Genomic DNA, 144,179 nt, shown 5'->3' on the forward strand with positions numbered 1-144,179 from the left:
GTAATGAGTATGTGAGTAACAGTTAGGAGTAAAGATTATGTAAGTAACTGTTAGAAGACAAAGAACTAAATGTAATCTGCTAATTAACAGTGTATTTAGCTACATATAATTTACATTACATAAATAAGCAGCAATTTCTTTCAGCATACTAAACATTATCAATTATTGTTCACAACGAACATCTATTAACGGCACAAAAGTTAGTGTTTTAATTTTCTCAAAAAAAAAAAGAAAAGAAAAAGAAAAAGAAAAGAAAAATAAGTGAAATTTTCCTTCATGCATGTTATTTTATTTAGCTTGGTGTTATCTATCCACTGATATATGTCTTATGTTTTGGCAATATTTTACTTAAATACAAATTCAAATTTAAGAGTTAATGTTAATTTTGGTCTATGTCATGAACCACACCATTTACTATCATCTTCCTGGTGTCACATTGAAGAGTTTAATAAGAATACATTTCAGTATTAGATTTTAGGTTTATAAAATAATTATCTCTTTCTCAATTTTCTTACAATCTAACTATGCTAAGCTTTTACACCCACATATATCATTTCCTGCAGCTGAAAAAGGACTATCGATTAGTACCGGTATATGACTGATCTTTGAACATTCTTTGCTCCATAAATATTGTAGAACTTTCCTGTTAGATTATTACGGAAAAAGTTGCAATATTTAAACTCAACTTGGTTTAGGCTCCTTTCTCCGAATCCAATATCTGAAAAGCATGTCATCAAATCAGTTCAAACGATTTATAGATAATTAAAGTTACGCCAGTATTTTTATATTTCATAACTGCCTCCCATATCCTTTACGTTCAATTAATTTGGCCAATGACTTAGTAATGACTACACAGAATTATGCAACTTACCTTCTCTGTAAATTTAATTATATATATATATATATATATATATATATATATATATATATATATATATATATATAATGTTATTGAGTTTCTGTGGAAAAAGGTTTATAAAATTTTGTACACGACCCCCATTAAATAAATGATAATTAACGTGAGATTGACATGGTCTTTTTTGTAAGGATGACGCTATAAGATTAATTATATTTATTGCATAAAGTTCATTTTTAATATATTTACTCTTCTTTTTAAAAAGGATTTTCTTATCACAATAGGAATCTATCAACAGCTTCACTCCACACATAGACAAGTTTCACGCATATTTCTTTTTATCCATTCTATGTAACGACTAACACGTGTGTATACGCCCGGGTATCCTGGACGACCGCAACCAACACCCCATGATACAATTCCTAAAGAAAGAAAAAAAGCATAAAAGACTTAGAAATTTTCATAAAAATCACAGAATATATTTTGGATCAATTTGATAAACTTTAAAAAAGTAACGTAAATTTCTAGTAAATTGATCACTAAGCAATCCTAACAAAGGAAAGTTGACATAGACTTTAGTACTGAGTTACTTTAGTGCTCAACGGGAACAGGTGACAATAATCTACTGAAACATGAAATAAAATGTTACAAAGTAGATATTTGCAGACATTTAAAATTGCGAAACTCCTTTAACATAAATTTCAATTATAGTACCGTTGTATGAATTATTTTTAGAAACTTTCTCTTTCTATACTAGTACTAGACAGTCAAAAGTTTATACTAAAATTGAAAACATAACTGAAATCTACTTAACTATTCTTACCCAGATATAATGAATAATAATAATTTTTGGAAGATCTAATAAGAGCTTTCATCGGTTAATACATAACGTATGAACAATTGACAAATTTAAAATATTTGTCAATTCTCTTCTCCGAGAGAAAAGCAAAAATATGATTAACAAAACATATATACAACACTCTATGTCATGTTGTTTGTATACTAGTATGTATTCTCTCTTCGCAGAACTTTATATAGAAGTTACCTATTTTTCTTACTTAGTACCACATATAAGTTTAAAATTCTTTTATTTTGTAATTGTATTATTCTTCTGTGTTTAATGTATTTTAAAAACAGCACAAACTCATATATGTGCGAGGTTAAGTGCATGGAGAAGGCTGCAGAGCTTCAACTTCAATCGTAAAATAAGTAATTAAAAATAATTAATAAACTTACACTACTTGAAAGAAATTTTACTTCGCGTATACAAGCAATATTTTCATTTTTTTAAAGAAAAGTATTCAATGCTGGATTAGCAGAAACAAAGAATTGTAGATTTGCAGAATTCATTGGAGTACTTCATGAAACATATTTTTAGTAATACTATTATGGAGAAAGATAAACTTATTTCAAATCACTAAAGGCGTTCAAATTTAATCTAAATTTAGTTTGTAGTAATTTTGATTTTAACTAAATCTCCGTTTTTACCGCATATAATACCTCATATCAATGAAATGGATAACACAAATCCTGCAACTGACAAGACTGTCTGTCCTTCTTGAATATTTTGCAACACTCAAATATTCATAAACAAGAGAAAAAACGTACACCGAACTACTTTAAATCTACGGAAATTATATTTCCACTCAAACTTTGTTTGCAAAGAAGTTTGATAACTATTCTTTGTAGCATGGGAACCCATGCATTTGCAATTATCATTTTGCAAATACAAGTTGTGTTACAGCATCAAAAACAAATGAAAATCTCAATATTCTGGTGTTGGTTATAATAATGGATAAGTCTTTCGGAACAAAGTTAGTAGAGATAAAAGAATGTCAAATACGAATATACCTCGAGTATTAGAAGTAGAAATTTACGATATGATATTGTCAGACATTTATGCTAAATATTTCTAACAAGAAATACGAAAATTCCTTTTTAAAAATAAATATAGAAATATAACGGTTTCTTCCTCATTTATCTCTATCCTGCTATGATGAATCTTTGAACAAAGCAACATAAGATTGCTTGTTAATTTCTAATTAATTAAAATTATTTAACTGGAATTCTATTTATAGATAAAGCCTTGGTAAGTGAATGAACAATATACGTTTCGTACCGGTTTATTCACTATCAATTAGATTTTCCTTCACAAATATTTATATTATCGTTTTTTTTTATCTACTGAATATGAATTCTTTGTAAATAATTTTCATTTGTAAAGCTTTAAATCTTTTCCAAACTAACTGAAATCGCTCAAATTGGTATTAAATTAAAATAGAATGTACAGGTTATGTATAATAAAAGTTTGATGTGGGAGAATTTAATAAGAGTAACTGTTTCTTATACTTTACTTTTGTATGTTGATAGAAAAGGCATGTATTATTAAAGTTTACACTGCTTATCAATTTTAGTAATTAATAATAAACTTTTGAAACTTGGAAGTATGCAATTTTCAATAAAATGTTTACATGAAAGTTCCTTTTCTTACACAGCTTTGTAGACGAACAAATTTCAAACTCAGAATAAAACTGTTGTAATTATAAAATGTCAATTTTATAAGAAAGGCAAAATATATAAATAAATAAATAAAATTTAGAAAAAATAAAAATCGGCGAGTTTTCGGATATTATGAATGTGACCGGGAATGATAGTGCCGCGTGAATAAAGTTTGATTATTTTACTTAATTTTTGAGGTTCTTTTAATATTTCATATAATAAAAGTAGCAATATTATAATCATTGTAGAACAGCAATTAATTATAACCAACGAATCAATTATTCATCAGAAAACACGAATGTTCTTTATTCTTAAAAACAATTGAAGGCCAATGATATTATACTACTTATCAATTTCATTCTAACATTAAATGTTTAATTCACGTCACTTATTAATCCACGACGATGTAATCTTCGAGTTCGTGCCATTATTACATAAAACAAGATTAAATATTTCATTATTACCTAAATAAGCATAGCACTTGTAATTCAAAATATGATTTAAATTAATATCAATTTGTAGTGTCAAATAATTATAATTTGTGTGTATTTCAAAAATGCTTCCTCTACATTAAATAATACTATACATATTGATATAAAGTTACAATTTCCACAAACGGAAAAAGTAATAAAGTTTCTTTAGATACTACGACAGGAAATGAAAATTCCAGGAAGATACGAGTTTAAAATGCTATCTAGTTACGTCAGAAGTTTAAGAACCCATCATTAATTCAATTTTCTCTAGTTACCTTTTGCAATTAAGACAATTTTAATATTAAGTAACTTTTCATAATGTACAGGGATAAAAGTGAGGGGGAACGCAGGAGGACGTTGTCCCCCGTTTCCAGAAAATATCCATGGCGTCCCTCCACTTTCTAAAAATTACAATAGGCAAAGATAGGCACGGGGGACGGCGTGGCACCATGCGTCCCCCTACCTTTCCAGATCCACTTTTACCCCTGATAATGTATAAATCAGTCATAACCAATGCTGTATTACTTATATTTACTATGTGATGTAGAGGAGTTGGATGTAGTTGCTGCCTCAATATAGTTATAACCTACAATGTTTGATGGAAGAAAGGAAAAAATCGCAGTATCTAATGAAACTTATTTTGTCCTGTTTTTGGAATTATATCGTTATTTTATATAGTATTAATTATTATTATTATTATTATAGAGGAAACTTTTTTTTTAATACACACAAATTACAACTATTAGACGTTACCTGAGTAAAACATTCTATATCCTTCGCTGCTTAATACACCATTATCTTCCCATCTAACTTCACTAATCCTGCCAAATCTAGATTACTTTGATTCATTGCTTCTTTAAGATTTTCTAACTTCCTCCTTGTAACACGGTGCGTACTTCCATGTCCCTATACTTAACCTTTTCCTTATCTTTCTTTATCTATCTATCTTACCCGAGATTGTTACTTTCACATCCAATAGTCCTTCCCAAGATATTCCCTTCCCGGAGATCCGAATGAGATATATTTTACCGCTGAAACTATATTTTGGGCTGCGAAAGACCATATGATCTCTTCCTGCTGTCAGCATACTAGGGAAAAATAGAGTTGTGGTTTCCCGTTGTCTTCCACCGGCAGTATCCCATCCATTAAAGTCATTGTGACCACACATGGGACTGATGACTAAGTTGCCGCACCAATCACTATGATTTCCGCCAACTTGGCTACTGGAGAACTGCTGCTTTCTTCTAGGACACTCTTTGTCTGGCTACTCCATGAAGACTAATTCGATAGGGATCGTCCTTCTGGTAGTGAACTACTGCCGACATAGCACTAAATTTCACTGTAGCACGCAATCCTTTCAACCCGACACGTAAGTGTCTTCGTAAAGGTAGTTTTTATCGGGAAGTCCTTAAATATGATACAAATTCACGCACTCCCACTGATGTAAGAATGAATTGGAATAGCTTTCATTCTCATTATTATAGCTAATTTCGATCACCTCTTGAAAAAATAAAAGATGAGAATGTAAATCCTGGTTCTAAATTCTAATTTCGTTAGTCTTCAAAGTTTTAAGTCTTGAGATGTTATTAAGGAGAACAATATGATGAAGGCGACTAAAATGGCTACATTTTATTCTTGATAATTCACTGTATTATTTAATTTTGCTCGTTTTGTTCTTTGGATCTCCTCTATTAATTAACGCCTTAAAACCTAATTGAAGAGTTTACTGTCTCCGAAGACTATTACTACAGATGAATCGAGTGAAAAGGATTTAATAGAAATACGAGAACTTCCGTATCTATATGAAGGACGGCAGTATTGCGAAAGTTAATATTTAATGCAACTATACTTCATACTACGAAATTATTGATTTACATTTTTCTTTCAGTATACCTAATTATGTTAACATACTATTGCAAGATATAACTTTGAATTATTTGATTATTTCCACTGTCAAAATCTTACAATTAAAAATTCAGCAACGTCCTTAAATTTTAAAGTAAAGATTTCTGTAATTAAACGTACCTACAATTTCATGCTTCCCTTTTTCCGCTACTTGCAGAGGCCCTCCACTGTCACCCTGGAAACAAAATATTTTGGAAATAAATATCAATTATCACAAGATAGTTTGATAACAATAGGGAAAATTTTTAATTATTACTAAGAATAAGAATGCTTCATGGTAGGGAAATGAGAAAGAAGGTACGTAAGTTCATTAATCCAGTATTTTTTTTTTTCGGAGCAAATGCAGTAAAGTTACATAGGTAAATTGACCCATCTACTCTAATTACCATGAATGCTTGAATCCAATTACTGACATTTTCTGCACTATTCGTGCATATTTTTATGCGTTATTTTTCAAGGAGTTCAGTTTATCAAGCTCCTTAATTTCCACATACATGGAGAGGGTGAAAAAGAAGTAGAGCGTTTAAAGAAGGTGTTGTATGTTTCCACTAAAGAAATATACAATCGTCATGTAGAGAGGTGATGTGAGGTGATTTTGAGTTTAACGTCCCGTTCAGCAGCGAGGCTATATGAGACGTGGACCTACTGACTAACGTGGATTCCAAACCACTTGAGCTCCGCCGGGAATCGTCATGTAGAGAACAGTCATTAGATATGGCAAAACATGCGGAAAGTCCCAAAATCGAAGAAATTAATTGTATATTGAATTGTCAGTGGCGTATTTAGGGGCGTGACTATCGGGCTCAAGGCCCCCGAAATAAGTTTGTTATGTGCAAAACTTCATCGAAAGTTGTCGGCACCTAAAAGGAAAAATATAAGTTAGCAACAATGAAAAGTACCCGAAATTCCAATGTATTATATCCAAACAATAATAGGAGAATTTGCATTTTTAACAGCTAATCAGCGATGTGCCTACAACATACCACAGAATCGTTAATAACTTATCAACTCTAGTTGCCATGGGGACGATACCAATAAAAAGATTTAAAGGTCGTAACGAGATCAAAGTTAGAAAGAATGGAAATTTCCATTAATTCCTATGTATAATAATGTACGTACCCTAGTAGCAAAATCGGTTGGCCCAACGTTGGGAAAATGGTGGCCTTGCGACATACCAATGGGGATCCAACGTCAGGTTTGACCACATTGGCAACCATTTCCCACCCATTTTCTAACCAAACGAAGGTTGGGCCTTCATTTATCCAACCAATTTCGGACCATCTGCCAACGTTGGGCCAACCAAACCCCAACGACACTGAGAATGTTGGGCCTTCGTTCACCCAACCAAATCCCACCAGTCTCCCTACGTTAGCCCAGCCAAGCTTCGACGTTGAATGATGGTTCACCATTCACTCGCTGCGGGTGGGATTGGGTGGTGATGCACTCGGTTTGGCATGTTTGACCATTTAGGCCTATATGGCATTCCTGAGATTCTGATTATTTCAGAGTTAGAATCTTTAAATATTTGATTAATTTTTAGTTATACTTCGACCATGCAGGAAAAAAAAAAAAAAAAAAGTGGAAACAGCAGTGTACGGGATGCGATACCCAGTTGCTGGGTTGGCGAGCAGGCATGCTTCCAACTTCTTTAAAACTACTTATTACTAAGTGGTTTACTTAATTTAACTTGTTTTACTCGTTTTTCTAGTAACCTAGAACGACAAGGACACGAACATAGAAATATCGAGGACAGTTAAAATTCCAAAGGGTCTCCCACCGGGAATCGAACCGGGGACCCCTTACACCAAAGGTGTACGTGCTAGCCACTAGACCAGCAGGGAGGGCAAGTCGGTCACAATCACATACTACTCAACACATACAACACGAGCTTCTCTTTTGTTTTCGTAATTGGAACGCAAAAAGACGGTTGTGAAGAAGTACGCATGAGCAGTGACGCACTCTACCAGCATCAAGTATGATGGAATTAGCGACCATTAACCAACGATAGAAATGGCCGAGTGGTGGGAAAAGTGCTTTTTGTAGAGTGATCCACAACATTTAACCAACCCTAAAGTAACGTATTTCTTGGTTGCGAAAACAGTCAATTCTAGTATTGTTGCGTGAAGGTTGGGAGAATAGTTGGTTTGCCAATCATACATGCAACCAAGATTGGGCCAAAATAAGTTTTTCCGCTATAGGCTTGCACCGACCATCATCCACCGTTTTGATCAAATCCCATTCAATTCCCAATGGTGCGCCAACCAATCTTGCTACTAGGGTAATCATAGGATAATAATCACATATTGGAATTTGCTTAAGTTGGGAGTGTGCTCTTCGGTACGTTCATTAAAATATGTATTTCAACATTTTCGAAAATCCCGAATCTTTACGAAAAAGGAGAAAAATTCTACAATATATAGATTTCTGGTGTTATATTTATTACACTTTAGTCTTCCCGTACGCAGAACGAATAGGGTTCAATACTTATAAGGTTCCTTGCTAACACGTACAATTTAATGGATAAATTGCCACTAATTGCCATATGTCCTAACTTCCTGTCATTCAGTTGGAAAGTTTGAGAAAAAGGTAACGATTTCATGCTTTAAAAATATGGTAGCCTTAGGAAGGGAAGGAGAGGCAATTGCCTCTCCTGAGTTTCAGAAATATATGTTTTAATCAATTACGTAATAATATACCAATAAAATATCATGGAATTGTTACGAGTTGATAACCATGCTCTTTCCGTGCAAAGTTTCAAATGACTCTGTTGTATTAGCCTCCTTCTTTTGTTTCGGTTACTATTCTGTTGACGATGTATTTTCTACAGGCTTGAATCTGTATCATGTAGTATGTCAGTTTTCTACTTTTATTTTTATTTACTGTCAGATTTTATGATAGGTTTTCACATACCCTTCTATATCTACTTGAAGGTAATCTCTAGACGGTCTATTTCTATTACAGGACACGCATGTTTCTCTGGAACAGAATTGAGGGAAATTAGATTTCCCTTGCAAGCAGGCAAGGGATATAAGCATCTAGGTTCAGCCTTTTGGACTTAGACTATGGAAAGCAGTCTAGATTTTTTAGTGTCCAGAAATGTACACACAAATAGATCTTCACTAGATGTAACCGAGAACAAAGTCGGCGCTTCTTTTTTCTCGATTTTCGGGTTGTAGAAAATTTATGTTGAGTCAAAGTATATGCAAAAATGTATGAACGTTTCTGGCAGTTTCAAAGAATTCCTTGCATGTATGCAACCCGCATTACTTTCTTGTTATGCGAGCTCATTTATAGAAATGATATGATCGATGTTAACTATTAGCGCAAGTGTAGTAGAATAGAACGAATCGCTAAACTGATTGATAACAGTCCCAATAATATTTAAACATAAGTTTACGCAAAAGACCCCTACCATCTCTAAGGAGAGAGGGACCTGTAAAAATAATCCAACCTGATCGACACTAGTGTCAAATCCATAGATTTGTGGACGCTGAGATGATTGGTGACACATCTCGATGACATTTAGGTACAAGTTTAGGCAATAAAAGTCGCATGACAGGTGGCCTGGGAATTGACAGAGGCAACGCCTGATTTTCTCGGCATTGTTCTTTGTTGTTTATTTCACTTATTTGTTAACTTTCAGATATTTTAACAAACCTTTCCAGTTCCTATGCCAAGAACAGGCGTATCAGCTAGTTTACTAGTAAAAATTAATACCATACTTCGTTCTGAATAGGTGTTTTTGTTTACTTCTGTTTGAAGAAGTATTTGACGAATTTGAAATATCTTCAGGCAGCATTAGATGTTTACTGTCCGTCCATATGTTCAGTACATAGCCATAGATATTTGTGGAATGTATGCAAGTATGGACATCTGATGAATGTTCACTAATATTAAGCGGTCAAGATGTCCAGTAGCCTATATGTTGAACATCATGATAGATTTTTAATAGATATTATAGTATTATACGAGTCTGCTGCTAAAATAGTGAAATTCGCTCTATTTTAAATTGGAGGTTATACCTTTATTTTCTTTGTGGAGAATCTTGTAGAGCTGAATTGCCCAACGCGACCACCGCGGACTACTAGTCGACTGGAAAGTCGTGAGAGGTAGTTCGTGGTGGTCTGAGACATACTATCTGCAGCGACCACTGTTATTGTTTTATGGTTCCCTCTAGCGGGCTATGAATACATAAGTAGACCATTAGTGATTTCTGAAATGAAAATTAGCCCTCAATCCTATAAACGTTGCCCACCCCTGTCGTAGAGTAATGTACATACGCTAATATTTACACATTTTCAACATGCCTTCGGTGAAGCAGAGCAAGGTTCGATTCTTGATGAGAATTGATGTATTTCGTATCGCACGTTACAGGAAAGTCCACGTCTCATAAATCCTGAGTATTGAAAAGGAATTCAATAAGAATTAAGAAAAAAAATGTTTCAAGTGTTGATTTTTGAATTTTGCGGCCCTAGTCAGCTTGCCTTGGTTGGCGAGTTAAAAATTCGACGAATTATTTCTCCATACAGTTCACTTTTTCATTGAAAGATATATTTAAAAATTTCATGTTTTTTTTTCTTTTTTTTTCACTGCAACCGTTCGTATAAGAAAAGGCACCGACCTTGATTTGAAACTGGGGTAGAACTTTCAAATTGAAATACATAGAAGCAGGAATTCCGAAATAAGACCAGCTAAGATCATGGAAACAGGAAGAACATCAGATTAAACCAGAGAATTAGAACTGTCAAGACGCCATTCCTAAACATACAATGCAGTATACACAATATTAACATTTCTGAACAAGTGAGTTTCGCTTCATAGACTAAAATTACGGCAGACTTGCAAACGATACAAATTCAATACTCACTTGTAGTTCATCCATAACTACTGGTTACAATAGAAGAACAAGATCAAAGATAGAAGCTGTTCTTTGGACGCTGAATCCGAGATCAAGACAAGTATTTGTTAATCAAGACAAGACCGAAACCGAAATCACGATTTTCTAGCTAGGGATGACCTTTTTCGAAAAATCTGTTTTTCGATTTTCGGAAATTTCATTTTTTCGTTGGGGCCGCGGGGGCTCAGTGGTAGAGCGTTCACCTCTAGTGCTAGGGGTCTCGGGTTCAAACCCTGCTCCCGCCAAGTAAACTTTGTGGTGGACAAACACCGTGTGCGTGGGTTTTCTCGGGGTTCTCCCGTTTCCTCCCACTTTCTTCATTCCACCATTTCATTCATTACTCATTATCACCGTCTCCTTTAGCCTAACCGGCATAACCGTGGGACGTAAAACTCAAAATTTCATTTCATTTCATTTTTCATTTTTTCGTTTTTTCGTTTTTCGTTTTTTCGAAAAATCCATTTTTCGAAAAAAAATGTGGCCATCCCTATTTTCTACTCGAGACGAAACCGAGACTGAGACTGCTATATACAATCTCGTCTCGTCTAGTCTTGATAACATCCCTAACTATACTGAAGAGCATTTGCAATGAAAATTAATCACAACACAGTGCGAGTCCAGTTAGAAGTAGATATAACTCTATAATAGTATCATGTTTTCATGCGAAAAAATCCTCATATCTTCAATAGTACTAGTATCTTAGTACCAGTAGTTCTACATTTACTTCCTGTTGTAGACAAGACAATCGACACAAAAGCATAAAGAACTCTTGGCCTTTATAAGTAAACTGAAGTATAGAGTATCATTTACATACGAGTAAGTGCTACTATTCCTTCTAGCGGATGTTCTTCTACATCTTGAAGGACAGGTTTATAGAGGCACAATGCATACGAATTACAATATCTGACACAGAAACTTTTCATGCACTTCACAGTAGCAATATTGTTTTATACTCAAAACAGCATTACAACTATATTCGTATGCTTTATAGTTCGCCAAGATGAAAGAAAGCTTTGAATGGTACTCGTAGGAATGAAACACAAGTAATCCTCAATTTTTCAATGGTTTCTTAAGAAGTGCGAAAATTCACACATTGTTGAAGTAGGTCTTCAATTGTTTCTTACGAATTCTTAGTTGTTAAGAATGTCGTTGACAATATCAAGAACTTTCTAGTGACAACAGAAGAACTTACGTTTAAGTATCAGAGTGTGATTCAGCTTTTCTGAAAGTTTCCAAATAGGTTTAGCGAACAACTTTTGTCTGATTGCAATTTATGTGTTACACGTAAGAAGAAATGCCTATGTATTACTTGTATAAGTTTATCTACATCACGGATGGTCAACCTAGCAACACGTATGCCATTACCAATACTAACACAGTGTTTGTAGGTTTCCTTCAGAAAATTTCCCTCGACTGAAACAACATTTTCCCATTTGTTATCAAATTTTCCTTAGTTTGTTGAGAATCCAATTCCTATAAGAGAAATTATGTGATACCATTAATTTAGCCATATCAAAGGAAGTACCAAAACCACATTTTCTTTTTGCTCCCATTTTTAAAAAAATTTCATTAATTTCTTTTTACCATATATATATATATATATATATATATATATATATATATATATATATATATATATATATATATATATATATATATATATATACACCGAACAATGGATGCAAATTATGCTACTTTGAACAGACACGCACACACACATTATTGCTATTTTAATGGTTTATTTCTGAACATGGAAAATAAATTCTACCATTTATGTTGGTCAATCAGTCAGCGTGAGAATTTACTTGGATTTTCACGTTTAATCGAAAAAAAACAAACCCTTTTTGCTAAATTTATCTATCAAATTTCCCTATATTAGGGAAATTTTCTTCAAACTACGAGCACTGTACTAACGTTGTTTGAGAGGGTTCCCATATTTTCAGTCTAAAGAACTCAGACATTTTATGAAAATTTACAATAAAAACCTGGACACCTACAAAAATGTAAAATAGAAGTCATAGTTATGTACTTTGTAAACTATCAGAACTAATTAAGTAATAAGTCAACACTAAGTGACACTAGATCATTCCTATAAATTGAGTATCGATGAATAATAAAATCAATATTTTTTCAAAGATCGCAAGAAGGATATCAACTTATAATTTAGAGAAAACATGGGCATTTATAGTTTTCAACAATTTTAGGGGGACTGATTAAGTAAAATCCAGGACTGTGCCGATTAAAGCAGCACGTGTGCAGAAATCACGTATGTTTGGAAAATTTCTAACTTATTGTTAAAGAAAATTAGCCAGTATGGACTGGCAGAATTAATAAGAAGTTTATAGCATTTATTAGATATATTTTTAGCAGGGGTAGTTACTTAATTTGAAACAGCTCATTCAAGTTTGTGCATAAAAATTTTTCGTCTTAGTCGATTAATCTTTAGGCATAATAGCTTGTAGAGGTTCTCCTTCCGTGTTCTGTGTGGCAGCAATCTGGTTTAACAGGGATGTAATGAGATGTTAATAATCATCTGTTGGTATTCTCAACTAAGTTATGCGTATTGCGGCCTTCAATATGATGAGTCTTGAGAAACTAGATGTACTGTCCCATGGCGTTCAGCAGTTGCTGAATCTGGTTGAAATGCGGGAACTTTGGGCACAATGGGTTGTGTTGCAAATAAGCATTATGTTTCTCAAACCATTATCATTCCTTCACACAACATGCGCGGTAGTTAAGTGCCACATACGCTACCAAAGGGCAATGTAACATAGTGAGATGTACCTAGTCTGCCAGATATCGTGATATCGGACCCATTTATGGTTTGTTTACAACACCAGGGGATCTAACTCTCATACCATACATCCACTTTCTCTGTCCTGCACTGTTAACACCATGCACGAAGGATCCAGCTCATCACGGAGTTTCAGCCAAACACGCTCACGCTCATTCACGGAGTGGAGTAAAAACCATGAGTCATCAGACCTGTTTTCTATCGTCCAATTAACTTGTTCACTTCACCAGGCAAGCTATTGGAATTGTTTTACAATTGCAGTGAGTAGGAGGTGCTCCATTACTGTGCTGAGTTTGTGAGCCCGGACGCTTACGGTGACAATCAATCTTGAGCTTTCCTCTTCAGTTTTTCCGACAGCTCGTCGTTTGTCCCTAAAGACACCACTCTTCCACTCTTTATATAGTTCCACTACGGTTGCTCTCGAGCTAGTACAACAATTTGAATCTAAGCACTAGATCTTCGCGACCCTAAGATGTCACATTTGTCAGTGATAGACCTAAACCTTGGCGTCTATCAATCACATGCAAACTCTTACTACCGACTGTCTATCTAAGCCCATAGATACGTACTACCGGGATGCATGGTATATTACCAATAAATTCATGTGACAACATGATCGAATCCAATATTCGAAACGGTGGTCATAATTGCGGACACAGAATATCGGACCATTTGTGATGCTAAGTCTGCTTTTTTACTCCAGGCCAGTGTTCGTAGGTTTGCTTAAGAAAATTTTCTTCGACTGACACAAAATTTTCCCTTTTCTTATCAAATTTTCCCTAGTTTGTTGAATGTCCAATTCCTATGACAGAAGTTATAAGATTAATTAGTTATACTAAAGGAAGTGAAACCCCATTTGCTTTGTTCATTCGCTTTTCTATTCTTTTTTTTTATTTTTCCTTAATTTTTTTACCAAAAAAAAAAAATACACACAAATACACCCAGCCAATAATGGATGCAAATTATGGTAGTTTGAAGACACACACACTATTGCTAGTGTATTGGTTTACTCCTGAAGAACAAAGCAAAAATTAAGCATTTATGTTGGTCAATCAGTCAGTGCGAGAATTTCCCTGACTTTTACGTTTCATCGGAAAAAATCCCTTTATCCTATTTTGCTAAATTTACCTACGAAATTTCTCTCAACTACGAACACTGCTCCAGGCTGTGTGAACTTGTATTGTTAAGCATCTAGTAACTGTAAGTTTACTCCGAATTCTCACGTTTCTTATTGCATTTTCAATCCAATATTCTCTTGACGTTATTCTTTGCCTCTTGGTTTAAAGGACGTAAACAGATAATTCACTTTAGCTAATAATTAAATTACCTTCTTTACAAAATTTTAGCAGTAATCATCAAAATATTAAAGTAGATGAATTCGTTCCACAGAGTCAAATTGTAATGATTAAATCCTTAGATTTAGTATTCTTACCCTATGATGGAAGCTAGCTATCTATTTATATACTGTATATGAAAAATATCCAATCGTTGCTAAAATTGGCTAAAAAAAAATTTAAAAAAAACTATGAAGACTTCAATAGAATAATTGGATTTTCTTAAATCAAAGATACCACAAGTCCTATTTCTCCTTCATATTTGCTGTTATACAAGATTTTACACCACATCGGATCTACATATAACCTAATACTTTTCCCTCACTATGGATCATTGAAAGTTTATTTCAATTCTGGAGTGTTCAAAATTTATAAAATTAGAAATATTCTTGCAAGATTTCGAAACGAAATGAAATGAAATCTTGGAGTTGTATATCCCACGTTTATGCCGGGTTGGCTAAAGGAGACGCTGATAATGAGAAATGAATGAAATGGTGGAATGAAGAAAGTGAGACGAAATGGGAGAACCCCGTGGAAGACCAGGCACGCGGTATTTGTCCACCACAAACTTCACTTGGCGCGAGCTGGAATCGAACCAGGAACCCCACGCACCAGAGGTGAACGATCTACCACTGAGCCACCGCGGCCCTCTTTCAAGATTTCGAGAATCTGAATGTTGAAGTAACCGAATGAAAATGATTTCAGTAAGAAAATCGAGAATATTTTTATTATTATTAAGAGAGAAAAATGCTCAGAGAAAGCATTTTAGAGGAAATATAGAAGGGAAAATTGGAATTTATAAAATATTACAAAATTAAACAGTCCGCAAAATTAGGAATACTTTTCGATAATTTGTTTGCAAAAGAAATCTACAGGAAAATTCTTGAAAATAACACTTAATGGGGAAAATGAAATCTATGAGTTTAACGTTCCAGAATTATGCTCTTTCAGATTAACGGAGACAATGACTAAAGCAAGTGAATGATGATGGAAGAATTGGTGGAATGAGAATGTGGTAGGATTCCCCCCACCATAAACTTATTTGGCCGGAGATCGAACCTGGGACCCCACGCACAAGAGGCAAGCGCTCTATCGCTGAGCCACCGGACCTCCAACACTTAATATAATAAAGTTTCCTAATAATGCAATTCCAGTGTGTAAAGCTTGAAATTATACTTTCAATATTTCGAAGTTCTTAAAATTAGTAAGGAGCTCCCTCGTGGCTAAGCGGTTAGCGTACGCGCCTTTGGCATGGGAGACCCGGGTTCAATTCCCGGTGGGAGCTCATGTGGTTGGGATTCCACGTTAATCAGTAGGTCTACGTCTCATATAGCCTTGATACTGAAAGGGACGTTAAACTAAAAATCATCATCATCAAAATTAGTAACTGTTGTGCCGCTAGCAATCAAATTCACAAACCAAATATTTTATTTTTTAACAAATCTACTAAACATTTGTGCACGTTATTGTTTGTTTTCTAAGACACCAAACACACAAATATACAATAATAGTTCAATGCCTACTAAAGAAACATACCTGACAAGAATCTCTCTTTCCCTCTCCAGCACAAATCATGTTACTGGTTATCCTTGACGGACGATATTTGCTCTGTTTACATTGCTGTTGGCTAAGAATGGGAACTTGGACTTCTTGTACGATGGCAGGGAGTCCTCCTCCTTCTGATGTTCGACCCCAGCCTACCACAGTCCCTGTTTTACCAGCAAAGTCAGCTCCTGGAATATGAATGATAGTGACGTTAAGGAAAAGGAAATGCAAAAACTGATGCAAAGCTCTTGTAGAATAATATCTTGAGTACCTGTATCACAGATTTGTTCCTCCTAATGAAGCCATAATTGTTTGTATAGCTAATCATTTCTTACTTCCATTAGCCTAAACCAGGGTTTCTCAAACTGGGGGTCGCGCCCCTAGGGAGTCGCGAGAGGGTTTTATAGGAATCGCGAAGACAAGCGGAAGAGATTAATATAGTCAGAATCTAATACCGGAAAATATTTTTAAATGTTATTTTGAATTTTGTTCTTAAGGCATATTTTTATTTTTATACATACTGTTAAGAACAACAAAAAATAGATCTTCTAAACATTTTCAACAGATGCAGAGTTCTTTAAAAATCAATATAAATGAAAGAGGTACGATACGAAACTAATGAGAACTGCATATTGAAATACCATAAAAATACAAATGCAACAAAATCTGTATATTGAATGAGCATGGTGTGATTTCACTAGTGCGACAACGCCCGATTCCATCTACGTGACGCACATTATCAAGTCAATTAAAATACTCAATAACCTTTCAACAACTGTCCAAAGTGTTCAACTGTTCAACAACTGTTTAAACCAAAATTAGAAATCAATTTATTTTTTCATAGACCCACAATTACGGGAGTTATGAAGTTCTAGAATTTTCAGACGGCCTCCAGTTTGAAACAGTATGACGAATCGGATTCCATATTTGTAACTTGAATGAACTGGCAAAATTTCGGTTTTAACCCATTCGCTTTTAGAGAAGTTACTGTATCCACTATATACAAGAAATGGATTCTACTGTTATAGAAATAGATGGATATTGTGAGATTTCCGCAATAGGTGTATTAAAAATCGCACACAAGCTTATTACAAATCAAAATTATAAGGGATTCGCTGGCAAGAGGATGTGATAAAAAAAAAAGTGTCGTTATATGAATTAGGTTAATAACCACTGGTTAAGCTAACATTTTCAATAATAGCAACTTGTTTTTATAAACATTAAAAACAATTTAGACTATTTACAAATGGTCTTACTCGTTACTAAAAATATTAGTACAAGTGTTGCAAGATTTCTTTCATAATAAACAATTTGCATCAGTCCACATGTTTCACGTACGTAAAAGTGTTTTTCCTGACCTAAATATGCAGCACAAATAGTTATTAGTTTGTCAGAACAAACAGTATGTAGGCTTAGTTTGAACTGTGACGGAATGGAACTTGCATAGCCACTTTAGTTCGTCTTTCAAATTATGCTCTACGAAAGTACGGGAGATCTCATTGAACAAATAATTCGCATGTTTTTGTCTGTCTAAACATGTTAGACAAAACAAGAGGAGAAATAGTTACAAATGTGTTTCTGATATGAATTCAGCGTCCCAAGAATGTTTCCTCACTTATAATCCATCTTTGCCACTTCTGGTTTTAATTAGATCTCCATAATTTGGAAGTCCACTAATGAGTGAAAGATGACATATTTTCGCCAGTACTTCTGGTGTAATTATTTCTGGTGAGTTCCAAAGACATGTGCTACATATGGAACCCGCAAATTTTGTTTTGCATTATAACGTATTTTTCGAATGGCGTTGTCCGCACACTACAACGAAAATTTCAGGGAGAGTTCGTTACAGATATTTAAAGTATTGTAAACATAGGCTAAAATAACAAATATTATACAAAATTTATAGCTCCAGAAAACGGTATGAACTTGGTTAAAACAGAAGGTTTAAAGTTTTATTTATCACATTTTTCATATGCCTACCCTTTCTTACTAGCTGATACACACCTTTAAAAAATGTGCTTGACCGACAGGAAACTGGAATGTGCCATATAGACACAGGAGTAAAAGTAGTAAATGTAACTTTGTTTTAAACTGAACGTGAAAGTACACACACACATTTATTGTTTTATTTTTTTGTAGTTAACATCCCACGATTATGTACCGAGGCTTAGGGAGAGGATGATGATAATGAAAGAAATGGAGGAATTAAGAAAGAGGGAGAAAAGGAAGAATTCCAAGTAAACCCACGCAGACTGTGGGTCCATCACAAAACCCACTTGACGCGAGACTGGATCGAACTAGGGACCTATAAGCACCAGGGATGAGCGCTTTAGCACTGAGCCTCCCGAGGCTCATGCACACAAATTCACAATCTGAGCATTGCAATAATTTTATTGTAATTGTTCATTTATTGCTGTTGTGTTTTGTGTGTACTGTGATGAAAGAGCAGTAAAGTGTGAACAAATTTAAAAGCATGTATTGCTTTTTAAGGGGACATTTCAGTAGAACTTGGGCGATTGCATCATGATCTACGGATAACTGGCCACCGCTTCTTATTCTAAAGTTTTGAACAAGTTAAACTATAATCATATTTTGCAAAACTCGAAATTTGTAGGTGAAACTTCCTGAGTTGTCTGCAACAATCGCAGCGCTGTTTAAACAGTGATGTAATTTATATGACGTATGTTACACATAATATATTGCATGGCAGATGTGTGTGTCGAGTGTTTATTTTCGTTTGTTCGTTTTGGGCTAGGTAAGTTACCCTACCCTTTTGACAGCCTTACATTTATGGCCGATCTTTACACTGAATTGTCAGATACTTGTAACAGTGCCAAAATGCTTAGGTTGTTCCCGCTAACAAAGAGCCTTTCGCTCTACCCTCCCTCCCCCCGGAGAAAGGTAGTGGACTAAATTCATCGAACTCGACAGCTCTAGTATTCAAATTACCAGACTATAGATCGCTACCTCGTGTTTCCCAGTTCTGCCTACTGGCAAAAGGAGCCTCGCTAGCGAGTAGAAACCTACCATGGTATGCAAGGTATCCAAATGTTATAAGACAAGCTCACCCCTCCCTTGTAGTGCAAGATATCCAAGTTACCGAATCTCATGTTATGAGCATAGCCTGGCATAGCCCAACCGAAACTAGGAAATCCGAGCTGGCCTGTGGAGATTTGAATCCGGGCTTCGCCTACCTACTTGTCATTCAACATCTCCAAGACGTACAATGCAGGGGTCAAACTTCCACCTCTTAGACGCAGGAACACGCTTCACCGGACAATTTGACAGGTATCCCGAGGATTTCCCTTCCCCGGTAGTTACAGGGCTCTTCAAGACAAAAGGTCCAATCAAAAGTTTGATCAAGAATTACAGAAAAAAGATTAAACTATCATTTAAAATATAGTACAGAACAAAGTAATTACGTAACACTTGCTTTGTTAGCTTGTGAATAAGATGACTAATATGTGCAGTTTACTGAATATTAAAGAAAAATTTTATCCCCTTACTAACAAGCTCCAAAACTTACGAGTAAGAACTCTGATGAAACATTCCCGCAGAGGAAAGAGCTACCACCAGATCTTACTTTTTATCTATTCAATGTAATCAAAATAGTTATTACCTTCAACTCAAGATAGTTTTGTTTTTTTGTACCATTTTCCGATTGCTCTGAAGAAAATACCCGAGAAAATATCAACAAACTAAATTTTGCAAAGAGACTTATTCCTAAGAGTGAAACATTAATTGTCGATAAAATTCGATTTGTTTCACGTATCTTAACGTGGCTGGTAAAAACAAATACCTGTCAAATACTAGATATAGTTTAGAAATAATCCTAATATCCACATTACTATTGGAATATTCTCGTTTACAAAAATCGCTAATGAACGAACCTGTAGCTCACCTGGTTTCGGTAAGCATATCGGCCGAACCCTTTTGGTAAAGTTGAGAGGCTTTCTCAATTTTAGGAGAGCTATGTCATGATTGTAAGAATTGATATCAAAATTCTTGTGGCGGATAATTGTAGCAACTCCTCTGGAAACGGTAGGAACTTCAGTGTTGGAGAATTGGTCATGATCACCTAGCACCACACGAATTCTCGATCTTTTCAACCTGAAACAAGAAGTATATTTGTTTCAATTGCATATAGAGAAATTACTACACACAATTTCAGAAAATTTACATACCCCCATGTAAACACATCCTGAAGAATCATTTATGAACTAAAATTTGTAATTTGAAGTTTGGGTAGTTATACTACGCATTAATTATTCTCAATTTGGAAATGCCTGATACTGAACAACAAGCGAAATTTTGCTTGAAACTTGATAAAAGTCGAACGCAAAAAGTAACTGTAATGATAAATTTAATGTCGTACAAAATATTTAAGGTGTTTCAAATACTATTAGGAAAATGTTCGATATTACACACATTTAAATTGACTATCACTTGTATATGTTTCACGAACTAACTAACTAACTCTATGGCCTATGGAACCCGGAGGTTCAGTGCCGCGTTCACAAAAGCTCTCCACTGACTTCTATTCTTAGCTAATTCACGAAACAATGAGTAATTTGTTTGAAATTATTCTTGGAGAAAACAGAGATCAAACAATACTATGAAGCCGTTGGACCAGTTAATGCAAACGATACCTGTACATGTTAGTACATAATGGTTCATATACTATGATAAATTTGTACCGTAGTTTGTTCTTTTCGTCTTCAATAATGACCAGTATCAAGTGTATAGATTGTGAAGAAACAATCAAGACACAGCACAGAATTTCTCTTTCTTCCAGAAACTGAAGTATGTTTGACTCAATTCACTACTTAAAAAACAAAAATCTAGTATTTCCGGAAGAGGAGAAAGTCAATGCTTTGAGGAGTTACATCTAACACGGGAACATGATTCATTCGTTTCAAAGAGGTCTAATAGCAAACACCTCAAAGGAGACGATAAAAAATGCCAGGTACGAGGACAGGTATTTTTTTATAGGCAAATTCTCGGAACTATAACAATCAACGCTGTTCTTTGAGGCAAATGCAAGTCCTTACAGTGAAATCTTTATTTATTAGGATCATACAAATGGAACTTATAATTTTGTAATGTTGACACGACCGTTACTCCACACCATAACTTTCGAACGAAAGTGAATTTCTAATTTGTATTTTTTTCTTTTTTCTTTACAATAGAGCGATTATCTGGACGAGTTCGTTAATAGAGTCAATTTGTTAACATCTTAATGAGTAACGGTGACGTAAGTCTGTCTGTTGTTCCACACGCAAACACATGAGCAAAAGCAAATTTTTAAATTCTATTTTTTTGTGCAATAGATGGGTCGAGCGATTAATCTTGACTGGATTCGTTAATGGAGTTAATCCATTAATATATTCACGGGTAGGCCGCGGTGGCTCAGTGGTAGAACGTTCACCTCTGGTGCATTGGGTCCTTTGGTTCGATCGCAGCTCGTGCCAAGTGAACTTTGTAGTGGACAAACACCATATGCGTGGGCATTCTCGAGGTTCTCCCGTTTCCTCCCATTTCCTTCATTCCACCATTCCTTTTGTTTCTCAACGTCTCCTCTAGCATAGCGGGCATAAACGTGGGACGTAAAACTTAAAGATTTTATTTTATTTATATTCACGTGTAACATTGACTAACGATAGCTGTCCATATCCCATCTTCTACTGTTGAAACAAAAGTAGTATTCCATATCGCGCCGTTAGGTGGCAGCAATTATCTCAATTCGTTTTTCTTCTACCAGATGAAATTGAATTTTTTAGTGTGTGTGATCCTTTTGACTGTCCACCAGAGTTCATTTATTTATATTTTCGTCCAATACCCCGTCACCAGCAAGTGGATCGAGGATAACATAAAATCCTAAGCATATATATTAATTACAGATTATCCTTCCACGATTCACTTTATTATAAACATTTAATTTTGCCGCCTCCTTGAGTCTAAAAGGCAAAACCGTGGGACATGAAACTCAAATAAATAAAGATCAGGAATAAACAGAAATAAGAATATAAGAATGATATCAGGTTAGGCACAAAATCTTCCTAATAAACATACACATTTTCTAAAGTATTAACATAATACTCAAAAATTGTTAATTTATTTCTGTTTCGTGGTATAAAATCAATTATTAAAACACTCATGCTTTCTGAAAGTTTCAAAATATAATTTTGTAAATTCACAGATCAAAAAGATTCTTAATGGTTTACGCTTTAATATTTCACAAATACTGTTAATTGCAAGTTAACATATATTGTTCAGAAATTTCTATACTATAATACTTTACTAAGTAGCACAGAATCTGTTTTATTAATGAAAAGAAGTAGTCGAGAAAAAGATTCGTCCATAACAGAATTAGAACCCATGTTCAGGAACTACATTTGCAATAATCAACTCAACATTTTACATAACACCGAGCCACATTGGTTTGTATATTCTTTTATGTAGATAAGAGTGGAGCAAAAAGTAAAGCCTCACTCGCTATAATTTTGTTTCCATTGCAGCTTCTGAACTGAGGTAACTTTACTATTAGTCTTTTCTTTTTCAGATTGACTAATACAGTAAGAACCATGGATCTGAAGTTAGCTGAAGCTGAAGCTGAAGCGTTGAGTGAAGAAGTTTCGAAACTGAGATACAAAAATTGCAGATAAACTGAGAATTGGCCGGCCGACATCATCAGTCACAAACACAAATAAAAAACGTGCTGATGAATTCATTCGAGGAGACAGGCATATTAAGTTCAGAATGTTGCTGATAAATTGAACGTCTCGTATGGCTCTACCCAAGGAATAATTGCTGACTTGGGGTATTCAAAGTTCGTGCTAGATGGGTTCTCAAACAGCTATAAGATCATGGGTTAAAAAGTAAGCCCATGAATTTTTCCAAAATGATTTTCAAGGCTGAGTTCGACGATTGCGCAAATGTGTTCAAAATCATGGGGACTATATTGAACGATAGTTTTCTGTAGATTACAGTTCAGGCTATGATATGTAATACCTTTTGCTGTTATATGTTCAGTAATATATTTTTTACTGAAGGCACAAGAGGCATATTTTCATAGTGTTTAGTTAAAGTAGTTTTCATTTCGTCTCTACGGGCAGCCGTTCATTGAACAGAGGGTAGGACATCCGAGCCGAGGTTCCGTACTATGAGCAATGCAACAAAGCCTGGTGCCGTATATTGCTGGAATATGTCATAGACATTGGCATCTCAAACTCTGTGAGTGAGGAAGACGGTCAATGCACTCAGGGCTCTCTCTCCTCATCCTGTGCTACTTCCCTCCAAGAGCGCCGATCCTGGAGGGCCGAGGGAGCCCGGGCCCCCCAAAGCTCATGTGGGATCCCCTATTGTATTTGTAAATATACAATATTTGGCATAATTTGAATGCAATTTGTCTTAAAATCTTCATATTATATTTACCTCCTGCATCTGAATGTCCCCTCCCCAAATTTACAGAGAAATTGGCGTCCTTGCCTCCCTCTGCATTGTTTTGGCTTTCCTGCCTCTGCCTAACGTGCAATTGGCCCAAGAGTAGCTGCTTTCACGTAAAGAGAACGTTCATAACTAGATAAAAGTATTGCTACGTATGTTATGCAGACATAATTGAGTAGCAACTGATTGTAAAATTAACCTTCAACAACCGAAATACAAAGTTATTTACTTGTATATTGTGTAAGTACTGAGAATTATCAGTCTTTAAGGCAAAGTTCTGTTCTTCGAATTTTTTTTCTTTGAATTGTTCGTGCTTAAACGGTGTTTAAAATTACCAAAGCTACATTCTACTAATGAAGTAAATAAACTTCTCCCCATTAAGCGAGATTACAAGATCCAATCTACTTAAATCTTTCAATTTTCCGCCATGTACGTGAATTGATCAGTTACAACCTTCTTGTGTCTAAGATTGGGGTACAAATTTACTAAATGCACGTGTAGGAATGCTGTTGAGTTGTTTGAAGAACTAACAAATTGCCCTCAGATAACTTAAAAGATCGTTAACTGATCATTAAAAGATCCCTACATTTTGGCACCCAATTAAAGGAGACAAGTTTTGTCTTTATACTAGTTTCGTTCATACAATAATAAAAAATCGTTTTAGCTTAAAATGGTATTGAGCTGTGTTTAAAAATCTTCAAAAATAATGAAATTACAATGAAAACTAACAACTTTAACTGTAAAAAAAAAATAAAATAAAAAACTATATATAAAAATACTTATCCTTACCTCCGTACACAATGTGCTGCTGTAAGCACATAGTCTGCGTTGACAAGACTTCCACCACAGTGGAACTGATTATCATAGACAAGTCTTGCTACCCATGGATAACGATTAATTCCAGTTGGACGCCCTCCAACAATTCTAATTTCTTGATTTGCTGTTCCACAATCTGTGAAAAGGGACAGCTAAATTTAATGCAATTGTAGTATAATATAAATTGAATATTATGACAGGCTAATCAGTAAAGCCTTAAAAAGCTCTAGCTGATATTCATACTTTGTGGGGTTCACAGGGGTATAACCACGAGAGCCAACTGGGCCAGCCCCCCCCAAATGACTAACTTTTAAAACATCGTAAGATTACCTCCCTCCAGTGATTTAAAAGTAACAAAGTTTATATATAATTAATAATTTACAGTAAATTATTTACCGATCAAGAAACAGTATGGTATTTCTTCCGTGTAAGGAATGATCAAATGCACAGCTTGCTATTACATCTGCTACAATCGATTGATCTAGTGCTTCTATGCAGATCATGTTCAATATGAAGCATGAAAATATTTTATATATGCCTATTTTAAAGTGATTGTCAATCTATACCAATACGAGAATTTGTATCGTGAACGGAAACGTGACCACTGAAGTTAATTTAAAAAAGGGATGTGTCAAATTCATTTGATTTTAAACAATGCCATAAAACAATGGTCCTAAACTGATTTGTAAGTTTGTAACAATGATCCTAAACCTAAATATTTTTATATGCTGTAACTACTGTTTTAAATAAACATATTTTTTGACAGATGGAAAATTAAGTGAAAATCTACGTTTTTATTCAGTTTTTCAGTTTGGATTTCATTATTCACTTTTTTGTTACTTGGTGTGACACAGGAAGTGAGATAAAGCTATTAATAAAATAATTATGATGTCACGAATAATAAATAAATATTTTTGTCGAGGAATCATAAAGAAATTAAGTGAAATTTCAAAGAAAATCAGTCTTATGTAGATAGATTCTGTGTATAAAGGCTTAAATTGAAAGTTATGCAGAAAGGTATAACGTTTGGTCCAGGGCAGTAGTTTTTGGTTAAGCACAGTTAAAAAAAAAAAAAAAAAAAAAATCAGTTTCTTCGGGCCTCAGAATCACTAGCTGTAACACTTTTTTCTTTTTTTCTTTTTCTTTTTCTTTTTTTTGGCTTCGTACATTGTAGCTGCCCCCCTCAAAAACGACGGGCTTTTCCTAGATATACCTGCTGGCTACGCCCCTGGGGGTTCATTACAAAGAAATTAAAAATGGATTAATTAACTTACAAATTACATTCTTTTGTTTGTGCCATTGCAGGCGTCTTACTAGCAGAAGATGGCCTTGATGTGCAGCGCATTTAGATCCTGATGATCTCTGGAGAACAAAGCACCAGCGTGATTGCACATGATTTTAACCGCTGTCATCCGGAAAGGACTCCCATCAGCAATGGTACTCTGTTTAAAATGGTGAAGAAATTCCAAGAAACCCGATCTGTGGCAAATCGACTCAAAACTGCTAGATTACGCTGGGCGACAGATGAAGCAACAACTATAGCAATGCTAATATCATCCAGTAAAAGTCTCAAGAGAAGCACGCGTAGTGTGGCCCATGAAAATGGTGTTAGTCGTACCCTAATCACGTGCATTATGTCAGTGAATTCGTGGCATCCTTATAAACTGCAACTTCACCAATACCTTACAGGAGATAAACCAGATCGTCGTCTAGAATTTACTCAATAGGTCACAGAGCAGCTACAACAAAACACCATACCATTGTGGTGGTTGTTTTGCAACGTTTACCAGTTATTAGTGTTTTAACACTTTTGGATCACTCTTTATAATGCTGTAATTCTGGTGCTTAAAAAAAAAAAAAAAAAAAAAAACAGACTCAAGTTTTATGTAGTATACTGGAATGTCGCGTTGGTAGTTCAGACCAAAATGGTCTGTAGTTAACATTGTCAAAAATGATTATCACAAGTAAGCAAGCTCGAGTTTGGTGGTATGCAGAGGCAAATCATTCATTCAAATGGAACGTAACTTTCGCTGTGCTTTCAACAGAGACGTTTCCTCACTGAAAACAATTAAGAAGTAACATGATCAGTTTCTGGCAGGTATAAGTGTTTTGTCTAGGAAGAGATCTTGCATCTCTGAATAGATTAGGAAAAAGGTTACAAGATCGTAAAATAACAAAATAAAATTTAAGAAACAACAACTTTGGACATAAATCGTATTATGGAGTTTGAAGATACTTATTCTGCCTTCAGTCACTCACTCATGTCTAAATAAATGAATGAATAAATAAGAGATTCAGGGTGTTCTATTGGAAGATACAGATTGATTTTGATATGATTTATGGTAGGCAATTGCTTGAAGAAGTCTAAAAAATGTACAGAGTAATTCAGATTGAAAGTATTTCTGCTAAAAATTCCAGATTCATTTTGGGCCTAGAGGGAATGAGTTGGTTTGACTTCTTCCGGATTTGGATTCAGCGAGAATGTTTTACCTTCTCTCGACTCTCGACTTACAGGTTTCATTGTCTGTCGGTTTCTCTCACTATTTTCAGCTGTTTCACCAGAGTTAGAATTTTTCTCTCTTCGAATAGGTTTGACGTAGTATGTCCTGAATTTCAGAAAGTGTTGCCTTTTGCGATATTCATCAGAAGTTATACGAAAGGTACGTTGACCTTGTTTTATAAAATCTATTAAAGTCAAGGAAAACAAGTGAATTGTCTACCCCTTGTGGATTATAATTCTGTATAATGTTAAACATCTGTTGTCAGTTCTTTTTCCAATTACCGCATATGAATGATTTGACCATGGAACTTAAAAGAAATTTGTTTCACGAAATTAAAAAAAAAAAAAAAAAAAAAAGATCTGTTCGAACTCCCCGATGAAACAGTTGATGGTTCGTGAAGTTCTTCATCGGCACTTACACACACCGATGGTTCTGAACGGCGTGACAAACATCTTGGCATTTGAAGGTGGCGCTCCAAGTTCCTTTTAAATGCTGCTAGCAAATGCGAGGCCTTTGGTATTGCCACGTTTATTTTGTATATATCCACGTCTATCCCCTGTCACCTGATCGCGCTGTATTTCCTCTGCTTATTCATAGCCACACCCCTTTACCACTTCGCAACGACGCATCAGAGCTTGCGTTTTATTCGTTTAGCTGAAATGCCAAGATGTTTGTCACAAGCTTTAGAACACACAGTTGACGACGAAACCCTCCTCTTGCGCATGATGGCCTTCGAGGAGACCAACTACCACTCCCAGGCACGTCAATCAATATAACGATATGATTAGAAAATGAGAAAAGCCAATTGTAGTAGCGGAACAGGTGCTCGATAGTCCTAAAATGAACGCATCGAGTGACAGCCCACACACTATAAGGGCTCGTCCATTTCTCTTCGCAGAAGACAGCATCAGGAAACGTACAGCAAGGTATACTTGAGCACTTAGTCGTGCCATATATAGGAAGCATGAAGCGCCTTCATCAATACGAGGTGCCACAAGGATCCATTACGTATGTAAATTGTTAAATTATGTGAACTATTGTAAATTACGTGAAAAATCAAAGACTCTCCCAAGAAAAATCAACGACTTTCCCAAACATACTTTATGTTACACAACATTTAGTAATTCCTAAGCATAAATCTCTTTAAACAACATGCAAAAATTATAACCGAAACCATCACTGCTACATTACATACTCTATTTAATTACTTATGTTTTGGTCGGCAATCATAGTTCATGTCCTGGGAGATATAACGCCAGTTAAAGTTTTACTTTTTCTTTATCATTTACTGTTTATTTCTGCTAGCTATAGACATTTGTTCATTACATATACAATACATCTTTCTATGCCAGATACTCAATTTTTGTTATATATATATCAAATTCTGGTGTTCTTAAGGGTAACATGCACTAATAACAAGGAAAATGAAAAAGAAATAATGCATTATTTTTGCTCTTAACGAAAAAAAAAAATCTTGATATTTGAGCATTTTATTTGGAAGCAATTCTACAATAATGAACTTCGTTTTACAATTATAGGAAAATTATTAAAGTAAATAAATAATAGAATATTATTAAAATGTTCATTAAAAGCTAGAAAAAATATAAAGTTCTCGAATGCTTACTCACTACACGAACAGTTCTTCAGCGTACTAGGAGGTCTAGCAGTAGTGGTAGATGCGTTAAACAATCCATAAAACTCTTCGAAGAATAATTTCTGTGTGAAGTGGGACCGGTTAGTGCCTTGTGGATCCTATAGAAACAGAAACAATAAGTTATTATTATTATTTATGATCGTTGAAATCAACTAGTACTAATATTTCAACTTTTTCCATTAAAATACCGTACAAGATTATGTAACTACAAATAAAATACTAGTTTGTTCTTTTCATGTATTGCCATGTCTTGATTGAATTTCTCCCTAAGTCATAATAAATTAAAAAAAAAAACAGTATTTTTACATTTACTTTATTAAGAGGAGAATAAACATGCATGTTTATGGAAAAGAAGTTTTAAACTCTTCATATATTTTCACTACTTGTTCCTGTAGTAGACTACACGTAGCTTTATATGAAACTACTATTGTAAGGCTAAGTTAAACCGAAAACATTAATTTACTCCACCAATCAGCAGAAGGACATCCAGTATACGTTGTTTAGTCCATAATACTTGGGGTAAGCCTAAACAAATTTAAGAAGATATTCCTAACTCAAGAGAAGACTGAGAAGATAGTACCAAATGTCTTCAGCGTTATCTTCCTTTGCTGCAACTAGCTTCAAATTTTGGTCGGAATAATGCGTCTGGGAGTTGACGATGACGATTTCTTGATTGCTGATGAATTCTCCACTGTCCTTCAAATTGAGAAGATGTTCTTTTGACATTGTAGGATTTATTACTGTTATTAGTACTGATGACATCGGTTAAATGGTGATTGCACGGGTGAAATATTGTGGAAAGATGTATCTATGAACAATGCTTGTTATGGATGATTTGTAGATAATGTAGGTACCACCATCATTGCTACTGCGAATAAGTAATTTTGACTGTATCAGTTTCCTTCTAGCTGTTGCTCTTGTTTTTCGAATGTCATCTTGACCTCTTGAAGTATTGTTAGAGACAGCACAGATGTGGTCCAGTTTATTATTTCTTATGTGTATCTTGGAAGGTTTGCGTTATGAATCACATTTGGATTAAGTAAGTACTCGTACTTATGATGATTCTTGTGACTTCCCTTTGGCAGGTGTTGCCTTTTCTTGATTGAAGGATTGTTTCTTTAGTGTAGCTACACATCCTTTGAAGGGTGCCTTGACTTTATGATGTGCCGATTGTTCTTTGAGTAGATTGTGGTTCTGATAGTACCTGCAATTATCCTTCGAATTTGAGTTAAAAATCATCTTTTGTGAAAAGCCTAAGTCAACTTACGGTGATTTTCACCCTAAGGAACAATTACTCCCGTCAGTGAAGAAACCTTCTTTCTGCGCAGAAGTTCTTGGAAAAATTTTTTGTTGCAGGGTTTTAGATGAAATTTTCCGCATCTATAGCAGAGAGGTTTGTTTCTGCAATACTGGGTGAGATGCCTGTAATGGTAGCAGTTCCAACATGGAAAATGTCTTGGAGTACTTCTCTATTCTTGTACTGGAAATTGTTTCTTGTTAACGGTGATAGCGTCTTCAATTAACTCGATTACTTATTGAAAATTCCGAGAATATAGCCGAAGCAGTTTTGTTGGACTGTTGAGTTGAGTTGATTTTGAGTTTAACGTCCCTTTTCAGCAGCAAGGCTATATGAGACGTGGACCTACTGATTAACATGAAATCCAAACCACATGAGCTCCCGCCGAGAATCGAACCCGGGTCACCCGCTTTATTGGACTGTGGCTACATTTGATTCTATATAGTTAAATTGTAGAAGAAAACTTCTTGTGAATCTTTTCTAGATCTTTCGTATATTCTTAATATGAAATAGTAGAAGTGCTCCTGAAAGCGCATATATGAAGGTATCAATTATGATTTTGTTCGTTAATGAGACTTTAGGCTTATTTTAGTATGCACTTATTTAATATAAAATAAAATTTCTAACTTTAACTGACAGGGTTGTGCCCTTTACGCTAAAAAAAGGACAACAAGGAATAAAAGTGAATTATAATGAAATAATTGTTTAAATGAGATTGAGGAGGACACGGAAGAAGCTCGAGAAAATATACAGACACGATAATGTTCCAAAACATTTCGTTTGGTCTTGGATCGAACCAGCAACCCCTTGCACCAGAGATGAGCGCTCTACTACTGAGCCATCCTGTTTGCTTAGCGTATGTAGTGGTATTCTTCCCTGTGAAAATACATTATCACTGACTCCCATGTGGAGCAATCCTATGGCGGTTACTGACAAAATTAAGTTTTTTTCATTATTTTTCTACCTAAGTTTGTACCACATTCAGGGAGTTGAAAACGGATATTCATTTATTTTTTAGCCGCCTAGATTTTGTCGTAGCGGCCATTTTGTATAGGCGCCTGAGCGTATTTTGAACTTTTCAGAAGATTTCATTAAACGATGTAACTTTTTAGGTTTTAAATATAGTGAGTTCAAACCAAAATCATATGAAAGAAAATGGAATGGACAACATCTAAGTTCTGTGCACATTGAGACGTACCTTAGAACGTCGAGAGAAAAAGCTCTGAACATTAAAGTTGGAAACCTAGAAATGGCCATTTTGGAATGAACAATTTGAAACGAAATAAATGAGACTCACCTTCAATTGTTTGTCTACATAGAGACTAGATAGTAAACAATGTCCCAAACAAGTTTCAGATCTAAAAACTAAATACTTGATTTTTTTGGAAAATTTGGGAACATTACGAATTTTCGAAAATCGAATATTTTCACCTTCAAATATCTCAGGAAGGACACAATTGAAAACCCCAAATATTTGCACAAAATAGACAATAGTTGTGCAGTAATAAGTGGGTAAAATTGCATTACTGACACTTGAGTAGTTTCTGAGTTATAAGTTGTTTTTTTTTTCTTCACTGGGACTTAATATCATGAGCGCCATGAGACGTGGATATAAACTTTGTAGCAAGTCAAAATAGCACTACAGTAATGTTAAGTGGGTAAAGTATGCATAATTTATGAATCATATCTTGTACAAAAAACGAAATGCCTCAGATATTTCTTTTCTGCCTATAGTGCTGCTGTTAAGACATCAGTGAGGTAAACAGTTGATTAATTCGTGTACAAAGTTTGGTATTCATACTGAAAGTACGATCTGTAGGATTTATGAAATCTGTGAGTGAGAGTTTTCGGAGAACCTTAGTGATTGGCACCCACACTTTGTTATTCGTAGATAGTTTAAAATAGGTTCTTGGGCCATGCGGATGGAAAAAGTGAACAATAAGATCGTTATTTTCCTGTCTGAGTCTTCAATTCTCCCAATTCACAATTTCTCGTCGTAAATACAGGCTACGGTATCATTAGGTGCAAATGACAACATGCTATGTTCTGGAAGTACTGAAATACTGCAATCAGTAAATTTATTCGATTGTGAGTATCCAAACATCTGATTTGTGTTTGCACATCATAGAGATACAAATCTATGATATGATCTGATATTGATAATTCTTTTACAAGTAGCAAATCTCGAATTGCCTGCTGTTTGACTGCACTTCTTCTGATGAAACATGTATAAATTGTATGCCTGAGATACTATCGACACAAAACTTGTACATCTGTTCAGTTGTTAAAATAGCGAATTTCACATAATTGCAACAACTTATAACTCAGAAATTACTCGTCTCAGTGATGCAATTTTACTCACTTGTTACTGCACAACTATTGTCTATTTTGTGCAAATTTGAATTTTTTCACTTGAGTCTTTCCTGAGATATTTGATGGTGAAATTCTCGATTTTCGAAAATTCACAATATTCACAAATTTTCTAAAAAATCAAGTATATGGTTCTCAGATCTGAAACTTGTTTGGGGCGTTGTTTGCTATCTAGTCTATATGTAGACAAACAATTGAAGGTGAGTCTCATTTATTTCATTTCAAAATGTTCATTTCAAAATGGTCATTTCTATGTTTTCAACCTTAATGTTCAGAGCTTTTTCTTTCGACGTTCTAAAGTACGTCTAAATGTGCACAGAACATAAGTGTTGTCCATTCCAATTTCTTTCATATGGTTTTAGTTTGAACTCATTATCTTTAAAACTTAAAAAGTTACAGCGTTTAACGGAATCCTCTGAAAAGTGTAAAATACCCAAACGCGCTATACAAAATGGCCGCTGGCCGCTACAAACAAACCTGCGCGGCTAAAAAAAATTAATGAATACCCGTTTTCAATTCCCTGAATGTGGTATAATCTTAGATTTAAAAAAAATTAAAAACATAAATAAATAAATTTTGTCAGCAACGTTTGACCTGGATATTGGTTGATTTCATTTGGGTTGCCACTTGTGTAGTAGGTGTATTATCCTCGGGTTGCATTTAGACGAGTTCAAAATTGTCTGTGATGTCTAGATTAGTGTATTCAGTTGACAAGCATGCCTCATCTTCAGGTTTATCTTCTTTCGTCTTATGAATTCTACTCAGAGTTGATTTCAGCGTCGTATTGAGGGTTTGACTATCACATGGTTCTAATGTTCGTATTTAGAAATGCGTTAATGAAGTTAGGAGCAATTTATATCGAAAAAGGATAGCCACAACTTTCTCACAGAACTGCCGAAGCACATCACGAGAAATCAAGGTGACTGAATAATTCTCTATTATCTTGATTTCTCTCTGTGTGTTTGGACCACTTTGCTAACGGCCAATAAGCTTTTGACGATCAACAAATTTAATTATTGTAAATGGGAAAACAACTGGTGACGAAGACGGGAAATACACGTACATACGTCAACAGAAATGCAGTAATATAGACTACTGCTTAAGCTTTCCAGATTTCTTGATAGTATCTTCCATTTCAGAACTGATGATCTCCTAGATCCCAAATCTCAGCCACTAATCATAGAAATCCAAGCTAAAGTCAACATGGTACTAAAAAGAAATACTGTGCTGGAATATGCGAACACCATGGATACGAGAAAATTAGCAAAGCACACCTGGGATAATGACTCAAAAATTCATTCAAAACTCAGCAGACACTATCTCAGAGTTCTATAGACTGAAAGTAAACCCATCTTTGGATAAGGTCAACATAGAAGTACTAAACAAAATGTTAAATTATGATGTACTACATGGTGGGGAGGGAAATGAAATACGTTCCTTCGAATACTAGGTAACGTGGAAAGAGAGTTAACGCAATGAAAAATGTTTTGAATCACGGCGCGAAGCAACAATAACCTTAAAATAATTTAGGTGGAGATGATATTACAAAAGTAACCAAGTCATGACATGCTATGCTGTTAATATTGGTACATGTGTGCGACGGCTGTGGAGACCCATATTTAACAGCGTACGGTTAATTGTGCTTTGTCAACTGTTTACTATTAATTGCGGCACAGTTTGCGTCCTACGCTATTTAACCATTTCTGACAATTATGACGCCCGACATCTTTAATGAGATTTGGTTCCCATATGTTTTGTTGTTTCATGTTGGTTTCATAGTCCTCTTCTCACTTTTGGAAAAGACTAAACCCAGCATTTCCCTAACATCCGACAAGTCGTGCTGTTCCTGAGATGCTCCTAGGTCTGGTCCGTCTGGTCATCACAGTCTGTTCCGTGTCAAACTCTGATAACATCGCCGGCTTACGCACAAGTATCACACTGACTGATCTAGTAAGATCCCTGTTATCGTCTGGCGAACGGTTCTGCTGTGCCTCGCTCAGAAAGTAGCGGGTGATCACAATGTTTTGGCTGGTCAGTGTATATTTATTGTCTTCGTTTGGAAGAGGCTGAAATATAAATAGTGAACTTTTCAGTCAACTACAGAAGTTTATTTGCTTTCTGTATTTGAGAAATGAGGATATTAACCAAGTAAATGAAGCGCATTACTAATTACTTCAAATAAACGAAGGGTAGTTGATTCTGTTCAACTTCCCTGAAAAAAAAAAAAATGTTTCAAACAACATGCTCTTAGAGCAAATCACCAATCAGCAATTTGGAAACGATACCTGAAAATCTTTTCTGAAATGCCTAAACCTAAAAATCAGAATAGGAAAATTGGCAAGAGTAGACATTTAGCTGTTCAATGGATGACCGGATTACCAGCTTCAGAAACTGTATTCAAGATTTTAAGTTGTCCTTATTCACGTTACTATAAGGTACCTAGTTATTCATGCTTGGTTAATAACTTGAAATCTACACCGACTTCTAAGCTCATCATATGTGACAACCTACCTCAAACGGACTCTGAAGAGGATACGGTTAACGAACGAATTAGATTTTCTATCAGTGAAGAGAACTAATATTTGCAGGTTATTGTATAATGCTTGAAGTTAATTTTATGTTTTAAGGGGGTCAAATTATAGAAACTTAATGCTATGTTATACACTTTACACACGGTAAAGTTAAGTCCTCGTGAACATTCGATTTTGATATAGTTCTTCTACGGATTCCGCGCATATTTAAATGTTCAAACTTTGATAATTTCAGCTATGTTACAGTTAGAATATTCACAAATCCATCAAACGAAAGGAAGGTAATTTTTCTTTCTTTTTGTTTGAATTATTGTTTCATAAAATTGTACTTGTTACGGATATTATAGATAAAATAGAACTTAAAGAACATTCGGGAGCAGGTCAAAACTCCCACAACCAAAACTCGCACACTCGAAAAATGTCAAAACGCCCACACAAACGGTCATAACCTCCACACAAATGCACAAATCTCCCAAATCCACGAACGGTCATAATCCCACAACCAAAACTCCCACACTCAGAAAATATCAAAACGCCCACACAATCGGTCATAACTCCCACACAAATGGACAAATCTCTCAAATGAACGAACGGTCAAAACTCCCACAGCCAAAACTCCTACACAGGTAAACGGTCATAGCCCCCAGCGGTGATATCTTCCACACAAATGGACAAAAACCCACACAATCGGACAGATCCCCCACACTTTGAAATGATCCTGGTTGCACGTCTTGTAAATTTCACACGCTGAAATAATTTAGAAAAGTCCAAAAAACGATTATGATCCAAAGTGGAGAAGGTGATAAGTAGACAAATACCCTTGTACTTCTTTTCATTATTTTCAGCATGTGAAACTTACAAGACGTGCAGCCATGATCATTTCAAAGTGTGAGAGTTTTATCCATTTGTGTGGGAGTTTTGTCCATTTATGTGGGGATTGTGACCTTTGCTACGTGTGGGTGTTTTGTCCATTTGTGTGAGAGTTATGACCGATTCTGTGGGCGTTTCGACATTTCTTGAGTGTGGGGGTTTTGGCTGTGGGAGTTATGACCGATTGATTGGACGTTTTGACATTTCTTCAGTGTGAGAGTTTTGACTGTGGGAGTTTTGACCGTTTGTGCATTTGGGAGATTTGTCCATTTGTGTGGGAATTATGACCGATTGTGTGGGCGTTTTGACATTTCTTCAGTGTGGGGGTTTTGGCTGTGGGAGTTTTGACCTACACCCATTAATGCAACTATTATGCTAATCAAGGAGTGGCAAAATAAAATTTGTGTCGTTTTTACAACGTAGAAATTGACGCCAAAAATTTAAAAGGAGGGGAGAAAGAGCGTGAACCTACCCCAGACTAGCAATTATTTTAAAACATATACCAAAAATGTATATGAAATTATATTGATCTATAAACATAAAAATAGTTTGTGCAATTCTCACAACGGACAAATTCGACCAGAACTCGTTAGGAGGGAAGGGAAAGCGTGAAACTTGCGCTTTCTAGTTAGAATGCAAATCATGTACAAAATTAATGTTATAATTGTCCTAAGCAAGTAATAATAATAATAATAATAATAATAATAATAATAATAATAATAATAATAATAATAATAATAATAATAATAATAATAACTTGTGTGGCGTACTTATAACGGTGAAATTGAAACCAAAATTTAAAGAGAGCAGAGAGGAAGAGTCAATTTGCCCACTCTACAATTGTACTGATAAATAAATGAGCATGAAAAATTTGTGCCGTTATTGCAACGGAGGAACAGACGACAAAATTTAAATGGAACTGAAATTGTGCTGATCAATAAGTATAAGAAGAAAATTTGTACTCATATTACAACGGAAAAATTGGTGCCAAAATTTGAAAAGAAGGAGAGAGAGCTTGAACCTGGCCTTACTCAGTTAACCGATTGGAATGAATTTGGTTTGAGTTGAGTTTAGCGTTCCTTTCAGTAACAAGGCAATGTCTCACGGAACATACAGGATTTAATCACAATTCATTTTCCTTATCATCTCTTTTAAAGAAAACTTTAAAGTATTTCAGAATATTTTAAAGAAACATTCCTGCACCATCTCATCGTGAAAATGAGGGTGTAAGTTTTTCATGAGTTAATTATTCCGGTATTGGATTTTTTGTATATATTTTGGATTTCTGCTAGGAGCACTAATTTTATTTCTATGTGATATCGTCAGCACTATTTTAGCTCTAATTTTTGACATACTTTCCAAATAAGTGATACATTAACAAAACTGGGTGGCACTGTCTTCACATGAAATTAGCCTAACTGACATCTAATAATGCAGCACTAATTTTGTAATCTATTAAAATATTACTGACGACGATACCACATAGAAAAAAATAGTACTGTTAATCTCATCTTGAAGATGAGGCGTTAATGTCTTGTTTGATGATTCCCCTGTTAGACTTTTCATATATCATTTAATTTTCTTCTAATAGCATTAATTTCCTTTCTATGCGGTTTCGTCAGCACTAATTTAGCAGTAATAATGCAGCCCCACCTGGAACTTAAAAAAAAAAAAAAACATTATGTAACAGTGCAATTTCTTTAAAATTATATCGTCAGAACCTAGAGCCAACAACACTGGAACTAATTTAAAATCATACGCCAAACATTTGTGTGCTTAGTGCTGAGGATACCGCATACAAAGAAAATTAGTGCTATTTATCTAACAAAAATTAGGGATCGACTGTTTTCTTTGATGATACTATTAGAGATTTTCGTAAATCTCTTTACTTTCTGATAATAGCACTAATTTTCTTTCTATGCTGTGTCATCAGCACAAATTCAGCAGTGACTTTGTGTATGGGCTTTATGCCAATCGGTTGAGTGGGTAGGGCTACCGTGAGCCTAGTCCCATCCAGAATTTTTATTTTTGACATTTGTGTAACAGCACTTAAAAAAAACATTATAGGTCGTTAGCACTAATTAGTCACTAATTTTTGGCATGTATTTTAACATTAGTTAGAGTATGCGGTAGAGCCAGGTTCATGGAAAGTGTCGGAAATATGAGGTTTCAAATCTAAAATGATGGAGGTTTTACAATTCCACCAGTCCTTTGGATTCACACTTTCAATGTGTCCTATGAAAAAGTAACGTTTTCAGTATAGCAGCCTATTCCAACGGAACGTAAAGGAACACAAAAATAACACGGGAAGTGTATATATTGTTGTGTGTGGCAACCTTGAACACCTCGAACTAGTTTCCCAACAATGCTATATTATGGGAAGACCAACGTATATGGTGAAGACCAACGGGAATACTCTGTTGAGTTGGCGAGCTCCTCCGTGGCTAAGCGGTTAGCGTACGCGCCTTTGGCGTGGGAGGCCCGGGTTCGATTCCCGGCGGGAGCTCATGTGGTTCGGATTCCACGTTAATCAGTAGGTCCACGTCTCATATAGCCTCGCTGTTGAACGGGACATTAAACTCGAAATCAACTCAACAACAACTCTGTTGAGTTGGCAACGTTGCTTTTATATTTACGACTGAGCGCCTAACCAGTGTGGAGCCCAAACGAAACGAAAAAAAATCTATCATTTTAGATTGAAAACCACCTATTTCTAACAAGTTTGCACTCTCCAATTTTCGTATCTTGACTCATAACAGAATTGGATTATGGCCGTGGACTTTTGATACACCCGGTATATTTTTAATTTGCCTTTGCACCACGTATAGTTTTTATTTTATTCTGACTATCAATGCATCATAAATTATTGGCCATAGTAATTCACATGGTGGAAAGACTACACACATGGAAGATTATTCACATGGTGGTGTAGTCTTTCCACCATAGTAATTCAGAGTTACATGAGTGTTGTTTATGGTAGTAGAAGTTGCATTGTTAACTCTATGAATAGAAATTTGAATGATAAAATATGAATCTGTTTTTTCCTTTAATCTTAAAAAGATCGATACCATTCTTGTTCATCATTTGGTCTTCACGTATAAATTTAAAAGAAAAACACAAGTATTTAGTTTATGAGAGGAAACAAAGTAGAATGAACACAATCAAATTATTTTAGTTCTTCACAATCATAATAAATTAAGCAAACTATACCATTCACCGTGAAGAAAGTTTTCGTGACGATATTTTCACACACCCGATCTTCCTTTGAAGACTGTTTTCCTTTTTATGCTTATTCTTCTGTTCTTCCTCATTTTCACAAGTAAAAAAAGTGTTTTACTTTTAGTGAAGTTACAAGAGGTCTACGTTCAATGTCAACGGCGCACCCACCGAGTCTACTTTCGAAATATTCCATTCTATTAGTTTCTCAACGTAGCTAAAGGAAAAACATATGTCTGACTACGTACAGTTCTCCATGGCTAAATGGATTTACGGAGTCCTGGGTTCGATTCCCGGTGGGAGAGCCTTTGTGATTTTACCTGTCTTCGATGTTTCTGTGTTCGTGTCCCTGTCGTCTTAGGTAATTGGGAAAGCTAGTTAAACGAGTAAAGCAAGTAAAATCTATTATATAAAAGAGAACGCACAAATCCTTTGTTAGCTCATCACGCTAATACGGCTGAACCAATTTCTTTCATTTTTGGGGGGTTATTAGGATTTGGACCCTAGATGGTTTTTATCATATCACTTTAATTTTTAATTACCAGTGTCTTGAGATAATTGACCATTCAAGTGTCCATAACGTACAAATCCTTTGTTAGTTCATCATAGGTATAAAAATAAACGTATTTATATGCAACCCGCATGACCGTGTCACTCGGCGGGTTAACATAAATGACAGGCGATATAATGTTAACATTTACTGCAATCTACTATGGTTTTTATCATATCACTTGAAAGCGAAAAAGTAAAAATTATCTAAGTAACAAAGTTTATTGCGTTCCGGGGTGACCGCAGCGAAGCGGGGCGGGTTAACATAAATGACAGGCGATATAATGTTAACATTTACTGCAATCTTCTATGGTTTTTATCATATCACTTGAAAGCGAAAAAGTAAAAATTATCTAAGTAACAACGTTTATTGCGTTCCGGGGTGACCGCAGCGAAGCGGGGTGAACGCTGCTAGTTAGTAATAAGTAGTTCAAGTAAGTTACTGAGACCCGATCGGTGAGTCAGTTAACTTTTTTTTTTTAAATGGATAAAGTCACGGTTCGGTAGCTAAGAGGTTTGTGATTCGAAACCCGCCTCGGAAGCTGGATTTTTTTTTTTTTTTTTACATTTTTAGCTCCCCAGATCTTAAGATCTTTCTTCTCTACGCAGTCATCTGATGCTCTGAAAAAAGTTCTCCACCTTAATTCGACAACTGCCTGATGTGATCTTCGCAGTTCGGAAACTTTCCTCCTTCTGTTTCACACAATCACAAATTTCGTCTTTACATGGCTGCTGTCCGATCATTTTTTGTTCAAATTCTATACTTGCATATGTAATCATTCCTCCCTCTCTCTCACCCCCCATATTTGAATCTCTCTCTCTCAATGTAGTCCACTATGAACACACATGACTTGGGATCAAACCTTCGACTCTTGAAATCTGATGCAAGCGCTCTAGCAACCTGTTGTCGTAACTATAGGTCTGTTGCTAAAAGCAGCGTCATTTTAGATTTTTTCGGGGAGGGGGGAGCTCTCCGTCAGCATAAGAATTTCATTTTTTTATATCAGTGTTTTACTATTCATTTCATCCCAAAATATGTATTTACCAAACTCAAGAGAGCGGAGAATTACACTCTCCTTTCCTGCCCAAATGATACCCCTGGAACATTTGCTAGCTATTACTGGGAAACAAAATTAAATTAATCATTGAATAACACTCATTTCTGTCAGCAGTTTTTAGAGCTCTGCGCCCGCATTACAGACTTTGAGAAACACAAAACCTACTGCCGTGATTGACAATTTCCACAATTATCAACTTCCTAGCTTGATGTGATATGCAGTCTTTGAAGAAGGAAAAGAATGTAAATAAAGGCGTCTATGAACTATGGGAACATTTTGAGACTTTTTTTTTTAATTCAGGCTTTACAAAGATATTTCAGTACAAACAAACGAAAGAGACGATAAAGCTTAGAGCTATAAAGCAGTTTTAGAGCTATAAAGCTTATAAACATAGTTCATGTTTTTTCCGTCTGATTGGAGCGTACATTACGTTACACAGACTGATTTAAACAAAGAGAGAGAGAGAGAGAGAGAGAGAGAGAGAGAGAGAGAGAAGGGGTTAGAGTTGGATTCAATACCAGGAGCACCTACTCGATCATGACGTGTGTTTCTGAATGCATAAGCACATGGCGCAAGAGTTTGTTAGTAATTTGAATTTAAACTTTTTGTAACACTTTATTGTTTCGATCTGATCTGTACATTAGGGTGGGCCGAAAAAATTTTTTTCAGATATTCAGGATTGAGTAGTTATCAAAAGTTGTGCATTGGTACGAAATGAAGCCATGTCAAATATGTTGATTTTAAAACAATATTTAACCGGGCCCCCGTGGCTCTAGAGTTCCTAATTTTTTGTTCAAATAAAATGGTTTTAGGTAATAATAACATTTTACCAGAGAATACTATTAATACATAAAACATGAAATACATGGTTTCAATATACGCAAATAACTATTAAGAGCTTAACTAACTTCCATAACTACCATATTAACACACGAAAAACCTTTGTGTTGAGCCCACCTCAGAACTCTCAAACTTTAAGAGAATATCACTTTTTCGCATCTGGATGCAAAATACATAACACTGGCTTTCCGAAGGCGGCACTTACATTGCTGAATTCAAATAAACTAGAAACAATATGGCTGCGAGCCTCTCTTCCTGTATTGTCTTGACTTCGAATTAAGCATATGATTTTGAATTACAACTCAAAATGCAAAACGATCATTAACCCCATTAAGAAATGAGATATACCCCATTAAGAGCCAAATTAAAGAAATTTAAGAACGGTGCTCAGAAGTTATGTGATATTTTCTCTTGCAAATGCTGCGATAGATTAACCTGTAAGTGTGGTAAATCAAATTATATACCGCTTTTGGAGTGGGAGCTCATATTAGATCAGAGAAATCAGAGACAAATGACGAGTTGCAATGTAGATGAAGCAGAAACCCATAGGCTCAAAAGAAAGCATGACACACAGATCGATTATGATGCTGCGGTACCAATTACAAGAGGGTTACAATCGTTAGCCTAAATCCCGTACTTGGAACATACATTAAGCGCTTCCACCCCGAATTCAGTCGCATGGAGCTATCGTTTAGAGAATAAAATCTAAAGTAAACCTAAATAAACAATAGTGAGCCCTAAACAAATGAGTACCGCAAAAGATTTAATAGGTATATCAAATAGGTCGGCTGCTAAAATTGTATCCGCTGTTTTAGAAGATATGAATTTACTGAACAAAACTAAGACAAGGTAGTAGATAAAAGCAAAATCCGTACGAAACTAGCAAAAAAGAAAAAGAAAAAGAAACCGTCTACAGTGTAAAGCTACTAATTTTAAGGGTCTCTATTTTGATGGCCGAAAATACCAAACTATAGTTCTAATTGACAATTGCAATAGGCAAAGCACTGAAGAATATGCGGATTATATCGATTTGACCGATTGGTCAGAAGTAATAGTAACGAAACCTCCAATTTTGGCTAACGTATCAATAGAAGAACCAACCGAAATGATTGTGGAAAAGAGGAGGTTTCAGTTTGTCACGTTCCCCTTCCACACGCAGGCTTTGGAGAAGTGTCTAAAGGTAGTAACAGAATCTTCTTCAGAAGTATGCTGTAGTGTTGCACGAGACGGTTATATTCGCGCAAAACTGGAAGCACGAAAGTATCTACCAAGCTTCAGACATAAATCTCAATATTTTGTTCCAAGATTCCGCTAAGGAGCTTTAAGAGGAGGGTGGGTGGGAGGAACTCGCTGTGTAGCCATCTTCACGTGGTGAGTTCTGCGCTCGTTTGGTGTTTGTTGGTCAATTTTTCAACCTTACCTTATGTATTTGTGTCCGTACTATTACATCTACTAAACACCAATCAGACGAAGAGCTGCACATCAGATCAGAACATTTAAAATCCTGGGGTCAAGTTAAAGTATTAGGAATCTTAACCAATTTTCTATACATACTTAAAATAATGGTATATATATTTAAAAAAAATAACACTTTTCGGATCCGCAGGGCCTGGTGAAATATTTTTATCTGCCTTTGTTTTGGAGAAGAAACATAGCATTATACAACTTTTGCACGGTACTCAAACTTAATTTTCTGAAAACAAATATTTCAATAATATTTTCAGTACTCACAACCATATTTTTTCAGCATTAACGTTCTTTTGGGCTTCCTTGGCGCGGTTAAGTATCTTTTTATCCGGCTCTGTTTTGGTGAGGAAACATATTAAAAATTTTGCACGATACTCAAACTTAACTTTCTAAATATATATATATATATATATATATATATATATATATATATATATATATATATATATATATATATATATATATATATATATATATATATATATATATATATATATATTTCAATAATATTTTCACTATTAACAACTATTTTTTTTTAAAATTAACGTTCTTTGGGACCCCCGGGGCCCGGTTAAATATCTTTTAATCCGGCTCTGTTTTGGTGAGGAAACATAATATAACATTATACAGCTTTTGCACGGTACTGAAACTTAACTTTCTAAAAATATATTTTAATAATAATTTCATTGTTGGCTACTTTTTTTTTTTCAAAATTACCGTTCTTTCGGGCCCCCGGGGCCCGGTTAAATATATTTTTATTTGGCTCTATTTTAGTGAAGAAACATTATATTATACAAATTTTGCATGGTACTCAAACTTAACTTTCTACAAAAATATTTCAATATTTTCACTACTCGCAACTATTTTTCTTTCAAAATTAACGTTCTTTGGGCCGCCCGGGGCCCGGTTAAATATCTTTTAAACCGGCTCCGTTTTGGTGAGGAAACATAATATAACATTATACAACTTTTGCACGGTACTGAAACTTAACTTTCTAAAAATATATTTTAATAATAATTTCACTGCCGGCTACATTTTTTTTCAAAATTAGCGTTTTTTCGGGCCCCTGGGGCCCGGTTAAATATTATTTTATCCGGCTCTAGTTTGGTGAAAAAACATAATATAACATTATACAACTTTTGCACGGTACTCAATCTTAATTTTCTAAAAAAAATTTTTTCGGCCGTTTTCGGCCCACCCTACTGTACATACACCTGCAGAGTAGCACACCGATTTGTCGCAATGATTAATCCGCTAATGAATAATCAGAGTGTCTAAAACGTATTGAGTCTTTGGAGGTCAAAATTGAGAATACATTTATTGTGATTTGAAAATAACATTATGAAACAACATATATATCAGCGTTTCCCAACCGGTGTATCGCGGCACACCGCGAATGGGCCGCTGGTGTGCCGCGAGGAAATGAAAACAAAATTATTAATTATATAGTAACCAAATTGCAAAACAGGAAGTATGTGTATTTGAATTTTTCATTACTATGAACCTCTACAATGGAAAAAATACTGTGATTGTAATATATTATTGTACATACATTACTACTACATAGATTGTATTTCGAAAACAGAATTTTATTAATGTTTAAAAATTGTGACGTATATTAACCATGTTAATAAATTATAAGCTTCACACTGTGTTACTTATCTCTACATTTGTAATGTTGAAAAAAGTGTTTATTATCATTGTTATGACCATTATTGCTTCTTTATTGTTACAGATTATTTCGCAACTTGAAATTTTAAAATCTCATTCTATCCTTTCGACAAAGCAAACATTCATACAAATTACCACCATCTGTTTTAAAAGTACAAGAGATTTGTTTGTTCATTCGTTATTTACTGATCTTCCTTAGTGAAGTTGGATACAGTCTTCGAAAAAGAAAGTGTATTTTTAAAAGACTGAGTCCTATATTTCATTGGAATTGTTTTCTATTTTTGAATTTGAATGAAAAATAAGCATAATGATTTACGGTGGAGGAAAACCAGTGATCGAGCTTTTTTCTCTATAAGAAGGAGGTCAGTTATCACAGAAAAAATACGACGGTATTTTCTATTTACTACTACTACTACTACTACTACTACTACTACTACTAATAATAATAATAATAATAATAATAATAATAATATCTATTAGTGTGCCGCGAGAATTCGTTATACCCGTAGTGTGCCGTAAGTGGAAAAAGGTTGGGAAACGCTTATATATATTATTTTCTTTGATGACCTTCTACTGTTTATCTGCAACACTATAGTCTCGTTGCACAGAATATCTTTGGTTTCTCATCAAAAAATTCTAATATGTGGTTTTTATAGCCCAATTTGAAACTAACATGACACCATTTACGGTGTTCTGCAGAAACTGAAACAAATCTTAATTTTTACGGTATCAGGTCCAGGCTGCACGATAGATACATTAAAACCTCCCAACCAAATTCTATCAATTTCTGAAAAGTCGTTAAAGATGTTTCAGACGAAATGTCATTACTGATTGTTGAAAGCCATGAAAGAGTTTTGAAATCTGAGATTAATCAAAGCCTAATCTTGTTGTTGGGTAGAGATGTTTTGAAGACCGGTTCCACATTGTCTGTTTCTCTGTACTTCCTCCACTAAATGAATTCTCTTCACATGCAATACCGTGTTCTTCGCTACTTCGCGTTACAATCAGATCACCATATTCAACAAGAGTAGTAAATTACTCATGAATCGTTTAACCACGATGCTCCACGGTTTGTAAAAGACGCGAAAACGCATTCATGGCGAATCGTTTACTAGCATTTCTCTTCAGGGAAAGTACGCACTTCGAGAGTACACTCTCTTTATACGCAAACAAAAGCAGGTAGCAATTTTTATTGTTTATATGTAACAAACTTGACAAAAAGAAGTTACTCCATCTGAAAACTTACATGTTGAAATTTCGCAAAAGGATTCAGCTTGCGTCAAAGACATAGCTTGATTATGTCTTGGAAGTTCGTTGGGGGAGCCCTATTAAGATCAAAGTAACTTAAAAATTCTTCTTCAAAAATGTCAACTAAACCATCTTCAGTTTTTTTTTTTTTTTTTTTTTTTTAACTTTTGATAATTTTTGTCATATATATTTTACTAGCTGAAATCACGGTTCTTCACAAAAAGAAAAAGAGCTTTCTTTGGAAAAACTTAAAGATTCAGTTAAACAATTTCACCCCCTTACTATGCGCGTTTTAAACATAGTGAAAACGGCTCAGATTGACTTAACTGCAAAAGTTCATTTTAAACGGTTAAATTGTTTTCACACACTGACGATTTTATGAATACAAAATATAAATAAAGAAATTAACCACGTCCCCATTTAGAATATAAATTTTCGAAAAAGGCATGGATACGTGTGAACTTATATTTAATATGAGTTTATATATTGAATTTCATCTGTCAAACTTGAGCGGCTAGTCAGATACTCTAATATTTTCGTATATTTTGAAGTCACTCCTCCCTTAGAATACTTAGTTTAATAAAAGTAAACGATAAATAGCCGACAGTGCTATGTTCAAAAGTGAAGCTCAAGTTGTTTTGTCGTTTCCCAGATCATACGTAAATCGTTAATATGAATGTGAAGAAAAGAGTTATACAAATTACTCCTTAAACGCGTAATTTTGAGTAAGGCATTAACTTATTTTTAATGTTGAGCTTGTATGTCGAGTTCAATTTCGTTAGGTTGAAATGCTCCTGTAATATTCTACTTTATTTATTTATTTATTTGCATTAATTTTGAAACCCCTCTCTCCCTTACAATATGCATTTAATCAAAAAATGACATAATAAATAACCAGCTCAATCCAAGTACTAGGGCCTATATTCACAAATTACTTACAAACGTATCATTCGTTTTTCCCATGGGGCCGTGGTAAAGCGTTCACCTCTGGTGCATGATGTCCCGGGTTCACTCCCAGCTCTCGCGAAGTCACAAACACCGTGTTCGTGGGTTTCCAAGGGGCGTTCCCGTTTCCTCCCACTTTCTTCATTTCAACATTTCATTCATTTCTCATCATCACCGTCTCCTTTAGCCTAACCGGAATAATCGTGGACGTAAAACTCAAAGATTTCATTTCGTTTTTCCCGTGATGATGAGACAGATAACGTTTATGTTACTTATGCATTATATGTCGAGAAAAAATGAAAATTGTACTTTTCCTTCTTAAATTCTAATTAGCTGCGCAACTACTTTTTCCTAGCACCCTGGTAATACCGTTTTGGGGGAAAAGTAGGACGCCGAGATCTGTATATCATTAGGAGTATTACCTTTAAATTTCTCTACGTTTCGTGAATCGCTAATTGAATATTAGACTTGGTGACCTGAGGTTCGAGCCCCGCGGCAGATATAAATTTACATACCGGTATTAATTTATTCCGATCTGGCGATCCCGAGCATAATGTATGTCACTATGATAATTATTCCATGCTAATATTCAGGAGTCGAGGTCAAATTTACATATCAAATAAATTTGACCAGACCCAGGCTTTTACAGAATATTGCGCCTGATGGCGGCTTCATTGAATAGTATCATCCATTGTGGATGTGATCACCTGTATAGCACGTTGAAAGGTAATACATGTTTTTTCCTCCAGTGTCTGTTTGTTATTGTTTGCGGACGTGACTTTGTTCTCAAATACTTGCTGCACCCTGTATATCAATGTTGGACATTATTTTAGGTAAACAGAAATTAAAATTTAAGAATAAGCTATACTTTGGGGCCAATGTTAGTAGTCGTATTAGCCATTGTTACCTTATTAATGTCATGGGGAAGAACTTGTGGAGGATATACTGCTGTATCAGTCATACACATCATTTTATTCTGCGTAACGAAATCTATCGATTGGTATGTTTCATCTTTGGACATTTTTCCCATTAAATGCTAATAATATTTAAGCATTATTACATTTAATATAATCGATAGTAGTTAACAATGCATGTCTTTCTATTAAACTTCTGTAGTAACAAGAAACGATTAGCAAAAGTGAATACAAATATCTTCAGTTACTCAAAAAAATAAAAAATCTTATTACTCAGCAATGGACGTTAATGTCAAATCTGGTAATAGTGATGATGCGACTTTCACAATATTAATACGGAAACTGATTGCCCATATGAACAGTAATAATGAGGAATTTCAACTGCTTGGAGCAGAGCTTGCTCGAAAAATAAGCCGTATAAAGGATCCTCCTCTTTTCAGTTTAATGATTGCTAATGGGATTCTACCTGCATGTTCTAACCTGTTAGGTCACAAAGACCGCCCTAACTTGCAGTCAGAAATACTATGGATACTGATAAATATAACTGCTTCAGAACCATCGCACAGAGCTCGTGTCATCGCCCACGAAACTATAACAGCTCAGGCTATTTCTCTCATAAAGTCACCTAATACCAAGGAAAACATTCCAGAACGAGCAGTGTGGTTACTGACCAACATGGCAACGAACAGTGCTGTTGACAGAGATAAGATACTAAATGCTAATATCTTGCCTGATATCTTGGATTTAATCAAAGCACACCCTTCACTATCTGAGTTAAGAACTTACTCTTGGGCTTTATATACGCTCTGTGAGAATAGGACAGATGGAGTACCATTGTTTAGAAAAGTAAGACCATGTCTTCCAATATTAGCTAAATTGTTATATTACTCCGACGAGACGGTATTAGAAAACACATGCAATGCACTTGCTAGTTTAGCCTGTAGATATGATGATGATAAAATAGAAGCTGTTGTCAAGACAGGAATTATACCAAGATTGATTGAATTACTTGCCAACGATTATGTTCGAGTTTTGAAGAGTGCTCTAGAAGTTTTGGAAAATATAATGACCGGAAAAGACGAAGAAAAGCACACAGTTATTTCTTACGGCTACTTCGAACAACTACGAAAGCTACTATATCACCCTGATTATGACGTTATACAAGCAGTCGCTCGGATGGTGTGTAATATCACTAAACTGGGAGATAAAGCTGAGATGGATTACATAATGACAACGACCATATATCCACCATTAATTAAACTGTTGGAGTCTTCGGACAGAAATGAGAGCAAAACAGCAGCTTGGGCCATTTGCAATTTAGCACTTTATGGTTCGAAATCTCAAGTATATGCCTTATGTAAAAACCTTATCAACGCGGAGAACACAGAAACATTGAAAAACTTTAATCATTTGTTGGACAAACCTACTTCACACAATATCAAGGTAGTCTTGGACAGTCTTGACTGCATCCTTGAGAATGCAGAAAAACTTGGTGCATTGGACAAAGTGTGCAAGTGTTTGGATACAAACTTAATGGAGAGTTCAATTCAACAATTTGAAGATACAATACTTTTAGAGAAGTTTGACAAATTAGCTGTTAAATTCTTTGAACAATATCAAACTCCTGAAACTTAACACTGCAAAGGATGATGTGGACAATGGCCATCTGTTTCTTGAAGATTTGTTGTTAAGTTGCCGAGAATTGGGACACTGTATATTTAATAAACGATACAATTCAATAATTACTTTGCATTTAAATGAAAGTTCTGTACACACTTCGTGTTTTAAAAAATAAATTTCAAATATTTCATGAACTTTTAAACACATAATCTGATTTTAGTTTGTTTATTATTTCTTACTCCGCACAACAAATTCAAAATACATATTTCTACTTATGAACCTATCGTAACAAATGTATCAGCATTATTATCTTAATGTTTTCTATTAGATCACTGTTGTAAAATTTCCGCTTCTTTAAGTATATTATAAATTATACCTTCAGCCTTTTAAGAATTAGCAAAAAAAAAAAAAAAAATGAATAAAATAAAAATATAGTAATTGATCTTTATGTAATGAAATGTGAAATGAGAAAGTAAAGTAAAGGTATATTGGGAAAGAAGTCAGCTTCTCGATAGTTCTTTTTCGTTGCCGAGATACAGTATGTTGTGTACTTACGGTCGAACGGACAAACAAAGCATGATATTAAAATCAGTCTGCTATATAAAGGGTGCTGATTCTGAACCTGAAGTCTGTAGAGATATACTGACAAGGGACTATGAGAACCGTGACAGCTGTGCATGCTGTAGTTTACTCTCTACTATACATACGTTCCTTCTGTAGTCTTGTTGTTGTACATTTGTACGTTTCTCTGTACGGACCACATAATTTCTCAACTTTAGAGCCTCATATTTCCATTATTTGGCAACACTGATAACCTACCTTTTGCTTATTTTCTTTCACGTGTTATGCCAATTGTTTTAATGACATAAAATGGTATACATTCTATTCGAAAAAAAATATAAGTTTATGATTGGATGGCAACACTCCTTATGTGGCACTACTGCCGTATTCTTGGTCACGTGTCACACACCCGTTGCTATCAGGTTACCTGCAAACGTTTTTCATTTTCTGAATTTTTCCGGCGTTTTTAGGGTATAATTCAGCACAGCCTCACCCGGTCATTGCTTGGTATATGTATTTATTACAAATAGCGAGTAAACAAGGCATTTTCGCACCGAGTGACTACCACCACTATAATTAGCGATCCACAATTAGTCAGGGTGCCAATTTTCATAAGAATCTAGCTGTCACGGTTCGCGTACGTCCCTTGTAACAGGCAGTTGGGTGAACAAATCACATGCAAAACTGGCGTCTTTGCCTTTTAAACTTAGATGGGGACCAAGGGGTTAAACATTGTACTCACTGTTTGTAATTAAATAATTTCTAAACAAACAGACTTACAAATATAATGTGTAGTGTAGGGTAAAATATTGAATTTGTGGTAGTTGGTGCTGGCAATTTATGCCGTGCATGCGCAGGTGATTGGTGGTGGAACGATCCAATCATATTAGCCAGTGTAGCAGAGGACAGTTGAGTAGCAACAATGGCTAAGGTTCGTTTTTTGTTTGTTGAATGCAGGGCTGTACTCAAATGGTACTGGAAGTACAAGAATATTCACGAGGTACAACAATATTGGCAGAGAATTTGGAAAACATTCCAAATAATTGCCCGCATTCGCCATAATTCAAAGCCACGGAACAGTTAAAGATGTGCACAAGGAAAGATCCGGCAGACCACGAATAGCTAGAAGTCCGGCGTCCAGTGCTGCCGTATTGCAACATTTCATCCGATCACCGCAAAAACCAGTGAATCAAGGAGTGCGAGGAAATAGGGTTAGCCGGTCAAGTAGAAGACGAATTCTGAAAAGGGCAAATTGGAAAGTGTATTACACACGATGAATAAGAACCACCCAGATCGAAGGATGGAGTACTATGAATGGTTTCAGTACATGGTTGGCGAGGATGTAGAATTTGCAGGGAAGTTTATGTGGCCTCATGAGGCCCAATTCAAACTTAATGGTACTGCGAACTGCCACAATTGTGTCTGCTGAACTCCTGAAACTCCTGACGCTCATGTGGACAGGGCACTGAATCTACGGGGGATGATGTGTGGTGAGATCTATCAGTGTATGTGGTGTGATTGGTCCTTTCTTCTTCGAGGGTACCATAACTGGTGACGTATGCTTCAACAAGGATTTTGCCTGGTATCCGAAACCTGTATGGTGATGAACTTTTCTACATTCAACAAGACGGAGCCTGGCCTCACTAGCATCGAGATGTCATGTTGCAACGCGATATAAATCTACCCGGACGGTGGGTCGATCGAAGAAGCCCTGTTGAGTACCTAGTTTGCTCTTTGGATTTGACACTTCTGGACTTCTACCTCTGGAGCACCATCAAGAATGACGTACTCCCATGCGCAAAAAATATTGCGCGTATACTGTAACTCACGATTTTTCGCGTTTATTCCATTTTCCTTACGTTTATGGGTAAAATTCAGTTATTAATATGTGGAGATAATAGAAAGCAATCCACCTAAGGAGATATTTCCAAAAAATATAATAAAATAATAAAAATATAAGCAAAAAACAAAATTATGCTCGGTTTTGTGTATACTGGCAACGATGATTTCTAGGGATTTTTCAGTAGCAAAGCACGATTGCGGAGGGAAATTGACAATAGGCAGTGAACAAGCTGGCGTAAGAAACTGGAAAGTGGACTAAAATATTGAATTTATTGGTTTAAACCTAGTGCCTAAAGGGTTTGCCAAATATAAATTAGCTTCTGTAACCAAGATGTCGTACGGAAATATAGAAACAAAGAGGAAATCTTCTGTCTTGAGATTGGAAGTGACATACGCTTTGGATATTAGCATTTATTTGTTAAGAAAAAGAGAGGAAACAAGAAGTAGTTTCCATGGTTAGGTGGGTAGCGTGGTGGATTAGTAATTCTTACACTATTTTGACACAAGATCGAATCCCATCCCGTCCCATTTTTTTTATATATACAAAACATTATAATTTTCATGTTAATAAGAACCGAAGCAATATAATAAGGACATAACTTATTGATATTTTGCTGTAATGAAGTATTTATCCAGGATTAGAGTACTATTGGTAATATATATTGTTTTCAGTTCATGCTGTTGTATAGCTTCTCTCATCCTGTTTTCTTGGGAAAAGAACAATTTTGTCTCCAACAAAGTGTGAAGGATATATACGGCCAGAAAAAGATATCTTAGTACCAAACGTGATTTATCGTGATGAAATGGACTAGTTTGCCATTATTAAAAAAAAAAAGAAAAAAACTAAAGTAAATTATTAAAGTTTGCTTCTCTTTAGCTTTTAGCTAAAAAAATTTTTTTCTTTATAAGACTATACTTTATAAGGCAAGGTGTGTGATCATACCCACAAATTTAGCTAGGGAGTGAAAGATAGTTGTTTATGCAAACATTTTACAAGTTTAGGTGCGTAAAACACCAATACACCATGGTCTCGCTTATCCGACCTTCCTTTGTTCCACATACCGTATGATCCGACATATCATTGCAGATAAGCACCAATCGGCAAGAAGAACTACAAGTTGTGGTCTTAATCTATTTTTCATGCTCTGGAGTTTATCGCCTAGCGCGCCCGTCTACACCTTGACTAGTATGTCTATCATTCAGTGTAGACACGTATCCATGTTTTCTATTCGGAGGGGGCCCAACATGAATCCTCGTAAGCACATAATTTGAATGTTTTAAAAACATCAATAATAATAATAATAATAATAATAATAATAATAATAATAATAATAATAATAATAATAATAATGCAACAATTTTGTATTTCTCTTAAACTTTTCCTACTTTTCATTTATAAACCGGTTTACTTTAGAAACTGCATTATAGCACAAACAAAACGAAACATATTTTCGAGAGAAATTTAACTAAAGAAAACTGTCTGCTACGTATATCACATAACAAAAATAGCAAGAAGACATTGAGTGTATCGTTCTAATATATTAAAATTAAAAACAGAACGGAAACGAAATGTTAATTCTATTTAAAACTGTTCTTTCATTCCACTTGATATAATTGCATTATGGTATGTTCTTAGAATTATAACAAGAAAACTGCACATTGTCCAAAGTTTGGAGACTGACTCCAAGTAAACTGATATAAAAGAACCTCAAAAGGGTAAAAGCAAGTTTATTAAAAAGTCGGAAGGGGACAGCCCACAGGCCCTCATGCTGGATACGTTCCTGATTCAGTGCAATGCATTTATTTGTTATAAAACATGATTATTAAATGTGTAATATGTAAAATTATACCATAAGTTTTACTTTTAATAGGTCTTTTCTTAACACATCCATATTATCCGGCGTTCTGCCTGCCTGTTTATGTGGGATAAGCGAAACTCTACTGTATTTCCAAAGTTAGGATATACATGAACTAGAATTGTATCGTCCTAGAAGAGACAATAGTGTGAAATGCTTATATTAAAAGGCTGAAATAAAACAAGCATAAGTACTGTTTTGGTAGCGTGAGAACAAATTAAAAACAATTCAATATATTTCCTAAGTATCAGATTATCATCTTATTGTGTCGATTTCTACCGTATTCGTTTTTAAATATAGTTTTAAAAGTCATACCATTCGCAATATTCCTAAGGAAATCGAAAGAAAAACTCCTATGTGCCTCTTGTGGCAATGCGGCTTAAGTTCATGGTCCGAAACCGATTCCCACGTTAAGGTATAGATAGAGTTCCCGTATTTCAAAACTGCAAATCCGGGACGCTACTAAATTAAGAGAATCTTTGAAATGCTTAAAATTGAAAGAAGTATTGAATACTAATTTACTTTCCTCCATTAGATAGAGTTGTTCAAGTATTACGTTATCACATTTTTATTCATTTCACTAGACCCTCTTCCAAGGGTACCGATTTCTTTGTAAATTTGGGGGGGGGGCATTCAAAAGTAGAATATATATATATATATATATATATATATATATATCTAAGGATTTTAAGACAAATTGCACTCAAATTATGCAAATATTGTATATTCATAAATACAAAGGTGGCCCACACGAGCTTTGGGGGGCCTGGCCAGCCGCCTCCTCAGGATCGGCGCCCTTGCCTTCTTCCTAGTTAAGCAAACGTAAGCAGATGACTTACTCCCTTCCCCTGGTAAGCATTTTTTTTTTGTTTTGTTTCCTCAAGATCTGTTGTGTTTCGTGAAATAACGACAGGAATTTCCTGATTATTTAACCATCTAAATGAATGTTTTCACTTACAGCCATCCCGTCGATTCGCGTTGCCTAGGACTATAATAATAAGGGTCAATAATGAAGATGTGACTTCCATATCAAACATGAAGAGACATGTGGATCGGAGATCTTTCTTTGTTCGAACTTTGATTTTTTTCAAATCCATGATGGGAAATTGTATTATGAGTACAATTTTCGAAATTAATAGTATACAATCGTAAAAAATATCTTACAAAACGATGGTTTATTGCAAAATACTTTGACTTAAAGAATAAATTACAAGTAATAAACTTGTTACTTTTCCTGAAGAGTCTAAGTCTTGAATGAGACGGAGGCTCTCAAGTGTAGTGCTTGGAACGATCGCCTCACTTGTTCTACCTTCTCGTGGGACAGCCTTGATTCGACTTGATCCTAAACGGATTACGCAGAAGTCGAAGTCGGAAGATGTTCCCCATTGTTCCAAAACACTCTTGGTCGATTACAATCTGCCTCACTTGTAAGGGGACAACCCCATGCCGTAAACGTCGGTGGACTACCGATAGGCAACTAGCAACATGTCCCCAAAAATTGGCAGTCCCGCAGCGATGATCGTCGGTGGTCCCACTTCCGTTTAGAAAATTATACCACCAGTGGAAGAGAAGCTACGGATAGCCAACGAACCACATAATTATTCCCCTAAAATACGTTAAATCGCCTATATGCGTAATTTGTTTGCATTAAGGTGAGTCTAAAAACATTTTTAAAAATGTAAAAAAAAGTGCCCTGAGCTAGGCGTGAACCACCAACCTTAGGGTTATTAGTTGCGTGTTCTTCCGAATTCGCCACGGAGGCTATTATGAAGACATAGCTTGTAGAGTGATAAATCGTTGAAGTCTTTTTAATATTTCTAATCAGAGTGCTCCTTTAACCGTGTATATTTGACGATAACTGTTTGGAATCAGATCAAATGCACTCGCCATGTAATTTTATAGCAAAATGGCAAGCGTCTATTTACTTTTTTCACAGTTCTCCCATATTCACTTGCTAGTGATCGGCGAAAGTTGCCATGTAAATTCATACAATTATACGCACCCATCTCAAGATTTTTCACGTCATGATGTAAAAGCAGGAGTTACTCTTGACCCCTGGAGCTCAAGTATTGTCCTTATAGTAACAATTCGTCAGGGAAAAATAATATAAAATAATAACTGCATGCACATGACTGGCGATAGCTCATGTTGGTCCCTTTGCGATTCTCCGTGACAAACCAAAGGAGCGCGTATCAAAACGAAGTCCTCGCTGTTACGCGTTGGTAAGTAACTTCAATACCCCCGATTCTAGATATCAGCTTCGACTCGACGAATCCCTGCCACTAGGGGCACACTAGCGGCAATCCTTCGACGCGTCGCTATATCGACGATCGCCATTTACAGGCAAGTGGGTCACTAGGTGTTGGCGACGTGCACGGCATGGGGAAGCTAATAAACAAACAAACCAATAAATAAATAAATCTAAAGCCTTATAAAAAAGTTTTCCCAAAGTTTACATCTAGCAAAATCATTTGTTGGTATTCCAGAACTGTAAATTCACCTTTATTCATAATTTACTTCTATCGTAGTTTTGATATGAGAATGATATGTCTGAAATAGTAACACAGGTCATTAATACTTTTTTTTTTCTTTAGTCAGATTTAGCAGTTTTACTTAACAGTCAGTCAATTTTGATCTGTGATTTCAGAGCTTTAGAGATTTCCTTAAATTTTTCTCTTCTACAACAGTTTGCAACTAACACCATTAACGTATCTCTTTCGATATTTCCAAAGGTAATCGCTTGGTCACTCCCAGTTTATTTCAAACAATAAACTAATTACGGTGTCTTACTCCATTAATCCGAGCTACATTTTAATATCCAACAACTCTGTGCATTTTCCCTTAAATCTGCAAATTTTCTACTAGGTTAAAACTGAGCATTTTCTATTTTCTTCCTTTCTTGCTAAAACAAAAGTGTTCTTTAGACAACCTAGAAATGATGAGTCTATACTACATTATATTGTATAGGGCATTTTATGTAGCATATATTTGACAGTTGGACACTTTCTTCGTATATTGAAAGCAACAGGGTTTAAGTCCTTGGAGAAGTAAACAAATTATTTTTAATTCGTGGAATTGTGCCAATGCACTAGGTCCAGAGAGTTTTTAATTTAAGATGATGATGATGATGATGATTATTATTATTATTATTATTATTATTATTATTATTATTATTATTATTATTATTATTATTATTATTATTGTATTGACTTAGGTTTTCCTGAATATTAAGCAATATTTCACAAAAAGCTGGTATTTTTTAACAAATGTGTTCGATATCAAGTTTTCATAACATAGTCACTCTCTCCTATAAATAATTTCAGAGGAGCCGCGGTGGCTCAGTAATAAAGCGTTCACCTTTGGTGCATGGAATCCTTGGTTCGACCCCAGCTCGCACCAAGGGAATTTTGTGGTGAACAAACACCATTTGCATTAGTTTTCTCGGAGTTCTCCCGTTTTCTCCCACTTTCTTTATTTCACCATTTCATTCATTTCTCATCATCGCCGTCTCCTTTAGCCTAGCCGGTATAACCGTGGGTCGTAAAACTTAAAGATTTGATTTCAAATAATTCCAACCAAACAGTTGCAGGAAGTATGTCATTTCGAATAAAACAAACTACTCTATAAAATGCTGGGTATTATTGTGTTTTATATATAATTCTAGCGGACCTTATTTCTAAGTCGAGCGGTAAGAAGACTAAATTCACTCTCTTCTATTAGCCTATATTATTATTATTATTATTATTATTATTATTATTATTATTATTATTATTATTATAGTAATAAATTTCTTAGGAAGTGGACTGCCATATGTATGCATATGGCGTAGAAGTCAAAATTTAATGTCCATGCTATGTATATGCAAAACCATAAAGAAATTTATGAACAAAGACATTTATGGCGCTAAAACAAAGGGCAAAAATAAAGAATTACTGGCGGATTGTTGCCCGTAGTACACAGGTGATAACGGTTAACAGTGTTAAATTTAAACAAATAGAGTTTTAATTAAGCAGGAATTTAACTTATAGTGTAAAGTGAGGAAGGCTCAGAAGTTCGCTAGAATCGTTACAATATCGAACCCCGTGAAATGCACTGCAAACCTGTCCGCAAGTCCCCCGTAATGTTCAATAGATATTGTGTATTAATGCTCATTTCAGTGCAAACCTATATAGGCCTACGCACTTCAATACTCAACGAAAGTGCAGACTATTCATGAGTTGCAGTCTTAAATTCTCTCACCCACTGTATTCTCCTAACCTGTCTCCCAGCGATTACACCATTTTTTGGTATCTCAATCACTTCCTAGTAGGATAGCTTTACCTAGAGACCACTGATTAACCTGGTATTGGATGTTTCACTTTCTTACTTATGGAGTTGATAGTCATCGGATGGACATTCACACGCAAATATCTAATATTAACAACGTTTCTTCTATAATTTCGTAATATTGTATTATTTCTTTGTATTATTCATTAGCTTGGTTAGACTTGTTTAAACACTTTTCTCTTTGCACCTACTTATTACCTATACCTTAGCGTTGGATAAAAATGCACTAGCTCTCACCGGGAATCAAATCCAGAACCAATGCACTTGAACTATTTGGCCACAACAAGGCACATTTAAAAAGAAGTTTCGATTTTGTTAGGAAATTTGTGATTAGGTATAACATTTAAACACGCGTGTCAAGTTAGACCAACCATCAACACCAAAACGACCGGAACATATCTCAGAATTATGGGCTGTTTATGGGCTAATTAGTTGCTCTAATCTCAATTTTTGGGCTCCTTTTGTTTAGCGGGAAATCAGATGCAAAATGGGCGAGTCTAGCTTGAAATCAAACTAGAACCTCCCATACGGTTACAGTGGTCCGATCAGAAAAAATCAAACGCCAGAACTATGGGTTATTTATGGGCTAATTAGTTGCTCTAATCCTAATTTTTGGGCTCCTACTGTTTAGCGGGAAATCGGATTCAAAATGGGCTAGTCTAGCTTGTTATCAAGCTAGAACCCCCATACGGTTACGGTTAGAATGGTTCGATTGGAAAATTTGAAACGCCAGAATTATGGGCTTTTATGGGTTAATTAGTTGCTGTTATTCTATTTTTTGGCTCCTAATGTTTAGCGGGAAATCGGAAACAAAACGGGCGAGTCTAGCTTGAAATGAAGCTAGCACCCCCAATGCGGTAACAATGCTTCGATCAAAAAAAAAAAAAAAAAAAAAAAAAACTCAAACGCCGGAATTATGGGCTATTTTTGGGTTAATTGCTGCTCTAATTCCGAGTTTGGGGGTGCTACCATTTAGCAGGAGTTCTTCATCAAATTGTGGGATTCGGCTTAACTTCTAGCTATAAACCTACTGCTATAATACTCCGATCAAATAATTAAAATGCCGGAATTATGGGTTATTTGTGTGCTAATTAGTCACTCTAATGTCGATTTTGGTTCTTCTATCGTTCGCAAGAAATCTCATGCAAGATTGGTATTGATTTCTAGATAACGTGGGATTATAATTTCAAAGTTGCAGTGAGAAAACGTCGATGTCTATTAACTGAAAATTGATTTATTTGCATTCTCCGCGAATGCAAATATATATCTCTACTAGTAAATCCATGAATTGTCTTTTCACGTTTATATGTTCAGTATGTTTGGAAGTAAGTAGTATATATATAGAATTTATATAGTGAAATATATATTTTTTTAAATATTTTTTTGTTTATAGGAAATGCCTCTTCACCGTTGGTGGGGGCCGCAGTGGCACAGCGATAGAATGTTTATCTCTTGCGCGTGTGATCCCTAGTTCGATCCCAGATTGTTTCAAGTGGTCTTTGTGGTTGACAAACACCGTGTGCTTGGGTTTTATCGAGATTCTCCCTTTTCCTCACACTTTATTCATTCCACCATTTCATTCATTTCTTATTATCACCGTCTCCCTTAGCTTCGGTTAATAGGGGTCGTTAAACTAGATATTTCATTTCCTCCCCATACCTCCATTTTTTTTACATTTGTGGAGGCTTTACTTTTCCAAGAAATATACAGGTAATCTCGCCTATGATAAAGACATTGCGTAAACCGTAACTCTATTTGTAGTAGTTCTCGAAGAGTAGGGTAAAGACTGTGATCGACAAGCATGTTGAAAATTTTTTTATTAAACTAATTAAAAGTGGAAAAGTAAAGCCAGAAATGCCTTTTTCTGTAGCCATGGTACAGAAAAAACACAAGACCTTTTGAAAGATATTATTTCTGATGATTATTTTTCCATTCTTATGCAAAGTTTAAGTTATATTACGAGGCTCATTCCGAATGTAATGCCTCCTTTTTGTGTGTGTATATGTTGAGTGATCTATAATCTAAGGCAGACGGTGATAATATCAAATGAATGAAATGGTGGAATGAATAAAGTGGGAGGAAATGGGATAACTCCGATAAAACCCAAGCACATGGTGTTTGTCAACCACAAAGACCAATTGGCGCGATCTGGGATCGAACCAGGGATCACACGCACAAGATTTAAACGCTCTACCACTGTGCCACTGCGGCCCCAGCAACGGCGAAGAGGCATTTCCTTTGCACAAAAAATTTATTTAAAAAATAATGATATTTCACTATATAAATTCTCTATATACACTACTTCCAAACATAATAAACATAAACACGTGAAAAAAGAATTCACGGATTTACTAGTAGAGATATAGATTTACATTTGCGGAGAGTTCAAATAAATCAATTTTCAGTTAATAAACATCGATGTTTTCTCACTGCAACTTTGAAAGTATCATCCCAACTTATCTAAAAATCAATACCAATTTTGCATGAGATTTCTTACTAACGATAGAAGAGAAAGCTCGACATTAGAGCAACAATTTAGCAATACAAATAACCCACAATTCCGACGTTTTAATTCTTTTGATCGGAGTATTATAGCCCTAGGTTTATAGCTAGAAGTTAAGTCATATCTCACAATTTGATAAAGAATTACTGCTAAAAGGTAGCAGCCCCACACTCGGAATTACAGCATCAATTAGCTCATAAATAGCCCATATTTTTGACGTTTGATTTTCTTCGATTCGAGATGTTTAACCTTACGGAGAGTTTTTACTTTATGTCAAGCTAGACTCGCAGATTTTGATTCCGATTTCCCGCTAAAAGGTAGGAGCCCAAAAATCAGGATTAGAGCTAATAATTAGCCCATAAATAGCCCATAATTCTAGCGTTTGAATTTTAAGGGTGGACCATTGTAACCGTATGTTTTTTTACCTTGATGACAAGCTAGACTCGCCCATTTTGAATCCGATTTCCCGCTAAACAGAAGGAGCTCAAAATTGGGATTAAAGCATCTAATTAGCCCATAAATAGCCCATAATTCTGGGATATGTTCCGGTCGTTTTGGTGTTGGTTGTTGGTCTAACTTGACACGCGTCATTTAAGCATATATTTAAGAATGGGTACGGATGTAACGCACTGAATTTTCTCGCTCGAATTTCTTAAAGTGACTCGTGTTAGGCTGCAGCTATTACTGAAACATTTATTTGGGAAATGCGAATAAAATAATGTGTTTTGGAAAACTTTGTTCGAAACAACTTACGTCCAAAAGTAAAGTACCCATTAGTCATATATCTGTTAGAAATAACTTATGCCATATATCAGAATTATTAAGGAAATAATTGTATGTGAAATATGAGCAAAAGCGTCTGAGTACTTTGAGAAAATCGTCAAAAAAGTTTTCCCCAAGAATAAAATATCCCTTGTATATCATTTCAGGACAAACGAGTTATGCTATTTATGAAATACGAACAAAATTTCCTGAGTCGTTCTCGACAAAATCGTAAGGTAAAACTTGCTCCGAAGAGTAATATACCATTTCTAGCATTTTAGGACGATGGAATTATATCGTATCGTTAGGTTATTTATGTAACATTTATTTATGAAATATGAACAAAATTGCGTCAGACGTTAATCATCGGAGAAGAGTAAACTTAGAGAAAACTACCCCTTCTGAATGTTTAGAGGACGAACGAGTTGTGTCATATTTTTAGGTTATTAATCATACATTTATTTATGAAATGTGATTGAGTAAATTGTTCGAAAAAACGCATCCCATACAGTAAATTACACCTTATGTATTTTTTAGAACAATGATTCATACTACGGTGAAAGGTTATTAATAAAATATATATTTGTAAAAAATAAGCAAAATCTTTACAGCTGTTTTTGAGACAATTTAATTATTTTAAATTTTCATCCTTAAGTAAACTACCCTCATTTTTAGGTGTCGGAGGATATAGAATTCGAAACGATAAAGTGTTATAAAAACTTCATGTCTAGAATTCGGTGCAGATGCATCGAACAGTATGGCCCCTATTTGAATGCATGTAAAAGCGTGACGAACCGACAGACGAACAGATGGACAGACATCAAAAACACTTTTTCGATATGTGGGGTTGTTGAATCCATTGAAATCTCGAGTTCGATTTTTATCACTATCACTACAATTTCTTCTTTCGTCGCTCGAACGTGAAAACGAATAGAAATACGACGACACGTAAGGTGATAATTTGTAATCCCCAAAATTTAATGAGTTACGTTTAATGTGTTGCCGTGCTAGAAAAAAAAGCTTATGCCTGTTTGTTATATCGTTTTAATATCAGTTTTTCACGCTATTATATAATGTAGAAATATGGTATGATTATCGTTCATATTCCTGCTATCTTTTGGAAATATTCGTGTTCCGCACACACAGATCTGTATAATTTAGTTTCGCTCAACGAAAGCATAGACTGATGATTGCATTTCTTGCACTTGTGGATATGAAGAAAAAGAGGGAAAAAGTCAATACTCTAAAAAGAAAAAAAAACACAAGCACCCACACATACACACACAAAAGATAATTTGACATCAGCTTTTTTCTTTCTTCCTTTTTTTTCATGAAGACAAGCTATTCTAACATTCGATGTAACGTCATGTCGATGTAACAAGGGTAAGACTGAAAAGACTCTCAAGGTCGCGTATGTTATTTTTCCAGTTCCTGACACACAAATCCGAAGTGAGTTGTCTGCTGTTCAAGAACGGGCAGGGAAAATGTAACATACAAGACCATAAACTGAAAACAACCACTGTCTCCAATATTACACGTATTTTAATACTGAATAAATACGTCGATTAAAGGATACTATCAATAAGTTATTTCCTTATTATATTGTTTCGGTTCTTATTAACATCAAAATTATACACTTCCTATAATGTTTTGTAAGAAAAAATATATATGGAATGGGATGAGATTCGATCTCGTGTCAAAATAATAAAAGAACTACTAGTCTACGACTCTATCCACCTAACCACGGAGGCTACGTTTTGTTTGCTTTCTTTTCCTTAACAAGTAATGCTCATAACCATCGTGCGTATCGCTTCGAACCTTAAGATAAGAGCTTTTCTGTTAAATTCTATATTTTCGTACGACAACTTAGTTACAGGAGCTAATTTTATTTTGCAAACCATCTAGACACTAGGTTTAAACCAATAAATTCAATATTTTAGTCCAGTTTCCAGTTCCTTCCGCCAGCTTGTTCACTGCCTATGTCAATTTCCCTTCGCAATTGTGCTATGCTACTGAAAAATCCCTCGAAAGCATGATTGCCAGTATACACAAAACAGAGCGTAATTTTGTTTTTTGCTTATATTTTTATTATTTTATTATATTTTTTGGAAATATCTCCTTAGATGGATAGCTTTCTATTATCTCCACATACTAATAACTGAATTTTACTCATAAACGTGAGGAAAATGGAATAAATTCGAAAAATCGTGAGTTACAGTATACGCGCAATATTTTTTGCGCATGGGAGTACATAGACAAAAACTAGCAACAATGGACGAGCTACTTGAAAAAATCGTAGTCATATGTTGCCATTACGCCAAATACACTAACAGCTGTAGTTCGGTGTGCAGTTCGGCGCCATGGATGTTGTATAGAAGATGCCGATGGTCATTCTGAACACATACCATAATTCTCTCTCAGTACAAAAAATTGTCACGTCAAGTCAAATTTTGCACGAGATATGGACTACCAAACAGTGAGTACACATTTTGGACCTCTTATTACTGATACCTGAGAGATACATTCTGTTTTTAGTACTACTAAAGCGTAATTACTATTTCATTACTGCGAATACTAAATATATTATAAATTAATAATAACCATTGCTATATGCACTTCAGCTATAGACACTGAAGAACACACAACAGATTTACACAAGGCTAATAGTTGGATGGTTCTGTTATTATACAAAAAGCTAGGAGAGTAGTATCATCTGGAAAAGCCAGGTGCTATAGTTGATCTGCCATTTACCCATAATATTCAGAATAACGGAAATAACAGTCAACTTTAAAGGCAGTCCTTAGAACTGGAATTTCAGGTTATAGGATAAGTAAAGTTTTAAAGACGAAATTGTCCTAGTAAACCTGGGAAGGAATTATAAGAAGAGGAGTTTCTTTGATTTGTTAATATGTTGTCAAACATTGTTGCATAGCGGCGCCACTAAAATTTTGCTGGATGTAATTTTAGCTGTTAACGGGTTGTCGTTGTGAAGGACATGTTCATTAGTAGCTTATAAATACCTATTGTACGGATCGCTGTACTAAATGTCTCTTCAGTATAGTTGTGCTCCGTCCGAATCGCCTGGCTCAAGAGTTGCAATGTTATAGCCCAGTGGTGTCCAATTATAATGAGCCTGAGGGCCATAGCTGTCTTTACTATTAAGGTGGGGGGCCGCAACTATTATTATTATTATTATTATTATTATTATTATTATTATTATTATTATTATTATTATTATTATGGGTTTGTGACAGGAAGTGGCGTATTTCTTGAGGCAGAGTTTGAGGAAGAAAGGGTCTCCTTTTATAAGCTAGACCAGATGTATTGGTTATTGAAGTAATCGTCCCTTTCAGCAACGATATTTTGCCTATAGTTACATTACCGACTGCAGTGAGTGTTGCCATGGATGCCCGCGCCTTTTTGTTGTACAGAAGTGCTAAATGGATGCCTTATTTAGAAAGAAGAGTGGAAACATTAAAAGAATGAACAAATATAAATGAAAATAGTATCAGTAATAACAATCGTAAATCGTGAGAGATTTATGGGCCGCGGAAAGTGGTTTGGCGGGCCGCATGCGGCCCGCGGGCCGCCATTTGGACAGCTCTGTTATAGCCCATACCGGTAATGCTTTACCTTGTGGGGGCAGGGGATAATTGCCCTCCATTTAATCTTCCCATCGTTTGAAGGGGCCCAATTCATAAAATTTTCTTACTCCAAACGATATAATACGAACATGACTATATAAATGAAGCAAGTAGGCCTAGTAGTTCACCATACTCAAAAAAAAAAAAAAAAAAAAAAAATTAATGAAATATTCATTTTTGGATTCCGTATGAGCGACTTCCTTTACGCCGAGTGATAAGAACCACCATCCACAGTTTCTGGAATTCGAAATAGGTCCTGTTGAAATTTGGCTTTTTCGCGATTTTGACAGCCCTAGCTCTGAAACTATGCACTTTTCGCCATAGGTCCATACGAACTTTTTCTCTTATTTTGATGTGAGGAATCACCTCTTACAGTTTGTCGGTATAGTTCATCAACATCCTATATATATATCATCTCATCTTAGGTGAAGGCAAAACGAGTATTCCCGTTTTGCCTACACTCACTCGACGAGGGATATTTAGTGTTTGAGGGACTTTTTCCACAAAGATTTATGAACAAGTTTATTTTTCAACGTCAGCAACATTTCTGACGTGATTGGAAATGAAATGAAAGCGGAGTTTTACGTCCCACAATTATGCCGGTTAGGCTAAAGGAGACGGTGATGATGAATAATGAATGAAATGGTGGAATGAAGAAAGTGGGAGGAAACGGAAGAGGCCCGAGAAAACCCACGCACACGGTGTTTGTCCACCACAAAATTCACTTGGCGGGGGAATTCTGACGTGATTGACTGTGATTCTAGCCAAGTACGTGCTGTGCCACTAGTAGTTCCACGGGTCACCATTTAAGAAATGCTGTTTTTAAAATGTCTCTTCTTGAAAAATGTAAAATTTACTTTTCAGATATACATTTTACTAGCTAAAAACAGTCATTGTAAAAGATTCATTAAAATCCACTTTTCAACGTAAACAAAAGCAGGAATAAGTAGGGAAAGTGGATCTGCACTTATATAAAAAGTAGATATGTCCCCCAGTTTGGAGTTAGCACAATGAATCTAGGAAGGATACGAAATTAAAGACCTAATCATGATTATTTTTGTAATTCTGTCTTACATATTGGTAACATTGTAGATTTTATAAAGCTGATTTGAATTTTCTAAATTGTCTAAGGGTAAGGAGAGAAGATAGGAGGTTTCAAAACCGTTTCAGAAAATACCAACTAAAATGATGCTCAGCATAGGGTCAATCCATTTCAAATCAACCAATATGGTCGCTATTAAATACAGTTTTTCTTACTTCTTTTTTACACAAACTTGTACTATAAAATAAGTAGTCATTCATTTTTTGTTTGAATGTTTAGTTTGTATATGAGGGACCGTTTTGCATAGCTAAACCAAATAACTATATGGCCTATGGAACCAGGAGGTTCGATGCCGCATTCACAAACGCTCCCCACTGACTTCTATCCCTAGCCAAATAGGTCCAGCTTCTATTTTGTATTCCTATTTCTGCAAGATCCATCTTAATATTGTCCTCCCATCTGCACCTAGGACTTCCAAATGGATGTTTTCCGATTGGTCTTCCAGTAAAGATTTTGAAAGCGTTTCTACTATCTTCCATCCTAGCTACATGACCTGCCTACCTAAGCCTCATAGACTTGATGACCCTAACAATGTTTGGTAAACCGTATAAATTATGTAGTTTTGCATAGCTGTTTGAACTAATTTTGAACCTTTGCTCTAAACTCTGTAGCTTATGTATTTTTTTCAATATTTATTTTAAAATATTTAAAATATTGAAACACTGTAGACAGTTACTATTTCATCTAATACCGTTCTGTTCCATTCACTTTCCATGCTCGTTATGTACACTCATGTTCAAAATTATTGTCGCATGTCTATAAATATGTTGTTGTAGGAATATAATTTGATAACGAATTCACCCTATATTTCTTACAAGGTTAGTATGTGTATAATCGCCAAAGACATGTATGTGGCAAATTTCATGTCAAAAGAGCAGTAAATAAGAATAAAACGAAAATAAAACTTTCTCGTCCATTTAGCACCATTTTGTTTTACTCATCCTAATTTTCGTATTTATAATTTTTTTCCTATGAAATTTACCACAAATATACAATTCCCGATTATAGGGCCTACACATAGTATCAATATTAAAAGTATCCTGCAAAATCATTAACAAATTATATTATTACAAGAAGACAGTTATAGATATGCGATATACATTTTGGACATGAGTGTACATTATCAGACGGGGCTCTCAGTAGCTATCGGACGCTACGACCCTGGATATAATGAAATCTTTACAGAGGGAAAAAATTGAAAGTGACTTAGTTTTATCTATTAAAAATTTAATTTCAGAAATTATGATTTTCGTTATTTAAACTATAACATTCAAAAATGCTTTAAAGGTATCTATAGTACAGCAGACTTAAATGTACACTAAGTATCAAGTAGTACATTTAATTTATTTTATTTATTTATTTATTTATTTATTTATTTTTGTGTGTGTGTGTGTGTGTGTTAGAGTTTAACGCAAACATTTGTAAAGTGGAAAAAGCTTACAAAGCTATTGATACAAAATGACTCGACATACGCAAACTAAACATCTAAAAAAAAAATAAAATAAAATAAAATAAAATAAAAAAATAAATAAAAATAAAAAAATGAATGACTGTTGCTTTTCCTTATATTTTATGATCGTAATATCTAACGCTTTATTATTATTATTATTATTATTATTATTATTATTATTATTATTATTATTATTATTATTATTATTATTATTATTTACGAGCTCACAGAACAGTTTAAACAGGCAGGTGGCTAGCTATTCAAGATCAATTACTCGAACCTTACAAGGCTGATCGGTATTCCCGTGGTTCTGAGGGATGAATCATTATACCCTCCAACTGCTCTGCTAGGAAAATTTCTTAATATAATTTTTCAGCCTTAGTGGTGGGTGGAAGTAACTAGTTTTTCTGCCTGAATGCAGAAATATTTGTAATAAAGCAAGTAGAGTAAACTTGAGGCCAGAGAGAAGACTCAGGATAGCTTGAATGCTGGCTATTAAATTCAATTTTGAATGTTTCACTCGTGTCCAGAGAGGTGGATGAGCATCGAACCAAAGGTAGCAGAGGTGAAGTGAACGGAGTTAGTTCTCTCCCTCGTTCTTCCTATTTGAATAAATTGAGTATCAGTTTCTCTGGATGATTACATATAGAAGCTGTTTGCTTTGATAGTATTTAACGCGACACTGGAATGAAGTGCAGAATAGTTTGAATGGGAGCTAATTACCTTCTGAATATCTTTAAATTTGTTTCAGTTAAATTATTAACTTTTTTACCAAATTTCTCATAATGAAGGAATTATTTTCATAGGGTTGATGAAAGAGGATAAGCCTTGAATCAAGGCATAACGTTTATAGTGAATATGGTGGTAACAGACAACGATGGAATTTGAACGTTGCTGAATCACATTTAAAGTATTATGATAACACAATTTATCTTACTCGTAACCTTAAAAAAGAAAAACAATTTTAAAAAGTTGAGAAATTTAAACACAGAAACTTAGAAACAATTTAGAGAGAAGCCAAACTTAACGCAGTATTTATTAGTCAGTATGAGAATTTTAGACATAAAAGAATTACTATAGTGTTAATTCTGGAATTTTGTTTTCAGTCAGTTAATTGGTTTAATTTATTAATCCCCAAAATGGCTAATTTCTATAGATTTAACTTGAAAATGGAATGACTGCAATTAGTCGGTATGTTGATATTTTCATTATATTGCATTCTCACCTCAAACACTCAAAAATTCCCTCAAACACTAAATATCTCTTCTTGAGTAAGCGTAGGCGAAACGGGAATAGGAAAAAGTAATACTCACTCCTTTTACTTACAGATAAGATGACATTGAGTTGAGTTTAGTTTAGTTTAGCGTCCCTTTCAGCAGCGAGGCTATATGAGACGTGGACCTACTGATTAACGTGGAATCCGAACCACATGAGCTCCCGCCGGGAATCGAACCCGGGTCTCCCACGCCAAAGGTGCGTACGCTAACCGGATATAAATTGCTGGAAAGTCTGTAGGCGAAACGGGAATATGCACAAACGGGAAGACGCCCTTTCGATTTCCCTCTGAAGCACGATGTCGGTTGTTGTCAAGGCTTACGTCCTGCCTACTTTGGGCCCTCCTTCAAATCAGGGTATATCTGAAAACTCTATTGAGAGCATATTTGAGAATTATACCCTGTACAGAATACCCTACGCACAAATTGAAAATTGATGTAATATATTTTTGATTGTGTATGCATGACTTCCTTTACGCTGATAAGCACCACCATTCACAGTTTCTGTAATTCGAAATAGGGCCTTTTGAAATTTAGCTTTTTCGCGATTTTGGGCAGCAATAGCTCTGAAACTATGCACTTTTCGCAATAGGTCCATATTAACTTGTTCTCTTATTTTGACGTGAAGAATCACCTCTTACAGTTTGTCGGTATAGTTCGTAAACACCCTGTATATATAAAATTTCAACATTTTTAATATATATATATATATATATATATATATATATATATATATATATATATATATATATACATTAAAAATGTTGAAATTTTGTATCAAGTTGTGTGAAATACTGAAGGTGAAATTCTTCTAGATACTCTGCAATACCTAAACAAGCAGTGTTCCTAACGCAACATGAAATTGTATTTTTCTCAAAATGCACTATGTAAGATATTACATATTTCTAATTTAGATATTAAATAAAACCACAATACCATATACATTATTCAGTGTAACAAAGGACAGTATCACTAACATTAACATTTTGGAGATCTCTAATAACTCAAATGGGATGGATAGTGCAAAGCGGATTAATTATATTTTAGCGTCAGATACTATATGATCATGGTATAATACAGGGAAGCAAGTAAGCAACAAAATTTTACTCTACCAAGAAAAAAGCTACTAGCCCACATACCACAATAGAAATCATTTATTTACCTTTGGTATGATAAATACTCGCCCGTTCCGATGAATCATTCGCCCCGGGCGAGTGGCTATTTGAATCCCTGGTATTATAAGATATTTCGAATGAATGAAGAAACAAAGTTACAAGAAATGGAAAATTTTAATTTTTCTAAAGACTTTAATTCGAAAACGTGCTGACATATCACGTCTCATCATATAAATGCTTCTAAAGACTTAAATGATCATTGGGTTGCCATATTTTAATATTAGAAAAGCGGGGGATTCTAAACCTTGAGTTCTGATGTAAACTTGTGTATTACAAATACTGACCTAGTATCCTACGGACCATTATTATTATTATTATTATTATTATTATTATTATTATTATTATTATTATTACTGACTTCTTTGTTAAGTGACACTTCCAATGTTACTTCCAACGAAACTAAAGTAAGAAAATGTAGTTCTTGCCTAATTAATGTTTTATTAAGTTCAACAAATGTGAGTCTCGAATAGTAAAGTAGATAAGATATCTGTAATTGTGAGGATATCTGTAAGGTAAATTTTCAAACACAAAATAATTGAATTTCTAAATTTTTATCATAAGAAAGGTAAAACATATTTAGGACTCTCGGTCCATCTCTTATAAAATTTCTAATCATTTTTACAGATTGCTACTTGCAATCGTACTAACATACAAAATTACCGCGGTCTCACAATATATGAAATACAGCATAAGCATGTTAAAAGGAAAAATAATGAATCTAATTTAATCTAAACAAACTGCTAAGGATACAGTAATTCAACTTGCAATCATTTCTGAATATATAGAAATATATTTCATACATTGAATATAACAACACTTTATCAACAAAGTCGCAATAGATTTTCTCCAATCCAAAAAAGCGTGTGGATTTCCTGATTAAGAGATGATTAAGCGGGGAATGGAGATAGCACCTGAAAATCGGGTAGTATCCACTAAAATCGGGTAATATGGTAGCCCTAAATAATCATAATGCGATTTACAATTGTTATTTTATATCGTTTCAGAGATACAAAACACATTGGTAATGATTGTAATATTATATGCTTAGAATGATGTATTTGTGTTAAATTTTTATAATGATTGTTGCTTTCCTTTGCTTCTATAACATTACAATAATTGTTTTTGGTGGTTTTAATTACAACAAGTCGCAGTTACAAGCAGTGTTGCCCGCTTAAATAAATTGCTAAATATTATTCTAAATATAGTGCAAATAACATAGCTAGACTGCATAATATTTTACAATTACTCGCAATTTGTTTCATGGTGCATGAATGTTTTAAAAAGACGATATTTCTCATAGTCTTTGGGCTACTTATAATGTTAATGTCAAACGTTTCAGCAATACATGCAAATGCAAATTGTAACTGAAATTAGATGTAACTCGTAACTTTTCAGTAACACTAGTTGTTCCCCCTAAGCGTTACACATTAGATTAAAATCGTATTTAATTTAAAGTCCTAATCACACCCTAATTACATTTCACTTGCTTCAGTTTGACCACCTCAAACTCGATCAATACAACTATATGTAATTATTGAAGGACCCTCCCTTCCATATACGATTTCCGGCAAATAAGTACCGTTTTGGGAAAAATTAGTAAACATATTTTAAAAAAAATATTGTCACAAGAAAGAGTATATCTTACACTACTTTTGCACATAGTTTCCACCGTTGTTGAGGCACTTGTAGCGGTGAATCAACTTATCTAGTCCTTCCTCATAGAACGATGCCGAGAGTGAGTTTGACACTATATGCCACCAGTGATGAGAACCATTGCTGCACAGCGAGTTTCACTTCGTCAGGAATTCGCCTGAAACGTCTGTTCTCACGGATTTTTTCCATCGATTTTCCTCACCAAGTCATCGTTGACAACAGAAGGCCGAGCACTCCGGGGCTCATCGTGGACATTAGTTCGACTCTCATTAAACATCCTTACCCACTTTTTCGCCATTTCATCAGTCATTGCGTTTTCACCATAAACATCTTTAATTTGACGATGAATTTCTGCAGTTTCACATTTTTTGCGTTTAAAAATCGAATTACCAAACGAATCGCACAGTCAGCGGGATCGTCAATTGTCTTAGACATTTTAAACTTGCACTGTAAACAGACAATACTACGCAGAGCAACCAAAATGGCGTCAGTTGAGAGCAGACGAACAAGGACGACTACCGCGCACGCGCAGAACGCCAATTGCAGCGCAGCAGCGGCGGAGGTGCGAAACGGTACTTTCTTTCCGGATACGCCTCGTAGCTATATGCAATTACTCAAGTACATACTCAAGGACATACAAGGACATACTAATACATATACTGTTCATTATTGGTTTGGTTTGTTTTTGTTTAACATCAAACGGTTATGCTAGGGCGGCTAAAGCAAATTTGGAGCTATTGATTATAGTGAAATCCAAACCACTTCGGTCGTTCAAATTTACCCCTACCGGGAATCGAACTCGGGACTACGCGAACCGAAGTCAAGCGTGTTAGCCGCTAGAGCAAATAGGGGTCCTCACATTGTGTTGATTTAAAACATTGAGTCAGTGTTGCCAGATCCGAAGATCAAAAAGTAGTGTGTCTGTGCTCCGAAAGTCGCGGATTTGAACTATTTGTAGCTCAAATATATAGAAATGAATTATTTGGCAACTAATGACTGGTACTAACGTAATAATTTTAACATGAGCTGGAAAATGTGCTGGACTTACTGCAAGAAGAAATTATGATCGATGGACGTAAACTACTCTAGACTGGATACCAGGAGACTAAAACAGCCTAGGAAACGTCCGCATACAAGAAGGTGTGACTAAATCAAGAATCACTGGGAAATAACACAGAAAAAATTGCCCAATATAGATACAGTGAAACCTCCCTTAACGGACACTTCTCAATAACGGACACCTCTATAATACGGACAGATTTTTTTGTCCCGGCAAAAATATATGTTCTCTTATGGAACAAAACCCTCCCTTTTACGGACACTCTCAGATACGGACGCGGACAAACCTTTTTTCCCCCAAACGTTTCAATAACCTCTTCATAACGGACAAGAATTTTTCTCTATTCTGCGATATATTACAGGAGACAAAAGTATTTTCCCCGTAAGTGTATCTATCATGAGTCTAGACCGATGAACCATCAAACAGAACAGCTTCAAGCTGAACTTCAAATTCTTTTATTCTTCCCTCAAAAAATTGCTTTCTGGAGGAAATCCTAGAAAACCTTCAATAAGCTATAACACTTATGCAGGGTCAGTCGTATGGCCAAGAATTCTATACGAAAGATCTTCCCTTCCCTAAAAAAATTTAGTCCTTTTTCCTCTGGGCCTTGCATCTTTCCCGACAATTTCATAGATATCAAAACAAACGTTGTTTGTTTTACAATAACATTTTCAACGAACAATGTTTCCTCTCTTACTTTCTTAGAAAAGCAACTTTCTCTAAGAGGATATTCTTTGTGATTGGGGCTGAGTTAACAAACATATGCACTCCCAATAATTTGCCTTTTCATCCATTCCTCCAGTACACAAACAAACACACACACACAGATATTTTTTTCCGCAACCATACTGAGGATTCTCAGAGGACACTTGCTAATGAGATTAGCCGGTTAGTTGGTTCCTAACGCATCTTTTGAGAAGGTCCTGAAAATTTGAAATAAATGAATAACTCTTTCCCTCCCGTTTTCCCCTCTCATGTAGGAAGAAAATTATCATACACGCATTATCTTTTGCAATATACGAATATATTAACACATCCCCCAGCAATAATGCTATTTAACATAAATTAATTTCTCCTTCATCCCTTCCAGTAATTGAAATAGTACTAAATAGAGTATTTTCATATTGAATCTTACGTATTTACGCTCATACATAATATATCTACTGTATATTACTGCATGCAATTACCGTTGCGAGAAATTAAATTACTGTAACCTCTATGTAACGGACACCTCTCAGTAACGGACAAAAATTCATGTTCCATTGGTGTCCGTTATTGAGAGTTTTCACTGTAGTTGTGTAGACTTGGAAAGACCTTCATCCCGCAGTGGATTGATGATGGTTGATTATGATGATGGTGATGATTTTATTATATCTGGACCTCATGTGGAGACCTCAGAGGTTGTGGAGACTCACAGATAGTTATGGAGACCTCAGAGGTAAACTGGACCAAGTCATAATTTCGTAATTTTAAAGCGAGAAACCGGAGAAACGAAAAGCCGGTTTCTTAACTAAGACTTATAGTATTGTTTTTCAAACTATACTAGTTAGGGATGATTGCATACCGGGACCAAGTAACTGGGTATAACCTATATATTGTCTGAAAGCTCTTTCCATGAGAAGTACGAAACAGTTTCAAATCACGGGCAAACACGCAACCTCACACTAGAAGGGGCCAGTTTGTTGGTGTGTTTGGCACTGTTCCTGTTTGGCACATTGCTAGAACGTGACTCGGACAAGGGTTTGATAATATCACTTTACACAAAGACATACCCATTTGGTCCATGTTGCCAACGAATTTTAAATTCAATGTGGCAAATGGTTTCTCTACCACTCTATCCATGCAACGTGGCATAAATATCATTTGTCACTAGATAAAACATACTGTGGGCATATTCCTCTCTCAAAGACCCCAGTTTGTCAGTGTTTCCAACCAATTGTAAAAATGAGAAGGTATAAAACAAGTTCCGTACGGTGAGACGTTTATACACCTAGCTTGGCAGAAAGATCACACGACACTATAACAAAAAGACGTTGAGTATGACAGTCTCCGACCATTCCAGGATGTCAGGTTTGCCAACCAAGTGTAAACATCATAATGTTGCGAATGGGGTGCATACCAATGAATGAATATATAACAAATGTGACATAAGCAGCATTGGGCAATGGAAAACCTAGCATAGGTCAGATTCTAATTATGTCCGCCAATGCTGTAGACTTCATGCAAAAATCTTGAATGTTCGAATTGGTTGAAACACTGTCAAACTGGGTGTTTGGGAGACAGGGACACTCACACTGTTTTTCACTGTCTAATTTTGCTTATGTTACATTTGTTATATATTCGTTGAATGGTATGCACGCCATTTGCAACATTGTGATGGTTACACTTGGTTGGCAAAACTGACAATCTAGAATGGTTGGGAGACGGTCACAACCAAAGTCTTTTTGGTACAGTGTCGTATGATGTTTCTGCTAACTAGGTGTATCTCATCGTACGGAACTAGTTCTACACCTCATTTTTACAATTAGTTGGCAGCACTGACAAACTGGGGTCCTTGAGAGAGGAATATGCCCACAGTATATTTTCTCTAGTGACGAATGAAGTTCATGCACGTTGCATGGATATACAGAGGTAGAGGAGAAACGATCAGCCACATTGAATTTAAAATTCGTTGGCAATACTGACCAAATGGCTACGTCTGGGTGCAAAGTGTTATCAAACCCTTGCCCGAGTCACGTTCTAATAATGAGTCAAACAGGAACATGGTGGGCTTAGGTGCTTGGGCGTGATGCATCGTAACATCCATTTCTACTTCTGTCGAATATGCCATATATAGGGTCACAAACACCAACAAACTGTCTCCTTATAGGGTGAGGTTGCGTGTTTGCCCGTGATTTGAAAACGGTTTCGTACTTCTCATGGCAAGAGCTTTCAGACGATATATAGGTTATACCCAGTTTCTTGGTCCCGGTATGGAATCATCCCTAGTAAGTAGTTACAAAGTAGTAGGATGCATTTAAATTTACATTATTACACCACTAGAAAGAACATAGTCTATTATAAAAGTATTCTTAAATCATATATCTTTTACTAGGTAAAGTAGGGTAAAAGTGGATCCAAAATTTAACAAAAGTCGTACAGAGAAAAAAATATTTTTAATTCTTCAATTCTTCATGTTGCAGCAAAACTACGAAAATTAATACAAAAGAACACTAGAAAGTTAAGAATCACTTCTTTTGGCGGGAGAGAAAATAAATACAGATAGCTCGAATTACCTATACACTTACATGATATGTATATCCATGTTTCGGAAGTAATTTTCAATCCATATGAAATTTCAACGTAATGAACGCACGATTAATTTTCTCGAATAAAGATCATATGCATCGCTGAGAGCTCAGGAATAAGCTTAATATATGTTACGGCACTGGATATGCAGTATGTTTATGTAATACATTACGACCTTATGAACTTGTGTAAGAAATAGAATGTACTTAAAATGATATGCGAACTATGCGAAACATCGGACTTTGAATCTAATTTGTTTGGTGATCCAATCCGAGACCCAAATAGCAATGCTGTGTTGTAGCTCCCACCACAAGGTTCAGAAAGTTCATGTTATAAAATGTCAATTAAACACGGCATTTGATCAATTTAAAACAAAATATATTGTAGTAATAATTTACTCTATTTGTTAAGATAATGAACATTATATTCTGTTTTTAAAATGACAGTCAAAGCAGAGGGTATTGGATAACAAACGAGAAATTGTAAAATTTCAATTTGAGTATGGTTAAATATATTCGTGCTGCTATGTGTTGTGTTATCCGTTATAAGGTATTGATCAATTCTGATTCAAAGGAAGGAAATAAATTACTATATAGTACTGGAGTTGGTTTAATAGAGTTTAATTGTATAGACAGCACTGAGGCTATATGAGACAAAGTCTACTGCTAAAGGTGAAATATGGGTTACTTATCCCAAGCATGATATACCCACTGATGATTGAACCTAGAACACATGCATGGAAAGCATTAACGCTAGCAAATTACTGTAGCTATGAAGAGGTACTCCATACCATAATTCTAAGTCAAAAATGAAGGCAAAAAATAAGACTGTACGATAATAATACTTTCACAATTTTAATTTCACACTATTTATTTCGAATCTTTAGAGACGAGACAAAGACTTGGTCCTCGAGACAAGCATCTGTTGACCGAGACGGCGATTTTTGACTCGAGACGAGACCGAGACCGCTATTTATCAACGAAGAGAGACCGACACTGTACAAAGTCTCGTCTCGTCTAGTCTCGATACCATCCCTAGGCAGAGAAGCATACTCCCCAACATCATCAAAGAAGAACCCTCAGCAGAAGCAAGAAAAGCGGCTCTTATGAGGACCAGATAGAAGGCGGAGTGACATCAGAAACCTCATCCACTCCCTCTATATAACAATCAATAGAAGAAAGACCTCCAGCAATATAAACCCTGATTCAAGAAGCAATAAAATAAGCTACCAGGAAATCATGAAACTGGTAGCAATAATTTTAACAATGATTACCGAACCAGCCAAATAAAGCAAACTACAGAAAGCAATTCAAAAGCCTCCCCATGAACTCCTTCACACCAACTTCAACATAATCACGTCCAGCCATGGTGATATCTACATATCACAAGACTAACAACTCTTAAACAACGGAAAAGAAACTAAATATTTCAGTTTAACGTCCCACGAATATGCTGTTAGCTTAAAGGAGACGGATGAAGGCAAGTGAATAATAATAGAAAAATGGTGGAATGAGAATGTGGGAAGAAACGGGAGTACCTCGAGAAAACCCATGGACACGATGTTATCCACCACAAACTTACTAGGCCGAGGATCGAATCAGGAACCCCACAGGTAAGTGCTTCACCACTGAGCCACTGTGCTTCCACAAAAACAACGGAAGAATACACTTCCAATAACAATAAAAACTTTCATAACAATAACACAAACATATATAGTTGCATTGCAAAAAGTACAGTAAAATGCCAGTCAGATATACAGTGGCTCAATAAAGAAGTCGGACATATACATATTCACACATTCAAGAGAGAATAGACATTCCAAGAGTACGCTTTAAAGAACAAAAAAAAAAAAAATACTTTTTTAATTACTCTATGTTATTGACTTATAGAAAATAGAAACATCAATGACAAAACTCAAATTGATGACTGTAAAAAAAAAAAAAAAATGAAAATACAGCTAAAATCCATGTCAAGAAAGAACTCGGACAGGTAGCACCACTCTCTTTCTTTTTGGGCTTAATAGGGGAATTTCCAAGAGTTTGTCTACTTGACAGTTTTAGGTGTCCAAATGAGGCGAGTTGACGCCGTACTGTTTTTACGTGGATGAAACTGTGTGTTTAAAAGTTAAAATGGGAAGTCAACGTGGACAAATTTCTTTAGCAGTAAGAGAACTTTTTAAAAACATTATAAAGAGGGAAAATCAGTTCGTGATACTGTGAAAATAGTAAATAGGTCACTCTCCACAATTCATGATACTATTAGACGTTTTAAATCAACAAAATCAGTGGAAAATACACCAAAAAGTGGTAGACCTAGAGTATTTCCAAAGTCAGACGAGCGATGGATTGTACTATAGGTTAATAAAAGCTCCAAGATAAGTAACTCCTAAACTGGTCAAAGAAGTATCAGAACATCTTAATAAAAGTTTGCATCCCGAAACGATAAGATTAGTTTTAAGAGAAGCAATTTAGCCCGTAAAATACCGCTCGTTAGCAAGTGCAATAGACAAAAGAGACTTAGTTTTGCAAAAACTTATAAAAATAAAGATTTTTCGTTTAGGAGCACTGTGTTATTCGCGGACGAAAGCAAATTTAATTTGTTCCGCTCAGATGATCAATGTTACATCTGGCGAAAACCTAATGAAGAACTCCAAGAGAATAATCTACGATCCACTGTGAAACATAGAGGTGGCTCGGTAATGGTTTGGGGTTGTATGTCCGGTGCTGGTCTAGGTAAACTTTGTGTAATCGATGGTATTGTGGACCAAACAAAGTATTTAAATATTCTGAAGCAAAATTTGGTACAAAGTGCTGAAACATTGGAAATAATAGAGAACTTCCAGTACTACCAGGATAATGATCCCTAGCACAAAGCGTTCAATGTGCGTTTGTGGCTCCTGTATAATTGTCCGCATGTGCTGGAAACATCTTCGCAATCTCCTGATATTAATATTATTGAGCACTTATGGGCTTATTTGGAAAACCAGTTAAAATGTCATATTATTAGAACAAAGGAAGACCTGGGATCAGCACTTCAGACTGAATGGACAAAAATTGATCCTTCCTTCTGCAAAAACCGTAAAATTCATGCCCGAAAGATTGAAAGCGATCGTGAAAAATAAAGGATTTACTACAAAATATTAAAAATATCTAATAACATTCTAAAATTTTACTACAAATTAAATGTCCGTGTTCTTCTTTTGACATGGATTTTACGCCATGTTTTCACTTTTTGTATTTTTTATAGTCATGAAATTGAGTTTTGTCATTGATGTTTCTATTTTTCATAAGTAGATAATATATTGTAATTAATATATATATATATATATATATATATATATATATATATCAGTGGTGCCCACCCCCCCTTATGTCCATGACGCACCCCCCCGCAATTGTCTATCCATAGGTATTCTTCCATGAAAAAAAATCTTTTCGATTAATTTTACCCCCCCCCGCCAAACATATTTATATAGATTTTTAACCCCCCCCAAATATTTCAATGACGCAGTTTGCGTCATAGCCCCCCCCTTGTGGGCACCCCTGTATTATATATATATATATATATATATATATATATATATATATATATATATATATATATATATATATATATAGGTTATAGTTAAGGAGCCGTACTTCCCATTTAGGGAAGGACGAGAAACGCCATACTTTCAGGAATTATTCATTGAATATCTACCTACTTAAAAAGTTGGTAATATACCCAATTTTAATTAGTTAATGAGTGATTTGAAATTAAAGAAGACGTGTGTGTATTCCGCTCTCGTTGTGTTGTCAACGTTGTGTGTTTACATAGGCGTTTTGCGCTTTTCAAATGTTCTATGTGACGTCATTGAATCATGGAAGTGCGTCTGCGCAGTTTGATATAGGCGGCAGCTGAGTGGAGAAGGAGGCAGAGTAATATGGCGACAACGTGCACGTGGAATGTGTTGAGAACACGGTAAGAAAAAAATGTCGGGGGAGTGATTAGCAGTGATTATAGTTATGTGAGTGTGTGACTCATGGAATATTATTGAGTAGATGTTGTTGAAATAAGAATTACCTCGAAGGGAAAGAAGACAGTTTGAACTCGCTCGGTTGTATCCTTGAATCATACGAGGTATATGAAAATGAATGCTTCGTGGCCCTTTTTCTCTTTTTCGTTGTAATTCTTAATTTGGCCCTTGTACTTATATGTGTATCCCTGTAGTGCCCTTATAATCCTTTAAGCATTTGAGGTATGTGAAAATGAATTCTTCTTTGCACTTTTTCTCTTTTTTGTTGCATTTCTTAATTTGGCCCTTGTACTTAAATGTGTATCCTTGTAGTGCCCTTGTAATCCTTGAACAATTTGAGGTATGTGAAAATGAATGCTTCCTGGCCCTTTTTCTCTTTTTCGTTGCATTTCTTAATTTGGCCCTTGTACTTAAATGTTTATCCCTGTAGTGCCCTTGTAATCCTTTAACCATTTGAGGTGTGTGAAAATGAATGCTTCCTGGTCGTTATTCTCCTTTTCGTTGCATTTTTAAATGTTGCCCTTGTACTTAATATATATGTTTGTGTAGTGCCCTTGTACTTAATATATATGTGTAGTGCCCTTGTACTTAATGTATGAGTATGTGTGGGGGCAATTGAACGCATATCGCATATTTCGTGCACGTGGATACTTCTTAGTGTTGCACTAGTTATAAAATTGATTTTATTTGATGTACAAGTGGTAATATAACACATAAGAAACCCAGATCACGTTGCATTCTCACTTCATATTGGAGTGTGAATACAACATGATTTTGGTTTTTTCTGTGTTGCATTACCACTTGTACATCAAATAGAATCAATTTTGTAGCTAGTGCAATAGTAAGAAGTATCCTCGTGCATGGGAGATAAGAAGTAGCTGTTCTTAACAATTACCTATATATATATATATATATATATATATATATATATATATATATATATATATATATATATATATATATATATATATTTTTTTTTTTTTTTGTTCTCTGAAGAATACTCTTGGAATGTGTAAGTATGTACGTATATGTCCGACTTCTTTATACCACTGTACTTATACAGCAGCACAGGGTGATAACCAAAATAGAAAAAGATAAGGTAGTTGTTCGTAATCTCCAAGACAACAAAGCAAGCTAAAACTAGATTTCAACAAAGGGTCAAGCGACAGCTGCTGCCCCACATTATCAAATAGGGAAGAAACAGTCCTTAACCCAAGGATAGAAATCAGATGGAAGGCAAGAACATACGCCCGATACTTCGCCTAACTAAAACCCGCCCAAGAAATGTTCAATGCTCAACTACCCAAGGACGAAAATAAGGAAGCGGCCTGGGACCTGGATGTTATGTACCATCACGGCATTTGCTTGGTGTAAATGAAGATAACCTAAGACCTTCGACCGAGTGTCTCGACTGGGAATCGTAGCCGGTATCGCTCGCGCCGTTTCTTAAGTTAAAGGAGACGGTGATTAATGAAAGTGAATGATTGCGAGATTAAACGCTGTGCTCCCGCACTGGGGATCGAACTCAGATCTACATACATTAAAGGCACATATACTAGTCACTAGACTAGCGGGAAGAACCTGATACTTATTATAGGCACAGATAGTTTGGAAATTTTAAAACTCCAGCTTCAGTAGAGTAATCAAATACTGCTGGGAAATCATTATTTCGAAAGAAATTTCACGATTGCTTTCGCCCCGATATCAGATCGCGTTGATGGTACAAAATAGATTTACCATTTGTTTCTGCCTTGAAAGCAATGTTTTTATCTTTGTTTCCTAACTACATAGCTATACCAAGCAGTGATAAATGTAGTATAGGCCTAGTAAAAATGTAAAATTTGTCAAAACATTACCTAGAAATGTGGTACTTTCCTTTACGAGGTCAAGAACAAATTCCATTGTAAACGGAGGGAGTTATTGGAATATTACTCCATACATCACACTCGTGAACATAACAAGTTTCCAAAGAAGGTAAGGTTCATAAAGGCTTTTTATAAATTCTAGTCACAATTTGACCGAGTCATGGTATAGACAAACAATAAACAATACAACGCACACACGAACTAACTACAGACAGACACACGCACGCATATATTGAAAGAATACCTTGACATTGAAGGCTGTTGTACTCACCTCGTCACCTTCTGTGTCTTCGCTTGCTCCAGTGAACACCAGCAGAAGCAACAGCCAAAGCGTAATCATAATCCACAAAGAACAAAACACAAGGATTTCTCAAATAAAGCCACCCGCACATATATCGACACACAAATCAGTCGTATCTAAGTGTTCGGTAGCAGTTGGTTTTAAGATTTCGCACTGTTAAAAACGAGATTGAACTGTTGATAACTCCGTTAAAGGAGTAAGAGCCAAAAAGGGGGAATACTTAAAACCAGGCTATCACTGCTTTCAGTGAAACTCGGCCAAACATCAAGAAAACTCTCTCCATTTTTCCCCGCTCTATCATTTGAAATTAACTCTCCCCCCACCACTTTTACTACTACTCGCCCTTTCTTTCATAAACAACAAACTAACTTAACAGCTTCTTTTTTAAAAATGCCTTTCTTTTTCTTAACCAACAACCAAATCTCTCAGCTGATTCCGCTTTTATTCTCGAAGCAGTGTTAGCAACCGTAAGTAGGTTTCACTACTTGTTTCAGGTGTTCTCAAACGTCACTGCTATACAATATACAATTATACATAATATGCTATAGGGCATCAACATATCTAGACTGCTCTTACAGATATTTTACATGCATCAATCTACAAATCAACTAAGAGACAACTAAGTACATTATTTTATAATCAACTGAAGATAATTATTCAGTTATTTGATTAATAGGATTTCACGTTATAAATTAACTGTTCACTAAATGTCTCCTTAGTTTAGCGTAAGCACCTTTGACGTGGGAGATTCGAGTTCGACTCCTGGTGGAAGTTCATGTGTTTCGTATCCCAAGTTAAACTGTAGGTCCATGTCTCACAGTGTCGCTACTGAAATGGACGCTAAACGCAAATCCAACCAAAATAAATATTTTCTTAGCCTTTCCCATTTATCTAGTGGCTAGCCCTCTCACCTTTAATGCACGGGGTACAGAGTTCGATTCCTGAAATGAAAAATGAAATGAAATCTTTAAGTTTGACGTCCCACGCTTATGCCGGTTAGGCTAAAGGAGACGGTGATGATGAGAGATGAGTGAAATGGTGGAATGAAGAAAGTGAGAGGAAACGGGAGACCCCTAGAAAACCCATGAGCACGGTGTTGGTCCACCACAAAGTCCACACGGCGCGAGCTGGGATGGAAACAGGGACCCCAAGTACTGGAGGTGAACGCTCTACCACTGAGCCACCGCACCACTTTCTCCCGTCAGAAACTTGAGAGTCTAAATTTGAAATGCAAATGTAAGAATCACGGTTTCTTGTGCACTCTAATGTATAGTTGTCCTAGCGAGTATAAAAATTCAATATCAATTAATGAACAGAGTGATGAAGACTGAATGATGCATTAAAGAGATCACAAATCTCTTTGTCTCTTCAGCATATAAAAGTGGCATATCATTATTGAGAACTAATTCTAGAAATAAAATAATTTGCTATCTTGTGTAGAGATTTCTTAAATTTCCTTCTATTACGTTTCTTATTATAGATTTATTGTATTATAACAACTATACGCAATCTTAATAATAGGCATGGGCTTCTTCTGTAAATAACATTTAACAGTTTAAAAACTGATCATTTATAAAATGTGTTAGACATATCTTATTTTTTTGCTTTTTTTACCGCTACAGTAAGTGTTAAGAGGGAAAGAATCAGAGACACGTATAAAGAAATAGATTTACAGAGTTCCTCATATTGTATACCAGAGAAAGCTCTCTTTTCATTACTCAGGGAAATTTTGTGTTTGGTCTGTTTTCCGGAAAGCCCCTCAACTGATATTAAAAATTGATATTTTTAGTTAGATTATAGACAGACTTAATCACCAGGATTATATGCTTGCAGGCAGACAAGATTATATAAATCATCAGTTGTCAATATCTATCGTTTGTGGGAAGGTAACTTTTGGGACGTCCCGTGATCAGTTTCACACACGGCAGAATAAAGTCGCTTATAACTCAGGCACTACACCAATATAAGTAGACCCCTATAAATTTTCTGAAAGAGCATAAAAGAACGAAAAACCTTTAGAGGAAACATTTTTCCGAATTCGATCTTGTAAATAATTTGTGGCTAAAATCTTCCGACGTCACGCTCAACCAATACTGAGTAAAAATAAAAATAATAAGAAAACCATCATATTTAGCTCAAAATTGCACTTGAATTAAATTGTAGAAGACAATCAGACAAACAAAATACAACAAATGTGGATGCTCTCGTTCGAATGGTTACGGAGATATAGTGAATAATAGAAATGGCTAAAATTTCGGCTTTTTCCCCTCCTCCCGTCCCGTGATGTTTTTTTTTCTGGCATCCGGCATTTTTGTGATCAGTGATGGGTATACATTAAAAAAATATCGGATGCCAAATTGTTACATGATTTGCCCTTAAACTCGAAAAGGATAGCACTTTTGTCAAGTTGATGCCTAGACTATATGCTTAGATTGTCGTACTTATATTGTCAATGTAAATAATAACAATACAGAATATCACACATCATCAATGTAATCAATACAGGTTGACACAAAACCTCACCATCATTATTCTAAATGTAAACAGCACGCAACCACATCCATCCAAGCTCATTAAACACGATTCCAGCCTGCTTCTGAATTATTTGATCTTTTGTTGAAGTCAGCTATACAGGGTGTTCCGAAACAACACCAACAGCATTTGGAAGGTATTCCTCACACCAAGATAAGACAAAAAGTGTAGACCAACCTGGGTGCACAAATCCTTTCTTTCGGAGTTATAGGCTGCGGAAAACAGAAAAAAATGAACTTTAAAGGTACATACATCCAAAACTATGGGACCTACCGTAGTCGTGTCAAGACTTCACTTAGGAACTAGTATGTGCCCTATCCAAATATTCATGTCTCAGAATCCTGCGGTACTTACGCAAAAAATTTTATAAAGGTAGTTGGGGAGTACTTCAAATTATATACCCGTAGCCTAACTCCCTCTATAAAAATTGTTGTATGAGTACCTTAGGATTCTGAAACATGGATTTTTGGATAAGGCAGATAATATACTAGTTCCTAAGTAAAGTCGGCTAAACTGCCACAGATGGGGCCCAAGATAAGACCCAAATAAACCCGCTTTCAAAGTTGTGTTACAACTAACATGTTCTTACTTTTATATACCTTACCTACAATTAGAGGAAAGGGGGGCAAGAGTACGCAAATTTCAATTAAACTTATATATTTTGGTAAAAAATAGTTACAACGGAAAACTTTTACATGGAACACAAAACTTGAACTCTCCTTTACGAAATGTGAACTCAACTTTTATATACCTCTGTCCTTGAAGGAACTATAATTCGTAAAATGAAAACATTCAAATTCGTATTCTTGCCCCTATATGTGGGGCAAGAGTACGAAATCAAAGGGGCAAGAGTACGCACCCAAAAGAACATTAACAATTATCACGGATGAAGGTGCCTACTCCTTCATATGATGTGCATCATTCATGCCACCATTCATGGCATCTTGCGCACTTGATCCAGTCTTCTATTGGTAGATCACTGTAGATGATATTGCATAATGGACACTCGTACACTACTTCCTCACCGACCTGAGGAGTTGTAGCTACAACTTCGATTGTAGCTTTCTTGGTACAAGATGATGTTTGCCTTTGCTCGTTGGAGGGCGCCGTTTCGCAAGTAAGTTCTGCTTGAAAAGAGAGGATGTCAGAATCTCTGATTGACCTCGAGAAGATCAAGATTTTTTAGTTGAGTCGGAGGAGGACTGACAACCACCAAAGGAGTGCATGATGTGGACGATCCACATGGGCCCCTGCTTACCTCTAGTGAAGATCCAGCTTTACTGGATGGAGGTTTGGTAACTGATGGACGAGCAGCCGGCAGAGAAGTGTTTGATGTGGACAATCTGCATGAGCTCCTGCTTGCTTCTAGTGAGGATCTAGCGTTACTGGTTGAAGGTTTGGTAACAGATGAATGAAAACGAGCAACCGGCAGAAGAATGTTTGAAGTGGAAAGTCCGCATGAGCTCTTGCTTGCTTCTAGTGAGGATCTAGCGTTACTGTTTAAAGGTTTGGTAACAGATGGAAGAGGACGAGCAATCGGCAGAAGAGTGTTTGAAGTGGACAGTCCGCATGAGCTCTTGCTTGTTTCTAGTGAGGAACTAGCGTTACTGGTTGAAGGTTTGGTAACAGATGAATGAAAACGAGCAACCGGCAGAAGAATATTTGAAGTGGGAAGTCCGCATGAGCTCTTGCTTGCTTCTAGTGAGGATCTAGCGTTACTGTTTAAAGGTTTGGTAACAGATGGAGGAGGACGAGCACCTGGCAAAGGAGTGTTTGATCTGGATGCGCCGCATGGGCCCCTTTTTTACTTCCAGTGAATCATTCGATGAACGATTTTGGGCTCTATTCAGGTCTGATGCTTGATTTGCTGCTTCAGGATTGCCTTCGTCTTCAGAGCTGGCTTCTACATTTAAGTCTACCACATCCACAATAGAAGGAAGAAAATCTTTTTCAGTGAACACATCTGGATTCAGTGGGACAACTCCAGATTCTTGAAGGCTGGATACCAATGGTTGCAGCTTTGTAATAAGCCTCAGTAAACAAACTCGCAACTTGGAATTAGGCGGGATGGATGATTCCTCATCCATTTATCACACACTGTTGAATACCAGGATTTCGGCGGGTCAAAAAAGGAGCGATCTAATGGTTTCAAATTATGGCTGGGATTTGGTGGTAAACTCAACATCACTATCCCATTTTGCCTGCAGAAATCAATCGCTTCGATTGAAATGTGAGAGGTCTGATTGTCAACAAGTAACAATGCCTTTTTCGTACCCAAATTTGGTCGCACATGTTGGTGTAATTAATATAACCATTCAACGAAAAGTTGTGAGTTGATGAACCAGAATCAGATATCATTCCCACAGAACCCGGAGGCGAGCCATCGAATAATTCTTGTTGTATTCGTTTCCTGGGAATCTCCTTTAGCCTAACCGGCATAACCGTGGGACGTTAAACTCAAAGATTTCGTTTTCTGGGAAATATCTGTTGAATAAAGGAACCAGATGCACTCACTAGGAAACAGCTGTTATGTTAACTCCAAAATCACTAGATACAGTTTTATTCACAACTGATTTTTAGTCGACTTTGGAACTTTATGAGGAACCATATTTATGAGAATTTCGTACATGTTGTAGACATCCCTCGGAGGAAAGCCATTTTGTCTTACAAGATCTTTTAGACAATGAAAAAATCGTTCAACTTGTGGCTTGCTAAAACCACGAGCTCTCCCCAGATCAGTCTTTGAAGGCTGTCGCAAAGCAATTGTTAAATGTGTACGACGGAAAGACTCTGTCCAATCTCTTCCTGCCATTCGATTCACATGGCTAAAGTACATGGGGCAACTAGTTACGTTCAGCAAAATTGTATGCCATTCTTCTTAGATCTTTTAAAGTTAAATCATAGAAGAATTGATCCAGTAATGTGATATATTCCACTAATTCGTTCTCCATTTCTTCGGTAAATAGGCCTACTGGCTTTATTGTGCCTAAAGACGTTGCAAACTCTCATTTAAAAAAAAAGAAAAATCCTTAATTCTCCTTATATCAGTAATGGAATGCATAGTATACGAAAAAATCAGATAATATTTAGACCCTTTATAAAAATATATTTCCAAATTCAGTTTATTCCATCAGTTACAGAATACTTGTCACCTACGACGGTAACTTGAAAATTTGTCGACCTATCCTTGATGAAGCTACATATTGTCAAATGTTAGGTTAGGTTAGCTTCGTATATCTTTATAGGATCCCATACCAATCATTGGACTGATACCGCCTTATGCAGAGTCGTTTTAACGTATGATTACTAAAGGAATGACTACTACAGGAAACATATGGTAGTCGAACTTTTTAGTATGGCACTAATCACGCGTCAGAACGACTCTGCATAAGGTCCATTGAAATTTATTACTGAAAACTACTGACATTTAAGAGGACAAAGCGTAGCATTTCTGAAACCTGAATAAAATAAGCAAGCGTAATGTTATTCAATAACTGCAGATTTAACTATCTCACTCGTTTATCTGTTTCGAAAACTCAAACACCACCTTAGATATTTTATGTAAGAAGTGGTATTTAGAATAAAAATTTATCCCTCGTACATAAGAAAATATCAAGATTCTTCAGAATTCTTTACGTTAGAGGCTACATATGGGAACCAGTATTCGTAAAGTTTGTCGTCACTCCTTATTACAACGGAATTTACATTCTTTTTTGATTGTTAGATCTAAATCAAATTGGATTCTTTTTCATAGAACAGAAGGGGCAAGAGTACGCACGCGTACCCTTGCCCCCTCACTACACAATTGACTTTCCCGTGATGTTGTACAGCCAACTGTTGGAAGAAAGGCAATTTACTCCATCCTGTCAAACAATGGATATGTTAGAAACTAACGCTTTATAGTACTTTGAAATCGTTATAAAATTGTGTAAGTTTTTCCTTAACTACTTATGTCCCAATATTATATCAAACTATTAGAAAAACATAAATAATTACCTAGACAGCTTGTAGTTTTCCGCAGCACACTCAAACTTGTTTAGGTTCTAGACGCCATTAACATCAAACTCCACGTGATGCATTATTTCCATACGCGAATATATTCACCTGATTTTAGGGAATCGTATCCTTACCCCCCACGTACTCTTGCCCCCCTCTACTATACCCCTGTTTCATTTCTGGCCTTCACTATTTACTACTAATCACAAATATTCCTCATTTTCAAACTCCTTTTGGTCTTTCCTACATTCATGTTCATCAATACAGTATTACTGTGCAAAATTAGTACCTTGTACCTTGTACTTGTTACTGTTAAGTGTTGCAAACTACGCACTACTCATTAATGACTAAAACAATAGAGCCGATTAAATATCGTGTCTTCTCAACTTTGCAATCGCAGTGGAACGCAAAATTTTCCTCTTGCTTCCCAAAATTACTTTATGAAAAATTAAATATATCGATGTTAGTTACTTCAAAAATTACATTTAAGGCCTTGTACAAAGTCGTTCTGACACGTGATTAGTGCCATACTAAAGAGTTCGACTAACATGTTTCTTGCAGTAATCAGGCCTCTAGTACGACGCTAAACATACGTCAAAACGACTCTGCATAAGGCTCTTCGCAAATTGATCGCAAAGTTTGCGTTACAACCACGCAAATTAAGATTGTAAATACGCATATCACACGTAAGAACAAATTCGCCCCAATTCACTACGCTTATTAGACCCTAGTTTTCGCTCTACATTTATGTATTTCCCTTCATTACAGCAGAATACATATCCTTAGTTAATAACGCAGTGGGTTTGAAACACTGTCAGATAATGGTCTACTGCCTCCTCACCTGATATCGCATCAATCCGTGAACATATATAATCCACAATTTAACTTACGTTTTCTCCCTTATTAATCACTCTACAGCGATGACCTTTTTAACGTTTGTTACTCTCATTATCACATTTCGTCTGATTCTGTTCATTTCTATATAAATTTTGTATTTTGGAGCCGCCGTCTGCGGCAGTTAATCCGTAAAGTCTTGACCCGACTACTCATCTCACTCATCGACTTCATTAGTTGCTCTTGGTTCAACATTTGTACTAGTTTCATATTTCTCTGGAAAAGAGGAAGACACTAATTACACCAAATAAATCAAAGATTGACAAAATACATTGTAAAGACGAGATCGTCGTGATTGGAAGTCACTAATTTAAAACTTAATTTGATAATTTAGAAAAATTAAATAAATAAATGAATTTCAGTATTGTCGCCTTATACGTATGTTTCGTTACTGGTTAATTTATATCGGACTTCCGAAGAGGAACATCACAAGAATTTAATGACTGTGTCTATAGCGACAACTCCCAGTCAGGACCCCTCTTACGTTTTATTAGAAATAGAAAAGGAAAAGTGAGAAAGAAGAAGAAGGTAGGAGGAAAGAAGGAAAAGGAGAAAGGAAGAAGGAACTAAAGATGAAGAATTACTGGATACTGACGGGAATATGGTAAAGAAACTTGAATAGTTATTGAAAAGGTGATTTATACCCGAATGTTATTACTTGAGAATCAATTCCGAAGTGATCCCGAAAAGACACATGTTCCCTCATACTACCCTGACCCGGATCCAGGCAACTGCACAAGTAGAAGTTACCCTGACCCAGCCCAAGTAATGAGAAGTACTAATTTAATCGTTTGTTTGTTACTTCCAAATGTTGAATAACCTTTATCCAGTAGCTGAATTCCCATGCTAGAGATCATGGTAGAAAGACTACAAGGTGGATTCAATGCAGTGCTACATTCTTGTCGCTCTGGCGCATGACGTCATCTTGGTCTCAGACGTAGCCAGCGAGAGTCAGATGAACTTTTAACAAGCGCTTGCTCGCTGGTATCTTACACGCAAACTTCTCTTCTATTTATAGTGATCTTTTAAATTTTAGTAAAAATTTTAGTACAAACAATAATTATATAAACGTAATGTAATCAATGCTTAAGCTAAGTGAATTCAAAGGAAGATATTTACAATAGCAAAAGAAACAGCAATATCAGTTCATATTAAACAACTTTGAAGCTTGAACAAGCCAATATTACTCACTACATTTTCTGCTTTTTCTTTCTTTTCTTTTTTAAACATCTGAAGTAATACACTCGAGTATGTATAGGCCTAAATAATCTATAACACAGTGTGTCGTTAATGCATTTCATTATTATATATTTATGTATGCTCAAATATATTTTCGTAACACATTGATCGATTTTGATTTACTATTATTATTATTTTGCTTGAAAGAGAATTCTTTCTTTACTGATGACCCCATATAAATTTTGAGAATATCTCAAGGGAGAATGCATGGTTTTCGTAAACAGAAATGCACGTACGTATATTTTCCTTATGCTTGGACAGTTTTTTTTTTAAGAGGTTGCTCCCATGTAAGTTTCGTCAGAATCTCAGGGGAGATTAAAAACTTTATTGAGCACGGACGCACGTATTTAATATTTTAAACATCGTTGTTATTTTTGATTTATAAAAAAAATCATCTTATTTGAAATCGATGATCGCTTATTTATAGAATTTGTATCTGAACAAAAGGTTTGGTGAAACTGACAGTTCTCTGAATATTAGTGTCAAAATTTACGCCATAACAAACTGTATTATTAAGCATTTGTACAAAATAAAACGTTACATATACTATTGTGTTCTAAAAATATATAGAAATAAATATGTATATACAAAGCACCTCAAACAAAGAAATTGCAACATGGCTATTTCAAGCAAGAAACAAAGTACTAGGCGTAGGTGAAGACGATGTAGGGGTATTACAGCTGGACTAGAATACATATAAACCATAAAATTACAAAATTTTCTTGATAAGTTTTCTCTTTTCTGTCCCGTGGACTAAAGAAGACAAAAGATAAATGCAAATGAATGATTATGTGGAATTTGGTGGAATGAGAATGCAGGAGTGCCCCGACAAACTCACGGACACGATGTTGTCCACCACAAACTCACTTGACCGAGAAGCGGACCAGTAGGGTCTATCACTTGGACCAAAGGTGAGCCTTCTGCCACTGAGCCACCGTGCTTCATTGATTGGTTGAGAATCTACCATATTTTTAAATTTACTGCAGTTATTCTTAATTTTGTAATTCTGGAGGGAACCCCTAAATATGTATCCAAAGTAAATTTCCAAAGTTATGATTAAAATGAACAAAAATTTCAAAATCTGAGTGTAAAAATGCCCCGACAATGTCGCACTGACATGGTAGGTGGATACTTTATTCTCTTGATCTAATACATTGTTATATATCTTTGTAACCGTTAATCGTTTTTACGAACCTTCCATTCGTTAGTTAATTTGAAGTGCAACGTCCCATTTTAGCACCGAGGCTACAGGGAATGCAGACCGCCAGAATGAAATGGGATCTGAACTACTTTAACGCGTTCAATGCTCTCCATTTGCGTAACTCGAGGGAGGTAAGCCTCCTAGATCATCGTGCCTCGAGCCTCCCCCATGATTTCGAATCCGGGTCTTGCCCCAAAGTTCGTCTTTTTTAAATCGTACTATTGGATTTTTGTATGCAGAATCAACACAAGCTACTGTAGCTCTATATACTATTATTACATACTATTAATACTAAAAAGAAACTACATAATGAAATCGCTTTTTTATAATTTCATTTAACAATGCATTTATTTATTACTTTTATGTACCATATTTTAGGTGTATTTTGTCCTGTCGCCTGCAAGCTAAAATCCATTTCTGGAGACATTCCCCCTCTTTTTGAGGAAATCTAAAGTATTTTATATTAGTTCCCTTAGTTTTTATATAATAATTACTACAGACGTACACTGCACAGTTAGGCATTCTCGATATCATTTAAAAGAACAAAGTAACAAAGAATTTCCACTTGTCACTTAAAGCCGCGCCGTTTCCCGTTGCCTCTTGCAAACCAGATGACGTCAAACACGACAGTGCTCCAGACGACATGCGCATGCAACCACCTTGTAGTCTTTCCACCATGACTAGAGATCGAACACACATCTGAATTATGTAACGATCCCGTTACTATGAGTTGGAGGCGAAGAAATAATGGAAAAACTATGTAAAAAAAGAAGAAAGAAAATGTTTATAATTATGTAATATCGATGATTAACTTTTCTCTGATTTGTAAAAACTAACAAGAATTAGTAACCTTTCCTCGTTTGCTTCTTTTTTTTTAAAAAAAAATAATGTGAATCTACGATTGTGGTGAGTGAGAGAGAGAGAAATACATTCCTTTTCTGTTTGGTCAATTCAAGGTCGCTTGCGCGGTAGGTGACGTGCCTTATCGCGATCGTAGCGCCGCTGTCCTTCGCGGGAGCTCGCAGCCTTTCCGGCTGCGAACTGACGTATTAATTTGGAAGGAAGGAGGACGTTTTCCTGCAGTCTCCTAGCAGGCGGATAATTTATCGTCGATGTTAGAATATGGGACGCGTGTCTTGTTCGTTTGACTTAGTTTGTAGTGTCTGCTATTTTTTGCATTAGTTATATCTGGAAGGAGTTGATTCAATATACAAGAATAAAAGTGCAAGTTGTGTTGTGTTTCGTGATTTTCTTTCTTCTTGAAAAGAAAGGAAGAAAAATAGTGATACGAAAAGTTGCAAACGGAAGGTTGGTGTTTGACCATGTGCATTGGTGCTGTCTGAGTAAAATTGAAGAGGTTAGATTATGCTCTGTGATTATCCAGTGTCTAAATGGTGCTCGAAGTATTGAGTGAAATTTGTATTTGTTCATATTTCCATACTTTTAAGTCAGACAAGTTTGTTTCGTGTTCAGGTGTGCAGGGGCATTTGATGAATTCAATTAGTAACGTAGAAATCTGTATAGTTGACCTAAGTCTTGGTCAATAAGTCGCTATTTCTTTCCTCGCCAAAATCTATCGTATTTTATCGAGAGTGTTAAATGGTGTATTTCTATGTGGGTTCCTTTCGGCAGGAAGATTAGATGTGCTAGTGAGTAAAATAAATCTGTTCTTGGCTGTTGCCTTAAAAATAGCATGTTATGCATGCATTAATACTCGTAATATCCAGAATCTGAGGTGGTTTTTCTTTTGTTGGTGGAATGATAAAGTGGGATATTTCGAGTGAGAACAGAGGTTTGCTCCCCATTGCACGTTGGAACGCATAGTCTTGCAATATAATAATATTCCCTGCAATCGTAGCAACGACCACTCTCTGGGTTCAATTGTCTGACGGATTGGTGGAATGATAATGTGGAAAAAGAGGGAGAGCATTTCAATTTGTTGAAACCAGACCTAGGTTTGGTCATAGTGGTTTTAGCGAATCTGGAAACAGAGCGTGACTTTCGATCTTTGAATGGAAATTAGTTTGGCTGAATGGGGGAATGAGAATGTTGAAGATTGAGGTGAGAGTAGTGGTGAATGTCGTTTGGTAAGAGACACTATACCTTATCCTGGGTTTGTCTCGTAGTATCACTGATTACTTTAGTGACTCGCGATGTTTTGTGGTCCGAGAGAGAGCCGACTGAATCAGTGATAGAACTAGTTACATTCGGACGTTTTCGGTTTTCAGACCTAAGCATTGGTCTTTGAGTTACTTTTTCGATCACTGCCTAAGCACGTTTATTCTTGTAATTTGATCAAGAACAGACGACAAGCAGACTGAGAGCGAGGTAGTAAATACCAAAGAAAGGTAAAAAAAAAAGAAGAATATAAGAGGTGAGTGTTCATTAATATATATATTATAGTTGATTGTCCTTTGTTTGTGTTCTATGTTTGTGGGTCGTCATTTTTGATTCCAAAATAGTCGATTAATAGATTATTTCTTTGGACCGCGTTAATAATTACGTGAATTTCGATTGATAATTCAGCATTGTATTTTTGGTAAGCGAGCTAAAACCCGATGCATATAGTAATTGTTAATAATCTGCTTTATTTTCAGCATATATTAATGCGATTAGTATTGAAATTGAACCAAATAGCTTTTGAACAATTTTTGAGATTTATCCTGTTGCTTGCTATTGTAGGCGAATGGTGCGGTGAGGCACGGTACTCCAAATTTGCTGAAAGATTTTGACATACTTGTTAATTTAATTATTATTGTTGTTTTCAACATAAACCTAACGGATCTCTCGATATTGGAGATTTCCCCCCCCCCAAAAAAAGGATTTTTCTTGATCGTTTTTCTAGATTGTTTTTTTTTCTCCTGAGAACTTTGATTTAAGATTCTGAAATTCGATTTAAGGAATTTATTCTCTCTACTCTGGTCAAGTAAATTGAAATTGATAAAAAGAAAAAGGAATTATAAATATTATTTACGAAATTCATATTGAGATTAAATTGTTATTGTTCCTGGATAGGCTTATTATTCCGATAAGAGTTGAACTATAATATGATCAATGACTGAATATTATCGTTGAATCTATATTACGAACAGACGTCGAAGGAATAAAGAATTGTTTGTTGCTCAACATATTTTTTACCCGAAATAATATTGTATATTATTATAATAAATTATATACACTTGAATTGTTGTTGTTGTTATTATTTATTTATATATATATTTACATATATTTATGACTGGTAATTGGTATTTACATTTACTTATTGTTGATTATGCTGAATTATCCATCTGTACCTGCCGTATGACTCGGAATTGCGTTCTTCTTCGTAGATCCCTCTGAGGTCGGACTTGGGTAGTGTTGATTGGTCAACATTGCATGAGCTTTGGTATCCATGAATGTTGTCCTTTTAACATCGGCTCTTGTCCTGATAGCGGATGGGAACGCTACAAAATGGTTAATACGTCAGTTCCATTTTTTTTAGTTTCATTTTTTTTTCTCGAACCTTTTTTGCTTCTAGTCGTAAATGAATTTACATTCGAAGTTTATTGTAAGTAAAAACTATAATTTTGAGACAGTTTAATCATAACAGAGGGTAATATATTTTGGATTAAATTGAATAAATTTGAGAATATTGAATATTGAGCGAAATTTAAGATTGTAATCAAGTCGATTGAATATAACAAACAAATATTTTTCAAGACTAGGATTTGGTAAATAGGGTTGTTCCATGCTGGTTCTCCTTGGTTGTTGTAGTATCCGTAGTTAGTTTAGTTATTAATTTGTTTATGCTAACCTGTTATATATATTTTCTTGTGTATTATTTCTTTTGTTACCTGAAAAAAAAAAACGTGTTTAAGGAATTTTTGTGAATTTGCCACTTTATGATGGATAATCGATCTGAGTTTGTGAGTATTAATATACCCGACGGGTATTCAGAACTAGTACACGAGATAGAACTGGTTGTTGTGATGCTGATTCACGTTCTGATTTTGGGCAATTCAATATGTCATTAACTCCTCCCACTCAGGGAAGTCTTTACGCCAGACGGGTTTCAAATGAAGTCAATCGGAGTACTATTGGAAATAATGATAGTATGCATTCTGTTAGTTATGGGTTTAGTAGGCAAGTTAATGCAACTAGTTTAGGAGAGTCTCAGCGAGATGTAAGGCAGGTCGCTTTTGAAGCTCCATTAAGGCAATCTGAACAGACAGGGTTTGTAAATCGGGATTCTTTAAACGATAACGTTGCTGGAAATATTCCATGTCAGAAAACTAACAGATACCTTAATCTTCGTGACTATTATCGAAGAGTTTCTCAGATAAGGAATTCTACTCCGAAAGCTCCTTTGAGTTCTCCTTTTCTGCAACCTATAAATAGATATGAAGCTAGAAATAGTGCGGAATCTGGTGTACATGCTGGAGTTAATAGATTAGATTCTGGTGGGATCGAACATAACTTAATGGTAAAATATGCATTCAAAAGAAACAGTGAATCTCTTGAGTTGAGATTTAAGGATGTGAAATTAACAGATGGGAGTAATAGTCATCAAGTTTTCAATTTATTGTTGAAAATTGAAGAAACATTATTAGAAACTAGTTATTCACTCGGGATGGTATTAACCGTTCTTGTAGCTAAATGTACTGGTGCTTTATTAAGAGAAATCTTATTTGCCTTGAACAACAATGTAAGTTGGTATAATCTACGAGGGAATTTACTAAGTAATTTCGTTACTCCAGTGAGTAGGCATTCTTTTGTATCAGAGTATGTTTATAGAAGACAGAAGTTGTCTGAACAAGTTAATGATTATGTAAGGTCTGTTATTGTAGCTATGAATGTATTAGGATTTGATGGTCCGGAATCGGAATTAGTGAGTATAATTATGAGTGGTTTAAATCCTAATCAAAAGTATAGGATGTTGAATAACTATTTGCCTGCATCACGTTTGGAATTATTGGAAATAGCTGAAAAACACGTGTTGAGTTTTAGAAACCAGTTAGATTATAATAGAGAAATGAGTGATAAAAAAAAAATCTAGTGTTCTAGTATCGAGCTATCATAATAATAAATTGGGTCCGAATGAAACCTCGGTGAATAATACTTTGTTAGAAAATAAATGTAGATCAACCCTTTACGAAAATAAATTGAGTCGATCGATAGGTGGCTCTCGGGATTTTCGGAATTCTAGGGGTCCAAGTAATTTATCTGAGCCTGGAGGGAATCCTAGAACAACTTCATCGTTTATTCCTTCAGAGATGGACAATACTGTGGCGTCTTTCGTTGTCGGAAAAATTAATAGTCAGTTGACGGACATTTGCGTCGACGGTGGTTCCAGCTTCAACATTGTTCGTGCAGATTTGGTTCGTGCTTGTGGTTTCGAGAAATATATTACTACAACACAAGAGAAATTAGTAAATGCTCCTTCAGGATTGAATTTTTCCACGAACAAGGAAATTGTGTTGACCGTCAATTTTTCAGGACACTTTGAAAGAGTTAGTTTCAAGGTGGTAGATGAGTTACCTTGTAAGTGTTTGCTGGGAACTCCGTTTTTGCGTTCCACCAATTCGGTTGTTGATTATTCTAATAATACCTTAGTTCTCCGTGGTGGCAAGAAAAGAATTGTATTGAACTTTAAGAAAACAGTTCGGCATTTTGGTTTTCAATCTAAAGGGTTTAAGTCTGGTCCTCATGCCGGCCAGTTGAAGGGGAAGAATGGAAATCAACAGAGAATACAGACTCGGGATTCTCTGGATCAAGATAAAATGGCTTCGATCTTTATATACGAAGATTTCTTTGATTATGGTTTGCGAGATGAAGGAATTCAGTGCGATTTGGATCTAGTTGATGCCGAATCTAGAATTTTGGAGATTCGTGCTCCGAATAACTTACAGCTTGGTCAACTTAGAGCGATGATTGATTCAGAAACCGATTCGGGTCATCATATAGAAAATACTTTATCTTCCATGGTTGATAGTTATGCGAGGGTTCAACCAGTTAGTAGTGTGCATGGTGCGATAGAAAGGTCCAATCGTCATTTGTCTCCGAACCGAAACTTAGTTTCTGGGACTTCGAAGCAGAATAACGATTCATCGCAGTTTAATTCGTGCAAGACTGGTGGTGTGATTGGAAACTCTTGTGACCAGCATCCATCTTACGTGAACTTGGTGACTTCGTCATCGAGATTTGGTTGTTCGTCTGGAACAGCTGCTTGTGCAAGTGGTTCAGATGGTGAAAGGGGGAATTCCATTCCTCGTTTGCCTTTTGATCAGAACTTGGGAGAGATGACATCGTTAATGAACAATGATACTATCAATTGTCGATCTGTTGAGACTTTAGGTGGTGCGAATGCAATGTCCGATTTTGTGAATCCGTCTATCGGAACTTTGGTGACATCTACATGGGAAGATGGTTCTTTTCCGACTCGAACGTGTTGTAATAGAAGATCTGATGGTGCGAGTGACATGCCCTTTGGGAATAATTCGTCCATGGGACAAATAGTGAATTCTGAGTTCGACGTGAGATGTCGTGATTCGGGAGAATCTTTTCAGGATTATGATAATGGTGCGAATGAAATGTGCTTTGGTCATCGGATTGTCGCTGATGGAGACACTTCGAAATTAGTTTTAAATAATGAAAGACCTAGTAATATGAATGTTTCGGAACTTAAGGATGGTGTTAGTCAGTCATCTAGCAAAACTGTTACTACAAAAGACAATTTAGATCTTGTTCAGAATGAGGATCCATCGGCAATTGAGATTCCAGAATCTGAGAGTGTTAAGAAGAACAGTACTCGCAAAAGAAATAGGAATCGTAGAAGAAAGAAGAAAAGGGTGGATAATGTGACGGAATCCTCAAAAAATGTTAGTGTCTTGGAAAAACTAGATGATGTTAGTCCTTCGGGAGTGAATTGTTCGTCGAACGACAATGAACGTAAGGATGCGGTGTTAAACCATAGTAGTGGTTCCGAAGCGTCTGACGTTGACCTAGAACAGTCTGAAAATTTCCATAAATTAATTCAGCGGAATCGGAAGTTTCAGCTTCCTGACCTTTCATCTAATCAACGGGTAATGGCTCAGAATAACACACGGGTGAAGAATCAACCTAACATACAGGTGAAAAATCAGAATTTAGGGCAAGACTCGTGGAAGTTCGATAACCCTGAGATTGTTGCTTTCATCGACTCAATGAAAACTAAATATTCTGATGTAATTTCCGATAGGGTTGGATGTGTAAAAGGGTTCGTTGGTCGACTCCATTTAAAGGAGAATAAACCTTTCAAGGATACCCCCTTTCCAGTTCCTAAAAATAAGGAGAAAATTTTTTATGATCAAATTGAAGAACTTGTTAAGGAGGGGATTTTAGAAGAGGTTGACCATGCTAACTATGGCAGTAGTTGTTTTCTAGTGAAAAATAAGAACAATACATATCGAATAGTAGGAAATTACATTAAGGCTAATAGCTTAATTGTGAATGACGTATATCCATCCCCGAATTTAGAAGCGTGTCTGACAGGCCTTGCGGATAAGAAACTGTACTCTAAATTTGATTTAAAGCGGGCCTACAACCAAATCTACCTTGATAAATCATCACGTGAGATTACTACCTTGGTTACTCCCAAGGGATGTTATCAGTACACCCGAGTTCCGGTCGGAATAAAAACTGGGAGCAACATTTTGTCAAGGGCGATGGAAAAGGTATTAGGTGATCTAACAGATAAGGGTGTCAAAATTTATTTTGACGACGTCCTGGTAGCTAGCGATACAATTGAAGAACACATGTTAATGGTTGAAAAGGTGTTACAGAGGTTCAAAGATTATAACATAACTGTATCTCCTGACAAATGCTTTATGTTTTATAAAAAGATCAATTATCTGGGGTATATTATTCAAGGAGACCAGATGGAAATTGACCCAGGCAGAGTATCTGCTATACGAAATATTCCTCCACCTCGTAATAGGCGTGGATTGTTGAAAATACTAGGAGTATTTAGTTATTATTCTAAGTTTGCGTCGGAGCTCCAACAGCTAATGGCTCCCCTTAGTGCCTTGAAATCTCCTAAGATTAAATTTGTTTGGACTCAGGAACATCAACAAATTCTAGATAAATTAAAAAATATTTTGATAGATAACATAGTTTTAAAGACTCCAGACCTTAACAAACGTTTTGTAGTTCACGTCGACGGCAGTGGAAAAAGTATTGCCGGATGTATTTCCCAAAGGAATGCGAATGGGGACCTTCAACCTGTGTGCTTCTATAGCAAGAAACTCTCAGAGGCGGATAAACACCGCAGTATTTATGAGATAGAATTTATAAGTCTTGTAAAAACAATATCTCGTTATAGACACTACTTGGTTAATGAGTTTGACGTGTTAACAGACAATAAAGCCTTGTCCTGGATACTTAATAACAGTAAAAGGCTCTTAAAGTACGGTCCTTTCGTCGAAACGCTTTGTCAGTTTAATTTTAAGATACGCCATATAAAGTCAGCGGAGAATATAGTAGCGGATTTCTTGACACGAATCTACGATCCGTTTGAATTCAGTATATTGGATGGACCGGTAGGATTAGCTGCATTTAGAAGAAATATGAATATAATGCATCTTTGGAATTTGCCATTAATTAAGGATCCTATCGATAAATTACAACGAGAAGATCCAGAATTAGATAATATTATCAGAAGAATTGAGAACGGTGACGATGTTCAAGGGTATCACCTTAATAAGAATATCCTGCTAAAAAGAACTAATTCGGCGATTAACCCATATAAGATAGTAATCCCGAAAGATTTAAGGAAGGTGCTTATTGAATATCATCATGAAGATGCGTTGATTGGTGGTCATGCTGGTGTGTCAAGAACATTAGCTAAACTGATGAAGAAATTTACCTGGGAAGGATTGAAAGAAGACGTCAAAAATTTCGTAAGTACGTGTGATGTGTGCCAAAAGGTTAAGGAATCGAATCAAAAGAAAATGGGACATTTAATTTCTGATTTCAGTAAGAGAGTTAATTCTCACTGGATGTTTGACATAGTAGGTGCATTACCAAATTCGAATGGATTTAAATTTATACTTATAGGTGTTGATAACGCCAGTCGATTTGTGGTTTTGGAGCGTTTGAGAACCATAAGTTCCAGTGTGGTTGCTAACAAGATGATGGAAATATTCAGTCGACTAGGTTTTCCGGAGGCCCTGTCCACTGACAATGCTTCAATTTTTGTTTCCGAACACTTCAAGAAATTCCTGTTTAGTTTGGGTATCAAGCACATACGGCTGAGCCCCTATCACCCTGGTGGTAATGCGGCTGAAAGATTTATAAAAACCCTGAAGGCATCCCTTAGAGCTTACATCTCGACGAAGCAACATCTGTGGTCAACTCTTGTGCCGGAGCTCCAATTCACCTTAAATATAAGCGAGCACTCAGGATTAAAGATGTCGCCCATCGAAGTATATTTTGGACGTCCATATAATACACCGTTAGGAAACCGATGGAGCATCAATGATTCTGATTTTGGTGGAAAATCATCTGCTCAGATATGGAAAGAAGCTATTCAGAATATGGAGAAAAGTTGGGCAACAAGGCGTAAGTTGATGTTAAGAAGAAGAAATCCCGTTAATTTAGACATAGGACAAAGTGTCCTCTTAAAGGCACACGTTAAATCATCATTAAGAGATAAGGTAGCGAAATCTTTAAGCGACAAGTGGTATGGTCCATTTGTGATTAGGAAATTTTTGACACCGAATACCGTCTTAGTTTCTGATGAGAATGACACGCCAGACTCATATCGCCGTTCGCATGTCTCAGAATTGAAGGTCTATAGGAGTAGGAGAGATTAAGATTAATATTGTCAAAACTTAGTTGTCCTGGTCTTGAAAAATAGTATTGGTTTGTTTGTATATGTAGTTATGATATAAGAAAATTTTTGACTGAATTAACTGTGATATTTGTTGAGCATTTGTTAATATTGTTGTTTGTTATATACTTATTTATTCATTATGGCCATAATGAACAAAAAATGTAAATAATTGAGTATTTATTGTTGTTTTAGCATTTGCTATTATCATTTATTTTGCATTTGTTGTTGTCTATATTGTTATGAACGTTACTTATGATATTTATATATTCCGTAGCTATCCAGTGCTGTAGACGAAAAATTTCTTGATGGAGAATTTTTCTTTTTTCGACGAAGGCCAGCCTGTAACGATCCCGTTACTATGAGTTGGAGGCGAAGAAATAATGGAAAAACTATGTAAAAAAAGAAGAAAGAAAATGTTTATAATTATGTAATATCGATGATTAACTTTTCTCTGATTTGTAAAAACTAACAAGAATTAGTAACCTTTCCTCGTTTGCTTCTTTTTTTTTAAAAAAAAATAATGTGAATCTACGATTGTGGTGAGTGAGAGAGAGAGAAATACATTCCTTTTCTGTTTGGTCAATTCAAGGTCGCTTGCGCGGTAGGTGACGTGCCTTATCGCGATCGTAGCGCCGCTGTCCTTCGCGGGAGCTCGCAGCCTTTCCGGCTGCGAACTGACGTATTAATTTGGAAGGAAGGAGGACGTTTTCCTGCAGTCTCCTAGCAGGCGGATAATTTATCGTCGATGTTAGAATATGGGACGCGTGTCTTGTTCGTTTGACTTAGTTTGTAGTGTCTGCTATTTTTTGCATTAGTTATATCTGGAAGGAGTTGATTCAATATACAAGAATAAAAGTGCAAGTTGTGTTGTGTTTCGTGATTTTCTTTCTTCTTGAAAAGAAAGGAAGAAAAATAGTGATACGAAAAGTTGCAAACGGAAGGTTGGTGTTTGACCATGTGCATTGGTGCTGTCTGAGTAAAATTGAAGAGGTTAGATTATGCTCTGTGATTATCCAGTGTCTAAATGGTGCTCGAAGTATTGAGTGAAATTTGTATTTGTTCATATTTCCATACTTTTAAGTCAGACAAGTTTGTTTCGTGTTCAGGTGTGCAGGGGCATTTGATGAATTCAATTAGTAACGTAGAAATCTGTATAGTTGACCTAAGTCTTGGTCAATAAGTCGCTATTTCTTTCCTCGCCAAAATCTATCGTATTTTATCGAGAGTGTTAAATGGTGTATTTCTATGTGGGTTCCTTTCGGCAGGAAGATTAGATGTGCTAGTGAGTAAAATAAATCTGTTCTTGGCTGTTGCCTTAAAAATAGCATGTTATGCATGCATTAATACTCGTAATATCCAGAATCTGAGGTGGTTTTTCTTTTGTTGGTGGAATGATAAAGTGGGATATTTCGAGTGAGAACAGAGGTTTGCTCCCCATTGCACGTTGGAACGCATAGTCTTGCAATATAATAATATTCCCTGCAATCGTAGCAACGACCACTCTCTGGGTTCAATTGTCTGACGGATTGGTGGAATGATAATGTGGAAAAAGAGGGAGAGCATTTCAATTTGTTGAAACCAGACCTAGGTTTGGTCATAGTGGTTTTAGCGAATCTGGAAACAGAGCGTGACTTTCGATCTTTGAATGGAAATTAGTTTGGCTGAATGGGGGAATGAGAATGTTGAAGATTGAGGTGAGAGTAGTGGTGAATGTCGTTTGGTAAGAGACACTATACCTTATCCTGGGTTTGTCTCGTAGTATCACTGATTACTTTAGTGACTCGCGATGTTTTGTGGTCCGAGAGAGAGCCGACTGAATCAGTGATAGAACTAGTTACATTCGGACGTTTTCGGTTTTCAGACCTAAGCATTGGTCTTTGAGTTACTTTTTCGATCACTGCCTAAGCACGTTTATTCTTGTAATTTGATCAAGAACAGACGACAAGCAGACTGAGAGCGAGGTAGTAAATACCAAAGAAAGGTAAAAAAAAAAGAAGAATATAAGAGGTGAGTGTTCATTAATATATATATTATAGTTGATTGTCCTTTGTTTGTGTTCTATGTTTGTGGGTCGTCATTTTTGATTCCAAAATAGTCGATTAATAGATTATTTCTTTGGACCGCGTTAATAATTACGTGAATTTCGATTGATAATTCAGCATTGTATTTTTGGTAAGCGAGCTAAAACCCGATGCATATAGTAATTGTTAATAATCTGCTTTATTTTCAGCATATATTAATGCGATTAGTATTGAAATTGAACCAAATAGCTTTTGAACAATTTTTGAGATTTATCCTGTTGCTTGCTATTGTAGGCGAATGGTGCGGTGAGGCACGGTACTCCAAATTTGCTGAAAGATTTTGACATACTTGTTAATTTAATTATTATTGTTGTTTTCAACATAAACCTAACGGATCTCTCGATATTGGAGATTTCCCCCCCCCCCCAAAAAAGGATTTTTCTTGATCGTTTTTCTAGATTGTTTTTTTTCTCCTGAGAACTTTGATTTAAGATTCTGAAATTCGATTTAAGGAATTTATTCTCTCTACTCTGGTCAAGTAAATTGAAATTGATAAAAAGAAAAAGGAATTATAAATATTATTTACGAAATTCATATTGAGATTAAATTGTTATTGTTCCTGGATAGGCTTATTATTCCGATAAGAGTTGAACTATAATATGATCAATGACTGAATATTATCGTTGAATCTATATTACGAACAGACGTCGAAGGAATAAAGAATTGTTTGTTGCTCAACATATTTTTTACCCGAAATAATATTGTATATTATTATAATAAATTATATACACTTGAATTGTTGTTGTTGTTATTATTTATTTATATATATATTTACATATATTTATGACTGGTAATTGGTATTTACATTTACTTATTGTTGATTATGCTGAATTATCCATCTGTACCTGCCGTATGACTCGGAATTGCGTTCTTCTTCGTAGATCCCTCTGAGGTCGGACTTGGGTAGTGTTGATTGGTCAACATTGCATGAGCTTTGGTATCCATGAATGTTGTCCTTTTAACATCGGCTCTTGTCCTGATAGCGGATGGGAACGCTACAATTAGCCAAGGAAAGAAAAAAATCCAAAGTGAATTACACATTTTCCACAAATAGAAGTTTTCGAGTTTCTTAAAAAGACTGTCATTATCCAAGCTCATCCTGTTGTTTTCTCTTCCCTTTCAGAGCCGATTTAGAGTAATTTAGAATTAGTTATCTTTCATGGCCTCGGCCATGCACCAATACACATATAATATGGTATTACACACATATTATAAACACTATCGTCATAAATCAAAATTAAAGGCTACCACTTAAAACTAAATTTGTCATTCATTCACGCACACTCCAATGTATTGATATAGGTAATTCAGTTTAAAAAGAAACTATAATCTAACTACAGTTGGTCAACATTTATTACACCTACTAGCATATGTTACCCGCTTCGCTGGGTTGAAATAAATAATTTAAATGCACACTGATATTGTTCATTTTGGATCATTTTAATGTTAAGTCATCCCTCCTCATCCCCCAAGTGTAAGGACTGAAAATGGACTTAAACAGCATCAGAAGTGTCACTTTCATTTCGGCGACCGCAAGAAGTATAGATTCAACATAGTATCTGTCATTTTTGACCATTTATTTATATATATATATATATATATATATATATATATATATATATATATATATATATATATATATACATTTCCCCCAACCCCATGTTGTGGGCCATGGCATCGGAAGGATCACCGTTCATCTCAGCGACCTCAAAAAATGTGGATTCAGCACTAATATCGGTTATTTTCGTTGATTTTTAAATATCTCTTCCTCCCTTTCCCCCAAGTTGTGGGTTTGAATTTGGATTTAAACGGGATCGAAAGTACCACAGTTCATCTCAGGGATCCACAAAACTATAAATTCAACACTGATAGTGGTCATTTTCGACCATTTTAAGTGTTTATCCCCTCCCCTACGTTGTACCCTCCCCCTTTCTTTCTTTCTTTCTGCTGAACTTGGATTCAAAACAGCATCAGAAGTGTCACTGTTTCTCTCATCGACCCCGAAAACTATGGATTAAACTCTAATTTCGGTCATTTTTGATCATTTTGAAATTTCACTCCCCCACGTTGCATCGTCAAACTGAATAGTCTAATAGTCTAAAGCAATCCCTGCCCCTAAGCTCATGTATGTTGAAAATTTGATTGAGATCGGTCGGGTTGTTCAAGAGTGATGAAGTCACAAAGGCAGTCATTTTTTTTTTTTTACATATATCTCCTTCTTCCCCTCTGATACGTTGGCTCGTCAAAGTGAAACGATAAGAAACACCCAAGGACCGACCCTCATATATGTTGAAAATTTGATCGAGATTGGTTAGGTGATTCAAAAGTTGTTAGGTTTTATTAGTTTTTATTTATAGACCTCCCTTCCCTCCCCCTTCCCTAGGATCTACCGTTAAAGCGAAATTGCAAATATGATTTCAGATCCGAACCTCATGTATCTTGAAAATTCGATTGAGATCGGTCAGATAGTTCAAGAGTTATTAAGTTACAAAAATAGTCACTTTCAGTCTTATAGAAAGTGAAATGACGAAAACATCCCAGGCCCGAACCTTATTTATGTTGAAAGTTTGATCAAGATCGGTCTGGTGGTTCAAGAGTTATTAAGTTTAATTTATTTTTATAGATTTCTCCCCTCCCCTAAAACCACCTCAGGTCCAAACCTCATCTATGTTGATTTTTTTTAAAAGATCGGTCGGGTGGTTTAAGCTTGATGAAGTCACAAAGACAGTCACTTTTATTTTTACTTTTTTTTTTTTTTTTTTAGATATATCTTCCTCCTCCTCTTCGTTGCACTGTAAAAGTGAAATGAAGAAAATATCCCACGCCCGAACTTTATCTATGTTGAAAGTTTGATAGAGATCGGTCGGGTGGTTCAAGAGTTATTAAGTTTTATTTATTTTTTATATATCTGTCCCCTCCCCTAAGTTCTACAGTTAAAGTGATATGATAAAACCACCTCATATCTGAACCTAATCTATGTTGAAAATTTGGTTAAGATCGGTCGGGTGGTTTAAACGTGATGAAGTTAAAAACCAGTCACTTTTATTTTTACTTTTTTTTGACATTAATCTCCCCTCCCCCTCCCCTTCATTGCACTGTAAAAGAGAAATGAAGAAAAGATCCCAGGCCCAAACCTTATCTATGTTGAAAGTTTGATCGAGATCGGTTGGATGGTTCAAGAGTTATTAAGTTTTATTCATTTTGGTATATATCCCCTCCTCCCCTTCCCCTCCCCTAAGATCTACTGTCAAAATGAAATGATAAAAAACTTTCCAGGTTCGAATTTCATATATGTCGAAAATATGATTGAGATCGATCTGGTGGTTCAAGAGTTATTAATTCACAAACATAGTCACTTTTATTTTTATATTTATTGATTTTTGTATATTTCCCCCTCCACCCCCTCCCCGACGTTGCTCCGTCGAATCAAATGATAAAAACCATCCCAGTCCCAAACCTCACCTGCATTGAAAATTTGATCGAGAACTGTCGGGCGGTTCAAGAGATTAAGAGTCACAAACATGGTCACTATCAATTTTATAATATAGATTAAGAATTTAAACATAAGAAAATGTGTATGAGATGCAATTGAATACACATATAATGTATCATTCCACATACAATATTGGATTACATCACTGTAAATAATTTTTGATATTAACAGAAAGATGAAAAAGTTTAAATTTTGATAAAATGAGATGTAAATCTGAAAATCTAGTCACATTCTATGATGTTTCGTATGAGAGAAAAAAACTTAAGATGATGGTTCTTTGAGTCCATATCTCATATGAAAGGAAAGAAAAAAAACTTAAAAGATGATAAAAAACCGAGTCTCTTCTCGTACTTTCAGGCGACTTTTTGTATCGCACGTTCGTAAGGCACCCTTTTGGTGTCCATGCACTTAAATTCACTTTATTTAGATATAAGCATACGAGCTAATCTTTATAGAGTGTGAACAACATATATCCAGTTCGTATACTTAATTATTTATACATTTTTTCATTCTCTGAAATTACGGAAATGAGGTTTTCTCACTAACTTCACAGTGACTATGTTACTTTGTTATTCCATTTATTATCCCGTCCATTTACTAGTACCTTGAATCACTACCACCTTGTATCACATTAGGTGTTCACAATTATAGTTATATTTGCACACTATAGAGGAAACGAGAATTTTCTAAGTTCAAATTGATTTTGTTTTCGTATCGAAATCACAATTAATGAAGCGAAGCACTATTTAAGTTCGAGGATTGGAATATGATGAATGAAATGGGAATAATGTAATTGCACAGGAAGATTCCAGGTTTATGAACTTGTGGGTAGCTTTACTAAGGGTTACGATGACCTGCCTAAATTTCATGTCGCATGCAGTTAGTATAATAACAGACGATAGACGATGTTAATATTTACATATGTTAGTTAACCATATTACAAAGCTTAAAGAAAATATCTAACATGCGGCGGTATACTTTTAATTCACATTTTATATTCGTCGAATTTTCCGAAACTATAGCAACCAACAAACGTTCGAAGCAGGTACCGAGACTCTTTACACATATTTATCTACGTAATTAAGCATTATACATTTTACCTCAATATCATATTTATATTCAACACGCATTTATATTTCAACATAAATATACTCAATTATCATTTAATCTTTCAAATCAATGGCCACGATTAATAAAATTTTCAGGTTGCAACACTTCATACAAGAAAGATCCGACTATATAACAAAATTCCACTAATTATCCGCGCATAATGATAATCATTTTTATTCTCAAACAACTTTTAAAGAGTGGACATTTAAAATGCAAGACAGGCACGTAAACACAGAAATTATATCTATATAAATGACTCTAAAAATGTTAGTTATAATTATGGGCTCAAACATCTACACAACATTCACCTCTATGGTAATCAATGGAAATAAAAGTAGAAATAATAATGGTACCACCGAGAATTTCAAACGGATAATGATAAAAGAAACGAAAGGAAAATTGAATCGTATACTGAACTATCGCTCGCTATTGCGGTGGGTCAAATTGTGATGGAAAACGGTCCCTTGATGTTTGACATCAACAAATATCTCCACGAATCGTATCTCGCGACATGTCAGTCGGAATATACAGGTTCAGATGATATATGTTAAATGATTGCTATTTATCGAGTTCAAAACTCGGGGAGAGGTCGAAAAATAAAAAATAAAATTCTTAAAGACAAGATAGAAGGATAGCTAGGTAAGACAAAGGAAACAAGCTAGGACAGTAAAACTACAAATATAAGTAGTCGAATTTAGACATATGATAATCCAAAGCCAAATATACTTTTATATGCTGAAACAGGTGGTTTACTTAATGCGTGGCCTAAGATAAATATCTCCAAGCCCACGAGCTAGTCTGTGTCCTGAGCGAGATTTCCACAAAGACAGTCGCTTAAAGGAAATCCTACCTTGCAGACTCCGGCCCTACCGGAAGGTCAGTGTGGTCTCTAATTTAAAATTTTTAAAATAAAATATCCGACCCCTCAGAAACTGAGAGAAGTTTAGAGTAAAGCATGGAAAAACTAGAGTAAAGTCGATAAATTAGAAGAAATCCTAACAGGGATTCGTCAAAATTTTAAAAAAAATAAATAAAGTAAATGTTGTACCAGCAAGTTGTCTGCCAAATCTTACTAGTCGCTCCCAGTCCGCAAGATTTTCTACATCTTGAGATGTGGATTAATTTTGATTGCTACGAGGTTTAAAACTGAAGAAAATGAAGACATGTGGGGGAGGGGAAACATCGACATCCTGGTACGGAATAACAAGATTCTACTGTAATAAGTATATTATGTTATTCAATCCTATCCACTTCGTCGCCTCTACGAACAGTGATGAACTCGGTTTAATAAGGTGACGTGGAAAAAAATTCAAAGTTGCAGAGTACTATTTCAAAGTTGCAGAGTAAGTTTGAAGCTGGACTCGTGTATTTAAACTGTACTAAGTGGGAAAACGTTTATTCTGTTTTGTAATTACATGGAAATTATTCTAAATCATTAGCCACATGAACACTACTCCTGTCATCCTATCAGACTAAACAGTTAGTATGCACTATTACGATTGAATGGTAAGCCACGAAGTGAAAATTTAATCTATCATTTTCACAAACCACAATCCGTCATACTAAATTCTGACGTAATGGTCAGTGCACGAAACACTTATTATATATATATATATATATATATATATATATATATATATATATATATATATATATATATATATATATATATAAAAATCAACAAGCCACTATATGAACTATAGACACTGATCAATACGCGAGAATTTGAGCTGAGTTGATTTTGAGTTTAACATCCCGCTCAGCAGCGAGGATATATGTGACATGGAACTACTGATTAACGTGAATCCGAACCACATGAGCACCCGCTGGGAATCAAACGCGGGTCTACCACGCCAAAGGCGCGTATGCTAAACACTTAGCCACGAAGGAGCTCACGCGAGAATTTGTATGATCTAATACTAGATTCTTTCAGTACAAACCACAGTACATTTACACTCCACGGTTCATATTATTTTTATATGCAATGAGAAGTCAATGTTATTGACAACCCTCTTAACTAAGTGCGATTACATTTTGAAAACGACAACAATGCGATCGTAACGAAGAGAGAGAATTTGAAACTGTAGTCTGACGACTGAATAATTCTATACAGGCAAATTTCGGTTAATAATTCGATTACTGGACTATATAACGTATTGTGCTTTTCAGAGAAGCTAATTAATAATGTAATTCGTCTACGTATCTATTCATATGGACCAATACTGCTATATATGCATCAATAATTACAAAAGAAGGGTAATTATTGAATGGTCTAGATTGTTAAGTTTTGGAGGAACAAAACACTAGGGGCGAGTGGTTCTCCACTTAACGCTAGATGGCATTGGAAGTATGAAAACAAAATTTGCACTACTAGACACGCTTTGATCTGTATGAAAAGCTAACTATACGTGGTATACCATGAGATAACGGTACGGAATTACTATAAATTTTCATTATAAATCAATGTACTTATTACGACGGACCAAAAGAGATGAATAATCAATGAGCAACATACACTGTCCTTAAATAGATTAATTTTACATACACACACACGCATCACTGCTACCATACTAAATTACACACATGCATGCTATATCAGGCATCAACTGAAACAATTACACATTCTAACAGATATCCTAAACATATTTATCTATATCATCACCCAAATTAACTATACGTAAATCAAACAAATCACTAACATTGCAAAATTCTAAATCAGCTCGGAACTAATTTGGGGAAGGAGGGGTCAGAGCCAGGTGGCTCTTCTATCAACTAATTCATCTTCTTTTTAATTATGGAATTATATTAATGCCCTGGAAGGGACATATTGAAACTATTAAAGAAAGGAACGTGCCTTCCCTGAAAGGAAAAGAATAGTGTTGCCACGAGACGAGAGGAAACGAGACTTCAGGCTGTCTCGTCTCGTCTCGTGCAAAGCATATTTCATCTTGTGTCTCGTCTTGAAAAAAATGGGCTCGTCCCGTCTCGTGTCTCGTCTCGAGATGTTCTGTCCCGTCTCGTCTCGTCTCGTTTGTCTCGTAAAAAATATAGCAGCATACCATAGGAAGGAAAGTAAAATGTAGCATGCTGCACCATGCTAATCAAGATACAACTAAGCTACAAGTATTACCCAAAACACACAAGACAAGAAATGTCACGGTAGCTACACCGTGAAGCCTTCACCTCTCGTGTCGGTTAGATCTCGGTTAGTACCATGTGAGCTTTGTGGTGGACAAACATCGAATGTGTTGTGGGACCGCGGTGGCTCAGTGGTAGAGCGTTCACCTCTCGTACTTGGGGTCTCGCGTTCGATTCCAGCCCCCGCCAAGTGAACTTTGTGGTGGACAAACACCGTGTGTGTGGGTTTTCTCGGGGTTCTCCCGTTTCCTACCACTTTCTTCATACCACCATTTCATTCATTACTCATCATCACTGTCTCCTTTAGCCTAACCGGCATAACCGTGGGACGTAAAACTCAAATATTTCATTTCATTTCATTTTTCGAATGTGTGTGTTTTCTCGAAGTTTTCTAGTATCCTACCACTTTCTTCGTTCCACTAATTTTCCCATCATCATCAATTCAGCCAAAGTTGGCTAAAGGTCTTAAATTCAAATAAGCTCACAAGGCAAGGACAAATAGTTTACAAGATAATATATATCTGCTGTTAGTTGTCTGAGGCTTCTCGACCCTGGCTTTTTTACATTCTGAAACATTGAAATTTGTTTCACCAGTTTCAATACACGAATATACAGTAAATTGCTCATAGGTACGTCGAAGATGAAGACACTAATGTCAAATAATGTTTACACGACAAGCAAGTTCGATGTAAATGTGTCACCATCCCCGACACTATCGTATGCTGTCAGCCCACTTGCTTTATAGTATATCTTATATATAAAAGAGAACGCACAAATCCTTTGTTCCCTCATCACGCTAATACGGCTGAACCAATTTCTTTCATTTTTGGGGGGTTATTAGGATTTGGACCCTAGATGGTTTTTATCATATCACTTTAATTTTTAATTACCAGTGTCTTGAGATAATTGACCATTCAAGTGTCCATAACGTACAAATCCTTTGTTAGTTCATCATAGGTAAAAATAAACGTATTTATATGCAACCCGCATGACCGTGTCACTCGGCGGGTTAACATAAATGACAGGCGATATAATGTTAACATTTACTGCAATCTACTATGGTTTTTATCCTATCACTTGAAAGCGAAAAAGTAAAAATTATCTAAGTAACAACGTTTATTGCGTTCCGGGGTGACCGCAGCGAAGCGGGGCGGGTTAACATAAATGACAGGCGATATAATGTTAACATTTACTGCAATCTTCTATGGTTTTTATCATATCACTTGAAAGCGAAAAAGTAAAAATTATCTAAGTAACAAAGTTTATTGCGTTCCGGGGTGACCGCAGCGAAGCGGGGTGAACGCTGCTAGTATATATATATATATATATATATATATATATATATATATATATAGAGAGAGAGAGAGAGAGAGAGAGAGATGGAAAGATATATAGATAAATAGAGAGATATAGATATGTGTGTACACTTTGATTTCATATATTCCAGCCTTTAGGTTTCACAGTGTTAACCCATACCAATACATAAACTACTTTTCATTTTAGCATCTTTAGTTTTGTTACAATCATTTTTTTTTAAAAAAAGCTCGGAACCAAATAGTTTTATTGAGTAATGGAAAGTATTTGATTGAAATTTCGTATGTTACTGCACAGTAAACTGTACTTGAAGTGTCATAGTAATGGGAGCTGATCGACACATCGGACAAAAGAATGCTTGGGGCCAGTCTTCACCTCCATGGTTCAAATCTGTTCCCAGAACCGCGGGGTGTGTGCTACTATGTGGTGGTTGCCCCGTTTGTGTAACAAACTCATGACAGTACACCCAGATTAGCTAGTGGTCTAAAAAAAGTTGATTTTTTGTTGGCCATTTTGGATTAAAGTTTCTTATATTGTCGTGATCTATTCGCAATCATACAACGTACATCTTCATACCAAGCCGAGCGGTCTGCGGCGATAGACCATCGGCTAGAAGGCCCCGGGTTGAGTCCCGGAAGGGTCATGTCTATGGATTTTAACAGCACTTGTTTTTTCGTATTGTGTCAGGGCGCGAAATCGTACTTGATAAAAGAATTTCAGTCTGAAAAAATTGGAGAGAATATCCTCCCCAGGATACTTTCATGGGAGTAAGGAATTAGTAAAAATATAGGATATACATTTTATAGCAGGTTTAAAAATATATTTGGGTATCCTATTTCTTTTCTGTGAATTATGTTCTTCAATGTTCGAATTTTGATCATTCTCATGATATTTTCTGCTTTCAACGGAGTTCCATGAGTATTATACCAAATGTTCTTTACACTCTGTAAGAAACCATTTCTGAAGATAATTCAGGTCTTAATGAATATTATTCACTAGGAAAGGGAAGTATTCCCCTCCTCTCGACATGGAAGCAGAGGGCAATTTCACACTCTGGTCAGATCAAACATTTCCGCGTAACAAAACGAAGGTCCCCCTGCTAAACCTCTTTACATAAAGTGTTATTGTTAGTATTATAAATTTGCTGAAAGCAAACAATTTGAAGGGTTCGTCGATAATATCTTTGCTTTCTTTGTCCTTCGCCCGCCTTCCAAACGAAGAGGTGAATTTTACAACATGGCTGCTGTATAATAAGCGAGCGATTGGTAAAATGGTAAAAGTGTGTTTTTATATGTATGTATGTGTGTGTGTGTGTGTGTATGAGAGAGGGGGGAGGGAGAGAGAAGACAAAATTTTAGTTGCAAGACGACATACTTCAATTGCCATTTTCCGTTCATATAGCAAAAAAGGATACCGCCACCAGAGAATAAAGACAAGTGTAGTCTGTTCTGTTCTCTTTCGCCATCTCAGCCAGAACTTTCAACTACAGCCTGTAATGAGTGTAGACCTTATCCATTTTTCAAATTGAATAGATGGTGGTGGTAGTTCGGTTTCTTGGCCTTGTAAAACTCTTCCCTGTCTTTGATTTTGTTTGTCATCATTCCAGCCAGAAATGAAAAAAAAATGAGAATTCCTCAGTTTACAGCAAGGGGAATTGGGGACAAGACATTAAGGGTGATATTCCCGGAAGCTCATATATCACGATTGTTTCATTCAATAGACAGATGACACTTTTCTATGAAGGCTCTTCAACATGTTTTCTCACAAAGGGGATTTTCCTTTTGCAATCTATATGACCACTCGCAATTTCAATCTTGGCCATTCCCGCCAACGTTATCATTTTCGAGACACGAGACGTCCCTTCTCGTCTCGTTTTCGAGACGAGACAAGTAGTCTGTCTCGTCTAAAAGGGTTCTGTCTCGTCTCGTGGCAACACTAGAAAAGAACCTTTATGTAATTCACTTGGCCCATTATGTGTTAGAAGCTATGGTCAATTTAGGGGTAAATGGGAGTCCCTGTTACGTTTACACTGCCATAATGGTAATTAATTCTACTACAAAGAAACCTACACCTACCGCCATGTTAAAAAATCACGTATACTATGCACAAATATATCGTAAATATATCCTATCGTAACCTAACGAAAATTTTAAGGATAAAGGAAATTATTAGGAGAGATACTAATTTTCAAAACTGTTTAAAAAATTACTTAAAAAGAACCGGAAAATCGATACACTTCACTCTGAATCCTGTACATAGCTATCTGTATTCTCAAATATGGCATCTGCTGAATTGGATTCCTTATTTTAGATTTTCTGGCTGTTTTCACTGCAGAGTTTTAACTGTTCGAGACGTCTTTCTGCTTCCAACAAGTTTATTTAACTATTTTATATGTTATTACCTGAATTCTGATGTGTTTTCCTTGTCAAAAATAAAATTTCCCAGGAGTGAAGATTATATGGCCCTATGTTAAACGTGTCTGGAATAGAATAATGTGCAGGCGCGCCTTAATACTAAGGCGGAAAATATAGTTCCACCAGAGCAAAGAATTTTGGCGGCGGAAATTACAAAGCGAATAAAAAATAGTAAAAACTGGATGAAACCGGATTGTGGGAGGATATGGGCATCTCAAAGGGACGAAGGGGTCTAAATTATTCTGACAAGTAACAGATTGGTGGACAATTTAGAAATTTCTGTCCAATTGCCGGCCTATATTTTTATATTGCAGTAAGATGTATAATTCCAGTAATCATCCATTTGAAATGCCCATATGGATACAGAGTTTATAATGAAATAATATATAAATAAAGAAATTATTCCCCGAAATATAATTTTTCCTAGAATACTTTCCGAAGCTCTCATTAATTTTGGTTCTGAAGCTCCTCAGTAAAGAACAAACGGATTTAATACATAGACCGAAAATTATGTGTTGAAAAATTATATTTACAGTACACGGTACGTTCGAAAAGTATAGTTCTCCCCAAACAAAAATTTCATTACCTTGACTGTAATGGCACATTACAACATTCAGTAAGGATCGAAGGTCTCACTAAGAATATTGTCAACGGTTGGTTGTTAGTAATATGTTAAATTTGTAAGTATTCTGTTTTGTAATCATAACTCACTAGATTTGATTTTAGATCTCTGATATGAACACGAGAAAATCCAGGCAACGATGCTTGTCCACTACAAGGACCACTTGTCGCGAGTTGAGATCATACCAGAGACCCCGCTTAACAGATGGGAGTACTCTACCATTAAACTAGCGCGGCCCTTCATGATGATGGATCAATACCAAAAGATGTTAGTGGTACAATTGGAAGGAACCAGGAATGTGTGCTAACAATGCAGTTAAACAGGTCAGTGAATAATAATAATAATAATAATAATAATAATAATAATAATAATAATAATTAAAACTTTAGCAATTTTTTTCTTTTTTATATTCTTACTCGCGCCCGCAGACGGTACATTTTGATGTTTATGCTGATGAGAAAGAACTCCTTTTCCTTATAAGAAGAGAAATCAGTACATTACCAGTTCGTTAAAATACTATGCTGCTTTAAATGGAGCCTCTGAAAGTAAATTCCTAACATGGCTGCACACTACTTGTGATAAATTATAAGAAAAGTGGTATTATAGGGGATCATAAAGAAACTATATTACACATTAGCAGAATCAATTTTTGATAAGAGATGATAGACTTAACCCTTTTAAATTCTGGCCTTTTTTGGCGTTTTTCTTGAGTCTCAGATAAGCAGCGACAGTATCATCCCTATTTATCCTAGGATCATGGTTCATAGCTCGTTTTTTCAGAATTGAAGAACCTTTCAAACGTACCACGTACATGTCCCTATGATGTACCGAAGGAGAAATGTTTGAGGGGAAATCGGAATTTTTGGGATTAAAAAATGTTTGGGGCCCTCTGGGCTCCACATGGGTCTACGCACAAGACTCATTAAAAAAACTATTTAGTGTACTAAACAATTGTACCAAATTTTGTTCTCAAAGATTAAATAGTAAGGGAGAGAAATTTTCTTTTACCTCTGCGGGAAAGCATCAAAACTGCACCCAAAAATAGGCCTAAAAACACAAAATGTAACTTTAAAATTTCTTGATACGTCCTTATTTACCCTAGGATCATGGTTTATAGCTCGTTATCTTCACAATAGAGATGCCTTTTCAAAAGTACTATTCAAATGTCCCTATGATGCACCTAAGGGAAAAAATGCAGAAAACCCTAAGTTTTTTTAAAGAAAACTTTCTTTTTTAAATTTTGGGGCCCTGTGGAGCCGCCCCTGTGTTAACTCAGACATCAGAAAAAATCAAGAAATAGCAACTGGTATACTGATTCCATGTACAAAATTCCAGGCTCCTATCTTGAAAATTCCCGACAATGCTCCATTTCACATTAAATGACCCGAATTAAATATAAAAATTTCCTGAGACGCCCCTAATCAATCTAGGACCATGGCTCAGCTCGTTCTCTTCAGAATAGACCTGCTTTCCCAAAAGTACTATTCAAATGTCCCTATGATGCACCTGAGGGGAAAAAATTGCAGAAACCCCTGTTTTTCTTTAAGAAATCCCTCTTTTTAAATTTTGGGGCCCTCTGGAGTCTCTCCTTGTGTTAACGTAGACATCAGAAAAAAATCAAAAAATAGCAACGGGTATGCTCACTGCGTGTACAAAATTCCAGGCTCCTATCGTGAAAAGTAAAGGGGGATTTTTTTTTAATTTCACCACAATGGACCATTTTACCTTAAATAACCCGGATGAAATATAAAAATTTTCTGAGACGTCACTAATTAACCTAGGATTATGGTTCATAACTCGTTCTTTTCAGAATAGAACAACCTTTCAGAAGGTGCTACTCGCATCTCTCCATCGTGTATATAAAACGAGTAAATCGGGAAGAAAGGGATTTTTTAGAAGAAAAATCCTTTTTCCCCGTTTTCTTCGTCTGAAACCGTCCCTTTGTTAATGCAGATAGCAGAAATATTCAGGAAATAGCAACTTGTATTCAAACCGCGTGTACAAAATTCCAGGCTCCTATCTTGAGAAATAAGGTCGGGAAAAATATTTACCGATGTCCTACGGATATTCCCAGAATATTGCACATGTCTGCTTATACAGGGTCTCACACGTGCCAGATAAAAATTTCCTGAGACGTTCCTAATTAACCTACTACCATGGTTCACATGTCCATTCTTTAGAATGGAACACTCTTTCAGATTGCATTTTTTAAAATTTCCCCATCATGTACCAGAGGCGGGAAATTTGAGGGAAAAGGGAAATTTCCCTGAAAAAATCGCATTCGCCCCCTTGACGACCCTCTGGACTCCACCCATGTTATGGTACAGAGCTGAAAAGTATGGTAAATACTAGGGTATACACTGAATGCTTGTACAAAATTTCAATCTTCTAGCTGCAAAAGTAAACCCCCCAAAAATAATGAACTTAGGTGTAACAAAAAATATATTTTTCCCCTTACGATGTCATTCAGTTATGACGCCATGACCCCGAGATCCAAAAACCCTCACGAAACATGTTCTACAATGCTTCTATGCTTGAGAAAAAAAAAACCGAAGTAAAAAGGTTTATTGGTTCATTTTTAATCCCAAAAAGAAGACACTGCTCCACGGGAACTATAGTTTCCATAAAATTTAAAAGGGTTAAGCGCGTCAGCCCCTTCCTATGCCAGTGATCTACAGGTGAATTTAACTTTGAATTAAATATAAAAATGGTGGAATAAAAATAGCAAATTCAATAACAATTCTCACATTTCGGTCTACTGCACAAGCAGGTGTCTGTTGTTTTATTAAATGCAATATGAGTTGAATTTTTAATTTCTTTTGTACGAAGTTTTAACACTTTAAGTATAGTTCTGATATCAGAATACATTACGTTATTAGTTTTTCGATTCAATTTTCCACTTCAAACAATATTATAACACAACAAACCAAAAAATGGACTGTGTGTATTGACTTTTAGTGTTCGTATGTTTTGGCCACGTTGTAAGTTAAAGCATAAAAGCATTCATACATCCTCCTGCCAACAACTCTTTCAACAAATAACAGCACTTAAACACACAGCAGCAACTGCACAAAAGAAACGCATGAACTCGACAGATAGATTATATTTGTGAATCCTATGTTCCGTCAAGGGCTGGTTATTTTACTTATTTCCAAACTGGCATTGCATTAGTTGCTAGCAGAAAGTAACTTAATATAACGTTTTCATTTTTTTATTTTTTATTTTTTATTTATTTATTTATTTATTTTATTTATTTATTTATTTTTTATTTTTTATTTTTTTGTTTTTGCCTAACCACACGGTATCGAGTTCCTGAAAGTTATAAATCTTGTTATATGTGTTTTGTGGATTGCCTACATTCAGACTGCCAGCCAAGAAAGAAAGAAAGAATAAAAGTACCACAAACCAAGAAACAGAAAATCATTTTTGCCTCGGTTATAAATTTAGACACATCTTGTTCTATCGGTAGACATTTTATTGTGAACGTCAGATGTTCTATTGAAATCTAATGTAAGTTCAGTTTACGAAATTGAAGCCATAAGCATTCATTTGTGCAAGATATTAGTTTCACGCAGTAAACGGAAGTTTACTCACAGAATTACTTCTTTCTTTTATTGTTATATTGTGTCAATACATTTAAAATAGGAATAGTTTATGCATAAATTGCAAAACATTTTGTTTTGCTTCACAAAATCTATCTAGACCATTTTCAGTACAAATGTTGCGCTTGGCAAGTCCAAACCCCAATTGTGATGTTCCGTATCTCGAGAACCAAACGTCTGAGAAGCAAAATATTTCACGCGCATACTAAAGTCAAGGTTTACTTTCACGTCACGTGTGGCCAACATCGGATGAGTTTTGTAGTTTTGATTGGCTTTAAAAAAATTAAATGAAGAAAGAAAGATGAAGGTTTAACACTTTTCCACTAATATTTGGAACTTGACAAAAGGCTTACCAAGTATCTTAAAAAAAAAAAAAAAAACAAACAAACAACAACAACAACAAAATCATCATAATTCTAATGAACTGTAATGAATTTACTGTACTCGTATTAAGTCAAATGCCAAGGTTAAAGAAAATACTAATTATGTTACCCACAGCTTCTCCTACTACACACGCAAACTATGTTCGCAAGGTGTTTCTACATTTGGAACACACGTGTGTAACTTCCACTAGGTTTCAGACACGCGAATTGCTTTCGAGAGTATCGTGCTTCGCTACAGGGTCTCCAGATTTCCAGACAAATTAAAAATTATACAAAATTACAATCTGAATCATCTATATTTTGATATTGCAATCAATCTGGATATTTTGAAGGTTACTTTTTATAGTACTTGAGGTGTTCATGTACGCAAAAGAGTTGGTTCATGTACAAAAAGGAAGATTAATTACGTGGAATAACTATACTTTGTTTTTGAAGCTCATTGAGTTATATCGAGATTTATATTTCCATTTTCTTTGAAATGAATCGAAATTTTACTGATTTGTTCTCAAAATGTATGATTGCGAAATATGGTTGCTTACTCTGAAGGAAGAACATAGACTGAAAATATTTGAGAATAAAATCTTGAGTCGAATATTCGAACCTAATATTGACGGGAATGGGAAATGGCTGAAACTTCATAACGAGGAACTACATAATTTATACCGTTTACCAAAAATTGTTGTGATCATTAAGTCTAGGAGGCTCAGGTGGGCAGGTCTTGTAGCTAGTGATGAGCAAATGTAAGACCAAGACCAAGACCTGGGTGGTCTTGGTCTTGCACATCCAGACTTGATCTTGCTTGCAAAGAGTCTTGTAAGTCTTGCTTTTGAGGAATCTTATGCTTTTTATAGGTAAATTTTATTCTGGATATAGAATAAGGGATAATAAGTTCTGTAATGCGCCAATAGTAACAGAAATACAATGTATGTTTCTAAATGTACTATTGTTTACCAGTGTACAACATAGGCGATGACCTTTATTTTTTAATGAGTGCCCACGCTTCACTACCTATAAAATAAATCACAACGTATCGTAATACTTTTATATTTTTTAACAGATCCAACATTCCGCTGGTTCCCAAACTGGGGAAGCTACCCCTGAGACGCATGAAAGAAAATCAAGACGGCACAGATTACTGAAATACCAGAAATTGCAAATTTACTTTTACACTCTATAGGTGGCAGATATTTTTCTTTTCAAACATAATTAACTAATCTTTGTATTGAACAAACTTCCAATTAAATATTGAAATTTTGTTTTACTGATTCCAGTATGTACTCTATGGGGCAAAAACATGGGCATTACGCAAAAGCTGAAAAAATGGAGGCTTTCGAAACGTGCGAATGGAGGGGGAAAAAAGGAGAGAATTGGCTGGGTTGAACGGAAAACGAATGAGAAGGTCTTAGAAATAGTAGGAATAGGGGAGAAAAGAAGAATTTTAGATGTAATTAAGAGGAAGAAGAGGAATTGGTTGGGATATTGGCTGAGGATGAACTGTGACGGATGTGCTAGAGAGTATGGTGGAAGGAAAGAGAGAGAGGGGCGAAGGAGACTGTAGTTGAAGGAAGGTATTAAAACAGAAAATTGCTATGTCAAGGCAAAGAGACTACCGTACCTGGTGACAACCCTACATCGAAGCTTCTCAGTTGCAGCAAGTGAGCTGGTAAGAATGACAGAATAGCTATGATGATGATGATATGTTTAGCAATATTGTCGAAAAAGAGAGAAAATTTAAAATAATAGTTATTATAATCAAACCTCTTAATATTTTAGAATAATTTGAGTGAGAATTGAAACCGACTCAACTGCCTATGTCTTTTGTGTAAACTCAATTTATACCAGAGTCACGGCAGAAGTCATGACAACTATTTTTCTTCTCGAAAATGGTAACGAATAAGAAATTCCTAAATATGCAAACGAAGGTTAGTTCATATGTAAACATTACATGTAAGGAGATGGATGAACACACACACCGCCATAAAGATATAGCACGAGAAAAAAGACGAAAAAAATTGTCGTTTCTAACGTGTTTTACTGTCAATTGCAACAGTACACAATAGTACAAGGCAGGACCACGTACCTGTGACATCTTAGAGTCCCTGCCATCTTGTAGATTCTTCATGTCATGGGATGCACGCAGTTTGTAATGTACTATTGTGTACTGTGTTGCAATCAGGGGTGTAGCTACGGGGGGCCAGGCCCCCCAAAATGATTTCCTGCCCCCCCCCAAATGACCAGCTTTCAAAACATCATTGTAAGATTACCGCGCTTCAGTCACTTAAAAATAACAAAGTTTACACATAATTAATAATTTACGGTAAAATAGTATGGAAAAATACTATTTTACCATACCAATCGAAAAATAGTATTGTATCTCCTCCTTATACCAATCGGAAAACAGTATGGTTTATTTTTATTTTTATTATTATTATTTTTTTTTTAAAGCAGATTACACAATTTACTGCGATTTATATTTGACACTTTGAAGACAAACGTTTCAACAAGGTACTTTAAACACTACAATAAAACAATGGTACTAAACTGATATGTAAGTAGGCCTTCATTACATTTTTTATATGCTGTAACTAGTATTAAAAACATATATCAGATGAAAAATTTGGTGAAAAACAACGTTTCTCAATATGGATTTCAATTAATCGGTAATATTCAATTATTTTTACATGTCACCTTCCCCTTCGGAGAACTAATGGGGACTGAATTTGGATTTAGACGGCATCGGAAGTCGCACGGGATTCCCCAAAGGAACGCAGGGATTTCCGGACATGCTATAAAGGAAAGAAGTGTTACACGTTGTTAATCCCGTGCGCACACGTAGTCTAGCTACGTTTTCAAATATGTATTTTTCAATGGAGTAGGTATGACTTTCTAAGTGACGTTTCTAACGGCACTCTCCACGATGTATTGCTTTTAAGTTGTTGGCCTCTGAAGTTCATGTTCGCACGCTTTTAACACTCTGTCATTCCTAAACGGGACGGAATTTCCCCCTTTTTCACTAGGACTTTTATGTATTTTTTAAGGTGTACTATCACCCGTCCAAGTTCGTCAACGTATCTACCGTTCACCCTGTATATATAGATATATAGCTAGATAAATAAATAATTACATTATTTCGGAAAGTTGCGAACTATAGCCTATATAAATTGAATCATACAGAAGTTATTTGAAGACGCACTAGACACCAGCATGACTGATGAAGAACCCTGTGTGTATTACAGTACAATAAAACTCCGTTTTGCGGCTATCGCAGTATTGCATTTACGTCACAAGCTTTTCTGGAGTTAGTTGTTAGTGATCGGAACCACCGCTTTAAAATTCCTTCGCGTTCCCACTTATATCGCTATTTCTGAGAATATTATTTAAAACTTCTGATTCGAATCATTACCCACTCTTTTCTTCGAACAAGTTTCACTTGTGAAACAGAAGAAACATTTTACATGAAATATTTTCCGCGACGGAACAATGCACGATTTGCAGACCTAAAGATATTAAAAACCTAATTCGTAGGATATTAATGTCGTACTACTTTTTTATTATTATTTTTGGATTTGAATATTTTTGAAGAAATCGAGTTTTTCGCATTCTCGCACTGATTTAGGGAAAAAAAAAGAATTTGTAAAGTGGTAAACTGAAGTCCGAAGTCCAAAGAAGATGCTCGAAAGCTTGTTTACGAACGAGATGTCCCTGCTCATTCACGTGTGCAGCCACTTCGGATCTGTGGTCGACGAGGAACAGAACTCTGCATCGTCAACACTGGCGAACTTCAAATGCACGAGGCATCCTGGATCTCGGAAGAAGAAGTCGATGTTATTTCTTTAAAGTTTAAATCCTGTTTTAACTGCAGCTTCCGCAGTACTTTCTCCTTGTCAATCACCAGTGACCTAAAATGATGGGTGCGATCTCCTTGGGGAAACGACACTAATTTGAAGAATTAGTATTAGTAAATTAAGCAACCTTATGGGGATAAAAGATTATTACGAGTCTACCATTTTCTAATACTTTGATTTGTTGGCGAAAAACGCTACATATATATTCGCAATAATATAAGCACTTTGTAATAAAAAGATCTACCATTGAAAATATTTGTTTTTTGTAATAACCCCTAAAATAATCAAAATAATGAAAAAACAAAGATCAAAAAGTTTCGTAACAAAGGGGAGGGGTTCGGCCTTCCATTACGAAGTGTGACAAGCAGGAGGAAGGGGGTAAAAATTGGTCAAAATAGCGTTACGTAATATGTTGACGGCCCCTAAAACAGGAAATGAGACAGATGTAAATAAAATAATTATGTTTTTCTTTTAGTCACGAATAATAAATAATTATTTTTGTCAGGAAATCTTAAAGAAAATAAGTGAAATTTAAAGAAAATCAGCCTTATGTAGACAGGTTCTGTGTACAACGGCTTAAACTAAAATAGTTACGCACAAAAGTATAACGTTTGATCAGGGACAGTAATTAGTAGTTAAACGTAATAAAATCAACCTGGAATATAATTCATGGCCAAAAGCAAATAATAATAATAATAATAATAATAATAATAATAATAATAATAATAATAATAATAAGCTAGAAACCAGTTTTTTTTTTAGTTTCCCGCAAGGAAACCAAAATTTGCCGGTTTCTTCAGGCCTCAAAAATACTTTCTGCAACATGATTTCTTTTGGCTTTGTAGCTGGCCTCCCCCTCAAAAACCACGGGCCCCTCCTACATAAACCTGCTGGCTACACTCCTGGTTGCAATTGACAGTAAAACACGTTAGAAACGACAATTTCTTTTTCTTTTTTTTAGTGCTATATCTTTATGGCGGTGTGTGTGTTCATCCATCTCCCTACGTGTAATGTTTACATACGAACTAACCTTCCATTTGCATATTTAGGAATTTTTTAATCCGTTACTATTTTCGAGAAAAAACTTGCCATGACTTTTGCAATGACCCTCGTATAAATACTTTTGACCTATATTAGAAATATAAAATACCGGTATCAAACTCTCAGTTATTTGAAATAACTGTACAAAATCACTCTCACTTGTGAATATAAATTCTTTATTGTTGTATAATGTTACATCGTTCAATCCTTGATGTGCCATACACCTAAAGAGACTAAAAGTTATATTGATAAAGAATTATTCAACCCATAAGCATCCGTCCATGAAATCAAACTTGCGGTCACATGCACTAATGTTTTGTCAATGTCATGAAAATGTTATTTCGATACTAACTTTATGAGCACACGTTAAATACTTCCAACGGATGCTTGAGCCACGGAGCCAAGGCCATACGCATGTAGTCGGTACCAATGGTGTACGGTATTACCGATGTTCAACACTGCATTTTTCTTTAGTTTCGGAAGAATAACACCACTAATATGTTTTGAAATGAAATGAAATATCTAGTTTAACGTTCCACGTTTATGCACCGAGGCTAAGAGAGACGAACATAATGAGAAATTACTGAAATGGTGGAATGAAGAAAGTATGAGGAAACGGAAAAACCCACAAACGGTGTTTGTCCACCAAAAAATCTCACATGGCGCAAGATGACACCTGTGTGGTTTGGAAACGAGTAATAACTACAGAAAACGCAAACAACCGATTCAAAAATCGACATACTGTACTGTAGGTATATGCTACAGGGGGAGATCAACTCACACGGATTGCATAAACTACTGGGAACACATTCACTCCAGCGGCGTTTTTACTGAAGCCAAGAAATTCAAGTCAAAGATGTAGCTTTTTCCCCTTCTGTTTTACATTCTATATAAGAAAATTAGTAGTTCCGGTACTTGTGCAACACTCTTGGTCTTGGTCTTGCACCCCTTGGTCTTGGTCTTGGTCTTGTATTGGGATTCCAGGTCTTGGTCTTGGTCTTGCATGCAAAATTCTTGCACAAACTGCAAGACGAAGACTCTTGCGCTCATCACTACTTGTAGCCAGAATGAAAATAAGAAATCTTTCAAAGTGCTAACTGGAAAGTCCAATTGGAAAATAACCATTAGAAAAATCTAGCTGGAGATGAGAGCACAATATTAAAATGGTTCTCGCAAAAATAGGAATACAAAGTAAAAGCTAGATCCAGTTCGCTAAGAACTGAAGTCAGTGGAAAACTTTCGTGAACGCGGCAATCAACCTTCGTGTTTCGTAGGCCATATAGTTAGTTCTTCAAACAATGTAGTTGAATGTCCCCTTGCTCTTTTCAAAGTAAATTTTCATTCTATATAAATATATTATTACATAATCTAAATTTGATTATTAAGAGGCCCCATCACGGCGAAATTAAAATACCGCTAATTTTACAGCAATTATGTGATATCTTCAAATAGATAAAAGATAATGGAAAAGTGGAACAAGAGCTCGCTAGACAATATTATTTTACATGTGATACGTTATCAGGACTCACTTATCTGCTTTCGATTTCCAGCCATTTAGAAAATCAACATTTATTTTCGAAAATGAAATGAAATGAAATCTTTAAGTTTTACGTCCCACGGTTATGCCGGTTAGGCTAAAGGAGACGGTGATAATGAGAGATGAGTGAAAATGGTGGAATGAAGAAAGTGGGAGGAAACGGGAGAACCCCGAGAAAACCCACGAGCACGGTGTTCGTCCACCACAAAGTTCACTTGGCGGGGGCTGGGATCGAACCCGGGACCCCAAGCACCAGAGGTGAACGCTCTACCACTGAGCCACCGCGCCCCCCATTTATTTTCGAGTTTTTAAATGGCTGCAAACGGAAAGCTACTAGGTGACTCGTGATAACAGTACCTCGTGCAATATAATATTGTCTACGGCGCTTCCGCATTTCGATTATCTTTTATCTATTTGAAGATATCAGATAATTCCTTAAAATTAGCGGCATTTTAAATCCGCAATGATTAGGTCTCTTAAATATTAAGCTTATATGTAAGAAAAAATAATTTTCACAAAGTAAATGAACATTTAAATAGATTTAAATAATAAATGAATATAAAATAATTCAATAATTTTTCCAATTCATTTCAATGAAAACAGAAAAATAATTCTTCCACTAAAAATAAAACCAATGAACTGGAAACGAAAACAAAGATGGCACAAGTATGTACCACAGTTAAAAATACAGCTTTTGTGTTGGTAGTTGGCAATATTGCACGTTCATAGCATGGTTGTGGTGAATCAATGAGTCTAAGTAAGTTGTATTGTAACGTTATGTAGGTAAGGAAATTGCGATGTAGGGCAACGTACGGTTGACTTTGACACTTCTTCCTCTCCTCTTCTCACCGCTCTTCTCTGACCTTGATCTCAATTTTTGTGTTGTTAAAGAACACATCGCACTGAGTGGAAAAAGCAGCCGCACTGAAGACGTTGTTGGACAACTCTCTCTCTTGAGAAACGTCTTCCGGTTGCTAGACGCAATACAGAGTCTATATAGCCAATACAAACGAAAGCATAGCAAAGATTGAAAAAATGTCTAATTTCCTTTATTTTTCGCCTTATTTGTTTTCAAAATAATTCTCAAGGCCGACAACAGGTTCAGCGACGACTGCTGATAATTTTCCACTGCAATTATAATTAATAATATTCAACTTATAGCGGAGGTTTGGTGAAATATTCTCCCATCTGAAAATGTTCCCTTCTTTCTGATTTCCAACAGAACAACCTATCCTAATACTATTAATATTATTACCATTACCATTGATTGGATTAAATTGGACTTGTGTTTCCTGTACAAAAAACGCATATGCTACCTATCGAACGAAGGAGCTCTGTAGATTACGCCATGTAGACTAAAGGAAACGGGTTCGAATTAGTGGAATGACAATATTGCAGGAAACGGGAGAACGGGCAGTGGCGGATCTAGACCATGGCCGGGGGCTTAGGCTCCCAGTTTCTTGAATGACAAAAATAATTTAATCTATTATTTATATATATTTTAAAGTTTATAGCAAACTTATGATTGGGGGATCTATCATAGTCTGGGTTTTGGCTGTCCCTCGCTCAGTTTTTACCTTGTAGATCTGTCTCTGGGAGAACCTCGAGAAAACACACGGTTACAGTCAGGGCCGGATCCAGGATTCTCTGAGGGGGTTGAACCAATAACTACCAGTACATTTGAATTAAATTTGGGTTTTTAAATGCCTTTAGGCATCTGTGGTGTGAATGAAGAATTCCTTTGGAAATGCTGCAGGTCTGCTCTCAATGAATTCTTTTCCTTCAACCTTCAGAAAATTGACTGAAACTATTGATTTTGCAAAACTCACTGCTAGCTTCTCACTTTAGGTAGTGTATATTTATAACGAAGGGGGGTGCATGTGCACCTCTGCACCCTCCCCTAAATCCGGAACTGGTTACACTGTTGTCCACCAGAAACTAACATCCTCGCACTTAAAATCTTTGAGTTTTACGTCCCACGGTTATGCCGGTTAGGCTAAAGGAGACGGTGATGATGAATAATGAATGAAATGGTGGAATGAAGAAAGTAAGAGGAAACGGGAAAACCCCGAGGAAACCCACGCACCCGGTGTTTGTCCACCACAAAGTTCATTTGGCGGGGGCTGGGGTGAACGCTCTACCACTGAGCCACCGCGACCCCATCCTCGCACTTATGACAGATCTACCAGAAAGAGCCTTTTATTATTATTATTATTATTATTATTATTATTATTATTATTATTATTATTATTATTATTATTATTATTATTATTATTATTATTATTAGTGTAATTAGCAAAACATTTCTCTAACTGGATATATCATAAATAGGACATCAAAAGGTAAGATATTTTTGAATTTGTATTTAAATCGTCCAATACCTTTCTTTACAATACTCTAATTTTAGTAATTAAAAACTTTATTATTTTACCTCTTGACTTTTTTCTCTACCAACGTGGCATAATGCATCGACCTCCAATTTGCCAACCGCGAGATTGAAACACTTAGTGAACTAGGCCAACTAAATGACCCAACCAACCAATTCCTTCATTTAAGAATACTAGTGACATTTAAAGAATAGTAGCATAATAGGTTATCCCTTCTTTTACTTTTATTTTTTACACTATCAATTTGCCGAAATATATACTATTGTAAGAAATACCATATGGATGGCTGGAATTGAACCTCCTAAGAAGCTAACTCCTGTGTTAGGCCTATATTTATGCGTGGACTCTTGTTCGGTTCCAGGTGGGAGTTATTCTTGCCTGTGATACAAAACCTCGAGTGTTGGTTCGAATCTTATTGTAAACCTTGCGTCACGTCTCAAACAGCCTCAATGCTGAAAATACAAGTGAAACTAAAAGCAATCAATCAACCAATGATCTACCGACGGATAGACAAGTTTTCTCCTTTCAGATGTTTCTTTTTAATTATTAATATTTTACTGATTTTTTTTTTAAAAAAATCTCTTCTATACAACAGACAAATAAAAAAATATCCCTCTCCGAGGGAAAACTACAACCAACATGCATATCGTGTGCATATCATGTGTTTGTCAGTGTACCGCTTCAAATTCAAGGCTTTCTTATCAGACTACTGCATGACATACGCATATTTGTTTCATGAATATTTTTAAATCGTTTCTTAATATTTTTAAAAATACATTAGTGTTTTTAGGTTAATTCTTCAAATTTATGATTCACTTTTGTGATTTTGTCCAGCATTTCCTCCTAGGTCTATTCGACAATTTTCATCAAATTTTCCACGCTATTAAACATGGCAGCTTCATTGTCGATCTGCACCAAAAAGGAAATGAGGGCAGTGATTCGCGTTTTGTCTGCGGAAGTTGTTAAACCTACGGAAATTATTCGTAAAATGAAAATGCAGTATGGTGACAGCTGTTTATCGCGAAGCAAGATCTACGAATGAATAGAGCGTTTCAAACAGGGAATAACTTGTTTATGTAACGAGGAAAGATCGGGGAGACCATCGACTTCATCGACTGACGACGCGAGGTAAATTTTCTGAAAGCGTGTGCAAGGTGGGTCCCGAAAGAATTGTCAGCGCAGCATAAGGCACAAGGTTGGACATCTCTCGTATATATTTGGTCCATTATGGTCGCGACTCGCGAGGGAGATGGATTTTTAAAACAAATCATTACTGTAGATGAAACTTGGGTACATCATCACAAACCAGAAAGCAAGGCTGCGAGCATGGTTTGGAAACACCCATCATCACCAGAAGTTAAGAAATTTAATCTCAACCAACAGCTAGTTATTGATGCTATGGAAAATTGGTTACAGGTATGACTGAAAAACTCTTTTTCAGAGGAATAAAAAAAAATCCTGTGAAACATTTGGAAAAGTGCGTTGAAGTGCAGGGAGATTATGTAGAAGAATAATGTACACTGCTCCACAAAACTTAAGCAACTCGAAGAAAGTGTCAGAAAATAAAACGACACGATCACTGTACCAAGTATAATGAACAAACAGACGGTCCAGATGCATAATGCAACAGAAGCGAAGACGAACAATACAGTTAGGATGTACAGAGTGACCAAAAAGTTTAGCACAACGATACCTCAACAGGTGAAGCTGGATTGTGCGAGGGCATATGCAGTCAATATGGCGTGTGATCACCACGAACAGCTATACAGGCACGACATCTGGCCTCCATGCTGCAAATCGGAGTGTTGATCAAGTCTTGCGGCAGATGGCGTCACTCCTCGAGGAGAGCTGTTTGCAGGTCAGAGAGAATGCGTGCTGGTGGACTGCGCTGCGCTATTCGCCGCCCAAGAGCATCCCACACATGTTCGATTGGATTCAACTCCGGCGAATATGCAGGCCACGCAATACGCGTAATGTCTTCGCTCTCCAGATACTCGGACACAAGAATGTGCACGGTGCGGGCAGGCATTGTCATCCATGAACAGGAAGTCGGGCAAATGCTCCGCGGAAATTGCGCATTGAGAATTTCATCCTGGTACCGTTGTGTTGTCAAAGTGCCATGCTGCACAATATGGCGGTCCGTTTTCCCATCCAGCATAATTCCACCCCACACCATAATGGAACCACCGCCATAGGAGGGCCGTTCAGCAATGAAGTTTGGATGATATCGTGTTTCTGGCTCTCTCCACACTAAAGTCCAACCAGAATCTGACGACTGGCTGAATCTCGACTCATTGGAGAACATGACACACGCCCACTGGTGTTCCCCCATGTAACATGTTCCTGGCACCATGTGTAACGCGCACGTTTGTGCTCCAGTTTCAATGGCACACACAGCACAGGCCTTCTTGCATACAGTCCTGCTCTATTGAGCCGCCGACGAACAGTTTCACGACTCACGCGTTGTCCTGTAGCCTGAAACAACTCATTGGCCAGTTGAAAGCATGAAGCTTGACGGTTACGTTTGACAGAAATTGTGAGAAATCGGTCATCGACGGCCGACGGCTTCTTCGAACGGCTTCCTCCATGACGTCTACTGACTTCACCTCCATTTTGGAAGCGACTCCACAGCCTCGACACAACACTTATGTTCACGTTGAATTCCTGCGCCATTTCCAGTTGCGATCGGCCCAATTCCAACCGCCCAATTATTCGCCCGCCGTCATAGTCACTCAAATGTCGTCTATCAGCCATTGCAAGGTGTGTACGCCACACAAGAACCACTAACTCAATGCTTGGAGCCTCTGACACTACTGGGCTGTGGTGTACGCCTCATGGCATTATTTGTTCACCGCGCTTGCAACGGTGCTGCTTATGCGATAGAGCAGGTGCTCGCCTTACCTGTGTATCTCTGTGTATGTGCATGCCACTAACCAGTGTTTGATGGGCCCCACACGCAACTTATACCACGTTCTTTCGGGTTGCTTAAGTTTTGTGGGGCAGTGTATGTTTCAGTTTTCTATTATCTTTTCTCAAGTCCTTTTACTTTTTTGACTTCTCCTCGTATATAGTGGGATTACTTAGTCTGGAGATCAGAACCCCCTAAGGTGGTCGCGAGAAAAGGTGAAAAGGATAAAAAATAATAATCAGGATCTAGTAAGGAAAATATTTTTAAATATTATTTTCAATGTATTTTGATAAATTTATTTTTTCTTGTTTCATGCCGAAATACAAGAAAAATACAGAAAAACAGATTGAAATAAAATAAAAATATAAATATAAGAGTTGTATAATGAAATACAATTCAAAATGAAGGCTAGCATAAAACCTGAGACTAGTGTGATTTCACTAGTAAGTCATTACAAACTAGAAATTACTTATCTATGGGGATTGCTAGCAAAATGATGTGATAAAAGAGAGGTCGTGGTGTGAAATAGGTTGATAAAACCTAATGTAGAGGAAACAAGCGACACATCTTTGAAACTGAGCTCCAGCATACGCATCTTTGGTGTAGAAAACTCAGGTTCAATTCCTGTTGAGAGGTTATGTGGTTCGATTGCCAAGGACCATCTCCTAGACGTACACAAATGTAGGACACGAAAACCACAGCCAGACATACAATAATAAAACTGTTACCTCTTTATTCACATAATGTTCGAAGTTATGGGCGTCAATCCTGGAAGCGGAGTGCCTCAAATATTTGCTGAAGTTTGCTTCAGCCTACATTTGTGTTTTAAATTCGTTATTGATGTCTCGTTAGATGATATCTGACAACCTGAATCCCCGCCTCCAAAAGTTATACAGAAATCGGCGTCAATGTTCAATGCGAGAATTTACATAATTTAAAGATGTTAAATTATATATATATATATATATATATATATATATATATATATATATATATATATATATATATATATATATATATATATATATATATATATATATAGAATATATATATATAAACTATGCATTAAAAATAAGGAAACGTGTATCGTTTAAAAAAATCCACTTCTAAAGGGACAAAGCAAGCAATTTCTACAATATTGAATTTCTGGTTTTATAATAATTGTGTCTTATTCTTCTCGTGTGGAGAAAGGGCACTTCGGATAATGTACAGGAGATTAAAGTGACACGTTCATCAACGCTGAGAACATACTGCTATAGCTACAAATATGAAATTTGGCAGAACATTCTTTCTGTTACGAAAGCAAGAAATATGGAAGGGAATTTTGAAATATGTATTGTAAGTTTATTTATTTATTTATTTATTTATTTTAAACAAGAGTGGAATATATCACGAATACTTGAAATTTGGAACATGAAACTCATCATATAACTTCCTAATTAAAATAACCGACTAGTGGCCCGTTCTGTTATATGTTCACTTTTAGAGATTCCACATCAATAGTTTACATATTACAATTTATTGTTGACCGTATTTTACGAGCTATAAGAAGCACTTTAATCTTTAAGATGGCGTGGCGGGAGGGAGGGAGACAGTGTTAGGAAACTTGTAAATCCCCTCAACTCATGTCCGTCACATCGGTGCACTGCAGTTGCCAGTTGAATTCAATGTTGCCAGATAGAGATAGGCCATCGAATATATGACCATTTTTAAGACTGGCAGGAATATTAAATCAAACATTGGAGATTTTTATATTAATTTCGCGTATAAGGCGCACTTAAATTTTGGAGGCAATTTTTCAAAGAAAAAAAGTGCGTCTTATAAAATAAAAATTTCCAGCTGTAGAATGGTTTTATGGGGAACTAAAAAATCTTTTCTATGTTATTTATATGGGACGTCTTCTACACCCCAAAATGTTTAGGCACTTCCGGCATGATTAGAATGATGAAATTTGGCATGATTGTAGCCTTCCGATACTAACCCAGAGGAAAATTACCAAAAGTGAATAGTTTTTAAGGGATCTAGAAGGGGATGAAGAAATTCTCATGTTATTTAAATGGGCGTTATCTTGGGGTACAAAATCTTAACCGTTAGATAACACTAGTTAACAAAGGTTTTGTTACATAAAAGGAAATACCTGTTCTTAAAGGAACTTTTTGCGCTGAATTCGAATATGCACTCGGTTTTTCTCCATCACGTACGATTTTCCCGTAACAGAGGGATTTTCGGGAAAATCTCTCAAAAATTTCCCTTTTCGTTTATTTTACACCCCAAGATCTTGTCCCCTTGTATATACTAACATAGAAATTATACCTAAGTATACTTTGATTCATATTTAACAAACTCTCCAAGTTTCGTAATAATCGCTTTATTCTTTCTAGAGAAATAAATATGTTTGTATGTATACTGTGTGTACTGTTTATTGCACCTTATAGTAATGCTTTCAAATCTCTTAAGTTGAGGTAAAACGTTTTGCTTTATTACCACAAACACACATATAAAATATAATACAATATAATTTACAAGTGTGACAATTTACAATAAACAATAATACAAATGTACCAAAAGGTCATGAAAAGACAATAAAAACTATCACAATATATGAAACTTCCATTGGGTTACAAAAACGTACACTACTTCCTTCTTTTGTAAGAAATGTTGCATTCTCTAACAAGACCCCAACAATAGTCCCCCATCATTGAAGGATCCCATCGTCCCTGGTACCTTTTCTCCATTGCCATTATATCTTGGTGGAATATTTCCCCCTGTTCGTCGCTGAGAGCACCTAGGTTAGCAGGAAAGAAGCTCAGGTGGGAGTGCAAAAAGTGGATTTTTAAAGACATCCTACAACCCAATTCTTTGTATTTCTGTATCATGTCCTGTACGATTTCTGTGTAACTCTCAGCTTTGTTATTGCCCAGAAAGTTGCGCACAACACACTTAAATGCTGTCCAGGCAGCTAGCTCAGCACTATTTAACTTGCTGTCAAAGCTATCATCAAGCATTAATTTCCTAATTTGGGGACCAATAAACACTCCCGCTGAAATCTTAGCATCACTCAGGTTAGGGAACTTATCTCGCAAATACTTGAAACCTTCACCAGATGTGTCCATGGCTTTGACAAAGTTTTTCATAAGTCCTAACTTGATATGAAGTGGCGGTAGTAATATCTTATTAGGATCTACCAAAGGAGCGTATTTGACGTTGCATTCTCCAGGTACGTAATTCACTCTAGGTTCCCATTCCTTCACTTCATAATGTTTGTCATCAGCTCGGCTATCCCATAAACATAAAAAACATTGGTACTTCGTGTTACCGCACTGCAGTCCTAATAAAATACCAACTATCTTGAGATCACAACATATTTGCCAACAATGGTCCTTGTAATTTATAAGATTTAGCAAAGTTGACATGGTGTCATAGGATTCCTTAATCTTCACTGAGTGTGCAAGTGGTATAGAAGGTTTTTTATTTCCATTATGTAAAAGGACAGCTTTAAGGCTGACCTTTGACGCGTCGATAAATAACCTCCGTTCTTCTGGAACGTAAGGAATTCCTAGCTCTGCCATCAACCTATTTATATCCGTACATACGCACACATTATCTTGCATTGAGAAATAGCTTGAAAATTGAACATGCCTTTTCCTGTACACTGATATGTTCGTTTCTGCATTCAATAAGTTCCACTGCTGGAGCCTTGATCCCAGAAGTTCCGCCTCTTGTTTTGTCAGGTGCAAATCACGGACTAGGCCATTAAGTTCACATTGCCGGATTAAATGTGGCTCGCGAACACAGTCAGGGATGAACGTTGGATCCTTGGATGTACATGTTGATGTCGATGGTTCATCAAGGTCATGATCATCATCAGAGTCTTTTGGCCATATCTCTTCCCAGTTGGTAGGGGGCTCGGGAAGTGGAAGTTCTTTTGCATTCTGTTACATTTGATAACAAATATTGATAACCATTTCATGAACAAAACAAAAAAACTTGGAGAATTGTATATATATGTATTAAGATATACATATACTGTACGTTTAAAAAAAATATACGTTGGAAGTACATTCTATTTTTATACACGTTTCTAATTTACAGAGAGCAATACAAGTGTGTTGTTGACTATTGTGAATATTCATTTTTATGTCTGTGTTTGTAGTAATAAAGCAAATCGTTTTTACCCCAACTCAGGAGATCTGAAAGCATTACTATCAGGTGCAATAAACAGTGCACACAGTATACATACAAATATATTTATTTCTCTAGAAAGAACAAAGCGATTTTTACGAAACTTTTAGGGTTTATTAAATATAAATCAAGGTATACTTAGGTATAATTTCTATGTTACTATATGTAAGGGGACAGGAGCTAGGGGAATAAAATATCTGAAAAAGGGAAATTTTTGAGGGAATTTCCCGAAAATCCCTCTGTTACGGGAAAACTGTACGTGATGGAGAGAAACCGAGTGTATATTCGAATTCAGCGCAAAAAGTTCCTTTAAGATCAGGTGATTTTTCTCATGTAACACACAAAAAGTTTAAATTTGTTAACTAGTGTAATTGAAATACTGTAGGAAAAGAAACTTGAAATTTGGCGAAATTGTGGGTTTGAGGTGCGAGGCCGTAGGCCGAGCAAAGGCTCAGCTATCCCAACTTCAGGAATAGAAGTGTTAAGGGTAAATGCACGAAATTCACTCTTGATGCAAAAGCTGATACATAAGAGGCACGAGGCCGTAGGCTGAGCAAATACGGGGTTCTGGGGGCAGAACCTCCAGTTACCCATAGGCTAGTCCCCTATATAAATTTGTAAAGCTATCTTTTCTATCTACTATCATATGTGTAAATATAAAATGCAAGGTTTTATCTGAATTTCAATTGTAGAAAAAAAAAAGTTTCATATTTGCGATATTACAAACATTAAGTATACCTAGGCAACACTTCGTCATATCGTATATTATTATTAATGAGCTGATTTATTTTGAAATAATCCAACAGTAGCATTGTAGGAAGTAGCTGCATTCAAGATACATTAATGTTATCCAACAACAATATTATGAAAATGTCGGTTATTATTGTTAACACCGCTTTGATTTTACCATTAAAATTGTGTTTTTTGTTCTCTTAAAGCTGAAGTAGATCTATTGGTTTGTCGCCAATATGAACGATCGTGCAGAGAGGGAATCATCATCAGGTCTAGGATAAAATAAACTTAATTGTATTTATCTTAAATTTACTGCTAAATAGTTACCAGTATTTCCTTTTCTTTCGCTGGTTTATAGTTTTTCTTTTCCGCTTCTTCAAATTTTAGGGTTAGGTGACTTCGTATCTCCTGAACCACCCGACCGATCTCGATCAAATTTTCAACGTAGATGAGGTTCGGGCCTGGAATGGATTTTATCATTTCACTTTGACAGTGCGACTTATAGGAGGGGGAGGGAGAGATATTTAAAAATAATCAAAAAATTACCGATATTAGTGTCGAATCCATAGATTTCGGGGTCACTGAGAATTCTCGAAAATGACCAATATTAATGCCGAATCCGTAGGTTTTGGGGTCGTTGAGACGAATAGTGACATCGTTTAAACCCAAATCGAGCCCTTTATGTCCAAAATTCCACTCCTGCAAAAAAACGGGTATTCTACTAGTATGGTAATATATATAAAGAGCGAGGGGCCAATTTCTATAATATTCAAGTTTCCGGTTTCATATTCATAAAATGTAGGACGTAAATTCAATTAAATTCAATTAATTAAATTAGAAATGTTTTTCAAATTGAATATTATGTTATTAAAATACATTTCTAAAGTTCTTTCCCTATCCGAGAGTAAGATTTAAATACAGATCAGTTAAGTTGGACAAGTAGAAATAATTAATAACTGTAATACCAAAAATCACTCCACTGTTCCTCCGACTGATTACGACTAACCATACTCAACTAAAATCCATTCACATACTACGAAGAAACGGGTAAATCTTTGAGTTTTACGTCCCACGGTTATGCCGGTTAGGCTAAAGGAGACGGTGATGATGAGTAATGAATGAAATGGTGGAATTAAGAAAGTGTGAGGAAACGGGAGAACCCGAGAAAACCCACGCACACGGTGTTTGTCCACCACAAAGTTCACTTGGCGGGGGCTGGGATCGAACCCGGGACCCCTAGCACCAGAGGTGAACGCTCTACCACTGAGCCACCACGGCCCCGAAGAAACGCACGAAAATGTTACACTACAGCAAGCGCCACGCACAACCTTGAAACTTCATTTGTGCTTGATCAAATTTCCTGTAACAATGTTCAAACTACGTTCTTGTTTATATTGCAGTAGATAAGTCTTCCAGTGCTAAATTTCCATATGAACCTATTTACAAATTACGATAAATGTCCATTTTCATATCTTAGAAAAAAGAAATCGATGTCCATCACCCTGTTTATACTACTTATTTTAAGTAAAAAATTTCATCCAGATCTTGTGCTGACGGGAAGGGTTTTAAAATGCTTACTGCATTTTGTTTTCTATATTGCTAGGCTTATTCGTTGTAGTAAATATTGTTTGCTTCTTGGGTCGCCTGACTTCTTAATTAAAGTTGATCCTAATTCATTCAAAAATCCACTGGCTTCTTTGCTAAAATCCCCCATCGTTTCTGTAGCAAATGCAACAAAAAGATGATCTTTCAGTCTGGAGTACTTTCTATGTTTACGTTTAACGGCTGCTTCTGCTGCATTTCCTGCTTCCTCACAAGTTAGTGTTATGTATGAAGGAGCGAAAGTATCAACATGTTACATCCCATACAAGACACTGGCCCATTTTCCAAGGGATTAAAGTGACTCCGTCCGGTCTTTTACCACCATTTCGATACAATCCTTGTGGCTCTATGATGCTAGGAACATCGATGCTGGCGAGTGCTCGTTTGATTATTTGGTTTAATTCCGTGTGACGTGTGATTCTACCACCACTTCTAATGTAGCTCAAAGCATTTAAACCTTTCTCGTCCACTCTATTTTGGCAGGCACATGTGAATGGGTGGCAAACATTTAGTCCCAAGCGTATTTTAATAGTATAATATTCAATTTGAAAAACATATAAGTTGAAAATTGTTACATTACTAACAGTATTGGACAATTCTAACCTTCATATAATATTTGAAAATTGTAACGTATATTAACCATATTGAGAAATGTAATGAAACTGCTGTCTAAAGAGAATCGTGTATAATGTATAATATTTACTATACAATAAATATTCTACGTTTGAACTATTAAGAAAATTAGAAATGTTAATTATATGCACAATTCATAAAATATTAATTTCGTCATTTTTAAGAAGACGAATTGGGGAACTTTCGATAATATTACAATTTTCAATTTGATTAAAGAAAAATAGCCTCCAATATTCAAAAGGGAAATTAAACTTCTAAAAGAAAATAAACATTGGTATGAACTTAAAACCTTAAAATAATTTAAAATAATGTCCAAGAGTTAATTCGCATTCGATTAAAGTGAATAAACAGTTAAATAAAAACTGATCAACAAGATTGAAGCAAGATATAAAAATATAGTTAGTAAACATTTCAATTTTTTCATTATTTAATGCAATTGCATGCCAATAGTATTATTATAACTGGTACACGAAAACGTATCCTGAAGTAAGTGATTACAGTTGGCAATACAGTTCTCATCATTGAAGTCAATAAGAAAATAATATTAAAGAAGCCTTGTTCAAATTTGTTGAATGTTATTTCAATGTATGATCTCCTTTCACTAAGATAAGGTCACTGCTTTAGGGCGTGGGAAAGCTATTTGATTCGGTCTTGAAGGAAGTTGTGAAAAGTTAGGGGAGATTGTGGGACTCTTTATGTAATGTATGTGAAATGAAATGTGGATCTATAAGATCTTCGAAAAAAAAAATGTTGCATATTTATCTTTACGGGGTCAAATATTTTTCACAAATCTTATTCTTCTCACAGGAGAATGGGTATCTTTGGTAGTCATATATATTCTTCAAATTTATTAGCGTGTAAGGAAAAGACATGCTCGTAAATATGGCATATACGAATCTATAGATTTTATTAAAATGAAATCTTTCACTTTAATGTCCTACGATTATGACCTTTAGGCTAAGGGAGGTAGATAAGTAAGGCAAGTAAATGATGATGATGATGATGGAAGAAGTGGTGGAATGAGAATGTGGGAGGAAACGGGAGTATTCCGAGAAAATCCATGGACGCGATGTTATCCACCAGAAACTAACTTGGCCGGGAATTGAACCAGGAATCCTACACTCTAGAGATAAGCGCTCTACCACTGAGATTTTATTGAATTGAACAGAGCGGTATGAGTAAGCATTAATCCACATGTTTAGCTTTTGAGAAAGAAAATGCATTTCCTAAAACCTAAAGGTTGATGTTGTATAGGCTAGTATCTACGCCCACTAACCATATGCAAAAATTTATTTCAAACGGTTGAGCCGTTTTGCTTTGATGCGATCACAAAAAGATCACTTTCATATTTTCGTATTTAAACATATAAATCCAGTTAAGTGCTTGGTAAGAGTTAATGACTTCACATTATATATAGGAATATATATATATATATATATATATATATATATATATATATATATATATATATATATATATATATTATATATGATTCCTTATAACCTGCCAAGTAATCCTTAGGTTCCTTTGAGGAATCCCTCGCATACATCTTGCGGAGGTTTGAAACATACATTTTTAATCGAGCAGGTATGACTTCGAGTGTCATGTTGTATACCGCACTCTCTACGTTGTATTGTTTTTGAATTACAGCCCTCTGAAGTTCATTTTCCCCACGCTTTCGGCACCTTATATCGCCGAAACTATCCCTCACTGCCAAAGTTCAAGAGGATTTTTTTGTTTGCTAGTTTCAGTCTCAGGAATCAGCTCCTGAAGTTTGATCAAACACTTTCTTGTTACCCTATATCTATATCTATATCTATCTATCTATCTATCTATCTATCTATCTATCTATCTATCTATCTATCTATCTATCTATCTATCTATCTATCTATCTATCTATCTATATATATATAGATAGATAGATAGATAGATAGATAGATAGATAGATAGATAGATAGATAGATAGATAGATATCTGAAGAGAACAATAATCGTAAATCGTGAGTGGGAAAGGGGAGTCGTTATATATTAATTCTTCAATCAGGTAATTTAGTAAATTTGAAATAAAAATGAATGAATTTTGGAATTTTTGCTTTGTATGTATGATTTGTTACTTGATAATTTATATCGGACTTCCGAAGAGGATAATCACAAGAATTTAATGACTGTGTCTATAACGACAACTCCCAATCAGGACCCCTCTTACGTTTTATTAGAAATAGAAAAGGAAAAGTGAGAAAGAAGAAGAAGGTAGGAAGAAAGAAGGAAAAGGAGAAGAGGAAAGGAGAAAGGAAGAAGGAACTAAAGATTAAGAATTACTGGATACTGACGGGAATATGGTAAAGAAACTTGAATATTTATTGAAAAGGTGATTCATACCGCAATGTTATTACTTGAGAATCATTTCCGAAGTGATCCCGAAAAGACAGATGTTCCCTCATACTATCTTGATCTAGATCCAGGTAACTGCACAAGTGGAAGTTACCCTGACCCAGCCCAGGTGATGAGAAGTATTAATTTGATCGTTTGTCTATTGCTTCCAAATGTTGAATAACCTTTATCCAGTAGCTGAATTTCCATACTAGAGATCGAACACACATCTGAATTTAAGAAATCCAAAGTGAATTACACATTTTCCACAAATAGAAGTTTTCGAAATTCTTGAAGAGATTGTCGTTATCCAAGCTCATCCTGTTGTTTTAGCTTTCCTTTCAGAGCCGATTTAGTGTAGTTTGGAGTTAGTTAAAATATCTTTCATGAACTCGGTCATACATCAATACTTATAATATAGTATTACATACATATTATAAACACTAGCGTCGTAAATCACAATCAAAGGCTACAACTTAAAACTAAATTTGCCATTCATTCACGCACACGCACATACATACAGGACAATGAATTGATACAGGTGATTCAGCTTAAAAAGAAACCAAAATCTAACTACAGTTGATCAACATTTATTACAACTATTAAGAATTTAAACATAAAGAAAATATTCATGACATGCAATTGAATACACATATAAATGTATCACTCCACATATAATATTGGATTACAACAATAGGCCTATATATATATATATATATATATATATATATATATATATATATATATATATATATATATATATATATGCTATTAACAAAGAAAACTAATTTAAATTCTGAGAAAATGAGATGTGAATCTGAAGATCTAGTCACATTCTATGATATTTACAAAGATAAGTGGTGAATTTTATAAATGACAATCGTCAACTTCAGAGCCCAAAATATACTCTGTATGAAAGGAAAAAAAGACTTAAGATGATGGTTCATTGACTCCATATCTCATATGAAAGGAAAGAAAAAACTTAAAAGGTGATAAAAAGCGAGTCTCTTCTCGTACTTTCAAATGACTTTTTATATTGCACCCTTTTGGTGTTCATGTAACTAAATTTACTTTATTTACATATACGCAAATGAAATAATATTAATAGATTAGGTACGACACATATTCAGTTTGTAGACTTATTTGTTTATACATTTTCATAACTCAGAGATTAAGGAAACAAAGTTTTGTCACTAGTTTCGCAGTAGCTACGTCACTCAATTTGTCATTTCATTTATTATCTCGTCCCTTTACTAGCCTTTTAAATTACTATCAAAACGTATCACATTAGATGCACACATTTGTAGTTATATTCACACACTAGAAAGAAACGGGAATTTTCTAGGTTCAAAGAGGTTTTGCTTTTATATCAAGACCACAATGGCTGAAGCGCAAAACTGTTCAGGTTCGAGGATTCGTATATGATGAATTAAATTGAAATGTAATTCCACAGGAGGAGTTCAGGTTTATGAACTTGAGGGTAAATTTGAAGATAAATTAGGGTTAGGATGACCTGCCTTAATTTCATGCTACATGCAGTTAGTATAATAACAGACGATGTTAATATTTACATATGTTAATTAATCATATTAGAAAAATTAAAAAGAATATCTAACATTTGGCGGTATACTTATGGGCCCAAACATCTATACAACATTCATCTCTATGGTAACCAATTGAAACAAAAGTAGAAATACGAATAGTACCAAGGAAAATTTTAAATGGATAACGATAAAAGCAACGAAAACAAAAATTGAATCGTATACTGAACTATCGCTCACTATTGCGGTGGGTCGCATTGTGATGGAAAACGGTTCCTTGATATTTGACACCAACAAATACCTCCACGAATCGTGTCTCGCAACATCTCGGAAATTCATGTACAAATTATATATGTTAAATGATTGATATTTGCCAAGTTCAAAACTCTGGGGGGAGAAGGTTGAAAATTTAAAAAAATGGTAGAGAAGAGAAAATAGAAGTTTAGCTAGAGAAGAAAACAGCGGCGCGCCAAGAAATAAAAAAAGCTAGGACACTAAAATTACAAAGATAAGTGGTGAATTTTATAAATGACAATCGTCAACTTCAGAGCCCAAAATATACTCTGTATATGCCGAAAAAGGTAGCCTACTAAATGCGTGGCCTACTGAGAAAGCCTTGTTGCCAAGTAGCAAGTCTGTGTCTTGTAAATAAGAACTTCACAAGTTATTTCTTGTGAAATTATTATTTAGTGACCGTCTCTGGCCCAAACCAACAAGAGAAAATAAGGGGAAGGGCAAGGCGACATTACCCTAAATTTTGAAATTTCTAAAGCAATAAAAATATCCAACCCCTCAGAAACTGAGAAGAGTTACGAGTAAAGTATAGAAAACTAGAATAAAATCAAGAAATAGAAAATTCTAACAGGGATTTGCCAAAATTAAAAAAAATAAATAAAATAAATTTTGTACTATCAAGTTGTTTGCCAAATCTTACTAGTAGCTCCCAATCTGCAAGATTCGCTACATCTTGAGGTGTCATTTAATTTCAATCACTACCTAGTTTAAGAACTAAGGAGAATGAAAATATTTGGGGGAAGGGTCGACACCTTGGTACGGAAAAAGATTCCACTGAAATAAATTTATTATTCACTCCCATCCACTTCGTCACCTCTGAGAACAGGAATGAACTTGGTTTAATCAGATGATGTGGAAAGAAAAAATTCAAAGATGCAAAGTAGTATCGCAAATGTAAGCTGAACGCATATATTTAAACTGTACCAATTCTGCAAACGGCTATTCTGTTCTATGATTACTTGGAAACTATCCGGAATCATTTGCTACATGACCACTATATTCGCATCGTCAGACCAGATGAGCAGTTAGTATGTACGGTTACTATTAAATGTCGAGTCACGAAGTGAAAATACAATCAGTTATTTTCACGCGACACACTATCCTCACACAAAATTCTGACGTAATGCTCAGTGAATTTATTATTATATATATAAATACAATCAATACTTTCTGGTAAAAATTACAACTGGACTCATATATGCACGGGTGTCCTATTATTTGTTGACACTCACTACAATATATATAT

General features: G+C 35.6%; 1 protein-coding gene across 1 annotated transcript; it reads right to left on the reverse strand.

Annotated features, from left to right (window-relative positions):
- Positions 1-505: 505 nt before the first annotated feature.
- Positions 506-82,426, reverse strand: LOC145686418 (trypsin-1). The gene is made up of 7 exons (XM_081759711.1): positions 81,964-82,426; positions 28,695-28,818; positions 24,539-24,701; positions 20,205-20,413; positions 16,295-16,491; positions 5,854-5,908; positions 506-1,278 (listed from the first exon to the last, which is right to left on the reverse strand). Exons 1-7 carry the CDS (start codon positions 82,030-82,032, stop codon positions 1,157-1,159), a joined length of 939 nt encoding a protein of 312 aa, XP_081615837.1. The 5' UTR covers positions 82,033-82,426; the 3' UTR covers positions 506-1,156.
- Positions 82,427-144,179: the final 61,753 nt, after the last annotated feature.

Source organism: Thermobia domestica, chromosome 5 (assembly GCF_964235325.1).
Source record: "Thermobia domestica chromosome 5, izTheDome1.hap1.1, whole genome shotgun sequence".
In the NCBI taxonomy this organism is placed as follows: domain Eukaryota; kingdom Metazoa; phylum Arthropoda; class Insecta; order Zygentoma; family Lepismatidae; genus Thermobia; species Thermobia domestica.

Bases quoted from the DNA above. Each gene is read 5' to 3' on its own strand.
- LOC145686418 (XM_081759711.1), bottom strand. From the start codon at position 82,032: ATGATTACGCTTTGGCTGTTGCTTCTGCTGGTGTTCACTGGAGCAAGC. The intron at 28,819-81,963 runs GTGAGTACAACA...CTGTTTCTATAG, and splicing joins AAGACACAGAAGGTGACGAG to GATCCACAAGGCACTAACCG. The intron at 20,414-24,538 runs GTAAGGATAAGT...TTCTTGTTTCAG, and splicing joins GCAGCACATTGTGTACGGAG to GTTGAAAAGATCGAGAATTC.